General features: G+C 43.3%; 2 protein-coding genes across 6 annotated transcripts; one reads left to right on the top strand and one right to left on the bottom strand.

Moving 5' to 3' along the window:
- The first annotated feature begins 7,259 nt into the window (after positions 1–7,259).
- Positions 7,260–64,140, top strand: EPB41L5 (erythrocyte membrane protein band 4.1 like 5). 4 transcript variants are annotated; one of them, XR_011048736.1, is made up of 27 exons: positions 7,463–7,540; positions 8,396–8,580; positions 18,763–18,867; positions 24,446–24,488; positions 25,724–25,802; positions 28,821–28,865; positions 29,186–29,238; positions 32,450–32,570; positions 32,981–33,068; positions 33,705–33,793; positions 34,995–35,064; positions 35,769–35,938; positions 36,941–37,047; positions 37,699–37,726; positions 40,342–40,384; positions 41,068–41,183; positions 51,917–52,071; positions 52,476–52,570; positions 56,833–56,961; positions 57,592–57,653; positions 58,274–58,384; positions 59,289–59,367; positions 60,484–60,561; positions 61,185–61,226; positions 61,623–61,756; positions 62,551–64,025; positions 64,108–64,140. XR_011048736.1 is itself a non-coding variant. In XM_068407255.1 (26 exons), exons 2-26 carry the CDS (start codon positions 8,401–8,403, stop codon positions 62,606–62,608), a joined length of 2,280 nt encoding a protein of 759 aa, XP_068263356.1. In that variant the 5' UTR covers positions 7,260–7,339; positions 8,396–8,400; the 3' UTR covers positions 62,609–64,140. The 4 variants fall into 4 exon arrangements, 3 of the variants coding, with proteins under 3 accessions (XP_068263356.1, XP_068263355.1, XP_068263357.1); XM_068407255.1 differs by lacking the exon at positions 7,463–7,540 and adding an exon at positions 7,260–7,339 and having other exon boundaries at positions 62,551–64,140; XM_068407254.1 differs by having other exon boundaries at positions 62,551–64,140.
- An 8,253-nt stretch (positions 64,141–72,393) lies between these two features.
- On the bottom strand, positions 72,394–88,833 carry LOC137667264 (leucine-zipper-like transcriptional regulator 1). 2 transcript variants are annotated; one of them, XM_068407917.1, is made up of 10 exons: positions 88,794–88,833; positions 88,384–88,439; positions 87,548–87,642; positions 79,297–79,558; positions 78,511–78,590; positions 77,641–77,719; positions 76,188–76,234; positions 74,670–74,790; positions 73,606–73,792; positions 72,394–73,304 (listed from the first exon to the last, which is right to left on the bottom strand). In XM_068407917.1, exons 4-10 carry the CDS (start codon positions 79,457–79,459, stop codon positions 72,617–72,619), a joined length of 1,365 nt encoding a protein of 454 aa, XP_068264018.1. In that variant the 5' UTR covers positions 79,460–79,558; positions 87,548–87,642; positions 88,384–88,439; positions 88,794–88,833; the 3' UTR covers positions 72,394–72,616. The 2 variants fall into 2 exon arrangements, with proteins under 2 accessions (XP_068264018.1, XP_068264017.1); XM_068407916.1 differs by lacking the exon at positions 88,794–88,833 and adding an exon at positions 88,593–88,681.
- Positions 88,834–120,692: the final 31,859 nt, after the last annotated feature.

Genomic DNA, 120,692 nt, shown 5'->3' with positions numbered 1-120,692 from the left:
CCAGTGTAATATACTGTAAGAAAAAAAATCAGTCACTTTGCGCTGTGACAACATAACTCTGTGCCCTCTATTTAAAAGTTGTAATTTATTGTATTGGTTTCCTGAGAATGTTTATCCAGTAAATTTTGTTGTAAGCTATATAGAGCATAGAATTAAAATGGAAAGTTCTACACGAAAGAATTTTTAACTATTGAAGAATTATATTATATAATATACTGTGTTCTATGGATGTTTGAAAGAGATCAGCTAGGAACTATTAAGTGAAAAGGGATTCAGGCAAAGTGAAATCCTGGCTTATGACTGAGTAATAAACGTGAACCACAATGCCAAATGGAAGAGAGAGTTTTAAATATTTTTAGAAAACAAAATAATATTAAGTGGCCTGTGGCCGTGTTACTTATATTTCTAGATTTGATGCTTAAATCAATATTATCCCTCAGTGAAAAGTGACTCTTACAAGAATCTCTGGATCTGATAAACTGAAAAAAAGAGTAATAAGGTAGCTTTAATCTCAGTTTTGTTTTAAGCCATTTGCAACAAAAGAAAATTCTTTAGGAAAGTATAAGCTTTAACTTCCACGTGACGAGATTATTAGCTGAGATGCTGGCTAGTTGGAAGGTTATTTTAAACTCAGCACTTAATGTCTAAAAATTGAAATAATTCCTCCATCGTACTGAAATAAATTTTCTTCATAGCCAAGTTGTAAATGAAAATAGCATTTGCCCTTTTTTTTCCTGAGGGAAATCAGAAATGGAGTTTATAGCAACATTGTAGAGTGTTGGTATGTCGCATATTTAAATATTCTTACGAAAAGTTGCCAAAGCAGTTTGAGTTCAGAAGACCCATTTATACCACAACTGAGCGTAGGATATTTATTGGTTGTCTGTCGTTACCATTTTGGTTACAAACGCGAGCAAGAATAGTAGGTCACTTCAAGATCTTCCTCTACACTGATTTATAGTGTATTAACTAGTTGCATTGGGGGAAAAAATAATTGGAACAAAGTAATTATTCTCAGATAATTGGCCATCAGCGACTCAGTGGCTTTTGGCTTCAAATGTTTCTACCTGTTGTGGTATAAATGGCCTTTAAAATATTTTTATATGGCCAAAAAAAAAAAGCAAAACTGCTCAATATTTTACTTTGGGTTATGAAGATCTGTGTCATCCTGAAGAGTTTTTTAAAGAAGTTTTTGTATGTTTCATGCTGTACAAACCATGAATGTATCTTTCGGACATAATGCCCTATAGACCTACACGTGATTGGTGTTATGACTGTTGGCTTTTATGAATAATTATTTTCGTACCATTTGGTTAGGAAAAATGTTGGGTGAGTGTGGGAACGAGGATGTTTGTAACGCTTCCATGATACAAATCCAGTTTTAAAAAAAACAAAGTTTTCATTGTAAATAAGAGCAATATTATGACAATTTTGTGCCAATGTACGATGTTAAGACTTTTGTTTTCCTTTTAGGTTCGGATCGAAAACTACCACTACCAGCTCTTGTTTAAAGTGGATTTGAAGGAGTTTTTTTTAGTCAGACATGGGGCTCTAGCGGGGGCTTTGAGTGTTTTGGGGGCATTTTCTATTTTTGCTAAATATGAAATAAGATGCAGGTATTTAATAAACCACCTACAGATTGTCAGCCAATCCACTTTGGGAAATACTGCTTTAGATATACCAGATAAGTGAGAGCTGAAGAATTCATTTAGCCTGAATTTGGAAGCGTTTGGTATTTTCAATAACTTGCAAGACTTACGCAGTAAAATACTGCTTTTAGGCATTTTATTTTTATATATTCTATCCCAGTTAAGGAGAAGAGAAAGCCTGATATTTTTTTTTTCTCACTACATTTAATGCTAGCTGACATTTCTTCCACGTTTCTGTTAAATCTTGAAAGCTTATGCCCCATATAGATAAAGCAACAACAATTCTTCTAGAATATCTGCTTATAGTCTGGCACACCAGAAAGGGTGAGAAAGCAACTGGGAGATGAAGGAACATAAGGATTTTATTATGGAACCTCCACTTTCCGTGGAGACCTTCCAAAAAGCTTTGTGAAGGGCCGAAATGCAGTGGACCTGCTGCAGTCGCACTGCCCAGGGAGATGGGAAGCAGGGAAGGTCTGACATAGAGATGCTGGAGCTCCAGGCATGCTGTGGAGTTGAATTACGTGATATTTTTATGCTTGTGCAGGTGTGTGGGCGATGTTTGATGGCTCAGAGAATTAGCACGAGCATGAAAAACTCTCCAGATCCACCAATTTGCAAGCGAAAGCAGGGTGTCCGTTATGGATGCTGTAGTTTAGAGCCATTATGCTGCCAATCTTCAAGACCTTCAGCCCTGAGGATAAAGGGAGGGATTGGGTTAGGGTCCAAATGAAAATTTTGCATATTTGGACTTCCACAAAGTGCAGGAATGGTGCCCTCCAGAGTCACTTGGAGTCTCGTTGTCGCTCACCTCTCGGGTCCCTGGTTGGCTGGGCGTATTTGCTAATTTAAGGACCCACCTTTTGTCTTGAGACTGGAAAAGCTCTTCTCCATTGATACTTTTAGTGCTAGGATCCAATATAAAGTCTGGTGAAAACATATTGATTAGACGTGGGTCTTGCATGAAATTGCGGGGATTCTAATTAGTGGTGACTGGGAAGCTGTTACAAGGGGAAAATGGTTGGTTGGTTGGTTGAGTATAGCTGTTCTGTCCAGTCTCTTATCCCACTGCAGATATAAACTGAAACTGATTTTCTTGTTGGTTTAGCAGCCTGCAAAGGAGGCCAGTTTGTTATCACTGGATTTTACTCCTCTGCTGGTTGCTACCATGAGCGCGCATCTTTTCGGTTCACGGGGCTTCTCCAGCTACAAGTTTTTAACTGGTGCATAAGCTGTAAGCTCTGGCTGTTGGCTTTGTCATGGTTTACTCGTTGAGAGCTCAATGGTAAAAATTTTAGATAAATCACTTTTTAAAAAATGCTGAAATTTTCAATTAAAAAATAGGGATTTGTTAGATTTCTTTGAACCAATAGCCTCATTTTAAAAAAAAAAATTGCCACTAAAATATGTGTCATTCTAGTCTGCTATAGCATGAACTCTGGTTTCATGGGCTGGCTGATAGTTTGTTGGTTGTGTTATTTCATATTTAGCAAGCTTACACATTTTTAAAGGGTGGATTTTTTTTTTTTTCAAAGTTTTTTGATGTTTGAATAGTAGCACTTTATCTCATGCTTACTACTGACTGAACTATTGGACAAACTAAATTGGGTTTGGAGAGAGATACTTAATGGGTTTCTGTACAGAGATGACATGGATTACGCCCTGGTACAAATGCTTTCTGTCGTTCCAGCCATTTCTGGTTTATTGTGCATGTGTTTCTGGGGGACTTTCAGGAAATAGATTTTAATAATTCTATCATCTCAATTTTCCTGTCTTAAAAAGAATATAAAGCTTGCATTTCTATAAAAAAAAAAGGAAAAAACAAAGGTGCAAATAGAAACTACAGGGTACTCGTAACCTTCTCTCTGTTATCTCTCTCAGCTAGCTGCAAATTAGCTATGTTTACTGTAAATGTTTCTGCTAAGCATTATTTTTAACATTAGATCAGTTACCTGGAAATCAGTATTTTTTTTTTACTTAACTTATTTGAATTTTGATAGCTAAAGGTAATGCACAACAAAGTTTAAAGAAGTTGTCGCCCTTTTACTCCTAGGCCAGGGGTCTGAGACGTGAGTGAAAGGGTTAAACAGTTTACATTAAGCTGTTGTTTTCTTTAACTAGAATATATCCACAAAGCCTAGACTATGAACGATCCAGTGCAATTCTCTCAGTACAGTGGGGTACCGCAGTAACAACGTGTAATAATCTGACAGGAGAATTAAGGTAAGAAAACGGAGGGGTTTATTTTATCAAGTGTATCCAGATTTGTTTTCCATTTGGTTTGGTTCGATCCCATTTTAACCAGTCACTTTGGCAGGGCTGTTTGTGTAAGGTTTAGGTATTTTTTTTTCTGTAACAGGTGCTATACTCTATGTAAATACAAAGGGAAGAATATTCTTTAGATCATTATTAACAATCAGATGGTGGCAATATTTTTTGTTGCTAGTTCTGGTAGTTAATTTGCATTTCCAGCTGTGGCTTTCCGTTGTCAAATTTCATCTCAGTTTGGTACTGCTGAATGATGGACTGCAAGTGTGGAGTAAATCATCTCAGAGTTGAAGAGCTCTTTTGTTATTTAGACTAACTCTTTATTAACGTTGGGGGGATGGGAAGGTTCTTCCCATGAGTAGACTTTTGCCTATAAATTTGTTTAAAAGCACATGAGGGGGAGAAAAAAACAAAACAAACAAAACTAAATGCAACATCTTGGCTAAACAGCCAGGGTGGTTGGGTGAAAATGATGGAAACTTGAAATTGGTCAACACTGGACAATGTGAAAATAAATTTAGCTTTTGTCACTGCAGCTACTGTATGCTTTAAAGGGCCTTATGTATTTGTCCTCATTTTGATAAAATGAAATTTCTTGCCATTAAATTGATACACTAACTTCGACCGAAAACCAGCAGTTCCCAGGATAAATATGCTAATTAACATTTAACAAGTCTTGTTTTAGTCTTAAGTAAAATTTTGTTCTATTCTGTGAAAAAATGCTGTTATGCATATTTTGTGGATATATTTAATTTCAGTTGACAAATAGTTGTCTAGGTACAGACTTGAAAATATATATATAGTTTACTTGTGGATCTTAATTGTTTAATTGCAAAATAAAGATGTGCTTTAGTAATTTAAAGTTTAATTTCTTTTGGCGATTTTCTTGCTGCTGTACCCGCGGTTTTACTGTGCTACTTTTAATGGCAGCTAATGTTCATCTTGTGTTTTATTTTTTGACATTGTATGCCGTAAACACAGCCCTATGGACTGAACACTAGAAGAGGGTGCCAAATTATCAGGAAAGAAGTCGCTTGGCTACAGAAGCAGCGTAACAGTATCAGCCAAAGTTTTTTACCTGAAAATACCTACTGCAGTTTTTGCTCTAATGGAAGAATAACTATTTCTTAATCTTTTATACATGGAATGTTTTGGAGACAGTGTTTAGCAGAGATTATAGGCTGATCACAAAACTGAGGGCATGACAAATACCGATGTGAAGGACAAAAATTCCAGATGGAAGCTTGTGTGATGAAATATTTGCTGCCAAAAAGTGAGGGGATAATCAAAGCCGAAGTAGGAAAAGGTGATGAATGGACTTCAGAGGCAAGACAAAAATCGCAGGAGGAGTAAGAGTGTAAGAAAAGAGAGAGACCCCTATGTTCTTGATTTGCCTGATTAATTTAAGGACTTTAAAGTGAGGACAAGGTGTTTGGATTTGAAGTGCAAAAAGATAAACTACTGGGAAAGCGTTCAAGGAGAGAAACAGAAGTAAGAAGAGGTATGAAGTAGGAAGAGATTTGTTTAAACTGGAATAGAAAGACTGGATAGAAGACAAGTCACAGATACCGCAGTTGCACGTGCATATACTCGGGCTGTATCTGAGTAGCAAATAGTGAGGAAGGAGTGGATGGCAATTACACGCAGAGTAGCAAGAGGCTGGTGTGAAGTAGGAAGAGCAAAACTGTTTGTGTCACTGAAGCTACAGAAAGGAAGCTGGGAATAATGGAGTTCTTGGTGGGGAAGCTCAATTTGAGGAAATAATTGAAGATGTGCAGAAAATTTAGGGGCAGCCTCTAAGAATCGGGTAATTTATTCTCCAGAATGCTTTGTCTAATAGGGAAAACGTGAATTATAGACTTAATGGCAAGGAGTCTACCATTTACGTGAGTGATGGAGATGGCTGAAAACTAAGCGCCCGCGCAACGCAAATGATGTTAGTTCATCCGCACTGAGAATTCATCAGATATCTGAAAACCTCCAAGATAAATTATTTTTTTCCCCTTTAATAAGATTTTGTATGTTTCCTTTGGGAACTTTCTTGCTAACTCCCACATGTATTTCATGACAGACAACGGGGAGCAAGCATAGTCCCTGCTCATCTGATAGAAATTAGTAAATCCCCCCGTTTTGTTGTTTATGATCCTGAGTAAATAACCAGGCATGAACCTGAATCTCACCCTTCCCCTAAGCTTGCCTTGCTCCTTCTGCTTGTGGCAGGAGGATTGCTCTGTTGTCAACACAGGGCTGCTAAAATAACTGATACTTGACATTGAAATAAGCCTGTTGCATAGTCAGCAAACACTGGGCAATCACCTGGCAGCTTTTTTTTTCCGTTTCAGCAAATGCCATCGAGGTAACTCGGTGTTTATTCAGGCACTGGAGCGGATTTTGCCATAGCAACATGCCAATGGGTTTTATTCCAGTGCCTCCATGAGGCAGGTGAGTAACTGGTTATCTCAGCCCGTGTTTTATGGCCCCATGTAGAGAATGTTGTGTTCTCGTTAGCAGAAGCGGTCCCGATCACAAACCCCAGTCCCTGCTTTCCCAGGCTGTTGCCTAGACTGGATTCCCAGTTATTCTGGGATTTTGGAGGACGCGGGAGCTCATTCACCCGGAGCAGCGTCTCTGTTCGCTGGCGCTACGCTTCGCAAGCAAGAGTTTACGTTGCCTTGGGTGAGGTTTTCTGTTTGGGCATCTCAGATGGGAGCTTGAACACAAATATTTATGTACTTAAAAAAAAAATACAGTTAAGTGGAGCTGTTTGTAATTGCTGTGGCTAATGCCAGCGAGCAGGGCTTTTCCCCTGAGACGGGAGTAATAGGGAAGGAGAATTATGAAAGCATACATCATTGGGACGAACTGTACTTGTATTTCCAACTGCGTTTTGTCATCGTAGTCTGTCCTGATAAGATTATTTCAGTGTATAAATACTAACAGGGTTAGTTTGCGGGTGGTTCTGCTTTATTTAATACATTCAGGCAGCGGTTACAGAGACGGTTTTCGCCTAAACTTTGTAGTTTAAGAGCACGTTGGCCTGAGGCTTCTTGTCACTGCTGAGGCCTTGTTCTGCCTGAGCAGCCCCTGCCTGCTAGCAAAATTCCAGAAAGTTTGAGAGCCGTGACCCCCATCCCGACGGCTCCAAAGGAAGCGCCGCCGCCTCCGAGGGCCCCTCCCCGCCCCTTCTCCGCGGGCGGCCCCGCCGCTGACGGTGTGTCCCTGCCCGCGCTGCCTCCCGCCGCCCTCCCCCGCGCGGCACGTGGGCCGCGCCGCGCCCCCGCTGCGCCCCGTCGCTGGGCGAAACCACCTGGCTCGGGGCGGGGGCGCCCCTCTAAAGGGGCGATCGGCGCACACCGCGGCCGCTCTCCGTCCCGCCGCCCCTCGCCGCCACCTCCCGAGCGGCAGCGAGCGGCAGCCGCCAGGTGAGCAAGCGTAGACGGGAGCAACCGGACGGCATCTCGGTGCCCTTTGAAGGGCCTCCCACACCGCTCCGCCATGTTCGGAGGCCGGCCCACCCCCCCCTCCGCCCGCCCTCAGGGCCGTGAGGAGCCGCCGCGGGGACGCGCTGCCGCCGCCCCCGGCTCCGCCGCTCCCGCCACCCGGGCCGCGGGGCCGCCCGCCAGGTGAGCGGCGCGGGGAGCCCGCGGCGGCCGCGACACGGAGGGGCGGCGGCGCCGAGCCGGTGCCCGGGCGGCCGCCAGCGCGGTGGGGGAGAGCGCGGCGCGACCCCCGAGGCGAGGCCGCCGGGGAGGCGGGGCGGGGGGGGGAGGCGGCCGCCGGGCTCGGGGCGTTATGTAAGGGCGGGGGAGGGGGCCGGGGGCGCCCGGCCGGCGTGGCCTGGGGAGGGGGATTGGAGCGGGGCCGGGGCTCCCCCGGTGGGGCGGGTTGCGATCCGGGGAGACCGGCCGGTTGTTGGGGCTCGGGGCTGGCTCATCGCCGAGCTGCGGGTGTTTGCCGGGCGGCGCCAGCCCGGTGCCGGTGAGCGGCCGGGAGCCTCCTGCCTTGCGCCGGCGGGGAGCCTCGGCACGGAGCCGCCGGTCGGTGGGAAGCCCGGCCTTGAGCGGGGTCTGTGGGCGAAGTGCTGGGGCGGGCAGAGCCGTGCAGGGCTGTTTGTCGGTGGGAGGGTGGGGTGGGTCAGCCGAGAGGGCAGGCGGCGGCTCGGAGCTCTTGGTCGCTCTGAGAGAACATCACCGCCTCGTTGAGGAGTGCAGCAGCGTTCGTGTTAATGACGGGCTGTAATTGTGTAATTAACGTACTTTCAGGTTGCCCCAAAAATCACCCCAGCTGCCATGAAAGATTTGAGCTGAGGTTTTTTTTTCCAAAGAGTGCGTTTATTTCAATCCAAAGAAGTGAAACGGCTGTTTGAATCTCTAACAGCTCTTTAGCAAAGTCTGGCATCTTCTAAGAACTTTAAATGCAGGCTGTGAATTTTTATTAACTAATATTAACGTGTTCTTTTTCTGTCTTGGATTTCGTAGCAAAAATGCTGAGCTTTTTCCGTCGCACCCTTGGCCGGCGGTCCATGCGTAAGCACGCCGAGAAGGAACGGCTGAGAGAGGCCCAAAGAGCTGCCACCCACATCCCTGCAGCTGGGGACGCAAAATCCATCATTACTTGCCGGGTAGCGCTGCTGGATGGAACAGATGTCAGCGTGGACTTACCGGTACGAGCCATGCAAGTTTGTTTGTTAAATCCCGTTGGCTTGGGTCAGTCTGGTTGTGCTCTTTGCTCTTTACAAGTTAGGTAAAGGCATATTTATTGTAGCAACTGACCCTGGGACTTGACATCCACTAAGTTACCGGTCATAAAAAGGTACTGAAAGAATAGTTAGCTTTGTTATTCACTGAAACTAGAGAGAGTTTTCTTAGATGTCATTATAGAATCATAGAATCATGGAATGGTTTGGGTTGGAAGGGACCTTAAAGATCGAGTTCCAACCCCCCTGCCACAGGCAGGGACACTTTCCGCCAGACCAGGTTGCTCCAAGCCCCATCCAGCCTGGCCTTGAACACTGCCAGGGAGGGGGCAGCCACAGCTTCTCTGGGCATCCTGGGCCAGTGTCTCATCACCCTCACAGCAAAGAATTTCTTCCTAATATCTGACCTAAATCTCCCCTCTTTCAGTTTAAAACCGTTTCCCCTCGTCCCATCACTCCATGCCCTTGTAAAAAGCCCCTCTCCCGCTTTCCTGTAGCCCCTTCAGGTACTGGAAGGTGCTATGAAGTCTTATGCCTTATACATTGAATGCTTTCACACAGAATCAGTCAGGTTGGAAGAGCCCTCTGGGATCATCGAGTCCAACCGCTGCCCCTCCACCACCCTGTCAACTAGACCATGGCACTAAGTGCCATGTCCAGTCTTTTCTTAAACCCCTCCAGAGATGGTGACTCCACCACCTCCCTGGGCAGCCCCTTCCAATGACTAATGACCCTTGCTGAGAAGAAATGCTTCCTAATGTCCAACCTGAACCTTGTGTGTTAATGTAATTGTTGTGCCAAGGCTTATCTTAGGGTAACGTTTCAGATTAATTGAATTTTCTTTTCAGTGACCTATGTATGCATCTTGAGAAGAAAGGTAAATCTGTTGGTGTAGCTCTGTTGAAGTGGAGGGATGAGCAGAAGTACTAGCAGTAATTTTGGTGTGGGGCTTGTTTGGGATTTGTGTCAGGGATGGATGCAGTTCTTAACGCTAACTTGGGAGGGGAGGGGAAGAGTTCTACTTCCTTCCCCTCCTCAGGGCAGATTATGTAGCAGGGATTGTCTCATAGCGTAGTGCTTTATTGGGAGTGAGGTGTTAGCCACTGTTTTACATTTCTAAAGCTCCCTTAATGTGCACGTGTCTGTTCTGCTCTGCTTAATTATATACCTGGTTTTGGCCAACAGGATGAACCGTGGCAGTAGAAGTGCTGTGCTCTGGTTTTCCATTACCACGTGTTATAGTTGTTAGGGACTTGCTTTGAGCTCACGTGGCTGCGTTAGGAAGCTGTGGGACTGCAGGACCTGCTGTCTGGTTCCGTAGGATTTTGGCTGCGCTGACATTGGAGCTGCTGGCTAGAAGGAGCGTGCGAAGCAGCCTTGAAATGGCTTTTCTTTCCTCCCTTTCTTATGTTGAGCACAATTCTAGAGCGTTTGTAACGTTTGGTAGTCTGAGGAAGGCTCAACTTGTCACACTGTTGAGCGGTGGTGTTGACATAGTGAGCAGAAATAACTCCTGTGATATCCAGAACCCCAAGTAACCTAGAGTTAAAAGAAGAAACAGTTTGGCATCTTTATTTGCAGAACAACTATACAGATAGGTGTTTCCAGAGGGCAGTAAAACTAATTTGAGTATCTCTGAAACAGTGTAATGGACATATCCAGTGCTGCTTAGTGCCTAGGATGTTTGATTTGAGGCCAGGAATGCCCACAAACACTTTATAGCAAGAATTACACTTAGAAAGTACTCAAGTTTGAATTGGTGTCTCCACATAACCAGAGCAGTAACCTTTGGAGCTGGAGTTGGCTCTGTAGGCAAATTCCTGGCGCCGCTAACAACATTTCTAAGGCTTTGAGGAGCATAAATTGAACCTGAAGAGGTGTCACGACCTGCCATCTAGGCTATAAAACTTAGATCGGGGTACAGTAGTAACTATTTATTTCTACGTGAAACTTTTTTCCCTCTTGCTTTTTTTAATAAGCCAACATAAAACCTTGTCTGTGGACGTCTAAGTTACGAATAACAGTAAACACACGTGCTAAATCTGCATAGCTAGATGCAGTAATTACAGGGCATCATCAGTGGCTGACATGTACCAGTTCCTTTGGTGATTAAAATACAATAAATTAGAAGTAGATTAAATGTTTCATTTCAGACTCCTTAATGTGTTTGTTCTTGTGTCTCCACTTGCATCGTTCATATTTTAGGGTTGACTCTTAAAGAGGGGGAAAAAAAAAAAAGGGTCAAGGGGGAGGTGGGGTAAAGTGGAGAATAAATCCTGGCACGACAACGTTGCTTTCTAAAATCTAAAGCTAAATTAAAAATATACATGTGTATATATAGAGAGAGTTTTTTTCTTTTACAAAAACTTTCCTGGGAGAATCATTGTCCTCTTCTAGCTAAGGCCTTTTCCAAGACTGGCTCTGTTATTTTGGCAGTAGGTTTGGTTTAAAATGAACTCCAGTTATCTCAAAGAGGTGCCCTCACGTCTGCCAGCGCAGTTGTGCACAGTCCTATTGTCTGCCTAAGTTCTGTGAAATTTGTTTCCTTTAAAAAATAAATAACAGAAAGTGTTTCTTCAGCCTGAATCACTTGGCAAACAGGTTAGTTCACAGCCGGAGAAGGAGCTGTCTTGGCAGGAAGGAATGCCGTACCTTTTTTAATCCATGGCTACATAAACACTTCACAGTGGCAGAAGTTGTTGCTGCCACAGGAAGAAAAGATTTTGCTTTCGTTATTGCTTTTGTCCTTGTTTTCACATACCCCTTGGCAGAAGAAACATTTTTTTGGCAGCCAGGCGGTAAGCGAAGTCAGGAAAATGCTGTGGCTGAAAATAATCGGTATCATTTTGTTACGTTAGTTCCCAGCTGGAGCCATTCTCCAATCTGGTTCCCCATGTGCCTCCCCAAATGTGGTGAAGAAGCATTTGGAGGCGGTATCAGGCTTCTGCTTCCTTAAAATGCTTTTTGAGCTGTGCCCTCACAGTGAACTTGCTACTGAGGAAGAGTGGTCTGGAGTTGCAGACCTTCATATAATTGAATGATTGCTGAATTTCTGTTTAAATTAAAACAAAAAAAAGAAACTCAGCCACAGGGAACATTATTGTGTAATTCAGAGTCTTTTCAAGCAGCAAAGACTGATGTTTTTACGAATATTGACCATGAGACAGAAGGGACTTGTTGTAAATGATGCAGCTGAGACTAATTTATTAAACACAGAGCCAGGATTTGAGCAGTAACTCTGCTTTTTGTCCACTGATCTTGTATCTATGGTGTTTGTCAAGCCACTTAATCTGTCTGGTTTTCTATTTCTTCTGTTGTTTTTAATTACAAAATTGTCTGACTTGAACTGTTCATCAAAGCTACAGTCCTACGCAGTACGTGGCCTGGAGTCTTTCTAGGAATCTACTTATTTCATAGCCACGTCAATGACTGAAGAGTTATTGGCTATTTATTTATGTCTCTGTGACTATTTATTATTTATGTGTATTATTTACTGGCTCTTCGGTGTGTTCCAAACGGAAGGCATGAACTTCATGCGATTTATCAGTGTTCTTCTGGGGCAGATCAAAAGGTGTGGGGGTTTTTTTCCCCCACCTTCATCTCAGATTTTAAAATTGTGTTTTGACCTGGTACTTTTCCTTGTTTGTTACCACTTTTTTGAAGCTTTTTTTGTAGAAATGGGTTCAGTGATCTTGACAGACTTCAGTGCTTAGTGAAGCACTGCGAAGCTTGTTATTTTTTTATCTATGAGAAGTTTTTATAAAACTCGTGGTCTCTGTTAACTGTGCTGCTGTTGATATTGTTTGTCCCACACGCTGTCTTACTGTTAACTTACCTCAAGTTCAACTGTGGACAAAAGTCGGGTTGTGCTTTTTTTGCTGATTGTTTCAGATCTGTGGGTGGAGTGTTTGCTTAGTGGTACGAGCAGTGAGAGGACACAAACTCTGTTTTGCTGACGTCCCCTGTCTTACTTTTAATCCTGTTGCCTTACGAAACTAAACTCCATCTTCCTCCGCTGCACCTCTGGAATTCCCAAAAGCTGTGAACAGCCCTGGTTTGGTACCTGAAGACTCCCATCAGCTCAGTCGTACCAATCTGGGCTCCCAAGGGAAGTCCTCAACAGCTGGAATACTTCTGGTTGTTGGAGCGAGTCCAGAGGAGGGCGACCAAGCTGGTGAAGGGTCTGGAGGGTCTGACCTACGAGGAACGGCTGAGGGAGCTGGGGTTGGTTAGCCTGGAGAAGAGGAGGCTCAGAGGTGACCTTAGTGCAGTCTACAACTACCTGACGGGAGGTTGTAGTGAAGTGGGAGTCGGCCTCTTCTCCCAGGCAACTAGCGATAGGACAAGAGGACACAGCCTCAAGCTTCACCAGGGGAGGTTCAGGTTGGACATGAGGAAGCATTTCTTCTCAGCAAGGGTCATTAGCCATTGGAAGGGGCTGCCCAGGGAGGTGGTGGAGTCACCATCTCTGGAGGTGTTTAAGGAAAGCCTGGACATGGCACTTAGTGCCATGGTCTAGTTGACATGGTGGTGTCAGGGCCATGGTTGGACTCGATGATCCCTGAGGTCTCTTCCAACCTGGTTGATTCTGTGATTCTGTGTGGTGGTCATGGTTGGTGGGGAAAGACAGGGTGGGGAGGAGGAGGAGGGCATCGTAGCCATGTTTTTCCTTGAAAGCTGTTTTTAATTGGAGTCACCAATTGTGAACAAAAACGCTCGTCAAGAATTTCAAATCAAGTGCTGGTTTGGGTACTGGAGGGCTCCAGAGGATTTTTAAATTGAAAGATCTAAAAATTGAATATTCATTGTAGAGATAGTCAGTTCTACGCTGTTCGTAGTGATAATTGGGAGAAGGAAAAGATACCCTAGATAAAGGGGCAAAATGGTAAGATAAATAATGTAAATTAAATTACAGGGTTACACTTGGAATATGCACCTGGTTTAAAATCTGTGGATAGCTTTCTGTGGGGGAGCAAGGTCACGTAGCAAGGTTACAACAGCAACAGTAAGGATGGGGTCTTGTAGAAGCAGCACTATGCTTTGTGGTAGCCAGGGGTGTTTCTGTAACAAAACCTGACCCCGCTTAACCCACGATTTACATAATCTTCTCATGGATAGTGGAGCGTTAATTGTATTCCAGTTTCTGTATGTGCAACCTAAGTTTTAGGCAAAAGCTTCCTAGTGGTATAAGGTGAAATACACAAATTATGAGAATGGATGCTCTCCGAGTCGTTTTTCATCTTAGAATATTCCTTACTTATGCATGCGTGAAATTTAATATGGAGATTGCAAAATGAGATGGTTTTGTCCTTATTATAATGAAGTCTCGTCAAAACAAGGTCTTACATAAACCGGTCCAAGAGCTCTGTGGAATAGCAGGAATTAGCTAAGCTGTTGACAGTTTTGGAGTCAACAAATTATTACAAAATAAGATAAAAAGGTGTGTATTTGTAATGATTATTTTAAATAAAATTAAGAAATCTATCCGGAATGCCCAAAACGCTGCCAGCAAACTGTTAACGAGCGCTGATGGCTTTTTGTGTGGAGGGAGATGATGTGTGTTGATCCGCCTACGAGACCAGAGATGTATTGTGATAGCTGGGTTTACTCCCTAATCCACTCTATTTTTTTTTTTTTTCCAGAATATTTGTGGCTACTCGCTGAATATTTGTAGCTGTAAATATGAAATACAGATGCAGGGTGATGCTGGAGTGCTGGATTTAAATGCTTGTTGAGATTGAACGTAAGGCGTGTGTAACACACGGCGGGTTGTTTGGGCGCTTGTGAGCAGCAGCGGCGGAGGAGTAGTTTGGATCTGTTCTGTATCAGAAAGAATATCAGGGAATAGACTCAGAAATGGAGGAAATCAAATGTGTGACCAGAAGATGCAAACTTTCTGGGAGAGGAAAAATAAAGAGGCTTCTGGTGAAACAAACTGACAAGTATGAATGTGAATCTTTTTATGTAGAGGGTCAACAAGCCTGAGCACACGACATGAAAACCCTTCTGTGTGGCATTCTGATGAAATTACGGTTATAATGGGTATTGAAATCAATTCTTTATAAAGATTTTGGGCAGGTGCCTTATTCTTTCTCCAGAGAATAATAGAACAAACCCTTTAATCCCAAATGCTTCTCTTCCTAATGTTTGGGAGAGCTTGAGTAAACAGGAGAATTTATAAGCTCTGTCTCTGGAGGCAGAAATAATTCTGTGCAGCCTTCCAGCCTGCAGGGCTCTGTGCTCAGTACAAGGATATGTGGTGCGTGTTGTCAAAAGCTTGGGATAAACCAGAGAGAGAAGCAAACTGGTGTTTGCTGCCAGTGGCATCTGTAGATGAAGGAGGAGATTGAGGAGTTTGGCAAAGTTATTTGAAAGATTGATAGCTGTGAGTTTGAGAAGAGGAGCAACTCCATTTGTAGGTCAGTACTTAAAGCCATAAGAAGATCAGGGCGGTACAAATAATGTGTACTTCTAACACTGCCTTTGTAATTAACACTCCAGTTCTCCAGCAGACCTTAGTGGTGTTGGCTATAGGTACTGTTTTCATGATATTGAGATGAAATCTTTTTCCTTTAAAGCTCACTGTTGGAGCTATCTCATGGCTTAGTTAAGCCATGTAAGGTAAATAGGGTCTTTCTGAGGAAACTGGTGTGAATGGGAATGGGAACCCTCCTCCAGAGTGTACAAAAACCAGGAAGGGAGGTTTTTGCCCTCCAGTAGCTACTGAAGGCAATAGCTACTGTTAATTGTTGTAAATATGCAATATTAACATCATCATTTGAAGAAATCTTCTGACAGAAAAGTACAGCTGCAAAGACACAAGGGATAATAGGTCCCATGAAGGTAGAGCCTAGTCATCTCTTTTTTTTCAGAGTTCATCTTACGTAAGGACCTCCTTTTCTTCACAAAGAAAAGAAAGAGGAGAAAAACCCTTTTCTGATAAGTGTTTTGGGTTTGATTTGATTTTTTTTTCACATTTTCACAGAATCACAGAATGTTAGGGATTGGAAGGGACCTCGAAAGATCATCTAGTCCAATCCCCCTGCCGGGGCAGGATTGCCTAGACCATATCACACAGGAACGCGTCCAGGCGGGTTTTGAATGTCTCCAGAGAAGGAGACTCCACAACCTCTCTGGGCAGCCTGTTCCAGTGTTCAATTCAATTTTGGAAGTTTGAAATACTTCACTGTGGTTAAAAACTGAATAAAATCTCAACCAGAGTTCAGCTGGTGCCTGCCCAGCACAAGGGTCACATCCCCAGCTGTCGTAAGCCCACGTTACTGGTCTGGACTGGCTGCTGCTGGTACTGAAAATGGCTTTTACACCAGACAGGCGAGTTGTGGAGCACAGAGTTGCTGGCTTATGCTCTTGGATGCGTGTCCTTGAAATAACCTTTCCGTCTGAGAGCGTGAGAGGGGGGTAAAAACATTGCCTCTGCTTTGGGGCAGCGACTGAGGCGCCCGAGCCAAGGTGAGTGGTTCTGCATCGCCTTATCCCGGGCTGCGAAGGGCCAAACCAGCCTTGCGAGGTGAGCGCTGGAGCTGGCTTTACCCAGCCTTGCTGCTGAGCTGCTGGGGTTAAGTCCAGCCTTTGTAACACCCACTCAGCCAGCAATTGCAGTTATTAAGAGCAGCAGGAGATGTCATTAGGAGGTAGTTGGGAGCATCCCTTCCATTCAGGGGCAGAGGGGGGACATGATTCATACCAAAGCCATCCAAAGATGCTTTTATCTCATTCCAAAGGGTGGCAAAACCCCTCGGTGCCTTGCCCTACATAAGTGATATATTTTATTTAACTTTCCCAGTTCAGTTGTTGATTCTCCTTCTGTGAGATGCTTGCTCTTGCTTCCTACAGAGTGTAGCAAACTGTAAATCAAGTAGTCAGGTTTTACAGAGTTATAAACCCACGAGGAGTTTAATTTGTGCCCTGAAGGGAGGACCAGCCACTGTCTGCACTGCTTGTGAGTGGAGTCATTCATAGTTCATCGGTAACCATTAAGCAGCTTGAAAATATTTGTCCTTTGAGAGTAACCTGAGCTCTGCTGCATGGAAAGAAGAAAAGAGAAAGGGGAAAAAAAAAAGTGTAGCGTAGCAGCGGGATAAAAATGTCATTTAAATTGAATGTTGCCACTACAGAGTGAGGGCTAACTTCTCACCAGCAAACGTAATAGAAGCGTAGCTTTGCTGTGTCTTCGGGAACCATTTGAGATCATAGTTTTATTGAATACAGAGAACTTAATTTTAATTCATAAAAATTGACTTATCACAAAGGAATGCAATTTTTGGCAGCTGTTTGTTTAAATATAAATATTTCTATTTAAATATAAATATCATATATATAAGCTGTTTGTTTAAATGTAAGGAGGAAGGCTCTAAGAAAGAATTTGAACTTAACATCAAAGCACGTGTGAAACTTCTGCTGACTCACACCAAATACAGCAGCTGATGGTTTAAGTCATATGCAAAGTACTGCATAATTAATTCCATGTTGACAGCCCTGGTGATTTAAGTGAGAAAACAACCAGCAGCCCTGGAAACCTTTCCTCAGCTGCTCCAGCGCTGTTCTTCACGGCCTTTCTCCTGCATTAGTCGTTCTGGGTCCACTTGGTCTTCGAGTTCTTTGCTGAGATTGCCAAAAAATGTGGACACGCTCCAGAGCTCATTTGACGCTGCAGAGTTTTGAACAATAATAAGTTTGGGTTGTTGGTAGTCTGAGATAGTACGTGTAGTAATTCCAGGTTTGAGTTGCAGTGCTCCCTCGCCTGACCCTGGGAGGGAATTTGACTGAGATAAGTGGTTAATTACAGCTTTAGCAGATGACTTACTGAGGAATCGGGAAGGGTCTAAAACGTTCTGTCCAATAAGGAGAGATTTTCCTCTGATTTTAGACCAGGTACAGCATCCTTCACACAAAATAAAATGTTTTTCTGGTTTTGCTGTTGCAAATGCTGAATTAATTTCACTTGTATTAGTATAGCTTATTGTTGAGCAGAAGATACCTGAGCTGAGAGAAAATATCTCCAGTTCAATGCCTTGCTCTTTCAAGGGAGAGCCTCCAGACTCAAAATGTCGTGCTGGATTTGAGTAAAGCATAGAGTAAACCGGTGATTACGATGGCAAAGTTGACTAGAAAATATTTGAAGATCAGGGAGAGGAAGGTGGCAAAAATTTATTAATGTATTTTTATTACATTTAGGCATCTCAGGTATTACTGATAGGCTTTTCTTTCAGTGTATGGCTATAAAGGGGTTCATAGCATGAAAAATGTATGTTGTGTAGCAACTGCCCAGTGCTCTTTACATGCCTTCTCTTTAAAAACAACTGTTTAATTTTTTAGATCATCGCTGTAAAAATGATGTTTACTTGGGGCTAAAGCTAAGTTTTTCATAAATTATATATGAGCACATGCAGTGGCTTTTTTGCACGTACGAGTGGGTTTTACAAACTTGCTGTTGTAAATGCATTATCTCAGTACTATTTAAGTTGCTCGCCCCAGACTCTTGCCTGTCTGTTGTTAAAAGCACTTGCTAATGGGAGGCTAAATCCTAATTCAATATGCTTTGCTACCTGCTTGGAAACTGGTGATATCCAACAGTAGTAAATTCTTAAGCAACTTGTTGCACTTTGCTCTGAAAATTTTCCAGTGCGTTAGTCGTTGCACTCGTACCAGCCACATTTCCACTTCTATTGAACTTTGGTGAGCAAGGAAAGCCTAAAAGGGTCCTTTATAAAATGACATTTTAACACTCTCAGTCTTGTGCAAGTCAATGTTGGCATTTTCCACCACAGGAGATTATGCAAGTCCTTTAAGGGTATCGTGTGGGCTTCTTGTGGGGTGTACACTGGCCTTTCAGAAAAACAGCCATCAAAAATATGAGAGAAAAAAATAATTTCCACGTTATATTTTCAGAAGCTTAATTTTGGGATTCTCTTATTTTTGGAATTACAATATAAAGTATGCCTAGAAGAAGGCAGATGCTACAATAAATCTACCTGGCCAGGTTGGATGGGGCTTGGAGCAACCTGGCCTGGTGGAAGGTGTCCCTGCCCGTGGCAGGGGGTTGGAACTAGATGATCTTTAAGGTCCCTTCCAACCCAAACCATTCTGTGATTCTGTGATTCTAAGTGCTATATCCTTTTATATTTTCAGAAAAAAGCCAAAGGCCAGCTCCTGTTTGAACAGATCATGTATCATCTGGACCTTATAGAAAGCGACTACTTTGGATTAAGGTTCATGGATTCCGCACAAGTGGCGGTGAGTAGCAGTGCCTTTTTTTTTTTTCCCCAAGCAAGAGTCTAAAAGTTAAATCTTAATATTTCCAAAAATGCTGTAAGGAAGCTGCCTTTTTTGAGTTAAGTTTTGTGCAGAAACTCTCTCGTGTGTTAGTTTAAGTGAGCCCAAGTTCAATTCCACCTCGAGCACTCTTGACGTATTACAACGCTGTTGTCTCTTCCTTCTTTGTCTTTCACTTGTTCCTGTCACACCTTCTGTTGTCATTAGGCAGGCTGGTCCGGTAGGACCCCAGAGCCTGGCACGTCACGTAGAAATTCTTGATACTGCTGATGCAGAGAGGAAGAGGCAAAACTAGAGTGCGTGCTTGGCCCTTCGTCGTTCTACAGAGTGGAGAAAGTTTGCCTTTGCCAATGCCATCAACTTGCTCGTCAGCTGAAGTCATCTTGTCAATGTCTGCTTGGGAAATAATCTTGGCAAGAGGGGTATACTTTGCTTTGCTCCAATTGGTTGTGACTCGGACCTGCAACTAGAAATTTTTGGGAGGATGGAGGTGTGTTTATATGTACCGGACCGTTTGATGGAGGGTTCTTGCAAGCCTGAGTTTGTGAAGTTTGTTGTGTGTTTGTAAAAATGTGGCTGCTTTTGAAAACAGCAGCAGGGCATTGTTTGCCAGAAGCAACCACAGTTCTTTCACTTGCGGGCTGTGCAGTTTTAGATAGATACTTCTTACGGCCAAGGACTTAATCCTGCCCACAAGGATGGCTGCAAGTTGAGGCGTTAGACAAGGAGTGGATTTGTGTTTCTCTTCCGCATCCCTGTAACTTAAACCTGCGTTCGCTTATCCCAACACCTCCAGGTAGAATGAGATCAAAGTTCTCGTACTGTGTGTGTCAACCTTATTTGTTGGATGTATGACCTCATTGTTTCTGTTTCAAGTCCACTTCGGAATTACACAGAATCACAGAATCAATCAGGTTGGAAGGGACCTCTGGGATCATCGAGTCCAACCATTGCCCTGACACCACCCTGGCAACTAGACCATGGCACTAAGTGCCATGTCCAGTCTTTTCTTAAACCCCTCCAGAGATGGTGACTCCACCACCTCCCTGGGCAGCCCCTTCCAATGTCTAATGACCCTTGCTGAGAAGAAATGCTTCCTAATGTCCAACCTGAACCTCCCCTGGCAAAGCTTGAGGCTGTGTCCTCTTGTCCTATCACTAGTTGCCTGTGAGAAGGGGCCGACTCCCACTCCACTACACCCTCCCTTCAGGTAGTTGTAGACTGCACTAAGGTCACCTCTGAGCCTCCTCTTCTCCAGGCTAAACACCCCCAGCTCCCTCGGCCGTTCCTCGTAGGTCACACCCTCCAGGCCCTTCCCCAGCTTGGTCGCCCTCCTCTGGACTCGCTCCAACACCTCAACGTCTTTCTTGAAGTGTGGGGCCCAGAACTGGACACAGTATTCAATTATTTCATGATTAGGATGGCAGAGTGAAAGCACAGATAGTTGCTACTGAGCTAAACACCTGAATTGTTCGAGGAGGCAATGACATATATTCCTTTACTGCTGTGAGGGTCCAGAACAATTTGAAGGTGGCATCTTAATAGTTACAGCTTTGTCCAATGGCAGAAAACTCCCCAAGCTTGAATCTTTGAAAGAAGCCGACAGCTTCGAACACAGCGTTATGCACCCCAAAGCACACTTACAACCTGATGGCTTCTTTTCAGAATTACTGCGGTCGAGTTTTATGCTTAGCTTGTAATTGTAGAGAATGTTCTCTCCTGAGAAAACAATGTGCATTCAGCATCTGAGGCAAACTTCGTGACTAGCGGGATTAGCTGCTGCTGGGCTGCAGTTTCTAGTAGGGAAAGTGACCTTAAACCTCTTGCAGAACAGAGACATTTAACACTAAGGAGGAGAAGAGCATCACGCTACTGGAGGGATGTCATTCAGAACCATGCGTACCTCCTGCCAACGGTAACTAGAAAACAGCCCCTTGCATAGCATTTTATATTTATAAAAAATCATGGTAAGCATGTGCAGTCTCGGGTGTTGAGTGCTGATGGTGAATGACTCCATTGCATTGCTTTTTTGCTTCAGGAAAAAAAATAATCTGTATTTTTTAGGTATCCTAACTCAATTCCTGCCGTGTGGCTTCTGAAGCATTTCCATGTGCCTCTAGGGTCTCATAAGTTCACAGTGGGTTAGTTACAACTGGTGAAACTATCTGTATGGCAAACTTTTTTCTCTTACTGTTGTGTTAGCAAATAACATCATTTCACCTTGATATGGGGAAATAAGAGTTAACCTTTTCTGCCTCAGCCAAGGCTCATGGCTTGCTTTTGTCCAGCAAATTGTTACTTCCAGTCCAGACAGCACCTGATTGAGTATTTGATACTGCACAATCTACCAGGTATTTCGACCTTAGTTTGCTTCCTTTTCTTAACAATGTGTGACTGAAAAGAGGCAGAGAGGAGATAACAACCTCTTTAAACTGGACTTTAATGATACGCTCTGCATAAAGCAGCAGAAAAGATGGCATTTGGCCAGAAGAGCTGCACACAAGGCCAGAGGTAATTGCTTTGAGAAATGAAGACCTGTTGTGATGGCAGCCGTTCTTGCAGAGAGGAGCTGGCACATTCTAGCTGGAACCCAATCTGCAGCTGGAAACAAAGGCAGAGACTAATCGAGTGACTTGTCAAAGGTTATTCAGGAGATCTGTTAAATAAACAGTGTTAGAATCTAGTCCCTTACTCTGGACAGAATCGTCTGCTGACTCTGAAGGAGATCATCTTTCCACTACCCAGTTTAAATCTAAGTATATTGCCTGACTAGCTAATTGCACCTGATGATAAAAGAACTCTGGCAAACTAGCAACATGTAGTTAAATAAAAAACTGAGAAATTCCACGCTTATTTTAACTACAAATGAGTTTTCGATAGGTTCATTTTGAACAACTGAAGGATAGCTTTTTTTTTTCCTTCTTTTGAGCTGCTGAAGTGATTAGTAATTAAGTGTTTGAGTTTATGATGTGCTGGGGAGTGGGGGGAACCCAAGTAATACAAACTCTTCCTGGTGTTTTGGAATTTTGGGTTCAACTACCAGCTTCTTTAAAGAAGTTCTTGAAACAATTTGTGAGGTGGAAGAATTGTTCTTTTCATGGCATTTCTGTGGTCATTGCTAGTCTGATGGTTAGGAATAGCTTCCCCCCACCAAATAAGAGGCATGAGATGGCAAAAGGAGGGGTTTTTTTGCAAGATTGTCCACCATACATCAGGCTTAACCTGGCAGCCAAGGGAACAGGCTATTGTTAATTTGAGTAACTTTGATTCAGGCTGACAAGGAACAGCGCAGCGTCTCCAGTGACACAGAAGATGAAGACTGCTGTTAACTTGTTGGGCTGTTCAGCTTTCTTGAGGTGTTGCTGGGTTTTTTGGGGGGGTTTGTGTCTTTTTTTCCCCCCTCCCAAACTTCTGAAGCAGCAAACTCTTTTAGTAAGGACTTCCAGTGCTCTATACAGTGTGTTGTTCACATTGCTTTTTTTTTGTTTAGCAGACTTTATCTCTGGATTTCAGCAGTAGACCGTGCTGAGCAAATGCTCATCCAAATGTAAACTTCTTGCCAGGTCCACTTGAATTCCATTTTAATCACTCGGAATAAATCTTAAGTTCCCCGACGTCTGTGCGTGTCCGTGCGTGTGTTGCTTTGAGGTTGGTTTTTGTTGTTGATTTTGTTTTTTTCTTCCTTCCCCTCTGTTTAAGAGCAGTTCTGTTTCCCTTCTTCCACTCCCCCTTTACCGTTTAGCTGGAGCTCCTGCGGGCAGCGGTGGTAAGAGCCGAGCAGAGGCAAACGCTCTCGGTGCCTGTCGCGGGCCTCTCAGTTGCCTTCCCATGGAATGTGGAGGAGATGAGAGAAAACAGGAGGGAGATGAAGCAGGCGTGCACAGCCAGCCCTGGAGCCTAGGAACGGCTCGCTCTGCTGTTCTTGTACCTAAACCACCTGCGAGCCTCAGAGTAGGTTGGTTGTGTATTTTTATGGTGGAGAAAGGAGTAAGTAAATCGTCTCTGCCAGCAAGTGAGTTTATGGAATAGTAAAAAAGATTATATGATTTTCTTAAAGAAACAAAAAAAAATTGCTCACCTCCACTTGGGATGGGTAGCGTGAGCAAAGCTGACATAAATATTTGCTTCACTCTTCCTTAAGCTTCCTGCTTTATGCTGAAAATAATTAGCTACATTTCAAATAGCTTTCTGTAGCTACTTTAATAGCTAAGGAGAGCGTTTTCAGGCGCGTGCACAGCAGCAGGTGGTTCAGTTGTTCTGCTCTGCAGCTGTGGTATCGATCACTGCGTATCCTGCACCCTGCAGAAGGCAGGGCTGCTCTGAAGACAGGAATGTGTTTGCACTTGGCGTTGCAACCTGAAAATACCGGTTCTTTCTCATACCCCTGTTGCTTTTCTGTCCTCCACGGGGCCCGCTGTGAACTTCGTGCACGTAGTTTAACGAAAGGAGTGTTGCTGAGGGTGTAACTCGTCTGTATTTGCGGCGAGGTGACATCTGGGATCGATCAGATGGGGTGGTGTTACCCGGGCACGACGAGCCGTGCAGGACACGGTGTGCTAGGTGGTTTGCTCTGGCTGTTGAGTCCATGCAATTATGTTGAGCAGGGTGACGTGTTTACTGTTTGAGTCACCTCCTTTGGAGGAGGGAGCTGCTCACTGGGCACAGCACCTGGAAGTAGGTCTCTACGGCTAAGCTGTATCTTTATCTTCCAGCTTTATCTTTAATTTCTGGTATAAACTCTTCAGCAGTGGGAGTACATGCAGTTATTTTAGGGAGCACACCGTATACATGGGGCTGTTTCTCTCAGCATGCCATCTGCAGCTTGTTTTTCACATGCTGTTGTATGCAGTATAAGCAAAGCCATTATTTTGGCTTCAGGTCTAGTATATAGCTTATAATTAGCATTAGTAGATGAGGCAGTGACTTCTGTCCTCCCGTGTGACAGTTGTGAAGGTGTCGCCTGGGAGTAGATTTTGGAGAATTAGGTAGAGCTGACCCTTATGTTCAGACATAGACAGTTTTGCTGTTGCTACACTTGAGTCATCTAAAGAAAATGCCTGAAAGCCGACAATATTTATTTTATATATCCCCTTCCACTCCAAGTAAACATCCCACCCAACTGAGTGCCAGTCTCCAGCTATGATTTATGCCTCTCTGGCACATTGTCACTGGCTGACCTACTAACTTGTGAATTAAGTGTTTGTTTGGGCAGGATGAAAATGTCAGTAATTAAAGTGGGGTGTCAGTACATTGCTTTTTTAAAGTAGATAATGCTTTCTTGAAGATTGGCTTTCAGTGAGGTACTACGGGATGGTTCTGTTCAAAACTGACATTTTGCATTACAAACTTTGGGTGGAAGGATCTTTGGTGAGCACTGAGAAAGCTGTGATTTGTGAGAGATTTGGATTCGATTGTTTTAACGAACTACTTGTTATTCCAAGATGGTCTCCACTAACGAATAGGGTTGGTTTTTTTCCTTTTTCGTTCTTTCTGTGAGATTCCTTTATTGATAATTCAATGAAAGTACTTTATTTTTCAGCATTGGTTGGACAACACAAAAAGCATTAAAAAGCAAGTTAAAAGTAAGTGTCCTTTCCATTTTCTCTTGGGGTCTCATATTGAACATGCAGGAGGCACAGTGTTGAACTGGGTGGTGGGGGGAAGTGTCCTGTGAGGGGTGACAAGACCTGGTGACAAAAGCCTGGCATGGTGCTGCTGATTATTTAATGACCTCTTCCCTCCGTAGCTCATATTACTTTAGTCTAATGTCCTTAATTAAATATGTTAGAGGCTCATTAATTATCATTTCAATGGAGTCAAGGCAGCTGAAGATGCTTTAGTGTTACAGACTGTTATCCTGACTATGGGAAAACTTCTCTTGGAGCCTCCATCCCTTGGAGCAGACCTTAATGCCCAAAACTGTTCGGCCCACCGAGTCCTTACCTGCTGCACAAGGGTTTAGTGTGGCCCGGTTGTTTCCGTGGTGTGTGCTTGGGTAAGCTGGGACATCAGCTGATTTTTTTGTTGAGCAGCTTCCTTACTCTCCGCTGTGGGAAGTCTTCAGGGATTTGTGGTGCTGTGTTAATACAACAGAGGTTTTGGAAGCACTGAGAGAGAGAAAATTCCTCCTGTCAGATGCAGGAATCAGCAGAGCGCTGCACATTTTTAAAGGAACTGTTAATCCATCCTTTTGCTGAATTAACGCTTTGGCTTCCAGAAAAGATGATTCTTCCACAGAAGGGTCTGTTAAATCCCCCTAAAATATGTCTAAATGGAGACCAAGAGGGCGCCTGGAGGTTTGGTCAACTGCAGAGCCAAGATGCACGGCTTTCTTGGTGATGGATGGAGTCCTTAAATATGGAATCAGAATCAATGAGGTTGGAAGAGCCCTCTGGGCTCATCGAGTCCAACCATTGCCCTGACACCACCATGGCAACTAGACCAGGGCACTAAGTGCCATGTCCAGGCTTTTCTCAAACCCCTCCAGAGATGGGGACTCCACCACCTCTGGATGTGTTTAAGATATCACCATAGGGATTAACCTAGATTTGTGTGCTCTTGGCAAGACAAATCACCTTAATGTGACGTGACTGTTGGATTGACTTGTAACATATAAAACTATTTTGTGCATATATTTGAGTGTCCTTTCACCCTGATGTTTTTCCTGCATTTCTCTGTCACAAAGGAATTTCCTCCTTAAGCCCTTGTGGTAGGACAGAGCCAATTTCAGTCAAGTGTTGTGATGTGATTCTGTGTAATAAAAAAACAAGCTGTCTCATCCAGTAACTGTTACTGCTGAATGAATTCTACTTTGCAGTTGGCCCACCGTACTGTCTGCATTTTCGTGTAAAGTTTTACTCATCAGAGCCCAACAACCTACGTGAAGAGCTAACAAGGTAAGAGGGGTATTGTGTGCGCGAGAGGTACCCAGATAACACCAGGAAAATGTGTTGGTGGTGTTCATTTAAACAGTAGCACGATGTTCTGGAGAATTCCTTAGAGCTGCTTGGTTACTTGGGCTTTCTGTAAATGTTTCTAATGTAGCTCTCATGAAATAAATGAGCTCTAATATAAAGAGATCTATATATTTACTATATTATTTAATGCACCATTTTTATTAGGCAATTCTGGCAACTGATCTGAGTGACTTACACACGATGGACAGAGGTTTTTACTGAAGAGGACAGACATCATTCCTCTTTCTTTATTCTTCTTAACCTGCATTTAGTTTCAGCTGTGTGCAGTCACCCTATCTCTAGGCAGAAAAGCAGGACCTCTCAGAGCTTACGCAGAGGGAAAATAGTATTTTACTACCGTGTTGAGAAGTGAGTTGACATTACTATATGTGTAGGGTTGTAGTATCAGGTGAGCAGCAGTTTCTCTTGATTAAAGCATTTCACAAATCCATTCCTAATGCTGCATTTCGTGTTGGGCTGAGACATGCTTGGCGTGCTTTGAACGAGAATACAACCCACCATCTGTCAGTGGTATAAATCTGTTGTAAAAGGCAGCGTTTCTTTGCGTTGTCACCGCTGCTGATACGTTTTGGAGAGAAAAAGTTGTTAGGTTTCCTTGATAGCTGTAGGTGCTACATACCCTCAGCCGTTTGTAAGAGCGTGAAGTGCATTTGTTTGTTGTTCAGGTTTCTCTCTGTGGATCTGCGCTCTGCACCTTAGCCAAATCCCTAGGAGTACTACCAGGAGGATTATAGTAGCATTACCCCTCACGGCCATATGTACCCTGTGCAGCCTCACACTTACGTGTGGTAACATAATGTTGTAACTGCTCTTCTTTAATGCTTTCCTGCCAACCTGGGAAGAATGTTTTACTTCCCCATTCGTGTTCCTGAATAAACATTTAACTGCCTTTAAAAATAGTAACCACAGACAAAATTCAGACCTACGTCTGTGTCTACCCCTATGAAATATTTTCATCCCTCCCGAGTTCTGCCAGTCAGACCCTGCTATACAGGTTTTGGCATGGCAGACCTAAAACCTGAGGGCTTTTAAACCCTGTCTGTCTGCTTAGCTAATCCCCCAGAACAGGAGAGCAGCGAGTCTTTCTTCTGTCTCGAGACAATCTCATGCCTTAAAGAAGCAGTGGGAAGCGGGGTTGTGCTATGGGTTAGAGGTGGCACTAGCAGGCGCTTTCCAAGGGTTCCCCCTTTTCGTTGTGCAGCACGACAACCCAGCTGGAGCCTCTTTTCAGCTTCCACAGGTGCAGCTTGCTCACGGTTTCTGCCAGCTTCCCATCAGATGCCACCAGTCAGAGGTCACGTAACACAGCCCAAGCATGGGAAGTATGCTTGAATTGTTTGTGAGTGTTATGTGGCTGATAAGCACAGACTGCTCACACCCACTCTGCGCTGGAGGCCTGTGCTCATTCTTTTGGTATCCAGGGTCAGTACCAGACAAATTGGTTTCCTGTGTAGGGGCCAGTGTTCAAAAGGCTTTGGATAGTAAATGGCTTGGCAAAGTATTTGTGGATTTCCAGGGGACCTGTAAGAAAAATGCCTGCATCTGTTTCGGGTCTATGGATGTGAGTTCGAGGAGACACAGGAACATGTTAAAACAGAAGCATCATCTTTGGCTTTGTGCATAAGCATTCTGTTGGTCTGTAGCAGAGTTCAGACTGGATACCATTGTGGATGCCCGCGTTGTAGTTGCTGAGACCACTTCTCTTGGTAAAGGAGAGCTGTGTACCGTAACGGAGCAAGAGGGCTCCTCTTTGTGGGTAGTGGATCCCCCTCTCCTCCCCCTCTGCCCTGGTGAGGCCGCATCTGGAGTATTGTGTCCAGTTCTGGGCCCCTCAGGTCAAGAAGGACAGGGAACTGCTAGAGAGAGTCCAGCGCAGAGCCACAAAGGTGATTAAGGGGGTGGAACATCTCCCTTCTGAGGAGAGGCTGAGGGAGCTGGGTCTGTTTAGCTTGGAGAAGAGGAGACTGAGGGGTGACCTCATTAATGTTTATAAATATGGAAAGGGCAAGTGTCCTGAGGATGGAGCCAGGCTCTTCTCAGTGACATCCCTTGACAGGACAAGGGGCAATGGGTGCAAGCTGGAACACAGGAGGTTCCACTTAAATATGAGGAAAAACTTCTTTACAGTGAGGGTGACTGAACACTGGCACAGGCTGCCCAGAGAGGCTGTGGAGTCTCCTTCTCTGGAGACATTCAAAACCCGCCTGGACGCGTTCCTGTGTGACATGATCTGGGTGATCCTGCTCCGGCAGGGGGATTGGACTAGATGATCTTTCGAGGTCCCTTCCAATCCCGAACATTGTGTGATTCTGTGAAGGGCTGGTGTTGCACACCAAAGGGGTAGGAGCTTTGCATTCAATATTTGCCCAATTTCTAAGCAAGAAGAGTACTGAATAAGCAAGGCAGTGAAGGAGAACTGGCTCTGAAGAGTAAACAAGTTGAAAAGCTGCAGCCTGCTGTTTATTTTTTTGTCACTTTGCAGTCATCTTTCTGGGTTAGATTTGAACTAAGCAGTCCATATTAGGAACATTTATTTTTGAGAGACTGTAGAATATTCATTCTCTTACGAGATCGATATGTCTATGAATAATGAAGAAAATGCAGCAGATGCAAGTTGGTTTTTGCCCAAGTAGGATCAGAAGAGAAAAAATGAGACTTATTGAGACTATTTGAGACTTTATTGTTTCTTTTTCCATGCAACACTGTAGTTCAACTTGTGACAACTTCTACTTTGGGGTTTCCTTCATTTGAAATGGGTGCAAAGCATACAAACCCAACTGTTAAAGCCTTGAAAGATCACAGTGCAGTTCCTTCAGTCTTGAAAACCCATGTAAAGAGTAGAAAATGTTTTTATTTGTCAGGCTCTAACTTCCTCCTGTTGGCTGAGTTAATTAGAACTATTAATCAATGACTTTTCTTTCTGATTTAATCCTACAGGTATTTATTTGTTCTGCAGCTAAAACTGGATATTCTTAGTGGAAAGTAAGTATTCCCAATGAACAGCCTTTGAAACAATCGCAGCGTGTTTAGCATAGGATTTATTAAACTTACATTTGGATAATTAGTAAGTCTTGCTAAGTTATATAATGTTATTTCTTTTCTCTAACATCTTTTCTATGCATGAGTAGCAGCAGAAGAATGCTTAAATAATGTAGTGCTTCTCTCTTGTTACTTTGCTGAAAATCTACTAATCCTTTTCACTTTCTTATCCCAAACATTTGCCGTTTCTCACTGTCAGGTGTAGGAGTTGTCTGCTAAATAGTGTCAGGTAAGGTTTTAACGCTGCGTTTCTCTTACGGCAGGTTGGAATGTCCTTTTGACACAGCCGTCCAGTTGGCAGCTTATAACATGCAAGGTGAGCAGGTGCGAGCGGGGAAGGATGAAGTGGCATGAACAGCTTTGTGTAGACTCTTATTACCTCTTCTAGTCTGTCCTTGTTATATCCAGAAAATAGGTTCTGCCTAGACATGAGCAATCCAGTGTGAAACACAGCTCTTTTTGATTGGGATTTTGCTGAAAGGGTGTATGGAAAATTACTCAGTTCCTCAGGAAGCAGAACAAGGAGGTTCTGAACATAAACAGCTTTGCCAGAAACTTGTTTTCTCAGGTGCTTTTGTGCAAACCTGTCCACTTCCACGCAAGGTACGAGGTCTGCCGTCTTACTCAATTGCTTTGATGTAGTAACACGGTTCATATTTTTTCATCGTGTAGTTTCTGCCGTGTGTTTTCTTTGTTGTACAAAATGATTTTGGTTCTGCACTCAGTTGAAAAGTTCCCTGTATAAAAACCACCAGCTTTTGACTTCAGCTTAGTTGTGGAAACATGTTAGTGCCCCATGTCTCGTGCTCGTACTTGAGCATTCATGGTTGAACTGCACTTGTTGGTATTTCAGATCCTCCTTCAGCCAAAAGAGGTGACGTACTACATTTTTTCTCAGCTATACAGCATTATGCTTGAGTCATCTGAGACTCTTATTCATGAGCTGTCTTTGGCTTTGGATTCCAGCTGAGACTCCAACATGCTCTGAGACCTGTGGTCTGACCTTCAGTTGCTTGTTGTACATCACTGATCTTCATGGCCATTGTCCTCTGTTGGCTGGATGAGGGCGTGATCTTAACAAATGTGACGTTTGCTGTGGTTTCAAGCAGGGGAACTCACAAAAGAAGGAGGGGAGGCTTGAAGTCTTAGATATATCTGCTGGAGTAGGTTTTTGGGTCCTTATTGGAAGATACGGCTGTATGGCCTCATTCAACCCAGTTTGAGTCTACAAAACATCCCAGAACCTCTGCTCCTAGGCTGTTGTACAGCCCTCTCTGATGAAGAGGGGATTTGGAGATGTGCCAGCGTTTGTGCCACACAAATTCTCTACACAACATTCATCTTACAAACCCATGAACTGTTGTACTCACTTTGCAGGTGTTAGGTAACAGGACTAAGTCACTGGAATTCTTTCTCTTACAGTTTCTAAAACACATTTTGTTCTTCAGGCAGGAGCCACGAATGGCCCTGATCATGCGTAGGTAGAGAGAGCTGGCATTAAACTGTAAAGATAATCACCTTTTTAACCTGCTCTTTTGTGTGGAAGGAGAACAGTTAGAATACATTCCAGAGTTAAAAATATTAGCATTGTTAGAGCCTTAAGATATGGCTTCAGTGGAGAAGTTTTTGGAAAAACAAAGTGATCTAATTAGGCCATATATCCATTGCTTTTTGTGCTGCTCTTGTCTTTCCTCTCTCCACAATGAGGCCCGTAGCAGGGCTTTAATCTTGCTGTCTGACAGCTGTGTACTTTTATTTAAATCAGCTGGAACCTAAGCTGGCTTTGACAGCATTCCTTTCAACAGAGGCAGGCGTTGTAGTGGGAGTAAATTATTATAGAACTACAGACTTCCTCAGTCAGCATTAAAAAGAAAAAGGAGGGGGTGAAAAGACTATTATTCCTGCAGCGTTCAGAAATCCAAGAAACAGGTTTTTAGATCGTGTGTAGTTTTTTGTACCTGTGGAATACTGTGTGTATCTATTTGACTTTTCCACATCTTCCCAAAGATATCACTATTTTTTTTCCAACACAAACATCTGTAGTTTGTTTTTTTCAGACAGAACCATCATTGGCCTGTGTCAGACATCCAAGGTCCAAGTTATAGAATTATTCCTGATTTTTTGGATGTGAGCTGAACATTAAGAAGCCGTGTGAAATCAGTGGGAGAAGCAAATGCTTAGTGACTCTGAAAATCAGGACGTTTTTATAAAGGTTTCTAACTGTTGAGTTTCAGCATTTCAGGCGTACATCAGTCTTTAAAAGCTGGACTTGTTAGCATCTGTGGAAAAAGGAGCTTGTACTTCTGATGTGGCACAGCCATTGACTACCATGTTCTCTAGATAGCATCTCTTATTGTCCCTCTTGAGCATGCAGGAGCGGACTAGATGGGCCATTTGACTGACCCACTAGGGCATTTATTATGTTCTTAGATGAAAAGGAGAGCGACAAATAACAGCTGCATGTTGGTGCCCTGACACAGAGTAATTTTAGCAGGACAGGGGGACTTATAAAACCAGAAACTGATTTTTAGAATCACAGAATCACTCAGGTTGGAAGAGCTGTCTGGGCTCATCGAGTCCAACCATTGCCCTGACACCACCACGTCAACTAGACCATGGCACTAAGTGCCATGTCCAGTCTTTTCTTAAACCCCTCCAGAGATGGTGACTCCACCACCTCCCTAGGCAGCCCCTTCCAATGGCTAATGACCCTTTCTGAGAAGAAATGCTTCCTAATGTCCAACCTGAACCTCCCCTGGCGAAGCTTGAGGCTGTGTCCTCTTGTCCTATCGCTAGTTGCCTGGGAGAAGAGGCCGACTCCCACTTCACTACAACCTCCCTTCAGGTAGTTGTAGACTGCAAATGGACAAATAGTTTTATGAGAAGTGTTAGAACTGGTTTTGCTTTTTACGAATCTCAAGAGATTTTGTTTTAATAATTGAAGGCAAAATTCCACTGTAACTTCAGTCAGCTGTCACAGAATCACAGAATGGTTAAGGGTTGGAAGGAACCTCTGGAGATCATCCAGTCCAACCCCCTGCCAAAGCAGGTTCACCTAGAGCATGTTGCACAGGGTCGCATCCAGGCAGGGTTTGAGTATCTCCAGAGAAGGAGTCTCCACAACGTCCCTGGGCAGCCTGTGCCAGTGCTCTGCCACCCTCAAAGTAAAGAAGTTCCTCCTCATATTCAGAGACTTCAGTGATAAAAATGTTGAAAACTTTCTTCAAGAAAGAAAAAAATTGAGTTTCAAGGATGTTGATAACTTGCATTTATAGGAAGCTTGTTAAAGAATTTATCAATAGCACTTTGTAAAAATCAAGGCAAAGCTTTTTTGCAGATGACATGACCATTTGTTCAGTGTCTGTAATTTCCTTGTCAAAAAAGGTGACGCTTCAAATATTGGGAGGACTGGAGGAACACAAAAGGAAATGTAGTATTTTAGATTAACTAGAAAAGTACGCAAAAGTTCCTGTTAATATTTCCTGTGTTTATCTGGAACATTGCTTGACAACGCTGTTCTTTTGTAGCTGAACTTGGCGACTATGATCCCGCTGAACATGTCCCTGAACTGGTGTCTGAGTTCAGGTTTGTGCCCACTCAGACTGAAGAGATGGAACTGGCCATTTTTGAGAAGTGGAAGGAATGCAGGTACTGGATCTTCCAGTGCACGCGAGCCAGCTGTTGGCACTGGGTTTTCTAGGATGAGAATGTCTTGAAAAGATGCTGCTGACGCTTCTTCTGGGGTCTTGTTCAGAAACATAATCCTAATATGGTTCTGTCATATTTTGTAAGAGGATATAACGTGAAAAATGAAGCTTTTCAAAGGTCTGAGTAAAATTACGAGGTGTGGAATCTTGAAATGCAATAGTTTTTGCAGCAGCGGTTTCAGATTAAAACTTACAGAAATGACCTTGATGTTCATGAAAGCGAACGAGCGTCAGCAGTGTTTAGATTTTTCACAAACTCTCGGGAATTTCTTTTCCTCTTTCCTCCTATACCAGTTTTCCCTTTCTGTGCTTTTTCAGGCATCTACCTAACAGCAAAAAATTTTATTTCAGGGGGCAAACACCAGCCCAGGCTGAAATGAACTACTTAAACAAAGCTAAGTGGCTGGAAATGTATGGTGTAGACATGCACATAGTCAAGGTATGTTTAACCACAGCATTGTGACCTTTGGAAATGATAATATTAGCTTTGTCCCGCTTTTCAGCCCTGGTTTGGCTTTGAGAGGAGGGGGAAAAAAGCAATATTGTCCTCATCTAAACTGTGTAACAAGTGATCTGGCTTTGCATCAACATTCCACTTTATAGTGTAGATCTCTAGAAGGTATCACTTTAGTCCAAACGTATCTGCTCTGTGTTAACTATGTGATTGGTGTGGCAATACATCCTACAGTTTGTACTTAGACTAAGAGCTATGTGAAGATCATAGTAATTAAATTAAAATTGGCTGGGGTCCAGTCAGCTGCTGGTTGAAGAACTGCAAGGAAAAATAGATCTCCTGTGGAGAAGGAAGTGCAGAGAACTGCACAAGGAGGTCCTTATTACACAGACAAATCAAGAAACGTTAATTTTCCACTTCAGTCAGTTTTATTGAAGGGTTGCAAACTAGAAAAATCCATCGCATAAGATCACTGAAACACTTACAAGAGTTCTGTTGTATAAAATAAGCAGATATGTGTTTAATTATAACACGGGGAAATAAGCTACATTAATCACTGGAGTAATTTGGATAAAGGGTTGAACACCAAACTGAACGTAATCTTTATTTTGTGGCAATTAGGCAAGAGATGGCAACGATTACAGCCTGGGCCTAACACCTACAGGAGTTCTTGTCTTTGAAGGAGACACAAAGATTGGTTTGTTTTTCTGGTAAGCTCTCTGTATGTTAAAATATATTTTAGATTTTTACTCTTTTGTTTCTTTTGCACATGAAGCTTCTTCAGGTGTTGTAGCCAAGTGGTAGAGGCAGAAGCAACAGTTACTAGTGCAGTTTTTATATACAACAACATCTGGGCAGGCTTTTCATGAAGAAAATGTCTCTTTGTGCCCAGGAAAGGGCAGGAATGTCCCTTTCTGCCCATCAGTAAGGACTAATTAAAACCAACCAAACAAAGAACCCCAAATACCCCTCCTTGCCCCCCCCCCCCCACAAGATCTATATGTAGTCAGGGGATATAGAGCTTCCTTTAGTTTTTAGTTTTTATGAACGTGTGCTTCTTTATCTGTCAAATATCTGAATAACATATTTCTCAGCACATTTTCCACAGTTTCTCAGCAGCATTCTGGGGAAATTTTGCAGGCCTTTACACTGTGTAAAACACAAGATGTTTTGGGTCTGGCTACACAGGCATTTATGGGTTTTTAAGTGCTTTATTCTATAATTCCCATCCAGTCTTTCAAAACGGTGTGCCAAGAGTGAGTAGGCAGATGATGAGGTGAAACGTCATCATATGAATAGTTAGTTTGGGTTAGCCCCGTCCAATCTTAAACTTCTCAGAAAGACACTTCCTTTGTAGCAGAAATGTTATCTGTGTCTCTTGTCCCTCCACCATGAAATCAGGGGAGTTTTTTGGTGGGCAGCGGGGGAAGTGGGTGCATTTTTGTGTCGTGTCATGTTCCCGTTGGTCTCTTTGGCAGGGATTTCCTGAAACAGAGTTATCGTAGGAATTGAGCTGTGATATATTGTACAGTGATGTACATTTCTTTCATAAAGCAGAATTATTGTGGCCTGCCTTTGTGTCTTTCTGAGTTCAGTTTTGTGGGGTTGTGGAAGAGTAGGCAAGCAGGAGTATTTGGGTGGAGTTTGATTTCAGTTCAAGTAATTATTAAGTCCGATAGAATCATCTCTTTAGAAGTTGCTGACTTTGTATCTTTAAGGTTTCTAATTAAGTGTTAAATTTGACGTAATACATTGGTATCCACAGTAGAATCAAGCCCTATTCCATGAACTTAAAACACCTACAAAAACAGGAAAAAAAAATATTTGGTAGACAGGCTTGGACCAGCACGTCAAACTCTCAGTGAGTTACTAAAAGTTAGACATAACCTGCTTTTTCTGTTCATATTGCAGGCCAAAGATAACAAGACTTGACTTCAAGAAGAACAAACTCACTCTCGTTGTTGTTGAAGATGATGAACAGGTAGATAACTGTCTGTTTAGTTACATGGCAGCTTGGTTTTACAGTACAAGTTTACGTGCTCCTGATCTCTAAGTTTTGAGAACTAACGTGGATGCCTTGCATGATTTTTATTGTGTCTTGGGGGGAGGGGGGAATGAAGGGACTTAAGTATAAGATAAATAGTCTCAATTACTTTTTTTTCTCACCCTGTTTTTAAAAGGGGAATACCTTGTGAAACTAGTGTAGGCCAGGTAATTTGGAACCAGTGTGCTTGGTTTGCAAGGAAGTTTAAAAAAAGGCCAGGTAGCACATTTAGTGGAATTAATTCCTTAAACAGACGCCAGAATTCTTCCTGTGGGAAGAAATCTCAGAGCTGAGATGATAAAAACGTAAGCATTAATTTGAGGAAATCAGACTTGGAAGTGAGACCATGCTAGCCACATAGAGAGTAGCTTCCTATTATAATGATGTCTTTAATTTGTAGTTATTCAGAGGTTTGACTTGTTAAGTATATGGGCTCTAGCCCTTTCTAAGTTCAGGCAATGGAGCAGTTGATCGTTAAAGCTTCTGAAAAGGTTGATTTTTTTTTTTCTGCCTAAAATATTTTTTGGAAACACACACTTCAGTCCTCATAAAACCCAAATTTCATTTTAGCTTGGACTGAACTGTAGCTTTGACTTCTTCGAGCCCCTTATAAATCATCAGTGTGCTTTGTGTGCTTGAAGGGAAAGGAGCAGGAGCACACTTTTGTCTTTAGACTGGATCATCCCAAAGCCTGCAAACACTTGTGGAAATGTGCAGTGGAACATCACGCCTTCTTCCGGCTCCGAGGTCCTGTCCAAAAGAGCTCAAGTCGGTCAGGCTTCATTCGGTTAGGATCCCGGTTCCGATACAGGTCAGTGTCATCTGTCATTTAGCACGTATCTTCTGTCATTTCTTGCTTGTCTTGGATTATGAGTGGAAACAGGAGAGGACTTGGTATTCATTCATCTAGGACACATAAAGGAGTGGAACTTGCAAGCTGAGGGTGTTGCATTATTGGTTTTATTAAATCATACGGATTTTTCCCCCGCGTTTTCTGATTTATCTTTAGGTGATTCTGGTCTGTGCAGTAGGAAACCAAAGGTTTCTCAAGGTTTATGTTCCTCACATAGCATATATAGTACGTTGTGTTTTATAGATCACCTCATCTTGAAAGCCCACCCTTTTTTAAATGGACCATAGAGGAGGGGTGATTGACTTGCGCAGTTGGGGACGTTGCAAGTCTTTTGACTCAGGAGTTCCTGACTCATTTTGAGTAATGGTGGTGCTTCAGAAGCCTCAGATAATGCCCATTCCCTGGTAGGCACTACCAGTGCCTGTCGCTGGCTTCCAAATGGCTTGTGGTCCCAGACTAGTCTTCAGGGTGCTGTCAGTTGCCTCACCAGAGTGAGAACATATGGAAGGGGGGAAAAAAGACTTGCCTGGAACGAGAGCATCTAGATGCTGGTTTTCAGTCCTGTTATCATCTTTTTGTATGACCTTTGGCAACATACCTTAAGCTTTACTCTGTCCTAGAATTTTCAGCCTCTCCCGAACCGCACGCACTGTGACCACAGAAACGTGCAAAGGGCAAATGTGCTTTTTTCAGCGACTTAATGTTTAAGGAGTCATTGCTTCAGCTTTTTGTCTTGGGACAACAGAGTGAAGATTAGGATGTTTGTAAAACTCCGTCCCTTTTTTATGAAAGGCCGCCTGAGGTCTTAAGTTTGGGATTTTTTTTTAATAGAACTGAGATCAGATTATTAAGCTGTGAATTTAAAACAGAAACGTGATGTTTTGATGAGCAGTGTCTGTATTTTGTCATTAAAAATAAGTGATTTATTTTATTGTTACGCACTTCTAATGGCATTGTCAGTGGGAAAACAGAATATCAAACCACCAAGACCAACAAAGCCAGGAGATCAGCATCCTTTGAAAGGAGGCCCAGCAAGAGGTATTCAAGACGAACTCTACAAATGAGAGGTAAACCTTCCGTTTTGAGAAGTATAATCCACTGGGAGAATCAAGTAATCATATCCTTTAAAGGTGTTGTGTAGGAATTCTTCTGTAGGTGTTTGGCCTCCTCTTGAATTTTCCAAATAGTCTTTGACTTATTTGGGAGACCACATATATTTATCAGAAAAATCTTGTGTCCGAAGCGTGTCATTCTAGCTTGCCTAGCAGGTCAAACACCCATAAATTTTGCACAGTAGGTCTCTATAAGAAGATGGAAAACTTGGACCCAGTGATAATATTTGAAATTTATTAATCAAGTGTGAAATTTTTGTCACTGAGATTTTTTTCATTGCTCTTAGGAGTTGCACTCTGCTGTTACAACCCAACAGCATGCGACACTCACCTTGTCTCTTGTGGCCACTCTTGCCTGGGTCAAGCATGACCTCCACGTATGCTTTCAGATACTTGCTTAAATCCAACTCTCTGGTTGCTCTTCAGACTTTTATTTTTCCAATTTAGAATTTTTTTTTCCACACGTTATACATGGGGATACGTGCGTAAGTTTTGCTCTTTTAGTCGCCTACTTTTAGGCAGTGCTAAACTATTTTTATTAATACTTAATATTTAACTGATAACCGAATTACAAATTAAATTTTAATTAACACTTTATTTTTGCAGCACATTCTGCTAAACTTGAAGAAACAAGGTAAGATGCATTCCAATATTTAAATTTCTCTTTGTTTGCCGCCCGTACTTGAGCATGTGTCTTCAAGAAGATTTTGCCAGACTTGCTTACTAGCAGGCAAAGACATTTATTTATGACTAGCTGTGATTCTTGAGCTGTTGTTCTGTGTGCTGCCGTGTAAAGAGAGCAGGTAAAAGCACACGAGGATGTTTTTATGGGTTTATATTCTGTACTATCCTTGCATTTATTTTTATTTACTTAAGTATTTTTCTATATTTATAGTGCGCTATTCATTACCAACATGAGAGGGATGCCTTTTGGCTCTTTATTTCTATACCTAGAGTCTTTCTGCACGTGTAGGTTCATACTTGCTGTTGCAGTGTAAAATGCTCATATGTATCTGAATCATACACTCTTCGTACCCTTCCTTAAGGGAAGAGAGGAAATCGAGGCTAAAAAGAATTACCTGGTACCAGAGGAACAGAATTGCTCAGTTCTGCTTTCTGTCCATCGTCCTGATGACTTGTGAAGGTTGCAATGACCAGTTGTAACCAAATTGTTTTTAAATAGTAGATGTTAAGCGTCGTGACAGGGAGGAGCTGGGTAAGGAGTGTCAAAATATCGTTGCAAAACAGGCTTACTACAGCCGTAGGTTTTCTGTTTGTAGCAGCTGGATTGATTCTTGCATGGGAGGGAAAGAAGTCTGGGAAGTGTGGGGACAAGGCTTCAGTTGTAGTAGAGGTCTGGCTGTGACCTTCGTATTGTCTTTATAAAATGGGAAAGTACTCTTAAACACCGGGTGTCATTAATGAACCTCTGCATGCAAAATCTGTCTGTCTGATTAATTAGCGCTCTCGTCACGCTGTGTTGTCATGCCCTTCTCTGAGTTTCATGCTGCTTAGATCATTCTGAGAGTAGGAAGAGAAACTCCACGTGCAGTTTCTCCTCCTGATAAGACGGCGGTCTCCTGCTCTGCACCGAGGTGTGGCACTGTTATGTCAGTCTCCAGAGCAATCTACGCCGTTTCTGAAACTCTACACTCGAGTGGTGCTAATTGAAATGCATCATGAAAGATGTATGTTGTTCCACTCTTCTGTGTTAACTCAGCACAGGGGAATGTGTGACCCAGAAGGCATTCCTTAATATTCCTGTTAAAGGCGCCCTGTTCTGTGGTAACCTCCGCATTCTCTCAGTAGAGAAGGTGCAAAGTTGGGAAACGGGCAAGGAACAGCTTGTCTGGTCTTGACTTTATGGTGTTTAAGTAAAATAATTCTAAAGAATTGCTGAAGTAGATACAGATTGCGTTCAGCTCTGGGGCCCCCAACATCAGAAGGACACGGAGCTGTTGGAGTGAGTCCAGAGGAGGCCACGAAGATGCTCAGAGGGCTGGAGCCCCTCTGCTATGGAGACAGGCTGGGAGAGTTGGGGCTGTTCAGCCTGGAGAAGAGAAGGCTCCAGGGAGACCTTCTAGCACCTTCCAGTACCTGAAGGGGTACAGGAAAGCGGGAGAGGGGCTTTTTACAAGGGCGTGGAGTGACAGGACGAGGGGGAACGGTTTTAAACTGAAAGAGGGGAGATTTAGATGAGATCTGAGGAAGCAATTTGCTGTGAGGGTGGTGAGAGCCTGGCCCAGGTTGCCCAGAGAAGCTGTGGCTGCCCCCTCCCTGGCAGTGTTCAAGGCCAGGTTGGATGGGGCTTGGAGCAACCTGGTGTGGTGGAAGGTGTCCCTGCCTGTGGCAGGGGGGTTGGAACTGGATGATCTTTAATGTCCCTTCCAACCCAAACCAGTCTGTGGTTCTGTGATTTGAATTGTCAGCTTGCCAGGTTGGACAGCTATCATCCAGACCATAAATCAAAAGATTAACGGGTCGTAGGAGACTGGAACCATTTTTTAAAAGATTAGAAGTCTGAGAAAAAAGTTTGCTTTGCATGAGGTTTATAATGCATAATTACTGTGCGGGGTGTTAATGCTTTTTATCTCAAAAATGTGAAATGTCTCTTGCAGATTCAGAAATCATCAGGAATAGGGCTATGGGTCTTAATTTATTAAATACATAAAATATTTAATAATATAAAATTATTATTAATGCTGTGCACATACTTTTGAACGGCTGCTTTGAAGGCTCTGAAGCAGTAGTTCAGTCCATTAGAGGTTGTATGCAGAAGAATCTCGTGATTTTTTTCTGATGAATTTTGTGATGTGAAACTTCAAATCAGAAGAGTCCTGGTTACGGAACAAACATCTACAGCACGTAGGTGAGGTTTCGACAGTGTCACGTTTTGCTGGGTGTTTAACTAAAACTATATTGGTTTTGCTTTAAAAGTGCCCTGCCTTACTGGTGAATCAGGCAGATTTTCTAAACCAAACTGGTTTAGGAAAGGAAGAGGAAAAAACAGATTAATTATAGATAAATTATAGATAAACAAATCAAAAATAATGTGATACCCGTAGTTACCTAGGATGAGGCAGCTGACCTAAACCACAAGTTTTTAAGTTTTCTTCTGAGAGCGGTTAAATACTTTTAGAAAGATCTTTGTTAGGCTTTGTGTTTCTCTCTGGAAGTCCTTGCAGTACTGCCAGCCTGCAAGAATAGTTTGTTGATCTCATTTTGGTTTAAATTATTTTTGTCTTTCAGTACTGCGAACAATGCTGTTATCAACCAAACTAATGGATCACAAGTAAGGACTCTCTTTAATTCTTTTTAAAGGCAGTTTTCATGTATTTCAACAGATCTGAGGCTTTTGTTATTCATTCTTAAAAAATCCAGTGATTGACCGATTGAAAGTTACAGTTAACTACTAAATTGCACGCCGAGAAATGACTGCTAATTTACAAGCAAGTTAATTTAGCTGGAGTAAGGAAGATACCCCATGCCCCAGGACTGTATAAACTTTGCTGTTGAATAGGTGGGTGCACAAAGTACTTTTGTGGGAGAGTTGTTATTATCCAAAGCACATTAATTGTATATGCTAAGAAACATTTTTAAAAAAAAAGGGTGTAATTCATCAGCACCTGTGTTAATTCTTGGTTGCAGTATTATTTCTCTGAAATAGGGAGAATGCACTTGCAAATTAAAGAATATATTGTTAGCAACAATTCAGTGCTTTCTGAGTTTTGATTTTAAAAAGGACCCAGCAGGCCATAGCTTTTACTGAAATCTTGAAGCAGCCTTGGATTCGTTATGATCCCAGTACTGGAAGAGACTGGGCGTAGGTATCCAGTGCTGTGGAATTAACAGGAGGCAACAGCCTTGCTTTAGCTTTGTGCTTAAGGAGAAGTGGTGATATGTTTTGTTGGTGTTTTGTCATTGCTTCATTAAGGTGTGTCTAGTAATTTACTTATTTATATTCTGTCTCCAAAGAGCTGGAATGCAAAGCCAAACCTACCTGTCCTAACAGCGGTTCCTTCTGCCCCAGTCTTAGTGGAAATAGAAAACCTCCCAAGGAGCCCAGGAGCCAGCCAGCAAGACAAGAAGTGGTACGTTCTGCTTTGCTGGGAGATGAATTTTGCTTTCTTGTGCATGATTCGAGTGGCTCTTTCTTTATCTGCACTTAAATAAGCTGCCATCCTTGTATCTTTAATGTAAGCTGACAGTCCAGTTACTGATGATGCAGCTGAGATGTTGCTGTGGGGAGGTGAGGACAACAGGCTTAGTCACTGCCAACCAAAAGAAAATTTCTTCAAGGGCTGAAGAAATTGTTAAATCAGGAACAGCTTTTTCAAGTCTTGGAGAGAGCTGGGTCCTTCTGATTTGCCATAATACTCCTTGTAACCCTTTGCTTGGTATCATGGGGCCCAAGGACTTACCTTGGTCCTTGACAAAATGCAGAACCTTGACCAGGATCGTTGTGAAGGTCTTCTGAACCTTTTGAAATGGGCAAGCTGATTTTTTTTTTTGTTATCTGGGTAGAATGGGAACTTGAGGAAAATGACACAAGCTGAAGATAAGAGCTTTGATTTCACGTAATCAGAGTGTTTGTTTTATGGATTGGATGCATCTCAAAACGAGGGTGGTTTGTTTGAAGATAAATGTACATAATCATTTATCTTTTTTAAAGTATTTCTATATTGCAAAGCTATTTCAAACCCAAAACTCACATGTATCAACCCACTACTTGTACACACGTCATCATAGCTTTTCAGCTTCTTGTGCATTAGAGGCAGCATGGCTTATCCTAGAGGGGTAATTCTCATTTCTGTGAGACTCTGGGAGCAGCAGCAATGGAATGGAGGGACACCAAAGCTCTTCTCCTAAGCAGTTTCAGCCCTCAAGAGGAAAGGACCTTCTCCCATTGTCGGGCATATGAACCTACTTTGCTTCAGTATCTCTTAAAAGTAGATTATATCTGTTTCTGACAGCGCAATGACAAATGTATTTTAACTTCATAAATCTTGTTGATTAAAGACTTTTAATACTATGGATTTTGGATCGTAAGGGGGATGGTAATTCTGCTTTGTGTGTTGCATTTTATTGAAGTTTCAATCAGAACGTATGATCAACGCTGTTTTTCTTTCTTTTACCCTTGATTTGTCTAGTATCTGAAATCTGTGCTTGTCTGTGGTGAGATCCTGCTGATCGCTCGATTCCTTCCGTGGTGGTGGGTGAAAGGTGGCGGTTTCTTCATTCTTCGGCATTCTCAAGATGGTTTTCTTTTTATTCTTTTGGTCTAATTGCAAGATGCGTGCTAGAAACTGGTATTCCCTTTGGTGGAAGTGTTTGGCTCTTGCTCCCAACAGCTCTTCTTGGGTATCTGATTCGTGCTAGCGTTCTCACTAGTATTTGCAAGGCTTCTGTTGCTGGTTGAAACGCTGCTGCTTTTGTTCAGAAGCAGAGAGGAGCCAATCTGTTTCAGTTTTGGTCTTGGTGTGCCTGTTTTAGGATTAAGAACTTGAGCCTGTCTGCCTTAACATTGTCAAGGAATCGAAGCTTACGTGCCAGCTACTGCAGTGTGTAGCCTTTCTATAGAAGGAGTGAATATAAACTATACCTGCATGTAACCCAAATCAGTATGCCATAAAAAAACCAAGCTTCTTGGCAGCTGATGCGTTTTAATCGAGCGTGTAATGCTTGTACTACGTGTGTTATGTTTCTTAGAGACAGATCATGGCCGTTGAAGGCAGTTGTCATCCAGCAAAGAGGTTTTAATGTGCTCACTGGGAACAGTGCTGCCTGTGACAAGGGGCAAATCCAGCTGTGGGAAGCAGCCAGCTGGGTCAGCAGCTGAGCTGCATTCTGGTTTCCTAGCTGGGAAGTGGGGTTGGGTGAATATAATCACCTGAACACGTGTATTTATTGCGGGGGCAGTGGCTTGGTTATCGCGCCTTCAAGGCTTGGTGTCTCCGTGCTGCTAACGATCTCTCTTCGCCTGCTGCTGTCTTTAACTGGCCTGTTTCTGCATGGACTGTCTTGGCTTTCTGTCAGAAAAATAGTCTTCTTTTAGAGAGAGTTTGCCAAGAATTGCTGAGAATACCCAAATCTTTTGGACTGGGGATTTTGTAGATGGCTGGATTGACGGGGTTTAGAAGGCAGGTCCCGACCTCCTGAGTTTCTGTGCTCTGCTTGGCAGATGCCTGGGTTGGCTGCCTTGCAGCTTAGATCCCTTCCTAATGTCAATGTTTCCTTTAATTTACAATGGGAACGCTGCAGCTGCCAACAGCAATTGTGCCAGGTTGTAGAAAGTACTTTGCCAGATAGGAAGGATTTTAGTGTTATTTTTTTTGTCTTTGCTCCCGTTTCTATAAAACTATCAGTACAGGAAAACTCTTCTGGTCTGCACGGTCTGGAATATCAGCTGCAAGGCTGCGAAGCCTAAAACACAATCAGCGTCTTCCTAATTTTAGTCTTTTCTCAAGAGCATGTTTCTGTGCTAAGACAGGACAGGAGACAAAGGTTTAATAATTTTTTCCTTGTTGTGGAATAAGTAAGGGATTTTTTTTTTGCTTGCTAGTGGATGTAGCTTTCACTTAACCCGGTGGATAGATGATGGTAAAGCTGTGGATGTGGTCTATCTCGATTTCAGTAAAGCGTTTGACACGGTCTCCCACAGCATCCTCGCAGCTAAACTGGGGAAGTGTGGTCTGGATGATCGGGTAGTGAGGTGGATTGTGAACGGGCTGAAGGAAAGAAGCCAGAGAGTGGTGGTCAATGGGACAGAGTCCAGTTGGAGGCCTGTGTCTAGCGGAGTCCCTCAAGGGTCGGTACTGGGACCAGTACTAGTCAATATATTCATTAATGACTTGGATGAGGGAATAGAGTGCACTGTCAGCAAGTTCGCTGATGACACCAAACTGGGAGGAGTGGCTGACACCCCAGAAGGCTGCGCAGCCATTCAGAGAGACCTGGACAGGCTGGAGAGTTGGGCGGGGAGAAACTTAATGAAATATAACAAGGGCAAGTGTAGAGTCCTGCATCTGGGCAAGAACAACCCCATGTACCAGTACAAGTTGGGGGCAGAGCTGTTGGAGAGCAGCGTAGGGGAAAGGGACCTGGGGGTCCTAGTGGACAGCAGGATGACCATGAGCCAGCAGTGTGCCCTTGTGGCCAAGAAGGCCAATGGCATCCTGGGGTGTATTAGAAGGGGTGTGGTTAGCAGGTCGAGAGAGGTTCTCCTCTCCCTCTACTCTGCCCTGGTGAGGCCGCATCTGGAGTATTGTGTCCAGTTCTGGGCCCCTCAGTTCAAGAAGGACAGGGAACTGCTAGAGAGAGTCCAGCGCAGAGCCACGAAGATGATGAAGGGCGTGGAACATCTCCCTTCTGAGGAGAGGCTGAGGGAGCTGGGTCTCTTTAGCTTAGAAAAGAGGAGACTGAGGGGTGACCTCATTAATGTTTATAAATATGGAAAGGGCAAGTGTCATGAGGATGGAGCCAGGCTCTTCTCAGTGACATCCCTTGACAGGACAAGGGGCAATGGGTGCAAGCTGGAACACAGGAGGTTCCACATAAATTTGAGGAAAAACTTCTTTACGGTGAGGGTGACTGAACACTGGCACAGGCTGCCCAGAGAGGTGGTGGAGTCTCCTTCTCTGGAGACATTCAAAACCCGCCTGGACGCGTTCCTGTGTGATATGGTCTAGGCAATCCTGCCCCGGCAGGGGGATTGGACTAGATGATCTTTCGAGGTCCCTTCCAATCCCTGACATTCTGTGATTCTGTGACTTAAATTAGAGAAATGGGTAAATGATGCTACAAACCATTGAGGGTGGGAGCCTTCAGTATTCACGGGTCACTTCACAAAAACCAAACCTCTGAATTTACCCGTGGGTGACCTTGATATAAATCCTCTCTCTCTTCTAAAGGAGGACTATCCCTGAGCGTTAATCATTTACCGCTGCTGTGAATCCTGCATGCTTTTCTGCTTCCCTGCCTTGACACGGGTGATCTTCCAGCTTGGCTGCTCTGGCAGGGCTGGGAGTGTAAAACCAGGCTTTGTGGAGCATGAGAAGGTAGAATTTGAGCTGGGGCTGTCCAGACCCTTCTAGATGAACAGCAAAATGGTTCCACTTTGTTTAGATTTGGGTCACTGAATATCAAATTTTACATTAAACTGAAGGAATACATTTGTTGTAGGGATTTCCTTGCTTGAGTAGTTTATGAGCTCTCCAAGCACTTCCTTGATACCTGCCTGTACCTTGCATCAGCCTCTCCTAAGACAGACCAGTGAGGGATCCTAGTACAACACCTACAACAGTTAACAGATCATTATCCATTTTTTTAAAGTCTTTTAAAATGCAGCTGTTTCAGTAAATTGCTTATCCCTGCTGCTTTGGAGGTGCCTGTGCCTAAAGCCTTACAGTTTTCTACCTAAGGGCTCCTGCATAAAAAATCTGTTTCAAAACACTGTTTAAACTGATGAGTGTTTTCCCCTGCTTCTCTTGCCAGCTTTTGGAGGACTTTATTCCAACTGTGCTATAGACTAGCCATAACTGTGCACGGCATTTCTGTGGGTTTGATTTTAGTAATTCAAAACGTACAATTTACGAACCATTATGCCTTCAGATGCACAATTAGAAGGCAAGGTCCTAGTCTGTAGTGTGACTTTTTAAAAAATAGTTCTTTTTCCAACTAAGTTTTTTATGTTAATCAAGTATAGCTACAGTCTTTAGTAGCATTTAAATTAATCTAAATTGTGAATGATTTGTGTGTGCTCTGCTGTTTGCTCCTGCACAGTAATGCTCATTTCTCCAAGTTTCTGTTTTCTTCTCCTTTTTTTTTTTTCTTTTTTAAACTTGCATTAGAATCTACATTTTCCAGTGACTTTGAAAACTGCTGTTGCTGATAGATGCTTGTTTCAGGTGTGCATTTAGAGCTGTCACTTAAACACTTTCAGCTTCCTGCAAATACAACGCGCTGTACGTTTGGGAGGTCTGTTCCTCCACCATGTTATTTTCTCCCATCTATAAAAGATGCACGGTTCTTGCTCAGTTTTGGGAAGAGCTTGAAGTACCAAGTGGTTTTCATTTGGTAAGTGTAGACAATATGTACATGAGGAAGCTTAACTTGTCAACCAATCAATCAATGAGGTTGGAAGAGCCCTCTGGGATCATCGAGTCCAACCATTGCCTTGACACCACCATGTCAACTAGACCAGGGCACTAAGTGCCATGTCCAGTCTTTTCTTAAACACCTCCAGAGATGGTGACTCCACCACCTCCCTGGGCAGCCCCTTCCAATTGTCATTCCAGACTTTGGCAAAAATGTGCTGATGCTCAGCAGAAAAGGGGTTTATTTGACCGTAGCATCATAGAATCATAGAATGGTTTGGGTTGGAAGGGACCTTAAAGATCATCCAGTTCCAACCCCCTGCCACAGGCAGGGACACCTTCCACTAGACCAGGTTGCGCCAAGCCTCATCCAACCTGGCCTTGAACATATGGGAAGAGGCATGCAAGTACACATCGTGTACACGTACACTTGCACGCCTCTTCCCTTCAGCCTTTACCTTCCAGCAACGCCTTTTCCTTGCCTTTTCTCATCGATCTCCTCATCCTCACCTTTGCTTTACCTTGCCCACCCTCTCTCTCCTCCGTACCTCTTACTAATTGTACCCCCTCCCGCTCCCCAACCATCCAGGCCCTTTGACGCTGCCGACCGCTGCCAGCGTGGTGGAAGCCCGTGGGCCGCGTGGGCCCCGCCGAGGACGCGCGCCGCGGACGGACAGCGCGCCGCCTCTGTCCGTGAGCGCAACGCGAAGAACGCGGGGACGCGTAGCAGTGCCGGTACCTACGCTGTGTAAACCCCCGGGACCAGGCTCTGGGACACGGGCCTTCCCGGAGCAGAGCCTGGAAAATTAACGTTTTGAGCTGTCTCTGGGATAAGGACAACGGACCCAAAGCTGACTGTAGCGGGGGAAAAAGCTTGTCTTGTGAAGGCTCTGCCTATCGTGCTGTTGGTATTTAGTCTTTAAAGAAAAAATAACATAGACCAGAAGCCACCCGTCGCTCTTACATTAAAAAGAGTGTATATATATATATATTTATCTACCTTTTTAATTCTGTTTAGGTTTTTCTTAATGATTGAAAGATTTATTTTTTTTTTTAGCTGGGTTTAACTTAAAAGCCATGCAGGATGTCACGTTTGTAATAAAACTCCACATACAACTAGTGGGTTGTAATGTGGTTTCAAAAATCTTACAGGATATATCTGCCCCTGCTTTTGAACCATGGTTATTTAAAAATATCTAAGATAGATGGTTGATCTGAAAACTAACCTTTTTTTTTTTTTAACAAGTCCTCTTCTGAAAAATATTGTTTGGAAATGGAATAGAATTATTTTAATTTTTTAAGAATAAAATTATCAGATCTCCTGAAAAGGAAAAGAGTAATATTTTTTGCTTTCTAGAAAATTGTCTTTCTTTTTTGCTGCTGTGCTCCAGTTGAAATGAAACATTTCCTGACAAACACCGGTCCTACCATATGATTCACGAGGTTAATTGTTAAGTCAGAGGTTAAGACTCCAGCTTCACGCCTCGTTGGTGTTCTTGGGGGCCTTTAGCAACGTGAAGAGCTACCTTTACCCTTGAACGCGCGGTGTTTTCACGTGTTTTCTGAAGTTAGCTGCTTTGAAATTGCAATATTCTTGTCCTATTTTAAAAAAAAAAGTTGTGGTAGAGCACTTTTAAAATTCACTTATGTTTAGCTTTTAGGATAAAGAAGGTATTTGAATGATTTCCAAATCGTTGAGTAAGTTTTCAAATTGCCACAGAGGCTAGAAATACAAAACCAGTGTTTTCAGATACCCAGTCTCAAAGAACGAAGAAATTAAGTCATAACTTAATATTGCCTGACATATTTTGCCCTCCTCACCCTTGCATCTGACAGGGGTAAAGAGGTTGCTCTACTTAAAGAAAAAAAAAAAAGCATATACAGGCTACATATTAAAGATCTGTGGGATCTACAGAGGTGATCAGAGCAATCTCCTGTGCTATTTTTAGTTTTAGGTGTTGCAAGGTGGATGTTGTAAACTCCTGGAGCGAAGCAAACCTATTTGTTTATTATTTATAACGTTGCATAGGAACATGCAAATGCAACAGGTGGTTTAACTTGAAAGGATCGTATAATTTCTGTGTAGATGAGGGGAGAAGAAGCCGCTAATTTGAGTGGAGGAATTTGGGATGGTTTTGTATTTAAAATGGAAGAAGATTGTTGCAACAACAAGTCACTGTTTTATCGCAGAGTTGTAAGTTCAGGTGTGCTTATGTAGTGGTCGGGCATTGCAGGTAGTGGCTGACTCCTCAGGCGTCGGAGAAGTTTTGTGTAGCTGTCGTAAGAGTTAGAGAATAGTTGAGGTTGGAAGATGCCTCTGGAGATCATGTAGTCCACCCCCATGCTCAAAGCAGGGTTGAGTAGAGCAGGTTTTGAGAATCTCCAAGGATGGAGACTTCACACCCTCTCTGAGCAGCCTGTTCTGGGGTTTGACCAACCTCACAGCAAAAAAAGGGTTTATTTCTTGTGTTTAAGTTGAATCTCCTGTACTTCAGTTTGTGACAATTGCCTCTTGTCCTGTCTCTGGGCTCCCTTGAGAAGAACCTGGCTGTCATCTTTACCTCTTTACTCCCCCCATCAGGTTTTTATACACATTGATAAGATCCTCCTGAGCTTTCCCTTCTTCAGGCTCAACAGTCCCAGCTCTCTCAGCCTTTCCTCCTGTCAGATGCTCCAGACCCTTTATCATCTTCCTGACCCTTTGCTACACCAGTATGTCCACGTCTCTCTGGTCCTGGGGAGCCCAGAGCTGGATGACTTTCTAAACAGTATGGTGGTGACAGATGTGGGCTTAATTTCCACCAAGGTTCTGCAGCCAGCACCTTTTCCTCAGGGGGTTTTCTTTCCTTTCCTGTAGTTGTTGACTTGTGTCTATTAATGCTAAGTCAGTATTTGGAATTATCTTCCCCCAAAAAAATGGGAGACAGCAGAAGTCTTGGAATGTGGGACTCAGCCTGCTTGATTAGAAACTGAATGTGCGTGAACAGTCTCCATTTCTAGGATCATATAACCCCAGGACTTTTTCTTCTCCTTTTTTCAAAGGATGGAGCCAGGCTCTTCTCAGTGACGTCCATGGACAGGACAAGGGGCAATGGGTGCAAGCTGGAACACAGGAGGTTCCACATAAATATGAGGAAAAACTTCTTTCCAGTGAGGGTGACTGAACACTGGCACAGGCTGCCCAGAGAGGTGGTGGAGTCTTCTTCTCTGGAGACATTCAAAACCCACCTGGACGCATTCCTGTGTGATATGGTCTAGGTGATCCTGCTCCGGCAGGGGGATTGGACTAGATGGTCTTTCGAGGTCCCTTCCAATCCCTAACATTCTGTGATTCTGTAATGGAAGTAGTATCCTGGGCTTTTTATATCCGTAGGCTGGCCGTTTATGCAGCCTGCATGGTAGGCTTCCTTCTGATGCTCTGGAGAGGGTGAAGGATCTGGGTGGCCTTGACCAATTTAATGCTCTTTGGGAAACTCATCTTCTGCGCCTGCAAATTCCAGTGGCTGAGGGTCTCTGTAGTATGACTTTCCTCTTGGGACTGCCTATCTCAGGGTGGCTGAGCAGGTGTTTTGGTGGGTCTCAAGGCAAAACGGGGCAAATTCCTGCTTGAATCTTGGCTTAGGAGGCTTTTCTTGGCTCTGCCTAAAATTCATTTAGCTTCCCTGAGGCCCTGCTGTGATGCAGGGGTGAAGCTGCAGGGACTCACCCCAGTTGTCCTTGCGACCTCAGCTAGTCCTCCATCCCATGGCACAAATGGCAATAAGGTTCTCTACAAACTTTCATCACCTTCATGTAAGTAGTACACTGCTTTTTGGTGCCATTTGAGCATGCCACCAGATTTCAAGACTGCCCTTATCTCTAGCGGGCAGGTTTTTGAATCAACTCTCTTGTCCATCTAGTAAATATTACTGCAGTTGTCACAGGGGGTGAGAAAAGGGTAGTGTCATTATCCTAGCAATTTTCTAACGAAGATAAATTTCATTCTTCACTCATTTTCACTCCACTGTGCTGCAATGCTAAGAAAAGCATTAGAAGATTGCAGCACAGGTAAGTGTTGCTCGTGTTCTACACCTCTCTTACGTGGAGTTTATCGGAGCTTCTACCTAGTTCCTTCAATATGTCATGGCATCAGCACCTCTCCGTGCCACGGGCAAAATCTGACCTTCCTATACTGGTCATATTAAACATTTGGGAGCCTATTTTCAGAAAACTGTCAGAAAATAGGAAAAAAAGCGTTGGCTTCATGTGAAGATTTTAAAACGCTTTCGTGCGTAGGCATCCTCTGATAGTGAGGTGTGGGATTCAGTCTCGCTTTCTTTGTTGCCTTCATTGGAAGAGCATCTCTTCCTGCATATTACTTCTAACAGTCGAAATTCTCTGTTTCAGAGGGATATATTTAAGGTTGGAAGGATTCTTTTGGGTGCTTGAGCGGGAAGGAGGAGTTTTTTCCTGGAGCCTCTGGTGACAACACGGGGCTGCTTCCAAATCCCAGGGGCTGGAGGGAGGCGTGGGGCTTTAACGTGGTAGTGATATCGCAGAAGCTGGTCTGACCTGTCAAGTAGGATGTGTCTCTGTCCGTGCATATGGGTAAGTTCTGTTAATCAATCAGGTTGGAAGAGCCCTCTGGGATCATCGATCATTGCCCTGACACCACCATGGCAACTAGACCAGGGCACTAAGTGCCATGTCCAGGCTTTTCTTAAACCCCTCCAGAGATGGTGACTCCAAAGATGGTTGGTAACATTCTCGTATGTGGGACAGGGCTTTCAAAAGTGACAGATTTTTCTTCTCACACCAATATTGCAACCAAACTGTCTGTGACTGTTGATGGAAATGGGCGACGATCGGATTGCAGTTGTGTGCACAGGTTGTCTGCTTAACCATCGTGTCCTGCAGCAGCTGCTGGTTCCTATTGCAACAGTTTGCTCCTCGGATGGCTTTAGCTGTTCCTGAGCTTTGAAGAGACGGATGAGATTCCTGACTGTTTGCACAACAGAAGCACCACATAACTTTTGGTTTTTAAGGTTTTTTTTCTGTTTTCATTGTAAATACAGAATGAAAAGGAGATGTTTCCATTAGAAAGCAAAGGAGGTGAAACAAGTGATCCTAACAGGGTACAGAGGACATGCTGTGCTTCACTGAGAGTATTGTGACTGCTAAGGTTTCGCTCTCGTCTCTGCCCAGCTTAATAAGACTGAAAGTAGTTATGGGTGTGTCTAACGATAGTGTAGTGCCAACGCAGACCCACGCAGTGCACCCTCCTACCCCCTCTTCTGCTCACAAGCGTTGGATGAAGCGCTGTACAAACAGCCTTGTGTGAACAGTGGCAGCTTCCCTCCCCCCAACGTTTCTTTCTCTCGTGTAAAAATCCTAAAATGTACCTTGAGTTTGTTAGAAAAACTTCAGATATTTGCTCCAAAAAGTGTATTTACTGGATAAAAACTTCCCTCCTTCTCCCTTCGCTTTTTCCACTGCTGTGTGACAAAGCAGCGGGCAGTATGGACGTGTTCTGTTATGAAGTCAGTTCTACAGACATGAAATATCCCCCCACCCCTTTTCTTTTTTGAACTCCCTGAAAGCCAATGTCTATTAGTTACCTGAAACAGAATTTGTCCGCTCACCAGAAGATCGCCTGAAAAAAGACACTGCGCGTGTTAAAGCTTTTTTTCTTGTCACAGAGAGTCGTAACGCGATTCTGCATCTCTCTGCCCATCTCTCTGCCCCTGCAGCGTACCTCTTGTGGATTTGCTCGACAGCACGGAGCTGCCAGAAACTTGTGTCGACGATGCCCTCGGCTGTCCAGTTGTTGGCTTGGCAACAGGAGATCCAGAAGAGGCTGTTAGCTGCACGAAGGAAACTGCCCCTGAAAAAGCAGACTCCGATCGTAAGAAAACTTACAGATTTTTTCCCTATTATCGTGACATGTGGGGGTCAAAGTCTCTAATACATGAATTAGTGCATTAGTTCAGCATAAATCCTCCACCAGAATGTTAACAAATCGTTCTCAAGGGACCCTGTTTCACAATCACTCTTCCATCTGTGAAGTTTCTAACATTGCTGTCAGTGTATCTACTGAGCTGCCCTTAACTGCTTTCAAGAGCTCCCTTTTTTGGATTTTACTGGATTACAGTAGTCTGTAGGCATGAAAGTTGCATTGAAGGTTGAGCAAGTAGCTTCCCCTCATCCCTCTGCTTTTCTCCACAACTTTAAAACCATATAATTCATGTTCAGGAAGAATGTAAATTACAAGTCAAATCAGCAAGATTATATCTTTTCTGTCTTTTTCAGCATTTGAAGACACGTTCCTAAAACTGAACCAGCTGGAGACAGAGCGCAGCAGCCCCGTGCCAACTGAGCGTCCCAACATAAACATAAGCATACAGGTACTTGGGCTTCCTTCCTCCTGGCAGGGTCACCGAGTGGTGTTCAGATCATTCTGAAAAGCCTTGGTCCATTTGCAAGATCTTTAAGAATATGAGTAATATTGAGGGATAGTAGAATCATCGAATGGTTTGGGTTGGAAGGGACCTTAAAGATCATCTGGTTCCAACCCCCCTGCCACGGGCAGGGACACCTTCCACTAGACCAGGTTGCTCCAAGCCCCATCCAACCTGGCCTTGAGCACTGCCAGGGAGGGGCAGCCACAGCTTCTCTGGGCAACCTGGGCCAGGGTCTCACCACCCTCACAGCAAAGAATTTCTTCCTAATATCTAACCTAAATCTCCCCTCTTTCAGTTTAAAACCGTCCCCCTCGTCCTGTCACTCCATGCCCTTGTAAAAAGCCCCTCTCCCACTTTCCTGTAGCCCCTTCAGGTACTGGAAGGTGCTAGAAGGTCTCCCTGGAGCCTTCTCTTCTCCAGGCTGAACAGCCCCAACTCTCTCAGCCTGTCTCCAGAGCAGAGGGGCTCCAGCCCTCTGAGCATCTTCGTGGCCTCCTCTGGACTCGCTCCAACATCTCCATGTCCTTCTGATGTTGGAGGCCCCAGAGCTGGACGCAGCACTGCAGGGGGGGTCTCAGGAGAGCGGAGCAGAGGGGCAGCATCCCCTCCCTCGCCCTGCTGGCCACGCTGCTGGGGATGCAGTAAAGGAAATAGGAATGTTTTGTTGTATATAAACCTGTGTGTGACAGGGCAGTGAGATAAAGGTGGGGGCAGAGGTGCACGTGCAGGTGTGCAGACTGCAGCCTGGTGACATTTTCTAAAATCAGTGGGAGTAAAAGGCACAAATGCTTGAAGCGTTCCTCAGTGGTCTGTAGCTGTAGGTTTCTCACTGTTTGGTGTTGTATTGTTCACCCTCTGCTGCTTTCCTGGTGTTTCTCAGTTGCCTTTGGCAACCCTCCGAGAACATTGTTTTGATGTCTTGTTTTGAGTCAGGTTTGCTGGTGATCTGTCCCTCCTGTTAAGTCACCAGTTTTTACCTGCTTTCTGAAGTAGGTGTTGGTGTGTTTACATAGAGAGGAGTGATGTGGTTTCAGTTAGAGGTCTCATAAATCCTCTTGAGCAAGTCAGGCTGCATTTCCACGGGCAGCTGAGCCAAAGTATGAGCTTCAGTGCCCTGAACCGAGGCAAGAACTTTCTTCTCCCTTGCTTCTCTTTGCTTTTCCTTCCCTCCTCTGTCACCTCCAGAAATCAGTGCATGTTTCGGTGAACCAATGTAGCCTACAAAATGGCAAACAAAAAATTGCTTTGAATGTTTTGTTAAGGTGTTGGGTTGGGTCTGGAGGGTCTGAGCTACGAGGAACGGCTGAGGGAGCTGGGGTTGTTTCGCCTGGAGAAGAGGAGGCTCAGAGGTGACCTTATTGCAGTCTACAACTACCTGAAGGGAGGCTGTAGTGAAGTGGGAGTCGGCCTCTTCTCCCAGGCAACCAGCGATAGGACAAGAGGACACAGCCTCAAGCTTCGCCAGGGGAGGTTCAGGTTGGACATTAGGAAGAATTTCTTCTCAGCAAGGGTCATTAGCCATTGGAAGGGGCTGCCCAGGGAGGTGGTGGAGTCACCATCTCTGGAGGGGTTTAAGAAAAGCCTGGACATGGCACTTAGTGCCCTGGTCTAGTTGACGTGGTGGTGTCAGGGCAACGGTTGGACTCAATGATCCCAGAGGGCTCTTCCAACCTGATTGGTTCTGTGATTCTGTTACAGTAGCACCAGAGGAGCACCCCTAGTTGTGATTAGAGATGAAGGTCAATGGTTTGGAAATGAGTCCTGCAAAGAGTGACCTAAGAATAACTACGAAAAACACTGTTTCCTGCTTTTGACGGCTGCTTCAGAAAAAAATATAAGTTTCCACTTATGGTATTTGTTACAAAATGTACCTTTTAGTTTGGTAACATGCATCGGGGGAAAGCGTTAGCTGTCTGCTTCTGAAGGCAGAGCTGCACCCTGAACTTCCTCGTGACGCTGTCAAACGCTCCCTTCAGTTTTGTTAATTAAACATCTTTAACTCTTTCCCATCAGAGGTCAGAGATGGCCTGACGATCATCTTTAGGTGATTCTATGCTTGCAGTCAGTCAGTCTTGATTGGTTTCTTTGATAGGGGAATATTTGTCTTAGCCATCCATGTTCTTTCAGAGAAAAAGGGAAATCTTTCTAGACTGAGCACTGGGAAGGGGGGAATGAATGGCTTCATTCTTCACTGCTGCTCCCTGCCAGAATCTGTTGAGATGGAAGAATGCGACTTTGTCCTTTGCCAGCTTTCACTAGCTTGGTGGTAGAGAACTTACACTTGGCTACATTAAAATATTTCTTTATAGTACTGAACTTCTGAAAAGTTGGGCATCTAATCGCTAATAGACTAGAGTGGCCTCATTAAACTGGTTGTTCAGGTGGAGGAAGCTGAGTAGATAAACTACTACCATTTAAAACTACAAAATGGTGCTTAGAGCACCAGTGTACTGATGTGCTCCGTTAAAATAATGGAGTTTATGAGACTGGTACTGGAATAATGCATTAGAAATTCTGTGCAGGGACTGTTACATACTGCATCTGGGTCAGTGAGGTCCACTGCAAGGATTTAAGGATTATCATAGAATTGTTTTGGTTGGACAGGACCTTCAAGATCGAGTCCAACTGTTAACCCAGCACTGCCAAGGCCACCACTAACCCATGTCCCTCAGCACCCCATCTACACGGCTTTTAAATCCCCCCAGGGATGGTGACTCCACCACTGCCCTGGGCAGCCTGTGCCAGTGCTTGACAACCTTTTCGGTGAAGAAATTGTTCCTGATCTCCAACCTAAGCCTCCGCTGGAGCAACTTGAGGCCGTTTCCTCTCATCCAATCACTTGTTACTTGTGTGAAGAGACTAACACCTGCCTCGCTACACCTTCCTTTCAGGTAGTTGTAGACAGCAATAAGGTCTCCCCTCAGCCTCATTTTCTCTAGACTAAACCACCCCAGTTCCTTCAGCTGCTCCTCATCACACTTGTTCTCCAGACCCTTCACCAGCTTCATTGCCCAATCACAGTTGGGTACTGTGACTGTACAAATAATAATAATAATTATTCAGTTTTAATTATTCCAGACTTTTGACAATTCCAGCAGCTTCTCTAAAATAAAAACACTTAAATGTTTAATAATGAATTGGTTTGTTAGTCTTCAGGTAGTGACAGGACAAGGGGGAACGGTTTTAAACTGAAAGAGGGGAGATTGAGATTAGATATTGGGAAGAAATTCTTTGTTGTGAGGGTGGTGAGACCCAGGCTCAGGTTGCCCAGAGAAGCTGTGGCTGCCCCCTCCCTGGCAGTGCTCAAGGCCAGGTTGGATGGGGCTTGGAGCAACCTGGTCTGGTGGAAGGTGTCCCTTCCTGTGGGAGAGGGGTTGGAACTGGATGATCTTTAAGGTCCCTTCCAACCCAAACCATTCTGTGATTCTATGATTAATTATGTGAACGTGCACCTCTTAATATCTGCCAGCAATAGTCAGTAGTGCCACTGGTTGGTGGTCCTCATACCTTTTTTGTGTTGACAGTGACCCTTAAATATTTTGCAAAGTTTTGGAACAAGTCAAAATTTTGGAACAAGTAAAGATAGTCTTTAGATAGTCTAGAACTACTTAACAACTTTAGATAGTCTCGTAGGATCCTATTTGGTTACCTCAAAAGGTGATCTAGAGGGGGACAAGAAGAGCGGGGCTCTCTCCCACTGCTTAGTCATACCCTGAGAAGAAAGGTCACCAGGTTTAGTTGCCACTCAGTTAATTAACTTCTATCACTAATCAAATATCAATTACTAGATTGAATGCTTAATTAACATTTTATAATTAAGACATGCAATTCACATAATGAAACAGTAGTGAAAGGTATCTCATTTTTAATTGTCTTCATCATCTTTCTGGGTGACAGTTTGCTCTGATATCATCAGATGTAGCTAACAGCGCATTAAACTGCTGTTCTAATTATAACTGGATTTTAAGATCTTCCCAACTTGCATTTGAGAGTAAACTGTGGGTTTTTTACTTCATGTTTTGCTGTGACTTTGCAACTGAGTTCCAAAACAAAGGAAAAAAAAAAAATTGCTTTTTCATTTCAGTGTAAATCTGCTGCCTTTCCTCTCACTCAGAGCCTTGTTGTCATTTAGAGATGTTGATAAACTTCAGCCCAGACTTTTGCATGTGGGAACTGCTTCTAATAAAGATGTTTTTCACGTCTAGGATGAAGTGGTAAAGTTGACAGATAAATGTCTTAACAATGCAGTTGAGAGCCCAATCACAGCAGCAACGTGGCTTCCAGCAGATATCAAAAGCAATATCCTGAAGGCCCAGGCAGAAGCAGGGCACAAGGTAAATACTCAACTGATAAGGAGTGTGATGTTCTCCAATGGTTTATTTCTCTTCAGTTGCCTGGTGTTGGAGAAGGTGCCTTGCAGATAAGGGTGCTCCAGGAGCCAAAGTCCGAGGTAGAGTAAGAGAGCCTTTCTTCCCAGCAACAGTGGTCCAGTACGGGAATGGTTGTCCAAGGAGGAGTCTCCATCCTTGATGATACTTGGACAAGTGCCATGGTCTAGTTGACAGGGTGGTGTCAGGGCAACGGTTGGACTCGATGATCCCTGAGGGCTCTTCCAACCTCATTGATTCTGTGATTCTGTGAAGGTGCTGAACAAGCCCTGGTTTGAGTGGTTATTGAGCCAGATGACCTCCAAGGATTGCCTTCTAACCAAGAAATTCTGTGGTTCTGTGACTAAGGCGATGTTCTAGTAAATTTTGTGGCAAATAATGGTATTGTATTTGGCCACGCTGGTGATTTATTTGTATTCCTGCACTGAAGTCTTCACATCGAATTGATGTTTCAAGTCCCTGAGCAGTAGATGAACAGCACACGAAGGCACTCGGCTCTTCTGTGAATCTCAGACCTGACACAAGATGGAAACAAGGCTCAGAAATCTGTGTCTTTGTTCCTTTTTTTCCTCTCAGATCGTAAGAGAAGACAGCCTGACAGGTGTCAAGAATTCTAATCTTCAGGATGCTGCTGCCAGGTACTGAACAGATTTGGAAGAAACGTGTGAAGAAACGTGGTACATCACTGAGAACCTGCAGTTCAGTGTGGCTTGGTGACTGTTGCGTTGTACCTCGCATAATGTAGCTTAACTTGGGGGGTGTTGAGTGTTTTTAAAATGAAAACCAGCCAGCGCTGCAGTTGCTAAGTTTTATTATACATAAGGTAATCCAGATTCTCCCATACCTTAATTTGTTAAACATTGTTCCAACAGCAGCTTCAATCACTAGTTTTTCTGACCCACGAACAACGTCAGCGTGGGCAGAGGGGATGGGTCTGTTGACAGGAGCTGTTTTCTAGTGGAGAAAAAAAAATTGCGTACAAGAACCTGCCACTGACAGTTGATTTCCTGAGAATTACTGAATCTCTAATGATTGCTCGTTCCAGTGGGATTGAAAAAGTTAAAGGGTTACAACGTGTGATTTCTTTGACCATTTGTGAAGCTGAGCATGTGTCAGACCTCAAGGAGCACAAAGGGGGTATTGAATTAAATGTACATCCAGGGATCTCACCCATATGCTGTAGCACGTGATTCATGAAGAGCTTTCCATGGAAGGTTGCACCTGATTTTTGTCCTGTTTTTTTGGTGTTTTGTGCCAGGAACATTGTCCCGTCAGGCAAACCACAGAGTAGTTCCCAAGCAACCAGTCCAGTATTTCAAGACCCAAGAGAGCTGCTGAAAGCGATCCCTGCCTCAAACACCTTTGTTCCGTAAGTGGTTCAGGAGAAACGTGTTTCTGGGGTAAGGGAACCACGTGGAGATTATCATGAAGAGGTCTGGAAAGATGAGGAGGAGTTGCTGAGCATTAAGGCTACATCTAACTAAGCAGGTTTACCGATGCATCTTTAATTACTGTTGCAACAGTTAATCAGTGTAGGCCAGGCCTCCGGGTGAGTATCCTAGCAAGCAGTAAGCAAATCTCTCTCATCTTCTGAAATGCCTGAAATATCTGACATCCTGCTGCCCCTGGCTCTAAAAAGGAAGATAAGGGTATGGCAGGGAAGGCTTCAGGCAAGTTAGAAGCAAGGGCTGAAGAAGCTCCTTGAGACTGAAGACATTTGTAAAATGTCTTCATATGTAAAGGGTGAGTGTCATGAGGATGGAGCCAGGCTCTTCTCAGTGACATCCCTTGACAGGACAAGGGGCAATGGGTGCAAGCTGGAACACAGGAGGTTCCACATAAATATGAAGAAAAACTTCTTTACAGTGAGGGTGACTGAACACTGGCACAGGCTGCCCAGAGAGGTGGTGGAGTCTCCTTCTCTGGAGACATTCAAAACCCGCCTGGACGCGTTCCTGTGTGACATGATCTGGGTAATCCTGCTCCATCAGGGGGATTGGACTAGATGATCTTTCGAGGTCCCTTCCAATCCCTGACATTCTGTGATTCTGGGACATTTATACTGTTGGGTCTATACCCAGCTGTAGCTGGAACTATGGAAGAGGGTGGCAATCTGTGGAGGTAGTTGGAAGGCATTTACTTCACCATCTTCACAAAGGTCAGCCTTTTGTCTGCCTCCCGTGGAACTGGTGTGGAGTTTCTGGGTTGAGCTCTCGGGGAAGCAGCCCAGGCTCTCCAGGCAGTGTGTGGATGAGTATGTTTTCTCCTTTCAGTAATGCGTTTCATGAGGACAACGCTGCCTCTAACCATGAGGACCTGCTGGTTCCAGCTGAGGAGGCGGCTGTTTTACAGGTATCACCACCTGCCAGCCTGGAAGGTTTCTGTGTGTCACGTTCTGAGCTACTGATGCCTCCAGGCAAGCACATGCATGCCTCTCATAACTCAGTGAATACCAGTCGTTGGTGAACGCCAAAGAGTGCTTTCTGGAGCAGACAGGGACACTGTACAGATCTCTCCAAAGGCCGTTTCTGACTGTCCTTTCAGGTTCTTCACCTGACATTTATTTTTCTAAACTGATCGTTTTCCTCACGCTGGTGGGGAGCCCCTTATTGCCCAGTGATTTGATGCTCCAGGAAAGAAACTGCGGGGATGAAATTCTGACATAGGCAATTCCTACCAAAGTAACCACCGAGGGAAAAGTTTAGATTTAAATGTTCAGTTGTTGTATTCTGGTTCCCCTAAGGATAAAGGTAATTTTTAACTGGGCTCCATGAAATGCGTATAGTAAATTCAGGGGTCAACTTTCCTTTGTCCCTCTCCAAAAGAGGAGTCCAACATTGGACTCTGCTGTTACTTCAGCAGACTGAGGGGTTACTCTGAATCCCTGAAGCTCCATGCCCGTTAGCTGTTGTCCCTCTAAACCAGTATTACGTAGTTGATCCCACTGAATATTAGTGGGTCATTAGCCATTGGAAGGAGCTGCCCAGGGAGGTGGTGGAGTCACCATCTCTGGAGGGGTTTAAGAAAAGCCTGGACATGGCACTTAGTGCCATGGTCTAGTTGCCAGGGTGGTGTCAGGGCAATGGTTGGACTCGATGATCCCAGAGGGCTCTTCCAGCCTGGTTGATTCTGTGATTCTGTGAATAATTATCAATTTCATCTTCTGAGTTCAAACACTCCGCTCACAGACCTCCCTGACCTTGTGGCATGGCGCAGTGCCCTGCCTTTGCACAGGAGAACGGGGCAGTTCCACAGCTGACGTGGCAATGACATTGCTTCCAGTACGTTGATGAGAATAAGGGAAATGAAAAGGCTTTTAAAAAAGAACATACGGAAAGATTTGAGAAGACAGACCTCATAAATGGTGGTGTTGGTTAAGGACACTGGGCTATAACTTGGGAAGCCACTAGAGTATTCAGCAGACTGGTTACTACTGGGAATTGAATTCACAACTGATTTATTCCGTAGAGCGCTCCAGATGACCAGGACGTTTCCTTGACATCACTGACAGAGAATCTCATTGACTTTACAGAAGCCACACCTCAGGTAAGTGTATTTCAAAACCAAACTTCTTCCTTCACACGTAGAGTGTTTTCTACTCATAATCTCTGCCTTAAGTATCTGTCCACCAGGCTTGGATGTGCTGCAGTAGAGTGAAGTGGTGATTGACCTGGATCACTTGAAGGGTGGCTGGTGTAGGGCTGTAGACCCTCCAGCTTTGTCATGGAAGGGAAGGAACCTGAAGAGTTAACTTGTACCTGTGCCCCACAAGCCTGCAGTCTTATTTTAGTACACCTGCAAGTGCCAGCCTGCTCCTCAGGCTTTTGGGTATATATAGTACTTCAGAAATTATATGTAAATGTGCATATACACACACAGACGTAGATATATATGTGTGTGTGTATATATATAAAATAAACACTTGAAAAAGAAACTTTTAATACAAATCAGCCCTTTTATATAGATTAAAAAAATCTCTTATAATCTGTGCATCAAAGGGGAAGGAGTAGGACCTTCAAACAAGATTGCACAGATAATAAGATCACTGGCCTGGTTCAAAGAGTGGCAATGGACAAATATCTGAGATCGTTTGGGGAGGCAGTATTGTTTTGAGGATGTTCTCAGCTCCTTCCAACCTTTTCTAATGAGCCTTTGTTTGCTTTTTGTAGGTGTCTTCCCAGCCCACAATAACACCGAGGTGGATAGTGCCAGTGAGTCATTTGACCATTCCTTAACAACAAAAATAAGAGAAAAAAAAAGCAAGCTTTTGTCATGATTAAGAAACAGGAGCTGAAGTAAAATAGTAAAATATAATGATTTGTAGTAATTTGAAAGCCCATAAAGTAATGCACCAGACCAAACATAAAGCAAACTAATTCAGCTGGAGTAAATCAAACAACATACACATCTGTTAATATTTAAACTTCATTTCTGCTGCGGGTAAATGCCATCAAGTTTCTTTAAGAACTTGCATTTAGTGAAGCCCACCCTGGAACTTGATGAATCTTAGTTTTTACTGTTATAAATTAAAATCCTATTGAAAAATCAGCTTGTCTTGTCCTGGCAGGTTTTTATTTGAGTTTCCTGTTTCGTTCTCCCCAATTCAGACCGGCCTGATTTCCAATGGACCTTTGGGAAGTGACGTTGCCTTAACGATGAAGGCAGTGAAAGGCAGCACGGAGACTCTCTTGTCGTCAGCTGGATTGCCACCAGCCCAGCAGACGCCCGAAGTCCTCGCAAGGTAAGGTCTCCTCAGCAGTCTGGATGGGTTGGAAAGGCACTATGTGCTCGTACTCCTTCCACTTAAATAGTTAATAGTGGTCATTTAGACCCGGTGCCTTGTTTTGCTGTGCACATAAACTATAGTGCTGTCTCACTTTGAAACCTTATAAATAAACAGAGCAGCTGATGTGTGTGTATTTTTCTACAACACTGTTTGAAGGGCAAGAAAACATCTTTTTTAATTCAAGTAAGTAAAGAACAAAGCATACAAATTTATCTGGAGCTGGAGGTAAATCTGTTTTCATTATAACTGCTATAAAATCAATTAATTCTTTTTAATGATCATTTCACTTCAGTTTCTTATCTGCTAACGTTTTAGTGCCGGACTAAAATCATGGCACAGATGAATTTTCTGAGAGATCTCTTTGTTTCAGTACGTGTCCGAGGATTGGCAGGGGTGGGGGGATGTCCCCCCGTTATTTCCAAGCTGTGAGGAAGTCAGAGAGCAGAACGTGTAGAAACCCTTCCCCTCACTGCTCCGTTCTGCTGTGCTGGTGAGGCACAACGATGGCAGTGATGATGAGGCCTCTCAGTGAGCCTCATACAAGGCAGGTGTGGATGGCAGTGATGCTACTGCTGGAATTGGTCCAGTTCGCTCTTCTGCAGGTGTCCATTGGTCTTGTTAAGGTACGAGGGGAACAACTGTTAATGCTCTTTGGAACAACCCTCATCTTTTTCTTTATTAATCCATCGTGGCAGAACTTTTTGGAGGAGTGTATTTACAGGGCCTCATTTTTTTTTTTTCCCTTTTAGCCCAGTTACTGAGGATGCTCCAATAAGAACGAAATGTTTACTCACCACTGAACTCTAGAAGAAGGAGGTTCTGCACTTCCCACCTTGTAAAAACTCAAATCTTCTAACCTATCTCCAAGGGATCCTTCCAAAAGACTTGCTTGGGATCAAACTCTTGCTGAACAGGAGTCAAACAGCCCGCTGGTTTGCTAGGATCCAGGAAGAGACTTCTACATTTATTGCAAGCTAACTGGAATTACAGTCTAAACCAGGATATAAAACCACAGACACATTTGATCTTCTCCCTCAGGAGAAGTGAAATACCACACTGGAGCTAGTTCTGACCGTGAGGAACACCATCTAGTTGTGTTCTGCTCACGCTAGGTTTAGCCTTGCTCACCCTGCTCTGCCTCTCAAGTGTTAATGGAACAGGTTCACTGTGATGTTGGCTGTATCCCTGACCTCTAGATTAATATTGGGAAGATTAGGAGAACTTGGAGGGCCACCTTGTGGCCCTGCTCTGCACGGTGGCTCACACTAGCGATGGCTGTTTCCTACGGCCAAGGGCGTTTTCTTCTGTGTGGTGATTCCCTCTGTTTCTCCATTGTTTTACCAACACACACGCTCCTTTTTGGCCTTAAACCCCCTAACGACCCTCACACCTCTTGTTACAGTACCTGGAAAGACTGAAAATCTGGTCCATCAGTGACCAACTACGTTGACTGGATTTGAGCTGCCCGTTGCAACCAGGAAAAGGAAAATGAACCTGCCAAACAGCTTGTAGCATTAGCAGGCTACAGCAGAGGTCCCACATTTTGACACCGATTATTTCATGTCCCGTATGACTCAAACACACGCATTTCAGGCTGGAGGTAGGTGTGTTTTCAGTGCTGAAGCAGTGAAGGTATGAGTACAGCTTACTTCAGGAACATGTTGGTTAGTTTTGTTGTCATGTAGGACTAGGGAGGAAAAGAATTTTCTGGTTTCTATTCATACTGTTCCTGGGTGGTGTTTCCAGATGCTTTGGGAATACTTACCAGGTGTGTTAGCGGCATGAGGGTACGACTGATCGGTTCTGAACACCACCTCGAATCCTGTTCCAAGTGTCATCTAATAGTTGTATGTGGAACAAAGAATAGAAAGAATAAGGTGAAAACAGGAAGAAGAAGTGAAAAGTTCCTGTAAGCAGTTTGCTGCTTTGTAGAAGGAAGGTAGGAGCACTTGCAAGAGCACGCTCCACAGAGCTGGTGAAGGCCTTTGGGGCTCGGGTGAAATGCAGGATACAATGTGTACAGTTTGAAGAGATCATCTGAGTCCTGGGCAGCAGGATCCTCATGTGGACACGTAGAGGTGAGCACCTGGACCCTGGGGATCCAGCCTGGGAAAAAAGCCAATGCAGAGTCAGAGGGAGGAGAAATAGAGAAGCCCGATGATGAACTCCACATCTCCTAACAGGGAAGCGCAGATGGAACAACTGGGATCTTTCTTAGGAAGAGGTTTGTACGTATGACTGGGCTTAGATGATGTTTTCTGCCTAGTGCTGCTGTTTATAACTGTGTCTATACTTGTGGTTCTTAGAAACAATGTTAAATGTGAAAGTTGCTTCTGAAACCTGCGTGCACAACTGAATTTCTGCGCACCGGCTGCATGCGTGTCTCTCGGTGTAGACAAAGATTTGGACCAAACCGCTGTGGGCCGTGCAAGGAAGCTGGTGCCCGGCTAGGCTGCTTCTCTCAGACCAGGGCCTTCTGACTGCTGCTCTCGTTTGCAAGATGCTGAATGAGAGTGGTCAAGAAGAAGCCACGTGGCATTTACGTGGCCCACTGCTACTCCTCAAAACCCCTGAGGCCTTAATGGAGAAGCACAGAAACCATGGGGAGCTCTTAGGATGACTCTCTGCAGACAGGAGCTCTGTGAACTGGCAGCTTGAATCCCTCCCAGAAGCAGAATGACACAAGTTTACAGTTTTACATGTTGGACACCACCCTTAGATCCCTCCTGAGCACTCACAGACGGCACGTGAGAAGTAAATAACGTGTGTGGTGAGTGTGTCCCCCTAAAACCTACGTGGTTCCAAGGAGCCGACTGTTCCTTCAGCGTGGCCAGGGTGGGTGGTGGTCGGAGGGGAATGCTGTATTTACACACACACAAATTACAAAGGGGCAAGGTTTTCCTCAATTTTCAGAGGACTAACGCTTGAAACTTTATTTAAAAATTCAAAATTTTCCACTGTTAAATTGGGGACTTGGGATTTCTAATAGATTTGGGGCTGAAAACCCAACTTTTTTAATACTTGGAGCAAATATTCGTTCGGTTTAACTCAACGTAGCTTGTTTAGCTGTTCCAAAGCGTTGTTTATTTAGGGAGCCCCACGAGACTGCGGCGCCGTGGTTACGTGATCCGAACAGACACGTAGGCAGGTATCTGACCAGCTGTAGTTGTGCTTTAGATCTGCAGCTATCACGTCGTGTCAGGGCTGGCTAACGGGTAACGTAGCGTTACTCATCACCTCAATTTATCAAACACAAAGAGGTGTAGTAGTTCCTACAGTTAATGTTCTAAAGTATTAATTAATGCCCTTGTGACACTGAGAAAAAGGGATTTTCTTATCATTGCTATACTATTGATTGCTGGGCTCTAAGGTCCAATCATCCTCTAAAAGTTAATTTTTTTATATGTATTTGTCACGGTTTAAAGCTGGGCTAGCTATTAACCAGGTGGCAGATGCTCTCTGTTAACCCTCTGCCCCCCCCCAAGGGAAAGGGAAAAGAGAGAGAGACTTATGGGTTGGAAAGTTAAAACAGTTTTAATAAACTATAATAATGAAAAAGAGTATAATAACAATAATAATAAAAATAATCAAATCTATACAAATATATACAAAACCAAGACTGAGAGCTTGGAAATCCTCCTCAGGCAGAGTTGCTCCCCCCAGTACAGGCAGAGGGGAAAAGGCAGTACCTCCCCCCAGCACAGACAGAGGGGAAAAGGCAGTAGCTCCACCCAGCACGGGCAGAGGGGAAAATGCAATAGCTCTCTGCCATCACACCTGCAGGCTTTTAACTGGAGAATTGGCAAAGCTGGTACCAATCAGTGGGAGACAGGAGGGCCCCTCCCTCCTGGGCCCCACCTCCAGGAGGCAGTGGGTTAGTGATAAATAGGAAAGTGAGAATGACGTGTGTGGGATGGAATACCTTGTTGGTCAGTCTTGGGTCACCTGCCCTGTCTGCTCCCCCCCTGCAGCTGCGACCCCCCTTTGGCTCTTCACTCGTAAGCAGTGAGGAATTTAGCAGTGACCTTGGTTTCTCTAAGACTAATTGGCCTGGTTTGGGCCAAACCAGGACATTCCACCCCTTATTCCATACCATTCACGTCATACTCAGATCACCACTACCTTTTCATTTTCAAATATATATACACATATCACTAGTTTATGATTCATCTCTATACAAAAAGTCCATTAAGTTCATTTGGTTCAGGATTGTGGGTTTCCATCTGGCTAGCAGTCTCTCAGCAGTCTCTCTGGCTAGCAGTCTCTCTTTCGTCATGGTTCGTGCCCACGGGTTGCAGGTTAAAGATGTCAGACTCGAGGAGGTTACTGGACGCCACTTGATGAAGCTAGCTCTGGTCTCATCACCACTGTCTTAACCTGAAAGACACTTATGCAGCAACGACATACAGTTCTGACTTAAGTAGTCTCACCCAGAATCTGATCACCTTCAGGGACACATCGGACTTCACCATCTTGCAACATCACCCACCAAGTACATCCAGGTCCCTGAGCAAAAGCAATCCCACGAATGGGTTTACCTTTGCCCGTTACAGGAAGAATCCAGACAGTTTTTCCCAATAGATTCCTTTCATGCACCACAGGGACTTTATCTCCTTCTACTGTATGTAGAAGGTCTGACTGAGCAGGGCCAGCTCGATTGATAGATCCCCTGGTGTTAACTAGCCAGGTAGCTTGTGCCAGATGTTTATCCCAGTTTTTAAAGGTTCCACCCCCCATGGCTTTCAGGGTAGTTTTTAACAGCCCATTATACCGTTCAATTTTCCCAGAGGCTGGTGCATGATAGGGGATGTGATATACCCATTCGATGCCATGCTCTTTGGCCCAGTTGTCTATGAGACTGTTTTTGAAATGAGTCCCATTGTCCGACTCAATTCTCTCTGGCGTGCCCTGTCGCCACAAGATTTGCTTTTCAAGGCCCAGAATGGTGTTCCGGGCAGTGGCATGGGGCACAGAGTATGTTTCCAACCATCCGGTGGTCGCCTCCACCATGGTAAGCACATAGTGTTTACCCTGGCGGGTTTGAGGGAGTGTGATGTAGTCAATTTGCCAGGCCTCCCCATATTTATATTTCAACCACCGTCCCCCATACCACAAAGGTTTTAACCGTTTGGCTTGCTTAATTGCGGCGCATGTTTCACAATCGTGGATAACCTGTGCAATAGAGTCCATGGTTAAGTCCACCCCTCGGTCACGAGCCCATCTGTATGTTGCATCTCTCCCTTGATGACCTGAAGTGTCATGAGCCCACCGAGCTAAAAATAGTTCACCTTTATGTTCCCAGTCCAAATTTATATGTATACTGGCCTTGTACCCTTTTGCAGTGTGCACATGTAATGCTGGTCAGAGATGGAGGCTTTTTAACTCTATAATTAAAAAATAACTTGCCCTAAAAGCATAAGTGATTGGATGTCAAAGTGATTTTACTCCAGTCACGCTCCGTAAGTAATTGGAGTAAAAGATTTTATAGAAATCATAACATTTCTATGAACAAAAACCCCACCCTGTATCTCAAACTGATGCGTCTTAGGGAGATGCTGGATCTTGGAGCTGCGTTTCAGTCTGGCCCATTGAGTCCCAGAGGAAGAGACCGGAGCGTTGGCGTGTGCTGAGTCCGTGGCCATGGTCTCAGGAGCTTTTGAGATGGGTATTGAGATGGGGGAGTTCCACCCCTCTTACACCTCAATTAAGGGAGTCTGTTCTTTACCTCAGTGGTAATGGGGGTTAATATTAGGTAAGTGACACGACATAAAATAACTACTGACCTGGTAATCAGTCATGAGCTACAGGTTAAGCGTGAGCAGCTCTTATTTCCCAGCCAGCTCGCATTTAAGGCTCTGTCTGGGCACAGAGAGCGTGTGTTGGTCTAGAAAGTCGTAGTGAAGTTACGTGGTAAGTTCAAATGCAGCTGGACAATCATCACTTTGATACCAAATAATAAAAATACCCCACGCTAGTGGCCTTTCGGTGCCGCAGGTGTAACCCGCGTGCGTTTGGTCTGAGCGGTGGCACCATACGTGTAAGTACGGGGCCCTTCCCACCCTGCCCGGAGGTGGAGCTGGGGTGATTTCATTACGTGCTGCGCCGTCTTGTCGCAGTGCTGGGGAGGGAGATGAAAGCCGAGCTTTGCCAGGGGAGGGTCAGGTTGGCCATCAGGAAGCATTTCTTCTCAGCAAGGGTCATTAGCCATTGGAAGGGGCTGCCCAGGGAGGTGGTGGAGTCACCATCTCTGGAGGGGTTTAAGCAAAGACTGGACATGGCACTTAGTGCCATGGTCTAGTTGACATGGTGGTGTCAGGGCAATGGTTGGACTCGATGATCCCAGAGGGCTCTTCCAACCTCATTGATTCTGTGATTTGGCGTCTCGCGGGGTTGCGTGTGCCCGCTGGAAGCGAGGAGCAGGCGCTGCCCTGCAGGGATGCCGGGAGCTGCAAGGTTCCCCTCCATGGTGTGCCTCCTTTTTTGTCTGGCTTGAGCACTCTGCTTCATAAACACACACCCATCCCCCTACCTATAACTGGACAAACATTTTTAAAGTATGTAAGAATATTTTTTTAGCTAGATTTTGTTGTTGTTGTTGTTAAAGCCACACTAACTACTGTATTTTTACCTTTTATATGTAAAGCTTGGCGACAGCTCTCGATGTGTAATTTATTTGTTGGGGTTTTTTTTATAAAACAAAGTGACACCCTCTTGCTTGTTTCACAGCAGCAGCGATGTATGGACTGTTGTAGGCACTGCACCGAGCTCTGTATCGAAACTGTACATGGGAACAAGAAACTGTGATTTGTAGTCCATCAACCCAGTCTTGAAATGTTTATGCTGTAGCTTTGTCTTAAATACACCACTTCAGTGCTAAAGTCTCGCAGAGTCATCTTTCGGCACCTTTCAGAGCTTCTAATTCTAAGGGTACCTGGGGTTGGAAAATCAAAGTACCAAGGTGTGTGCCCAGAAAGGAAGTTTTGAACTTCCCACAGCACGTGCCAGTTAGCTGAGCCAGCCTGCTTTTAGTTCCTATCAGGGATCATTCTGAAGGACAGTTTGAGCAACCTGGGCTGGTGGAAGGTGTCCCTGCCACCTAGGTTGGCAACTAGATGATCTTTGAAGGTTGGAACTAGATGGGCTTTAAGGTCCCTTCCAACCCAAACCAGTCTGTGACTCTGTGATTGTCTAAAGGAAACTGTTTATTTCCAAACCCTGACTCTGATGAAATGCTTAAGGTGGCAGCAAAGGGGCAACCAGACCATTTGCTCAACTTCATTTCTCAACACTTAATAAACTTGGGAAAGTGTCAAAAGGAAGTGAAATAATTCCATCCTAATGACAAAAGGAAGTGAAATAATTAATTCCATCCTAATGACTAAGCTCACAGAAAGTTATTTCCCTTGTGGCATAATTTGTCCTGTAGGTCAAACTACAGTCCTACCCATAAGCCACTGAAAATTATTCTTCAAATCCGTTTATAACTCAAAACACTGAAACGTGTTTGGTTTAGTCTTTTTTTTAATTATTTTTAAAAACCCTCTTTAAATGTCTACATTTAAAAGAAAATCCCTCTGCCGTTCATGCATTTTAACGTTCAGAAACCGAGTGGTAGTTAAAGACAGCTTGTTGAGATTTGCTCTTTTATATATAATTTATGATCCAACAGTGCGTCTCGTGTCTCAGATGAGATTACAAAAGAACGCTGCGTCCTTTTGCTTTTATTCTAGGGATTGGAATTAGCCTGGAGGCACATCAGATACGTGCGAGCTGCCCTTTTTTTTTCAGAGATACTTTAAAACAGGTGGCTTCAGCGGCAGCCCCTTCAGCCCGTGCCCAGCCAAACATGGGGTGTCACGTTTTGTTTCTAAATAGTTGCCATTAGCTGGAGTAATTCCATTCGTTATTTCATGCAGGCCACCACAGAGCTTTCAGATGGCAGCAGCTTTTAGTCACTCCCTTGGGCCCGGGATGAGTTCTCATTAAGTGCTACAGCTATGGAGAAATACCATAAGCACATCCACAAAGGCTCTGCTCTTCCTCTGGGAAAAGGGGACTGCGTTGGATAAAAATGTGCCAGGAAAATGGGAGTGAAACGACTTGAGGTGCTCTGAGAACCCCGTTAAGTGTAGGTGATAGCACTGGTTGGGTTTGGAAAGGGCAGATGGCCCAGGAGATGATACGATGGTACGAACATGGAGTCTACAACTACCTGAAGGGAGGTTGTAGCGCAGTGGGAGTCGGCCTCTTCTCCTGGGCAACTAGCGATAGGACAAGAGGACACAGCCTCAAGCTTCGCCTGGGGAGGTTCAGGTTGGACATTAGGAAGCATTTCTTCTCAGCAAAGGTCATTAGCCATTGGAAGGGGCTGCCCAGGGAGGTGGTGGAGTCACCATCTCTGGAGGTGTTTAAGAAAAGCCTGGACATGGCACTTAGTGCCACGGTCTAGTTGACATGGTGGTGTCAGGGCAATGGTTGGACTCGATGAGCCCAGAGGGCTCTTCCAACCTGATTGATTCTGGGATTCTGTGTGCTGAGGTCCTAGGTACCCTTTGCAGGTGTTTGGGATGAACCTGACAGGGGACTGTGGTGCCAGGTAGAAGCGCTCCTGCTGCTGAGCCGCTGCGGGATGCAGTCACGTTACATCTCAAACCCCGTCCCTTCCAGCCTGAGCTCACCCGTGTTTTTTAAAGACCTGGGAATGGGCCAACAAGGGGAGAAATCGCCTCCGGTGGCTCCAGCGAGGCTGCCGTGGCACGGATTCCCCCTTTCAGACTGGAGCTCCCCGCTCTTCCGTAGCGTTACCGGTGCAGGAGCTGGGGCTGTGCCGACGGCGCTGGTGCAGCCACCTGACTTGGCCCGCGGGCAGAGGCGAGGGGAGGAAAGGGGGGAGATGGGCACGTTCTGCAAGCTGCTTTTTCCTCCCCGTGCCAAGCCATCGCCTTTGGGCTGGCTCGTGTCCTGCCTGCGTTGGCTCCAAGTAAATGTTAAACCCTTCGCGGGGCTGCCAAAGGGAAGAGAGTTTTGGGGGGGAGGAAGAAAGGAATGGCAGAGGCTGGATGGCATTTTCCTGGGGCTCTTGCACATCCCCAGGATACCTGGACCTGCCAGGAAGCCTTCGCGTGACTTGGAAAGTGCCTGGTTTATTGTTCCCCTTTCCAGTTAAATTTCCTCCCCTCGTCACTCCCAGATAAAGGTCTGTATGTTACAGCAGCGCTCCTGAGATAACGCCAGGACAGACACGTCAGCCAGCAGAAGAAAAACACCCCGCTGCTTTGTGACTGCCGTGCTCTGTGCGTGCTCAGCCCCGTCGCTGTGTGAAGCCCTTTCCCAACGTACCCCCCTTAACTGGGCAATTCCCCGTTCTTGGAGGGGATGTTCGAAGCCTGGACAGCCCTCAAGGCTGGTGGAAGGGCCAAGAGATGACGGGGGCTTGCGGGAGCATGTTCCTTCTTCAGCAAGGTAAGTTCTTTGTTCATTTTGAAGATGTAAATACATGCTTTAAATTCATGAAAGCTCAGAAAACAAGCACACAGCGGTATGAACGGCAGCAGGCTTTACTCATACGGCAGCATACAATCCTCTCTGCTTCCACACAAAGGGCACAGAAGGTCCAAAGAACCCTCAAGTAGCTTTTTGTGAACTCATCTGTCATTTTCCTACTGAATTCGTGTGTCAGCCGCTCGTGAAGAGATGATGAAAGTATCTGTACTCTCACTTGAAATTCGTTATTCCTATGAAACTGCTGAAAAGTTTCAAATGTTCAGAAGTACCAAACCCCACTTCCCACTGATTTCAACCACCAGCATCTCTGCTTACGGAAGGCTGAAGTTCAGCCAGGCCAGGATCTCAGTAACTTCTATGGAAATAAATGCCTGAAACACCAGACAAATATATTATCTTTCAAAAAAAAGCACTTTTTCTTTCCAACAAAGAAAAACAAACCATACATGAACTCAGGATTTACTAATATAGAGGGGAAATGTGTAACAAATACTACATAGGTTGACAAAACAGAGAGAGGGAGTTGGAAAAGCAGAAATCCCTTTGTGGCTAAAACTGGAGTTACCAGTCACAGCAGCTTATGTTTTGTGCTGCTCCTGTCAAGCCTTTGATCCTGTGCTCAGTCCTTACCCCTGGCATTCGCTGGGCAACTATTTTGTTCTTCCAGGTGTAACTCACTTCCTCTGGCCTAATGCTGCACGGGATCTTCCAGGGGGAAATCGTGGTTTCAACTCCTCGGGGTTAGATGCAATCCTTGCACATCATCTAGGTTTCACTCACTAATTTGTCTGTTGGGTTTCTTCTTTGTTCATGTTGCAAATACCTTGTGCAACGAACGCTCTCTGAAGAAAACCTTAAACATCTTAGAAAATGTTGCCATTAAGATTAATCACATCCCTCAAATGTGACCGTAACGTGCACAAAGTTAATTTAAATACAGTTTTATGAGTGCATTTTATTTCTTATGCCAGAATGAGCAAGCTTTTGCACCTGCAACGGCAGCTACGGAGCCGGCAGGGCTCACCTCTAGTTCTGATTTTCAAGGCAGCATCAGCCACTGCAATTTGAAAGCGTATCAACTGACCAGAAGTACCAGAGCAGCGTTCCAACAAGCTCCTCTCAGACATTGCAACTTACACGCAAGTTGTGACTTAAATATATGTTGGGTTTTGTTCACATTGTAAAAAAAAAATGTGTTCACAGTAAGTAGGAGAAGGTTTTTGTTTTTTTTCTTCCCAGTGTGCTGACAGGAAACTTGTAAGCAGTTGGTTTCCCACCTACTGGCACAGTGGTGGAAATTTATTGCTTGATTCACAAGGTATCAAACTCCATTTGCCAGAAGGAGAGCTCAGAGAAGGTGGACAAAGGTTTCCCCCCAATGAGCAGCAGCACGCTGGTATCACTGCTGACCTCGCACGCTGCGGGCGCGTGCTGGCAGTCGGTTCCCTCCTCTCCCCCAACCTGAGCAGCAGCCGAAGTCTCTTTTTCTGAAGAGGCAAACAGAGGGAGAGACGTGTCCTTTGGCCAAGTGCTCGGTGCTCTGTTTGGGTCTAGTTCTGCCTCTGAAGTGGTTTGAAACGCACGAAAGCCCCCTGGCTCCAGGGGCAAGCTGAAGGTTTTCATTTCCATGGCGCTGCCGTCCTCCTTGCCGAGCGCTCGGTGCGCGGGCTGTGGGCGGAAGGAGTTGCAGAAGCGAGTGTGCTTCGGGATGGTCACCACCTGGTGATGGTCCTTCTGCTTCCTCTTCCAGTGGCTGGGGAATGTACTAGGGAAATCTGAGGTAGCTTGGAAATCAACACCAATTCCTACGATGCAGTGATACATTTTAGGAGAAAAGTTTGCCTTTGTAGTACTACTTAGCTTCCTCCACGTCTGCGTGTGGAAATGATACTTCCAGAGGTCGTCGTTAGGGCTGGAATTTGAAATCCCTCCACCAAAAATCAGCATAGAGTCTTTGAAGACTACTGAAGCATGACCTACCACTGGAGGAGGTCCTTGGCTAAAGGTAAGAGAAACCAGCAGTTAAGGGGAGACCAAGAAGTAACTAATGCTGATTTTAGCCTCTGTTTTCCTTTTGACTCAACGACTGCTGAACAGCTGCACTGGGACACCAGAAGGACACTGCTGACAGCTGCCAACAGCTCTCCCAAGCAGAGCCCCAAGGACGGCAGTGTCTTGATCTGAACAATTCCCACCGTTGCCAAAAGGGCAGCATCTCCCTCTGCCTGCACGTAGCATCACATGGTAAGACTAATTCTCTCTTCCTGTGTTAATTGAGTGTAACAAATAGCACAGTTTACCTTGTTCTGATGTTGGACCAGCCGCTGCTTACAAAGTCCCACTTCCACAAGTCCTTCTGTTCACTCAGCCCCATCAGTCCTCCGAAGAGGTACATGCCTGAGCGATAAACCACCGCTGAATGGCCGTGCCGTGGTCCTGGGCCAGAGTTGTGAGATGGGCTGGAAACACACAACCATTTTCTGGTATCTGAAAGTAAAATATTAATGTATAGATGCACCACATTTACCCTAGTATTTGAGAAGGGATTTAGTTCAAGAACAAAGTAATTATTCTGTTGGAGAAGAAGGGTTTCTGCTCTAAGCTTATAATAATATAATAATAACAGCTTAAATTCTGACACTGAAAAAGTATATTTAAAAAAAACACAGTTTTGAAATAAACTTAATGAAAATGTGTGACATGCCATGGAAATTTTATTTACAGAGCAGTTTTTCCTATGGCTTTGTTAATTCATTAACTCTGACATGGAAAGATAATTTCCTGGCTGTAAGAGGGGAAAAAATCAGTCAAAAAAACATTCCTTCATTAATGTCCGTGCTTATTCTCCTTGTGAGGGAATGAAGGATGAGATAAACCCCTCATTGATTTCAAAACAGCGAGTGAATGGCCACCAGATAACAAAAGTTACCCATTTAGGAAGTCTCTGGGAATCATCTGGTTTGCAACCACCAGATTAGCAATGAACATGCTAATGAAACCATCTCCTGTCAGGTTTGGCTCCCCAGGGTCAGTTCCAGAGCTGAGATTCAGAAGATGGCATTAATAGGCTGAAGTCAGGGTCTCTGCTGCATCTGAAAGTTTCTGGTAATCCTTGAAGAATTTAGTGAACAAAATGTTCTCCCTGATTTTCAGCTCCAAAACTGGCAAACACTGCAAAACTTCAAGTATAATAGAGTCTAATTCAAGCTGGGTGTTAATGTAATTGACAGAATTCATAATTAAATGCTGCCAAAGAGAAGCCACAACTAACTGACAGCGTTTCTACTGATCAGAATTTTCTTCACAGACTGCAGCAGCCATCCTTTTACCCTGGATCAAAACCTTACCGTGCTTTTTAACTTACCAAAATGGTAAGTCCAAAACTCCTGTGAAATGCCCCTGATGCCAAAGTATCCCCCGTAGATGTACATGCTGGCCTGGTACACTACTGCGCTGTGACCTTTCCTGTTAGTCGGTGCCGAGCTCTGAAACAATTGAATAATGAGTTAAAAAAACTGTTAACAGATCAAATCACATCCGTAGAGATGCCTACCTTGGGAATATGCCCAAGTAACAAAATCCATTGCTTTGGGTTGTGTTAAACGTCTTAAAAATACAGAATAAACCCACCACTGAAGACGTGTATGGATGCAAATACCAACTATCCTCAAATCTAAGCAGCCCTCCCTTAAGTCCACCACACCATCACGTGCCTACAGCCTCCCCCCTCTCTGCTCAAGTAGTAGTGCTGCTTTCACAACTGCTGCCAGCCGTAGTTTCAGGACACACTGTAAATATTTATCAGGCAGCTCTGGGGAATGTAATGGGAGGATGCAGCCCTTTCCACTGTCAAGCACAGCCTTTTCACACTGAGGAAACTTTAGTCCCAAGACTAACTCTCTCTCGTTTTGCTTGGCATGGATTTGCCCCGCCATGAGCCCTAGACTATGCAATTCCATCATATTATTAACAATATTATATTATAATTCCATTATATCACTGCCCAGAGAAGCTGTGGCTGCCCCCTCCCTGGCAGTGTTCAAGGCCAGGTTGGATGGGGCTTGGAGCAACCTGGTCTGGTGGAAGATGTCCCTGCCTGTGGCAGGGGGTTGGAACTGGATGGGCTTTAAGGTCCCTTCCAACCCAAACCACTCTGTGATTCTGTGATATTTGTTGTACATAAACAAAATTCCATCAACCATATAACAGGTTTTTTTTCTCCCCCACCAATGACCCTGCAGTCCCAAACTTTCTCGCCTCCTCCACCAAACACAGGTAACCACCCTAGCTGACTGTGTCACATCTTAATTATTTTTTGTTCAATTTCTTAGTGTAGTAACGTTGTGAGTATGAAGTTTCAGTAGCAAAAAATGAGTCATTCTTTATATGCAGTAATATAAAACCAATCTCATAAGACCAAGACATAAATGCTTTGACTGAGGTGTCATTTAAAAGTGGCAGTATCTTGGTGAGTCCATGTCTTTAGACTGAAGAAATTAAAGATGCTGCAGCACTTCACATTTCAAAATGTATTAGTGTGACTGTTCACAACCGTACTTTGAAAAGCACAGCCTTCACGTTGCAATAGTCCATTTAAAATTAGTTTTCTTGATGAGGATTTCAGAAAAAAACAGAAGTAGTAGTAGAGGAGAGGACTTAACTTCTTATATAGGACTCAAAATTGAAGAGCCATATTTTTAAACACCGTTTTAAAGAAGGAAAAAGCCTTAATTATTGCAAGTGAAAAGAAATAAAGTCCAGCCACATGTCTCTGAAGAGATAAGATTGGAACTGTTTGGGGGAACATATTTCAAAGCAATCTGTTTAATCAACAAAGCAACAGGCATTTGATTCACACATTCACCACTTCCTGGCTCCTTACCTCAGTCTCTGCTGGTACGTTACAGCACTTTGTCCATCTTGCAGCATCTAGGGAATTGTTTTAATAAAGTGCAGGTTATATCCCAGACCACAAGAGGACACTCCTCCAACATTAATTTTTTTCAAATTACATCATTTAAATAGTTTTCCTGTATCCTTATCTGATACTGAATCACGGAGATACCATCCATTATTTCTTGTTCCCTCAGGCTGAATTTCACAACGCAGAAATCATCTGTGATTTTCAGCATTTTCTGAACTTGCAGAATCCCCACATTTACTGATGGATGTATGGCTCCTTCTGTTTATTGTGTAAACCTTATGACAACAGCCTTCTTTTTCTTGTTCCTTTTCACAGATCCCTTAAAAGCCGTCCTCCAGTAACAGTCAAAATCTGTGATCACCGTGAAGGAGTGGGAAATATCAGATACTCGGCATCAGAGGTAGGATGAGAGAGCAGTGCAAGCTTTCCTTAGTAAAAGCTGGACTTGCCAGGAGAGATTTTTAAATAAAAACCATGAAAAACTAGACATGCAACAAATCCAGGATAACTCATTCCCAGTTTTCACTGATAAGTACCGTGAGTAATAAGACGCTTTCTCCTATGAAATACATTCTGTCTGAGGATCTCTGTTCTTTCAGTATTTCAGGTGGAAAACGAAGAAAGGATTAAAAAAAACCCCATTGACTTAAGGTTACATAGTGAAGTAGCAAAAGAGGCCAGGAAACTTAAATCTGGGTCTTGCCACAAGATTGACTAGCTAAAAAAGAAATCAATCTCTCTCTCTCCCCTCCTTCCGTCTGACACCAAAATAAGCAGCCATTACTATACACAGGATTTCCAAGGGCAGAATATATCATGTATTACTATTAAATTCACATGTTGCACTGCTTTTATGAGAATACACATTGAAGAGATCCCAAATGTTGTTCTTAGGAAAAAAAAAAATGTGTGTTATGAAATGCTGAGGTTAATTTCCCACCTTCTTATTTAATTGTACTTGTTTTTTCCTGTTCCATCATTGCTGTTGCCCCCTTAAGTATTTCTTCAGCAAAAATACAAAATGAGATACACTTTACTGATCTACTTTCTTCCATAATAAAACAAAGAGCTTGGCTTTAAAAATATATGTAACATAAGGAAAAAACGTCAAATATTATATGTAATAATTGTTAGGGTTTATGATCAAATAGTAAAACTTTGGGGGGGGAATGGGAATTCTGAGACCTTAAAATCCATAAAACTTTCCCATAAAATACTTTCTAATTAAAGTAAGAGCTGACTGTCTGATAGCTTAACAGCCTAATTTTAGGGGGAAAATATGCACATGGTTTTACAGACATTACTTCTTGTAAAGTCTAGGGAAGGCTACGTTACAAGCAGCAGAAAATAGTTTGTTTTTTACTATTTATTGGAATGTGCCATGGAAGAGACTGGCTGTTGTGTATCCTACCAATGTCATACATCCAGAGAGGAGTTTTCGCTTGTGTGAAAGCAGAATCCACCATGCCACCAAAAATACACAGGGTGCCCTGCGAAATGCAAAAATATCTGTCACGTGCAAGCAGGCATAGAGCATAAAAATCATTTTTAAAACAATTCTTAAATGAAAAGGCTGCCATCACCCAAATACAATTAACAATAATGCAGAGGATGATGTATTAACAATCCAAGAGGCAATCACAAAAAGCCACCAACTTTTAATCACGTCTTTCTCTCTCCCCGTAGCAAACCCTGATGGACGTTGTGCTGTTTTAACGGGGACGGCGTTCCAGAACCACTCACCTCCTCGTCCATCTGGGACAGCCTTACGGTGCGGAGCTGGCACTCTCAGAGGCATCGCTCAGGTAATATTAGATTATGCATGTTTGTAGAAAGATTTCATTGCACTGCAGCTCCTGATATCCGAAATTCTGTTTTCCCCTCAGGCAAAGCTGTAATTCTTACTTGCTTTTACTCCCCCGTCCCTCTTCTATGCAAGTTCTTAAGTGAATGTTTTCATGCTGGAGCTTATCATGCAAATGAATTCAGAGCAACTGTTACAACCATACAACTAAGTCAAAGAACGTGCTGCCAAGGTCTTTATTTTGTATTACTATTATGTACTGAGCACTGGCTGAGGAAATGGGGGAGATGCACGCTGCTGCAAAGCTGCTGTCACTTTATTCAGAAAGATTCCAAAGCTACAGCCAGAATTGCACTGACACAGACGGATTTTTCTGGGTATAGTATTTCAGTACATAATAATCTATGGCGTTTTATTTCATTGCATAATAGGAAATAAAATGTTAGGATATGGCCAATATAAATCTTGGTCTACTACCTTATAAGCCACCATTGAATGTTCTTCCAGTTCTTCTGGACCATCTCTTGAGCAATCCAGCATTTCCCATTCATTTCTCACTACAAACCAAAGCTGCAGGTAAGACAGCAGTGCACTCGACACGTAAACATTAGGGAAAAGGTGAAAAGATCAGCTTTGAACTGGCTGCACTGCCAGAGTCAGCGGGGGAAAATGAAGCAGTTTGTCATCTGTCCTCTCTGTTAGTTCTGCCAAAATTAAATATGTGCATTTTTCTACTTAGCAAACTTAAATATAATGGAAATTGATCTTGTTACTGCTTTTCTTTTAATGCTATACTGTTACCTACATCAAAACCCAACTATTCCACGAGCACAAACCCCAGCACAATTCTGTGTTGACTCCAGTAACATTTCAACAGGGAACACTGTACATTAAGTGAAAAAATACAAAGTGTCATATTTGATAGTGCATTATTAATACAATCTTACCAGGTATTGTATTCATGTGTTCCCTTTGTGCACTTTTACATGCATAAACTCTTCCCACATTAAAGAGTCAATAAAGCTATGTCTTTGATACCCCTTGCTAGAACTAGGGTATTTTAAATGACTTGGTATTTCTGGGTTAAAAAAAAAAAGGAACTGAACTGAAATTTGCCCAATGAACAAAATGCAGTTTATGCATCATTTTGATGGCGAAACTTTAAATGGGGATAATCAGTTAACTACTGAGTATCCCCAATTTCATGATGGCTGGATGCAGAATCTCTTTAATCCTGACATACAAGCGAAGGGGCAAACTTACCTATGTTGTATCGCCAAAAATCCCCAAGGCTGGTGGTGCTCCTCCCTCCATAGAGATACACAAACCCTCTGCAAATAATGCAGGCGTGTTTGTATCGATCGCAGGGAGAGGGCTGCTTTTGGGGTGCACATTTCCAAGCACAGCGTGCAGTTGTTCCTTTCATGCTGACAGCCAGGATTGTATCCAAGTATCAACTGCAAAGGACAGCCATGTCAGGGGAGGGTCCCAAAACATCAGGGACAGGGCTTAAACTCTGTTTGGTCTGTAAAAAAAAAACAAACAAAAAAAAACCTGTTTCAGTTTAAAAAGATGGAAAAAAATTAAGATAGAAAAAAAACCCCAAAAGTCTCTCCCTTAGGATAAAAAGTTACTGTGTTTTCTTTTCATCCCCCTCAAAAGCAACCCGACAATTTTGGCCATCTGTGATAATACACTAACTTAATTAAAGCATTTGCAATGCTGACTCTGAGTCTTACATCAGTGAGACTGGGACAGGAACGTTCCTGGAGCTGAAAGTTTTCCAAAGAACATCGGCGAGCTGAGGTGACAAACTGCAATACTCTACGTTTGCAATACGGTAGAAACCAAGGCTTGAGCTTTTTTCACTATGAAAAAGTACTTAACAACAAACCTGTACTTAAAATTCGGAGAGAGTGAATATTACAGATGAAAGTAATGCATTAGCAGTTGTCCAGAATTTATTCAGACTGAAATTCGGATGCATCTGACAAAAATGCCACGATCCTTTCGTTTGCCACAAGATGTCCCTGTGTTCTGTGAAGACAGAAGTACGAGGGACAACCTGCCTCTATCAATCCTCTTTAAAATATATCATGGCCAGGGTTTTGAAGTAGATTATTTTATGAAGCACTAAAATAAATCAATCAATCGGATTCCAGATTCCAGCCGTATCGAGGACCTAGGATGGAAATCGATAGGTCTGTCAGCATGGACACACTGTTAACTCTTTAGGACTGCAAAGTGATGCCTGCTCTTCCACAGTTAGTGTTTTCCACACTAAACTTCTCTGATTTAAGTATTCATGTATTTAGCACCCCAGTGGATAAAGTCATATAACTCTCAGCTCGACATAATGATCATGCAGCAAATCCATTCTCTTGATTTGACACTTATTTCCAAGATAAATGTGATAAACCTACGCCTACTTGGCCCAATTATTTCTAATTTAAAAACAAACAGCAGACATACCAACTTTGTAAAGTCTGAAATGTCAATTGTTTCCCACAAATTAAAACTTTCTTTAGGCCAGAACAGTCACTTAGAAATAGGGCAATGACAGTTTAAACGACATGCAGGTATTTTTAGTATATGCATTGCCACCATATAACTTACAACATATGAACTGTGCCTTCAAGTTCATCGTGTAAACCTGTATTTAGCCATATATATGCCAGCAAAAGTGAACATCAGCACTGTTCACCCTGTGCATTTCTGATTACAGGATAAGGGGGTATGTACAGAGAGACTACAAAGTATCTAGATCACTGTCCAAAGTTTCTGTGCTATGAAAAGGAAAGACCAGCGTTCCCTTGGATTCGATGAGGAATGAGCAGTTAACTACAGAAGAAAAAAATTATTCTAAAAGATTTCTGTAAAACCAGTTTATATGTCCATAAATATGCTGAGAAATAGTGGCCAGCTACATAACCCTTTATTTAATCAGTTTGTGATGTACTTCTGTAATAAAACTGCCTTTTTATTTTTCTCCCAGGATCCTACGGGTCTTCCGTTTCGTTGCTACACTGGAAGGAACATTTTTGTTTCCCAGTGTTTTCAGTATTCTGCCTCTGTGCCAGCACCCCTTGTTTGGAGAGGTTTATATATGAAGCAGCATAAAGGCATACCCCTTTCTTCAAACATTTTCTCCTACGTTCAAGGATTCCCTTGTTTTTGAAAGCCTGCATTTGTCCCAGGAAAATTCAGGAGCTGTCCTTCCCTCCACCCATGAACAACGAGGCTCCTCACTCTCCCTTCATGCCATCTCCTTCCTCAAGGCTCCAGCAGATAAGCCCTGGCAGATCAGCTCCAACGTGCCTGCTCCGAGTTGCTGCTCCACCAGGCAAGGTGCGTATCCAAAACTCAAGTCACTCGTTCACAGCCTGCTGCCCTGCATCTAGTGGCCATTCCCACGTGGCCCCTGCTGTAGGAAGTGCCAGTGTAAAATCTGGGAGGAAAGATGGCCTTTACACCTAAAATTACTATTAAAGCAGGTAGACTATCTGGAGATGCTGATACTCTGGAGCTGAGTCTGCAGAGCTAGCTCAGGTGTCGATGTCTTCAAGCACTCGCTACGTGCTGCTTCAAAAGCTAGCTCAAGGCCAGAACAGCAGTAGCCTCCCATACTGGTAGAAAATGAAGACTGGTACTGACTCAACTCCCTCTTTAAAATCAGATTGACTCCATCAAGCTTGTGCTGAGCTGGTGACAGAAAGCCTAGCTGAGCACGGGCCAGTACCGCCTGCTTTTTGTGGCATGCGTATTATCCCAAGTCCTTGCACTTTCTGGGGTCACCAGAAATACCCAGTGAGCTGTAGCCCAGTATCCCTCTGATATTACTGACCCCTCTCTCTGTTAAACCTATGGGAAGGTAGGATGCAGCTTTTATAAAATATGAACAGCTTAACTGTTACTTCGATTCCTGAAATCAAAATAACTACAATGAGACAACAGGCTACAGTGAGATGCTTCAGATATTAGATACTCTGTTTGCAAAAGGTGTAAGTCTGTATTCTTACTGTATCTGAAATCTGTACTTATCGCTATTTATTCCCAAAGGAAGTGAGGCCAGGAAGTGTTTACAAGATGAATCCTTACTGCATCCCTCTCTTCAGGTGCTTACAGAGAGGGAGCTGCATGTAATTTGAGGAAAAACAAAAATTACAGTAAAACAAGCTAGAGAAGATACAGTTGTATTTCATAGTCACATATATATTTCATATTAATATGAAATGCTGATATCTAATTTAATGTATCATCCCATTTATCTCTAAAAATTACCATTTGTAAGACTGGAATATATTCAGTGACAAAAACATGCTAGAGAATCTCTTGCAGCATATTCTGGCAACACCAGTTATTCAAATTGTGTTAATCTTTTCTATGCAAACCAGCATTGTGAGCTATTCTTGCAGAAAACCAAAGTACATTCTTTTTATGTTCTGTCTGAAAGAATACGAGCCTGGCAGCCTTTACAAAGGTGTGCACTTCTCTTTTCCAGGGGAATTAGCAGCTGTGAAGTAGTGACGTGTTGTAGGTGTGTAAGTCCGTAATACTTCACGGCACGCTGTTGAAAAGGGAAAAGCAGCTGAAGTCACCAAGCACGGATTCTCTCCCTAACTCTGCCAAAGCTGCTGTGTAACCGTGGCCAATTCATCTGTTTTCTTCCACAGCTAAATGGGGACAAGGACACCTCCTTAGTAAAGCACTTCAAATTTGCTGATGCAGTGCTGTGTGAGCGTGCCAAGGTATTACTACTGCTGATATAATTTAATGTGAAAAAGGTGATAGGTCTCTGCTATTAATACTTTACAAAGGTAAAATAGGCTTGTCCCCCTGAGTTTTGTTTTTTTCTTTCTCCCCGCTATAAAACTGGTTATTCCTCTTCCTACCTATTTGTTATTCTTCCTACAAACCTTGCCTCCTGTTGTAGCAACATTCAGAGAAGGTGACAGCCCTGATTTCATATAGTAGATTAGCAACAAACTCCTGCCCACTTGTTTATCTGCCCCAGCTGAACTCTGTGGAAGGCAGGCGAGCAGGATGGGGTAACAAAAGGCCAACCTGGGATTAACTGAATGGGTGTCTCTTCCCAGTCACACCTTCTGAGCATCAGCTGACCCGTGTGAACCATGGCTGTTTACTCTCTCAGCAGAAAGCATTCTTGGAGGCAGAATTGCTTAAAGAGATCAGTTAACAAACTGCTTCATTTCAGAGTTGGGGAAAAAAAAAACAAGTTCAAAGTTAATCTTGAATCTTGCCTTTCATCACTGGTATTTTATGTTATAAACTTGACTCCTGGATTGCCTTTCTCTAGAACCAGACTCACCGAAGTTCAGCTGTCATCTACCTTAAGAGTCCTGTTTCCAAAGGAAAGCTGCTACTCTTCTGAGAACAATGCCACCCAGCAATGTCCTCTGTTCATACAACCCTGACCTCACCTTCAGCTTGGTACAAGCAAGATCAATTATCCAATAGGAAGCTCAAACTTCAGCAAAATTTCCAAAAAAATACCCCAGAAGACAACTCAGAACGTTTTTATCCAACTCTTTTTTTTTTTTTTTTCCCCCAAAACAGCTGTAGCACATGAAAAAATGGTTGCTGCTCTCCAAACTCTGCTGCCATTTCACTCTAAAAATAGCTCCTCTGCAATCAGTCCCAATTGTTAAACTGGGAGACAAGGACCTAGAAGAGCTGCAATTAGTGTGGTAACTATAGCACAGAGTGCTTACCAATTAATGGTGCCACACTACTGTCTCATAATGCAAGTAATTCAGGAAATGTAGAAAGACAGGAATTACTTCAGGAAATGTAGTTTATATGTTCATTAGATAATTATTTATATTTCTGTTAGATGTGGTTTCTCAGACAAATGATTTATTTATTTAAAGCATTACTTAAATAGATCTTCATTAAAGCTTTTTTTCTACCTCGGTCCCCTGATTTATTTCCATCTGTTTTCAATACACTCAGAAAAGTTTCAGTTTTAAAAGGATCGAGCCTTTTGAAATGAGATATGAAACCACTTGTATTGAGGGAGAAAAGTAGGAAGTATTTTTTGTTTGTTTTGTTAATGGCCCTGTCTTCTGAGCTCAACCCTTGAACCTTTATGTGCACAACACTGTTCTCTTATTCAGCAACTTGATGTTTTACTGCTCTTCAAAAATAACAACAGATCTTCAAGATTCTACTTATCTTACAAACCTTTGCTTTAGTGGTGGTTTTATTACTGCCTGCACGAACACGGAGACAACTTTGACCAAAGACTTGCAAGGCAGTTACAAATTACTAGTTTTGAAAACAGAATCACAGAATCAATGAGGTTGGAAGAGCCCTCTGGGCTCATCGAGTCCAACCATTGCCCTGACACCACCAGGTCAACTAGACCATGGCACTACGTGCCATGTCCAGTCTTTTCTTAAACCCCTCCAGAGATGGTGACTCCACCACCTCCCTGGGCAGCCCATTCCAATATCTAATGACCCTTTCTGAGAAGAAATGCTTCCTGATGTCCAACCTGAACCTCCCCTGGTGAAGCTTGAGGCTGTGTCCTCTTGTCCTATCGCTGGTTGCCTGGGAGAAGAGGCCGGCTCCCACTTCACTACAACCTCCCTTCAGGTAGTTTGCCTACAAAACAAACCCACTTTGTTTAGAATAGTTTAGAGGGCAGGGCTTTTTTCAGTATATCACATTTAGTTGCAAGGCTCTGCTGTGTGTGATAGATTTTTAGTATCCTCAGGTTTGGTCTTTTATTATTTCCTAAATTCAAGTTGTTATGAGCTGTTTCTAGAGCGGGGTGTGGTTTTGTTGTTTGTTTGTTTTCAAAATACAGGAATTAATTTTCAGAGAGGCTCAGCTTCAGAATTTCAACCTGGAAGTCCAGAATGGCTTTGGGAATATATAAATAAAAAATATATATATATAAAAAATATATATAAATATATATAATAAATATATAAATAAAAATATATTTTAACAAGCTTAGGGTAGCATTCTTAAACATTATCATTGTTCTATTTCAGTGCTCCAGAATGTTTTCTGTAGTATTTTGCAAATGGACATTTTTAGTATATTCTCGTTGGGTTTTTTTCCAGAAGCTTTCACCCAGAAAATAAATTCTTTACGTTCATTACCATGTAGCACTACTCCATGTCTATTACAAAGTAAGTCCTTAAGTAGTAATAAATACAAGAATTTATTAAATAAAGAAGTATAAATATATCCAGTTGTATTTTCTATGTGCTAGGTATATTTCTCATTTTTAAGTAAACAAATACAACTTCATTTGGAGTAATACAGTAAATATTTCATCTGTTTCCCAAATATGGTGGAAGGGGTGGGATCTGGAAAAAAGAAATTCAGTATTTATTTAATTTAAATAAGTAATTAAATATTTCTGGGATTGTTACGTCTTTATATACACCTGTAGTATATGAATCAGGAAATGACCTTTGCTACTGTATTGAAATAAGTTTTATGGTACAGACAAATAAATCTAGACTACCTTACTTTCAGGGCTTATTTTCCTTAGTAAATTGAAACTCCAGTTGTTGGGTTTTGTTTGGGGTTTTGGGTTTTGTTTTGGTTTGTTTTGGGTTTTTTTTAAGAAGAACGGGGCTTTTTTATAAATAAAAAATAGAATATATAGTTTTGAGTAGTAGATCTCCCCAGGTAACCTGTTAATTACGATTTCCTGCACTGCAATTAATCATTTGACTGCAACCCAATTTTAAATGAAGTTTCTGAGACAGAGCTTCCCAAAATACACATGCGTAGGTGGCACAAATACAGCGTGCTAAGGACATATAAAGTTCTAGATATGGCAGAGGGAAAAAATACAGTTCCTGGTCCTCACACTTTAAGATAAAAGAAATGAGAAACTCCCACCGTGTTCACAGGGATGAACTAGGATGTACTTGGCCTTTTAGCCTTTCCTTGGAAGGAATTTGTACTGTCACCTCTGGAAACAGGTCATGCCAACACATGGGTCATCACCCCTTCCCCTCAGAAACAGCAGTTTTCAGTGTTCTTAGAAGGCATCATTTAGGGATTTCACAAAAACTTACGGGTTGGATTCTTTCAAGAGGCACTAAGTAGATGCCCTGGAGGCTCAACGTAATAAATCTGTACTTAGGTGTGACTGAATGCATCTTCTTGACCTGCTGCTGAAGCAACTTCTAAATATTTTATTTCCTCAGGGAGGCTCTACTAGCGCTAATTCACAACATTTTCTAGTTTAAGAAGAAAGGTTCTGGTTGACAAAGGAGTCGGTGGCTGCCCCGTCTCCCTACTCTCCTCAGGCATGAATTAAGAGTACTATAGTGTAGACTTGACAGCTGAGAGTGTATCAGTGAAAAGCTACTATCTTCCATTAAAAAAAAGTATGCACTGAGTTTTACTTGTTTGTTCTTTATATTCCCTGACCGAGGAAAAGGAACATCTAATAAAACACTGACAACTTCATGCCACACTTCATGGAAGACAGACAATGTGTTTTTCTTGTCCCCAAGACATTTTGCCCTAAGACGAACATGGAGCAATGGGGTAGAGAAGACATACAAGGTGATGAGCATAGCAGAATCTGTAGCTTGAAGAAATATGACAGAGGAAAGAGAGGGCATTTGGCAATGAGAATAATAAAATGTTCCAGCTGGCAAATATTAAACCATCCAGATATCATGTTAGAATCAGTATGAATTTAGATTACACGGTATAGAAGTCGTCATGAGAGACTTGCGTGAGAAAGAATCAGATGGCACAACTGGAAAGACTGGAGGAAAAACTGAGAACAAAAAGGATCTTTTATAGGGAAGATGAATTTGCACAGGTGAAAAAACGGTTGCATAAAAACAGATGACACAATTGCATAGCTGGAATAGATTGCACAGAGAGGAATAGCTGGATTTTAGTCTGGCAAGGAAAACAAAGGTGTCAAGCAGGCAAACAGTAATAACAACCGTGGTGGTTCACAATAACCTTGATGCCAACAGTTACTGGGCTGCATCAGCAAATGCAAAAAAACACAAACCCACATAATTTCAATATATAAAGGAGACAGCAAGCATATGAGTAACTTTACACATACACATTGTCGCTCCAAATTCAAATGGAATTACTCATGTGAATAAAACCAGTGATATGCATGAGCCTGCACGACGTAGCCTAGATACCAGAGCAAAAGAAAGACGAACTCTTTTGTTAGAAGCCTGAAAAAATGTTTTGCAAGCTGTTTTCATATTCAGACTCCGAATGACAGGGTCCATTTTTGACTGGAGCCTGGCTTTCTGAAAAACCCTCACTCCCAGCTAACGTGGTCCAGTATTCATCCTAAGCCAGACGCACTTTGGCTTGGGTTTTGGATGGTTGCATTTCTTTGTTTGTCTTTTGCTCAGTAGAAGGCATTTTGTTGCTTTATGCTCTTTGATTGTGGAAAAGGGAATGGGCAAAAGGAGGGTGGTGAATCTGGTAAATCAGAAGCGAGGAAACGAGAGCTCTGGCTGGCCCTACCACAGACCTCCTGCGCAGCATCGCGGAAGCCACAGGTGATCTCCTGCCTGAGGAGCGCTGACGCCGCTTCCTTCCTTTCACACGCTTTGTTTCATTTCGTACCTTTGGGTGAAAGCAACAACAGCACACAGCTAAAATACATATATAATATATAAACATAATATAATACACAGCTGTACAACGTTAGCATTGTACAACAGCCCACGGAGATGCTCAGAGGGCTGGAGCCCCTCTGCTATGGAGACAGGCTGAGAGAGCTGGGGCTGTTCAGCCTGGAGAAGAGAAGGCTCGGGGGAGACCTTCTAGCACCTTCCAGTGCCTGAAGGGGCTACAGGAAAGCAGGAGAGGGGCTTTTTACAAGGGCATGGAGTGACAGGACAAGGGGGAACAGTTTTAAACTGAAAGAGGGGAGATTGAGATAGATATTAGGAAGAAATTCTTTGCTGTGAGGGTGGTGAGACCCTGGCCCAGGTTGCCCAGAGAAGCTGTGGCTGCCCCCTCCCTGGCAGTGCTCAAGGCCAGGCTGGATGGGGCTTGGAGCAACCTGGTCTGGTGGAAGGTGTCCCTGCCCGTGGCAGGGGGGTTGGAACTAGATGATCTTTAAGGTCCCTTCCAACCCAAACTGTTCTATGATTCTATGAAAAGTACAACTCTGTACTGAAAAGCTAAGTGTTCTGCGTGTGTTAGAGCTGGTCAGTGCCCTCCCCACCTTCCCTCCGCTCCCCTTCTCTGGGTGGCGGTTCTGGCTTCTCCGGGGTGGGCACTGGGGTGGCTCTGGCTCCATCAGGTGCCACAGGAACCCACCGCCCCTCCCGCTGCGCCCCTGCCCCAGGCAGGCCTCACCTCTGCACCTTCTCCTCTCCTCGGCTGCTGATCACCGCCTCAGCTGGGCTTTGGTCCTGACACGACATGTGGGGAAAAAAAAAGAGGAAAAAATAAGAGTTTCATGAGCCTGTACTTGGCCAGGAGTAAACCCAGACCCCTCAGGTCTGCCCTCACGGGGGGACGCCACCCCTGCACACCCCAGGCACCCGCGGGGGACGGACACACACCCCAGCCCCGGCGGTGAAGGCAGGGATCCCCCTCGGCCGGCAGCGGGGCCCCTCCGCCCGCAGGCCGCCGGGCACAGCGTGAGGCGCGGGCGGGCCCGGGGCGGGGGGATGGCGCAGGCCCGGGAGCGAACCCCCCTCCCTCGGGCAGCAGCGGGGAGCCCCCGCCCGCCTCCTCCGCCCTCTCCCCGGGCTCCCTCTCACCTCCCGGGGCCGGCGGGCGGGCGGGAGGCGCGGCCCTGCCCCGAGCCTGCGCGGCGGAGGCGCGGAGGGAGCGCGGCTGCGGTAGCGGCGGGGCTGCGGGTGCCCGTGGGGTGGGGACAGGCTCCGGGAAGGGCTGGCGGGTGTGGCGGTGGCCGGGGGCAGCGCGGGTCGGCCCGCCGGGGGGATGCCGAGGCAGGAGGCTGTGCCGGGGGGAGCGGGCTGCGGGCGGTCACGGCCGCGGTACAGCCCCGTCATTCCCGAGGGATGGCTAAAATCTTGTGTCTGGCCCGAACGCAGCCAGAAACAAACTTTTTTTCTTTGTTTTGTTGGTGGTGGTGAGAAGGGGGAGCACGGAGAGCGGGTGGTTGGTGCTGCGCTCAGCTCCGAGCCCTTTTAAGTCAGCATTTAGCCCAAACATCCCTCTCTGCACGCCCTGCTCAGAGCCACAGCCCCAGCGCTTGCCTGGACTCGTGTCCTTGGCTTTCTGCTCCTCTGCTTCAGCTGCCACGGGGTTTGCTTTCCCCCCTCCTCTCTGTTTCTCCTTTGCAGCTACATAAGGTGTCATAAAACAGTCAGGAATTCAACTCCCCCGCCCACACGTGCCTCTGTTTGCCATGTTTTCCTGCTTTGGGGTGGAGGCTATTATGTTTTCCGTAGTATTGGTCCTAAAAAAGAAAGAGTGTAATTGTTTTTCTCAAGTTCTCATAAGTGGGGGCCAATAGATACACCCAGACCATAGCAATGCAAAGCCTGTGGCCTGGGCTATGTTAATAACATGAACACTTTCAATTATAATATCGGGGGAGGTTCAGGTTGGACATTAGGAAGCATTTCTTCTCAAAAAGGGTTATTAGACATTGGAAGGGGCTGCCCAGGGAGGTGGTGGAGTCACCATCTCTGGAGGGGTTTAAGAAAAGACTGGACATGGCACTTAGTGCCCTGGTCTAGTTGCCATGGTGGTGTCAGGGCAATGGTTGGACTCGATGAGCCCAGAGGGCTCTTCCAACCTGGTTGATTCTGTGATTCTGTGATATTATGTATAATATATCTGACTACGGTAGCAATGTATGTCACTGAATTTTTCATGCAAGGACTTTAGGCATTACTGAGAGGCCAGTGCAGAACTTTCCCCAGACCCTCTTAATTGCCTCTTGCTAGGAATTAAAAAAAAAAAACAACAAACCAAACCCAAACCTCAAAACAAACCCACACATTTTTCATAAAAAGAACTCTGAGATCATTAGCTAACATTTGGAAGTCCCTCAAATTAACATGCGTGAAGGACTGTGGCCAAACTCCCACTGGCTCCCATAAAAGCAGTAATCAGTCCTTCAAGCAAGATTCTCTACAAAACAACACCCAGAAGCCCCTGCAGAAGGGATTGCCAATCTCACCATCTGACTAGATTAAAAACAGCAGTAACAATGTGATAATTGACAGGAGAAACTTCCCTGACAAGGAATGAATCAGTGTTTATTTTTAGCCTTTTTTTTTTCCCAAATGCTCTATTTAAACAAAAGATTAACTAATTATTTCCGTCGTTATATTGTCCACATGAGAAACAGGAGGTGGCAGATCGTTATGTATCTGCAGGGAGGACTTTGTTTTGGCTCATCCTTTGAGGTCTGCACTCTGGATTGTGCCAATTGTCCTTTCATTTCTAGTCCAATCAATCTGAAAAGTATAAAGGCTTCACTAAATTTAGACCCCCTCTCATCAATATTTTTTTATTTCCTAAACAGCGAGGTTTCAGAAAATGTAAAAATGTGATTTTTTTTTTTCTCTGTATCCTACCTTTGCTCCAGAGCTTTGCTTGAAAAAGGAAACTATCAATCCCAATGATACCGAATAATATCTCTGTTTCTGGTAATAAGCTTTTTGGGTTCTGCTTTGAAGTGGGGGACTTGAAGTGGTTTTTCTTACAATTTAAATGAATTGTGCATTGCAGCGTGGGTTTCATTAGCAGAGAAGCACTCAGTCTTCTTTGGAAACGTCTGAGGATATACTTTTGTGGCTTATCTGCTATGGAACTAAGCAGCATAAATGCTTTGTTTCATTGTACTGCATATCTATAATATGAGGATTGCTACAAAACATACAAAGAGATGATTTACTGTTTTCTTACTTTCATAGTCACAAAGCAGTTGTACCATGCTAAATTCATAGGTCAAATTGTATTCATTTTAGTCCTGAAGAGTGAGTCTCATTTTCAGCTTCTAAGTGTTTATTCTTCAATGGAAAATGTTTGTGTAGAATTTCTTTTCCACGTTCCTTAATATGTCAGATAATTTTGGATATGACTACTTGGGCTAGGCCAATTCTAGGTAAAATAGTTTATTTTTACCATTTTAGTGCATACTTGATCATTCCTGAACAGAGCGAAATGTGAAGTAGAAGAAATAGAAGACCACAGAAATCATGTAAAATGATCACAGACTCACAGAATGTCAGGGATCGGAAGGGACCTCGAAAGATCATCTAGTCCAATCCCCTGCCGGAGCAGGATCACCCAGATCATGTCACACAGGAACGCGTCCAGGCGGGTTTTGAATGTCTCCAGAGAAGGAGACTCCACCACCTCTCTGGGCAGCCTGTGCCAGTGTTCAGTCACCCTCACCGTAAAGAAGTTTTTCCTCATATTTATGTGGAACCTCCTGTGTTCCAGCTTGCACCCGTTGCCCCTTGTCCTGTCAAGGGATGTCACTGAGAAGAGCCTGGCTCCATCCTCATGACACTTGCCCTTTACATATTTATAAACATTAATGAGGTCACCCCTCAGTCTCCTCTTCTCCAAGCTAAAGAGACCCAGCTCCCTCAGCCTCTCCTCATAAGGGAGATGTTCCACCCCCTTAATCATCTTCGTGGCTCTGCGCTGGACTCTCTCTAGCAGTTCCCTGTCCTTCTTGAACTGAGGGGCCCAGAACTGGAGACAATATTCCAGATGCGGCCTCACCAGGGCAGAGTAGAGGGGGAGGAGAACCTCTCTTGACCTACTAACCACCCCCCTTCTAATCCACCCCAGGATGCCATTGGCCTTCTTGGCCACAAGGGCACACTGCTGGCTCATGGTCATCCTGCTGTCCACTAGGACCCCTAGGTCCCTTTCCCCTATGCTGCTCTCCAACAGGTCTGTCCCCAACTTGTACTGGTACATGGGGTTGTTCTTGCCCAGATGCAGGACTCTACACTTGCCCTTGTTATATTTCATTAAATTTCTCCCCACCCAACTCTCCAGCCTGTCCAGGTCTCTCTGAATGGCAGCGCAGCCTTCTGGTGTGTCAGCCACTCCTCCCAGTTTGGTGTCATCAGTGAACTTGTTTCTTTATATGCAGCCCACTGGCCTCTTACAGAGGGGTTCAGGGAGAAACTCCACTGTTGTATTGCTCATAGGAGCAAGTTAAATCTTCAGTATCTCATCTCACATGTTAGTGCAAGAGATGCATCAAAATGGAATTTTACCTGGGAAAAAAGCATCTTCTGTTTCTGCATCTCCTGAAGAGACCATTGCAGAAACGGCTGCTCATTGGGATGAGCTCTCTGCTTTGCAAGTATTACCTGCAATGGTGACCCCACAGCCCCAGATAATTTAGTTTCTGTTTAGAAGGAGGATGAATGTAGAACACTAACAGGAACATTTTACAAAATGATTTAATCTGTGGGCAATCAGACCAAACAAATCCATGAATTGTTCATACTCATTGATACGCATCTGCATTGCAAAGAGATACAGTTAACTACAAAGGAAAACATTACAGAGGGGGAGGAGGGTGGGACAGGGAATAAGGTAGATCAGTAAAATCTGCATGAAATACGTGAGGGTTTAACCAGAATTTATTTTATTGGCTACAGGTCAAGTCCAAAGAAATAAGGGTTTAGGGCAGAATTTGAGCTCCTAAATCTAAAACAGAGCTGGTGAAAAATGCCAGTGAGCTGTGTCTGACCTTGCACCATACCTAAATTCCCAAGCCCAAGTCCCCCAAGCGGCCCAGTTCAAGAGGTAGTCTTCAAACCCTTCTAATGGATGCCAGTGGGACCAAATGCAGCTGTGCCTGTTCCCTCTAAAAGGGTGTTTTTATGATATACCGGAGTGGGTAAAGCATTTATTCAGGAAGTGGAAGGTCTGAATTCAGCGCCTGTTCTTTGCAGATCAGAGAGATAAAGTTTTGAACAATTTATGAAACTTAAATACAAGGAGCAGGTATAGAGGCCGTGGCCACGAAAGACCAAGAGCATCCAGCTTCAGTTCTTCCGTGGTGTTACGGCGACCTTAATGCTTTTTTTTACATGCCAGTAAGGCTGCTATATTATACACACTATTCTATAAAGATACAAGACAATTCTTCTATGGCTGGCTGTAAAACAAGAAGCTATCTTCATTCCGAAAGTCAGCATTTGAAGTCTGTGTTTTAAAGTTTGCAGCCTATGTATTTAAAAGGTTTGGAGAATGTTTCAATCATTTCTAATCCCAAATATTATGCTTTTGTTTTGAAATATTTGAAAAATGGCTCAGTTGTTTTCACATAGAATAATTGTTTTGTGAAAGTCTATTTTTTTCAGAAAGTATTTATTTTTCTGATAAGAAATCAGTTTTGGATTAAATTTGCATTTTAAAAAGTGGTGATTATCTCAGCTCTCTAGTGAAATAAAATCATATCCACAATAACTCATAAAGATAACACATCTGCCTTAACATACTGTACATGTGTTACGTATCAATGCAGTGTATGGGAGAATACCAGGAAATTTCTGCAAATCCATTTGAACATCAGGGAAATTCCTTCATGAAATTTGTGCTTCTGCTGCTTTGCTGTTGGTATAGATGGTGACACCTCGGGCCCCTGTAAAGAGCTTCAGTTCCCCCAACCCCAAATCTGTACAGTACTCTGAATATTAGGAGTGTTTGATAAGTTCAAGAACTCTTTCAGCAAAGTCATCTTCTCCACCTTCACCTCCACCAAAGCCAACATGAGAGCTAGTAATCAATTTAAGCTGAGGCATTTTCTGTTTTGGGGCTGGTAGCATATCTCTGGTTTCAGCCAGGGAAGGAAGTGCTTAGAGTGTTTTATCACAGCCAGCTCTTGTGATTTACTTGGCGTAACTGGAAGAAGGAAATTGTGTAAATAGGGGCTAAAGCTTATTCTTGGGAAACGCGCAGTTCCATAGGCTTGGGATCTTTAATGTATATTTTTGGTTATCACTTGTGTGCTGTCACTTCATTTCTCTATATGTGGCGTGAGAATAATAACACGCTAATTCTGTGATGCTTGACAGAAGCGTTCCTGTACGTGTGCTAAATGTACTCGGAGGCGAACTTGGCAGGCTCAGGGTAAGAATGTTTCAGCACACCTTTCCTGCCCTCCCTGGTTTTGGCTTATTCTGAGGGTCATCATGGCCTTAGCATCGTTTGGTCACTCTGGGAAGATGCTCTAAATTAAGAATTGGCTGTTACGGCTGAATAACACAGCGACCTGAATCTTTTCAGAGAATAGGATGGAAACTATTGTCTTCTCACACTTCTGCCCTTCCATCCTTCCACTTTATGCTGGGACCTACAGCATCCACAGTTGACAGAACGGTCTGCAATTACCCTATAAAGAACCTGTGTCTCCCCTCACTAATGTACTGTCGCCATTTACTGAATAACTGGTAGTTAATTTTTTAAATCTATTTTATGGTAATACCCCAGGGCTATGTTCTTATTTATGGTTTTTTTTCTACTAGCTATTGTAGATACTGATAGTTGAGAGAGACGCTGTTGTGGAGAGCTTACAAGCTCTAGGTAGCACAAGGGGAGAACTGAGATGCAGGGAAATCAAAGTGATTTGCCCAAGGTCACATGCTAAATTTGTGGCAGTGTTAATCTACCCGATCTGATTATCTAAGGCTTGTAGGCACCAATGCGTGTTCTGGTGCGTGTATCAGCCACAGGAATGCTGAACTGGAGAAGTTAATGTGGAAAAATAAAGGGGAAAAAAAAAAAAAAAGAAAGGAAAAAGGCATGCTTGGCACTATTTGAAGACTTGCAAGAAATTTCCACTTTCCCATTCTTTGAATACTTTGGAAATACATAAACTCTTGGGATCTACATTTTAAAATGTTGTTTCAAACTGGAATAACATCTGTTAAATGTAGCCAAGAAACATCTGGTTTTCCATTCGTGGAACCCTGAGCTGAGGCAGCCTTTTTCCTGTCAGCTATGCCGTGGAGCGAGCTTGGTTCAATAGGTCATTCTGTTCTCTCCATTTCTTAGTTCTCAGTTTCCTCTTAAAAAGATGGCCAATGACGAGAGTGAGCAGGAGGGGAAAGGAGATTCTGTGTAATGTACATATTAGCCTATGGAAAAAAACCATTTAGCTTCAGACTAAGCTAACTGATGAGAGCAGAGCTGTTAAACATTAGAAAGAACACCAGGGATTATATGGAACTGGAAGATTTATTAGCCCCCAAATGGTTTATCTTTCATAAGTGGAAATAACAATCTGACACAAATCCCACTCAAAACAATGAAAATCTCACGCTGATGGTCACTGGGCTTTGGATTTGACCCTCTCTGGTATCACTGGTAGATGGCCTGGTGGAAGCTGCTCATCAGTACGCAGTATATTAATTGCAAGATTGTCATTAACTATCATCTGAGCAGCTCTAGGCTGTGCAGTAATTGAAGGGCCAGAAGTGGTTGATGCATTGTATACACCATCTCTTCAACAATCGCTCACTCTAGTGCAGTCAAACTGAGGACAGCTGGGAGGGAGAACCAGAAGAAGAGTTCAAAGGCGTCAAGGAGAGAAGACCATAAGCATATTGTGTAGGTTTTAGTTCTTACATTCCCAGCTCTCTGTGCTTTGACCATGCTTGGACAAACAAATACATTCTTGAGAACTGCATAGTTTTTTCCCTTCATCTTTTAAGAACAGGACCAAGACTCATAAAGGCCTTTAGATGCTTATGCTCCCCCTGAAATAATCAAGCATTAAAAGCATAAATAACATTGAGAGCATGCACCATGATCTGATATTTAATTACCAATGAAAATCTGTATTGTTTAGGAGACTAGTGCACTGAGGTGGCAGAACCCTCTGTCCGTATCCTTACTGAAAAATGGCAGCATCTCAAAAACAACTGGGAAAAGAAATGCTGTGACCTTCTGCCATGAACACTGTGGTGAGGCAAAAAGGCCACCGGAGTCCTGTTTCTTATACGATGTAATTTGCCACCGCTCACATGACTTGAAAAGCAAAACTAATCTGGAGGAAGGGTTTCTCCAGTTTTTGCCTTAGATGTGACCTTTCCCTTCCCAGTCCATGAATTTAAAATACCGAGGACGTGAGTCCTGATCTGAGGAAGAGTTTCCAAAACAGAATTAGAGGTGCAGCACTTTCTGTGGCAGGGTCTTGCAAAGTGCTGATGGTGTAAATTAACTAATGGGGGTCAGGTCTGTGTGCATAGAGGAAACTTGCTAAAGGCAGATAGGGCGCAGGAAGGGAAAAGGGAGTTGTACAGCTCGCACGCAGCTGCAAGCAGCTTCCTGACACTATTTACTTGCTGAAACATTTTGTCTCCTTCAGAGCAGTGTTTGACTTCGCTTTCACCATCACCAGTGTAAGCCAAATGGCTTTACTGGTATCACATCTGTTTTACATTGCCCAACGTTCACAGTCTGATACTGAAGTGACCGTTCCCCAGCTAGTCTGGAAATATCTAAATCCCCATAGCGGTATGGTCCGCCCATACCCCAACTAGACTACATCAAACGTATGCTTTAAATAAATAAGGTCTAGTCTGACTGCCAAGAAAGACTGTGCCATTTTACTTCATGAATAGCAAAAAAAAGTCTGTAATAACATACAGAATCACAGAATCAATCAGGTTGGAAGAGCCCTCTGGGATCATCGAGTCCAACCATTGCCCTGACACCACCATGTCAACTAGGCTATGGCACTAAGTGCCATGTCCAGTCTTTTTTTAAACACCTCCAGAGATGGTGACTCCACCACCTCCCTGGGCAGCCCCTTCCAATGGCTAATGACCCTTTCTGAGAAGAAATGCTTCCTAATGTCCAACCTGAACCTCCCCTGGCCAAGCTTGAGGCTGTGTCCTCTTGTCCTATCACTGGTTGCCTGGGAGAAGAGGCTGACTCCCACTTCGCTACAACCTCCCTTCAGGTAGTTGTAGACTGCAATAAGGTCACCTCTGAGCCTCCTCTTCTCCAGGAATATGTATATGGAAAATGCTGTTGTCAATGAATAGCTGGGAATGGAATGAGCCAGTTTACTCTGTGATGCACTGATTTGTAGCCTGTTTTGCTCAATGCTGTCTTCATCTGTTCTCTTCAGCTTCATCTGATTTTTGTATTTGCCATATAGACACTTTGTCCAAACACAGTTAGGTTTGTTGTGTGTTTGGCCTATCAGTGTTTGGAATTGCCGTGGTTTATAGAATCATAGCCAGTGGCATGATTCAAAGGACCAGCACTTATTACAGAAAAACCCTGCGTGCTGTGAACACAAAGATGCTTCTACACTGCTTGAGTTCCAACTTAGTCCCGCTGATTCATCATGGATTTTCTCATATCTGGAGCTTTCTGTAGGAACGAGGGCCATCTAGTGCCTCCATGGAACACAGCAAATGAAGATGATGTGCTTAATAAGGTACATTGTTGTGCAAAGTAGACAATTCGGTGAAAATTAGACTAAATTAAAGGCTTTCTCAGTGCTTGAAATGCAATTTGAATATATGGAATGACTTTAGCTAAGAGTCAAATAATCTGTGATGAATTTTATTTTTGTGTTTCTACCTTCTTGTGAAAAGGTGAGCTGACTTTGAAACTTATATAGGTTAAAATGCATTTGCTACCTATTTTCAGGAGGACATAACATCCTCTTACATTACAAGACGCTGGGGTACAGGGCAGATGGATAAGAAACAGGGACAAATCACAGAACACAACCCTACACATTTTTTCTTTCCTCAAATGAACACGTTTATTTTATGCATGGTAATTCAGGATGTGATTAATTAGACCAGGTGATACCTGATAACTGACAATGAATAACTGTGAAGAGCAGTTAAATGGAGAACTTTCCTTTCTCTGCAATGTTTTTTCTATTTTAATACTTAAATAATGAGTTTCTTTAACAAGTATCCCACTCTGAGTCATGTTTTCCTCTCTCTCCTTTGTTCTTATCCTAACCAATAACTACAGGGCATCCCAACAGCTTTTCTTACAAAAGATCAGATGCGCATCGTAGGAGCAAAAATATCTGCATCAAATTGGAAGCTGGTTTTGTATTGTGAGCCTGTATTAGGTTTGCCATTCTGTCCTTTTCTAGTCCATACAGAAACCCCGGTTGGACTACTTCAGTCTATTGAGCTGCTCAGACCAGGGACAGTGCTTGACCTCTCCTGGAATAACCAAAATTGAGAGATGGACATCAGGCAGTCAGGGGCTGTCATCTCTGAATGTCTCTCACTCCTATCCTAACCCCCCAAAACAACTAATTCAATTTATGCAGATGGAGCAGGAGTATTTTGGCTGGAGCGTATGACTAAAGGAGGCAGCTTGTACATGAAGAGGGAGGCTTCGCTGCAAATGAGAGCAAATCATTGCCAACTATTAAGACAAATAATCTGGCGAGCGCAACAGGAGGCTTTCTGTCTCACCTGAGACGCTGATAAAACCTGGAAGCCACAGGAGTGAGATCAGACTGAGAAAAGACAAATCACTTGTTATTCTGCAAAGATGTGTAACTCAGGAGGTTTGTTTTTTTTTTTTAAGGGTTAGAAGTGATGATAAAGAAAACCCTTTGCTAAACAAGTGGATTTTGTCTTCCTGGTTCCCTCTGAACAGGCTAAACTAGAAGCTTAGTAGCAGGCCTTGGTGAAACTAAGAAAACCATGAACACGCAAGCGAAGGGTTCTCCCGTTCTGACACACACCAGCTCCAGGTCCATAGCCTATGCTGAGGTTCACAGAGGGATTCTCAGCCTAGGTATGTGCCATTAAAGTGATACAGGAACAGTTATTTAAACACTTCTCAGTTTGCATTAGGAGCCTGGGACACAGAGAGTGGGTCCAGTGATTCAGGCTGAAGTTGTGGGGAGTTAAATTTAGAGTTTATTGTTTCATCAAGTCACACTGGAAGCGGGGACACTGAGTGTATGATAGTCCCTGGATCATTAAGATTAATGGAAGTATTTCTTTAGAGAGAGGTGTTAGCAGCCTTTATTTCTGTGATAGTTTGCAGGTTTTAAACTCCCAAGTTTTAGGTGCGCTAGCAGGCACAAAGCTATATTGTCGAGGTACAATAGAGCTGGCCATGGTCTAGTTGACATGGTGGTGTCAGGGCAACAGTTGGACTCGATGATCCCAGAGGGCTCTTCCAACCTGGTTGATTCTGTGATTCTGAGGTCCCATTTGTCGCCACATTGGTTCATTGTGGAGAGAAGTTGCAATGAAGAGAGCTTCCAAAGGATTCATCTCTTTGGACCTCTTGTGAGGCTACATTTAGAATGTGAACACAGGTATACCAAAACCCTGCTGCTGACAACATTCAAACGGCATTTACCACTATTAGGGAAAAATGAACTGAATTTGTTTTAGCTGGCAAATAATCAAGTCTCTCTATTTCAGACACTTTTGGGAAAGAATGGTAAAGCCAAGGAACACCTGACCATATGCAGTACCCTGATGCAAGTGTGGTCAACTACCAGAATGAAGAAAAAGAAGCAGGCTGGCATTTTAACAAATGTTTATTGAATGAGAAGGTAATGACTTCTTAAATCTCTGCTTACCTTTGCCACGACAAGGTTCTGGTTACCACATTACCACTTTACTGATTAATAGGGCAGTAGAAAAGGAATCTAAAGTTACATGAGCTTTAGACTGAATAATTTCCCTTGTACTGACTCAAGATTAGGTGAAAAGAGCGTGAGCGGAAAAAGATTGTGAGCGGAAAGGGTAAATGGGAGAGCTGAAACTCGGCACCTGACATCTTTCAAGCGTAAGGTCTGTTACAATGCTGGAAATCAGCCTAGGACTCCTCTGCTCTTACTTCTGTTGATATTGGAGTGCCAAGAGCAAGAAAGCTATGACTACTCCACTCAGGCTTCCACTCCTGCTGCCCTATTGCTTCCCCCCTGGCCTTGTGCAGGGATGGGTACATATTTACTAACTAGTACAGGCAGATACAAATTTCCATTGACTAATCTTCTTCTGGCAAGGTGAGTCATCATATAGAGAAGGTTGTTTCTGCTTGTTCTCTGTTCAGAGTATAACCCAGTCGGAGCTCCAAAAAAAGCCAGGCCAGTAGCTTCAACACCTACGACCATCTCTGTTCTCCCATAGTAACAGAGGGAAACTTGGAGACATGTCTGTAGCTACAAGCTTTGGGCAGGGAAAGATCTTCCTTGGAAATTCCTTTGAAGGAAGCTGGCAAGGATCTTGGTAAGAATTTAACCTTTTGTGTCCATGTTTCTCCGTCTGTCAAAACAAGGCATAATCCTGCCCTGCTTCACAGCGGTATTGTGAGGTCTCATCAGTTAACGTGTTTACATCACTACATGTGATTTCCTATTCTAAATCACCTAGACTTTAGTTCTTAGGAACACAAACACATCTCACCCTTCTTAAAGATCTTCTCCCTCTTTTCCCACATCCATATTCCTCTTTGCTTCCTGCTACTGCAAAATGCAATTGCTGTTAGTGTTGCTTTTGGACACCTGAGAGCTATTTTAACAGTCACGCTGAATTTTCCTGAGCAATTACATAATCAGCAAAGGAAAATAATTCTGCTCCAATTTCTGTTTTTCCTTTTTATTAGTGTTGGAAAGTGTTTTATACCTCACAGTGCTCACTACTAAAATTTCTCATGACTGCTCTGGTGTTGTCATGAAGAACAATCTTTGCATACATTTATAAAGCATCTTTTAGTCCGGAGATCTCTGAGAGAATTAATTGTGATCAAAACTGGAGTTATCTATAAACAAACTCCAGTATAAATATCGTGTCTATGTTTGTATGCTGCAGGACCTGCACCTCTTTCTACAAAAAGGCAACTTTCTCTGGAACAGAACAGTAGGAGACCAAAATATCTGCACTGTCTTCAATGGGAAGTGTAACTGTCCAGCTGAAATTGCACAGGGAACCTAAGAAAGCAAAATGATCTGCAAGCTCCTGTAATCAACTTCATGCCAGAACTGGCAAGATATTTTTAGCTATGGCACACTGTTGAAGATTTATTTAGGGATGTAAGAAGTACCCAAATCTGGATGTGGTGACCGTTTTAGTCACGGTCCTGCTGCCTTCTCATCATTCAAGTTATCCTCCCCCACACAACCTTGCCTGACCTGTGAAACAGCCCTTTCTTTTCTCCCTCCCTGCCATGATCCCTCTTATACCTGCTCACCACTGTTTCTCCTACAGCCTTCTATAAAACTAAAATCTTGGATTTTTCCTCATTTCCCCATATTGTAGTTCCCTCCCACCTCTTTGCCAGCCTCCAAACTACTTCCTCATCCAGGTTTACTGCTAGATGCTGTATATTAATGTGGGGAAACATCCTGGCCTTGTATATGCACAGAGGAACGTGACTTGGGGACTTCGCAGTGATGGTGGTCAAACCCTTAAGCAGGATGCCCAGCGAGACTGGAATGACCACCCTTCGAGATATTCACACCTGGACCAGGCGAGGCACTAAGCAACCTGACCTAACTTTGAAGAGAGCCTTGTTTTGAGTGGGTAAAGGACCAGATGATCTCCAGTGATTCTTTCTAATCAAAATTATTTCATGATTCCATAATTCTAACTAAATCTTGAAGGAAACACACAAGAATCTAAGAGAAAGATGGTCCTCTGGCAAGAAGAAAAAGGAATACAGCAAAACAAACCAGAGTTGTGCACCATTAGTCTGCTTTTCGTTTTGCTTGCACGGAAGTAATTCAGGGTGAAGTCAGATGTTAAAATCAATAAAGAACCTAGAAGAGAATCAACACCAACATGCCGGTGGTTAGTCTAGCCCTGCTTCATCTGTCCAGACTCAAGGCCTGGTTACTAATGTGTGCGTTGTCTTCAGAATATCCTCAGCTGGAATATTCCAAGGTACCATCTGTTTTATTTTCCTTCATTGCCAGCAGCAGTTCCAGCTACCTCATCCTCTGAACATTTAAGAGTATGGTTTGCATTCATGAAATGTCCAAATCAAACCCGGAGTTGTGACAATTCCATGCTGTTGTGGGACATCTTCTCAGATCCAGGTGATCACCTATATAGGTTTTCTAGTGCTACTAAAAAAATCAAGGCAAAAGCAAAGAAACAGAAATGTAAATGTAAACTGCATCCGAGTTTTTGAGAAGGGACCTCCCAAATTCTACAAAAATTAATGTATTAGTGATCTTAATTCACACTCCTAAACCTTACAATTTATGTTTGCCCAATTTGAGATGTCACTACCCTTTACTACACAGAAGAACTAAAGATGATTGTTCCTTGATTCAAAAGTACAAGTAGTTAGAAAAATCCCTAGAATCTTTATGAAGAAAATGGTTCTGTGTTCCAGTTTGTTTGACTACGACTGCTGGTTTATTTAGGAGACACATCACCACTGGATAAACAAACATTGGTAATACTAGCATCTGTTTAATAAATATTATATTATAAAGTATTGTTCTTCCACTATCCTCCTACACAGAACAAGTTCCTGAAATTGAAAGTCCACTAACAAAGGGCACAAATAGAACAAGAAATCTGGCAGCAAAATATTCTGTTTAAACGATAGCGCTGAAGGAGCAACACCCCGTTGTACAGCTCAGTAGAAGACTGACGAATACTAAAACATAAAATGCCCAATCACTGAACTGCTTTAATGTGATAACATTACCCAAAATCCAAGCCATTAAACCAAAAGCCAATACAGGAGCTTGAAAATGATGGTAAACTATAATACATCACTCATGGGTGGCTTTAATGCTGAATCTGGGATGAATTACATGAAAAAAAAATGACAGGAAATTTTGAACACAAAAAAGAAATCTGAAAGCCAAGCACAACGACTGCCATAACAGAGAATTTAGCAATTCCAAACACAACATAACAATGTTGTGCTCTTGAAGGCTCTGCTAAATTTTCCTCTGAGAGTGTTTTATGGGATTATAACAGAAACAAAAATATCCTGACAACTTGAGAGAAAAAAATGAGTGCCTTATTAGACCAATTGATAAAGCTGGAAAGAACAGACAAGCTTCCAGGCACCCAAGGTGCTTCTTTGGATCTGAAATAGAAACATCAAACTTCAAAGCTAAATCCAGGTTAAGAACACTTGTGCTGAGTTAGGACATCTGCTTTGCTTCAAATGTTTATTAATTTCTTTTTTAAAGGCTGTAAGTGATGACCTGGGAAATAAATTCATAATAATATAGCCCTGTAAATGGATTATTATTTCTAAAGCAGGCTTGCAATTCAAAAGGGATCTAAGGAGTAAAACTTACCACAGCAAATCTGCACAAAATCACATTGACTTTCCATGAGATTTACAAGCCTGTTTGTTTATGTTGCTTTAGAAAATAATTCGATTCCTAAGTCACTTAGGTGCTTTAGAAGATTTTACTTTTGCTGAAAAAGTCCTAGTAATGATGTAAATATTGTGTTCTAAGTTTGTCATGTGTATTTATTGAAACTTTTCACTGGAGGGGCTAGGGAAGATGAAGCAGAAAAGTGATTTTCTGTTATCGGCCATTCAGGAATTTTGAAGCTGTTACTTTTTCAATCATCTACAACAGTTTCCTTGTTTTTAGAATGAGTGCATGATATCATATCCTGAGCCCTTCCCTTTCCTTGCAGCTCTCTGAGGCACTAGGAGGAGTCCAGCTACAGTCATCGTGCGGGTGAATTGGTCTGGAATACTGTAGCGGAGCTGCTTCTGCCATCGTCTGCCTGCCTTATTCATGCTCCTTAAGAAATTGCTGCTCTAGGACGAGCGACCCTTTAAGCACAGTGAGTATCAGCTAAGAAAGCAAACAATCTGTCTAGCTCGTAAAGTTGCACTGGAGAAAGATCACTTCTCTATGCATTTACATGGGTGTGCAGTTAGGGACACAAATACAAGCGAAAGGAGAACTCGCTGTCGTTTTCCATCACTGAAGTGAGAAGAGCAAGGAGATTCCTGGCCCAGCTGTGGTGAGAAAAGGGATAGCAGCAACACGGGAGGCTCTCAGGGTGCAGAGAATGGATTAAAGGTGAGGGCTAGGTGTAGGAAAGGACCACAGTACATGTACTGGGCGAGGCAACGTACCTATTCGCTGTGGACAGACAGGAGAAAACAGCTGCTGAAATGTCTACACAAGCAGCTGTGCGTGAGCACATGACATTGTTTTAATGCTGGATGACAAGCACCTCTTGTTTATTCTTCATCTTGCTTGACTTAATGAATGCAGTAGTACTAGCTAGTAATAAGCAAAATAAAAGGAGAATAAAAGAACTGGGTTTCTGTACTAATCTCCACTCATCCCCAAAGCATACAGGCCAAGTAAACATTAACAGTGAGTCATTGATTCTTTTTAGCGTAACTACATAACCCGTGGTGGTGGTGGTGTTACTTCTGCCCTTCTCCGTCTTGGTCTTCAGCTCTGAAACCCAGGGCTAAAAGCTGTGCCGTTTGAGGGCCTCAGGTTTTGTCTAGATGTCTCTGCAATGCTAATTCAGTAGAAACTTGTTAAACATATCAATAATATATTTATAGTGTATGAATAACTTAGCATGATCCAGAATTTGCAGCATAAAAAAAATGCTACAATGAAAGTAAATAATCAGCTTGAATTTATATCTACCAAATGATACTGTAGAAGTTATTTATTAACCTAGAAAGTTGCTTTTAAAAGGATAGAAAATCTGCATTTTCCTTTGCATGTTGCCCTGGTAGAGTACCAAACACCAACTTCATGCCGAAGCTGTAAAATACTTATGAGCATGCTTTACGCAAAGGCCTCACTCTGTTTTGAATGGAACCAACAGAAAACAGTAGTGATATTTTTGCGAATATTTACGGTAAAAACTGGCTTCAGAAAAGTGCAAATAAGTTGTGTCCTTTCTCCAAACGGTCTTTGGTGAGGCAAGCCACTGCACGGGAAACACATAACCTTTGACTATGTCATTGATCACACTCCTTTATCCATTTTTTCTTTGATCACTCTGGTTTTAATCAGCTCATTCATAGGGTCACAACACAACGTTAGTAAAAAAATCACTGCTTTTTGTTATCTGCATTGTGAGGTAAAAACTCCTCTTCACTTAAAAGTTGCTGGACCCTCTTCTCTTGCTGCTGTAGTTAATTCTAGGACAGAACAAACCTGCCATTTGCTACAGCGTAGTTATGGTTAGAGTAGAAGGATGCTAAGTGTGCTGCTCAGCCTAGCCTCAGTAGCATTGAGATTGCTCTACTAGAGGCCACCATTAGTCCATCTACTCCAGGGTTCTGCCTCCGACACCAACCTGTACTAGGCGCTTCTCATACAGTCCAAGGTGACCACCCGTTGAATAAGCTTCACAGGAGATTTTTTTTAATGCTTATCAGCTATTAGTTGACTTGTACTATGCAACGTGAGAGTTTTGTAACTCTTTTGGTTCATAAAATATCCCAGTGGATATTCACATTTCCATATAGATGTTTGTTTCTTGAATTCACTGAGATCTTGGTTCCAACAATGTCACGTGGCAATGAGTTCGGTAAAAAATGTGGGTTTTTAAAGAAACATTATTATATCCTTTCTCCAGATTTAAATCTGCTGCCTTTCACTTCCATTAGATGTAATTTTTCTTATATAACATAGGAGAGAAAAACTAACCTTCGTCTTCCAATTGTGCGCTCTACTGAAGAATAACAATGTATATTTATTCTTAGTTATAGTTTGGTCTGTCTAGTTTGTGGCTATGCTTTTTTTCAATTTATAAACTCTTTTCAAGGGCTTCACCCACAGTTTTTCCTGTAGTTGATTGTTTTGTTGTCATGCTTCAAAAATTAAAAGATGAAAGAGATGCGAGTTTCCTTTTTAGAAACCACCCATCTCTGCTTTTGTATCCTGTTTATATATGTGTTTAATAATAAATTTTCCACCACCTTACATGCAAGAAATGTTAGGTGTGCAGCAAATGTTTAATTAATTAATCTCACAAAGAACTTGTGAGGTAGGTTCCCTCATTTTACAGGTGACACAGAGAGTGAGACAGTTAAATTAAGTGACTCGCTTAATATCACACAGTGAGTCAGTGCTAATGCTGAAAATAGAGTTTATGTTTTCTGGTTGCTCGCCCTGTTTTTTTAATCATCAAACCAGACTTAACTCTAAAGTTGAACAAACTCCTTAAATGATTAAAATAATTGTTCTCAATTTAATGGTGAAGTATTATGGTTTAGTCACCTAAGCAGCTAAATACTTGCAAAAGTTTTCCTTGCTTAGGACTTTTTTAGTCTTTCTTGTTCAGATATTGCTTCAGATATCAGCTTCATAGGTTTTGCTTACAGTAATCCTGAACTCTAAAATTACACTCAAGCAGATCTCAGCAAAAAAAATACGGAACACACTTAAACCTCACAGCAATCTCTTTGCTGTCAATGTAGCAATGCTCTTTTTCATGCTCTCAACAGCAGTTCCACTTAATAATAGCTTTAATTAATGGAGCATAGTTCTTGCCCCACGGAAAGCAAAAGAGAGACTGCTGGTTACGCTGTCATGACTAGATGAAAACGTAGCCTGAAGCGCAAAAGAGCAATTGTGTCTTAAGAAATCTCTGCTTAGAAGTGCAGTTCTGAACTACAGGCTGTGTCATCTCTGAAGAGACTGGTACAGAAAGAGGTGCGATCCTTGAAAACACGTTTAACTGAACAGTACCTGTGTCCAGGCTCATGGTATGCTCCAGCAGCTTTGTAGCTTTACTGAGTGTAGTCCACATATTTTTTTATGCTGATAGGACGTATATGAATTTCTCCAATCCTCACTGTCTAACCTGTTTGATAGTGTTCTTCAGTATAGGAAAGAATAAATGGCCCAGAAAATATGTACGTAGGCATAAGATAGAAAGAGGCTCAGGAGAGGGAATGAAGAAATAATATTACTGTGTTTTGCTCCTTGTTAAACCTTATTAAACAGCCTTATACAATGCTTTGTATCGTATAGTATTTTTGGTGTGTGTGAGACAAGCAGCACAAGGCTGTGGTCAGCTCCAAGATAGAGACTTCTGCCATATGTAATTAATAGGGCATTAGTGCGTAAGCAGCTTTCCAACTTAATTGCAGTTTAACAACGGAATACCTTAAAAGTTCAACTGCTTCGTTGCTGAACGCAAATAAAGCTCCTGGGTGATAAAATCAGTCAGTAAGCATTGGCGTGCTGTATTTATGGAAACAACTCAAAAGTCATTTAACATGTTGTACTTGTAAAGGAAGAAGAGAATCACATAGAATCACATAGAATCACAGAATCAACCAGGTTGGAAGAGCCCTCTGGGATCATCGAGTCCAACCATTGCCCTGACACCACCATGTCAACTAGACCACGGCACTAAGTGCCATGTCCAGGCTTTTCTTAAACACCTCCAGGGATGGTGACTCCACCACCTCCCTGGGCAGCCCCTTCCAATGGCTAATGACCCTTTCTGAAAAGAAATTCTTCCTAATGTCCAACCTGAACCTCCTCTGGCGAAGCTTGAGGCTGTGTCCTCTTGTCCTATCGCTAGTTGCCTGGGAGAAGAGGCCGACTCCCACTTCGCTACAACCTTCCTTCCCGACTGAATTGGGGGCTAGACAGAAGGTTCCAGGTAACAAGCCAAGGAGAGATGTTCCAAGGCCATTCTGTTTCCTCTCTGGGATCAATACTTCTAATTTACCAAGTTGTTTTCCTTTTGGGTTTATCTTCACTTTAAAATGTTAACTATGAGCATATATTACACTTTGCACTAGGGCTGTCATCAGTGACCAACTGTCCAGTATTGGTCAGAGTACTGCTCCAACTTCGCTTTCGGTTTCTGTTAGAGACGAAGGTGTTTCTCTCACCAACTTCAGAAGATGGCCTGATGCCAAGCGGTGAGCAGTTTGCAAGACAGCACTGTGTCTGCGCCCATCTATCAGGGCTTAGAGGTGCTGCCTTTCAAAGGGGTTTTGTCCAGTACAAAGTGGACAAAGAAGACACTTCCGTGACTTTCATAGACTTTGAAGCCAAACCCAAGCAAGCAATGCAAATAATTGAAAATATTTCTGTGGCTCTTCACTCATGTTATTGAGTGAATATTATTAACTCATCAAATGTAATGGTAATAATGTTTGAGAAGCTGAAAATTTCCATCAAACATTAGATAATATTTGTGAAAAACAGGGTTTGAAATTATAACGTGCCTAGGTGTTCTCTTCCAGGCTGGGAATAGAAAGAAAACTTTGTGATCTGTGTGTCTGATCAAAACTAAGTAAACTAGTAGAAATGAAATACATGCACATAGAGTTCATGGACAGAGAATCCTTTTCAGCAACCATTCAGTTAATAGGTATGAAGAATGAGTCAGCTTGAGAAAGTCAGAAATTGTTTGGGATAATCTGAATGAGAATGGAGGGTGCATGGATACAGTTTAGCGTTTGAGAAGAGCTCCGACAAAATATGGGCCTTGAATTTTGGATGTAGAGTTATACTTGCTTCATCTATTACTGAAGAGAATAAAAAAACAAGCCAGCCTTTATGATTAAGTAGACATCATGCTATTTTATACATAATTAACTTTTTTTTAAGATCCTACTTTCAGCAAAAACCTCAATGTGTCCTGCCTGCCTTGGTGATCTCATTACTAGTCACCGCTCTTCAACAGGTCTATCACGGCCTCGTTGTGTTGATTCAGCACAGAAAGAAAACATTTGAGGAATGTCAGTTCTTCAAGCAGTGGGGATTATAGGCATGGTAACAGCACGAGTTTGTGAAAGGTATATATTGTCTGCTGTCATGCCCCATACAACAGTGAGAGGGAAACTGAGGTATAGCCATAGTGCTACTCTGAAGAGTTAATATAATGAATGTATCATTATGTAGATTTGATTCCCAGAATTGAGAAAGCGTTTGTGGTGATATGGTGCTTATACATCAGACAATGAAACAGAAAAGAAAGTGAAAAGAAATGCATAATGAGGGAGTTGGCCGGTTTAGTTCCATTATGCAAGCACAGGGAAAGGTACAAAGGAAGGGTTGAGTAACAACAAAAATCCAATATCAGTTACCTTGAATTATATTAATTATAAAAGGTGGAGTTAGCAATGTAGGCAAGGTACATTTTTTCCAACATTCCTTATTATGTGTTAATCATGGCACTGTAAAGATGCAAAAATCTTGGATCATGCAACTTGCAAAATACCACTAGAATGTTTCTTGCTGGAACTAGGTACAGGGAGGCAAGTACAAGCTGAAACTGTAAATACGGGGAAGGACTTCTCTGTTCAATAAAAGAAGCAGTTTCTGCTGAAACTAGTTTTGCTTGAGGAACTAATTTGTGGTTCCAAGTGTCTTTCAGTGCTGACAGCTGAAGAAGGTAGCTCTGGGCCAGACTGTAATGTTTGCTCCTTGCTCTAATGGGCGGATGTGTTTAATTAACCTTTGTTTCTGCAGAAGCAGACATTCTGGCAAGCTGGAGGAATGCTAAAGGAGGGAAATCTAAACAGCAGTGAACCTAGGCACGTTCTATATATCTAGTACTAGGTAAAGAATGTTAAAATGTTAATGTAGACAAATAGTGTTTCCTAGGAGACAGGTTTGTGTAAAAAAATTAACGTGGTTCCCCCTGTAGGGCTGCCCCCCATTAATTTTGCAAGACCCAGCTATGGTCCCATGCCCCAGGGACTCTTGTCTCTCATGTCTGGTTAAAGATTTGGCATGGTTCTTCAGCTGGGGGTCACAAAAGCATGTATTCAAGGTAGAAATATTCTGCTTAGTATCTCTTCCTGAGAGCTAAACCTGACACAAGCCTTACTGCCTGTTCCATCTCCAGCAGTGACTTCTCCAGATACTATAGCTTGGACAGACCCTTTCCAGAGCTTCCTGTGAAGTGCAGATCTTCAGGTTTATAGCTAATTCTTCAGAAGGCATATGGCAAGTCTAATGCAAAGCAGATATGCTTTGCAGAAAGTTGCTGAAGGCACTGTTTTCACTTGAGAAACTACAGCACTGTAGATTACAATTCATCCAAATACAGCAGACTCCATGGCCACTATGTCCCTTGGCCCTAATCTTTCACTAAAATATCACCAGCTTTGCATGAGTGTTTTGAAAGCACGTAAATTAAGAGCTTATCGTCCCTGACCTTCATCAGCTCCACTGCCACAATAGCATCATTGTTTTCTATCTCTTCCCCTTAGTAAGCAGCACCCTCCATTCCTCTCGCTTCCTTTCCAGCCCAAACCTTTCCCTCTGAGAGACTTTTTAAAGCTCTGCTTTGTCATCTAGGTTTGCTGCTACTGTGATCTAGATGCCAACCTCCTTCAGTCCTGGTTGTCTCAGTCTCAGTCAGCCAAGACCCTGTTTTTACTCAAACAGCACCTTTTAAACTTGAGTGATGGACATTCCTTCCACTCTGGTAATCTTACAAACAAGGTGTATTCCCAATTGCCATAAACGTTTAGGTTACTGCATTCTTACTAAAACTACACTGCAGCAACACAGTATCAATCACAATCATAAACAGTACTTTTTCTGCCTCAGCACTGCGATGCAGAACTCTTTCCTGCATAATACTGCGCAACAATCTCCACGTTGCCACAGCACATAGGAACTACTGTTAAGGCTGCAGTTAAATTACTAAATTCCTAATCCCATGCTTTGTCCACTGGGTTTCTGTTCCAGACTGGAGAGTTGTGACAACAAATGAGGTAACCAAGGAAAAATAAAACTGGCTACAGTTGTCAGGATTAAGAGTTCAATAGAATTCTTCAGCTTGTTCATACTGGTCTCTGTTTGTTTCTATTAAGGACTGATGATTCCAAAACCCATAAGCTGTGTGTTAAGTTCTTGGGTGATGACAATTTCCTTTATAATGTTGCCTAGTGCCTGAGATTATAGAGATAGGATTGTGTAGACCTGTTATGAGCAGAGAGTGTCCTATGGCAAAGAGAAAGTTTACACAAAGACTGAGGATAGTCTATATATCCAGATACAGATGGTGGCTTCCAAAAGCTCTGAGCATTGGCCAAACTCACAGCACAGTCAGTGGATGTAGTAAGGCTGTCACAGATTACTTTTGAAAATTCTTCACCAGCATGGTTAAACATGCAGCCCACTGGCCAAATCTGGTCTGCAGGATCTTCTGTCTGGCCTGAACCACCTTTTCTATGGAAATTCCAAGGAGCAAGCTGCTGCCTCATTCCAAAGAGAAGGAATGGAGGGTGGATGCTTCTGAGAGGTGGGCAAGAATAGCACTCTGATACAGATGAATTGTTGCTGTGCTTCTGTCTGAATGAGCTGCTGTTGATTGTCAATGGCCTGGCCTTAAAATGGGATGTGACGCAGCCTCTGAGGCTTGACTATCCTATCAATACACTTCATGTTACTGTAGGTATCACCCACTGAGAAGGAATGTATGACAAGACATTTCTTTGTATTCTTTGTATTGTATTGGTGGCTCTGTTTTCTTTGGCTACCTGCAAGTGATGCTTGACTCAATTTCCCTGCACAACTGTAGGAATTACAATTTTCTTGTAATTGTGGAGATAATTTCAGTAAGCGTGAATTCTGTACGCACACAAGGATACAGGATCTTTGGGTTAATCTTGCAGGCTTTTTATTCAAGTGAATACATTCAGCGGGGCCTGAGTCCTGTCTTCCTTCAGGACAGCAAGCGTAGTGCTGATGGGGACTGAAAAGAAGTTGCTGTCCTTGGAGTCAATAGCAAAGCCCATTGGCTAGTGTGAAGAGGCACCATTCTGAACTAATATGAAGATTAAAAGCCAGTGGAAAGAATTACAATATCAGCTTAATTTGAACGTGCTCTAAGCATGAATTATCAAAACTGAGAGCTCTCACTTAAATACAAGTTGAAACAATTACTTTCTCTTCAGGGAGACTCTCTAAATAATTGAGATGGAGTGAAATCTCGGCTGAAACTTCTGCTTGAAGAAAAGTGCTACTGGATGTGTCCATGGCTTCGCTTCAGCACATGCAGCCAGTTACAGTGCAGCGGAAAGCTACGTTCACTTTCAGTAAAGGGGTACTTCTGATTTTGATAGACGGCAGTTAATTACGTTTTTCCTCTTTGGAAGAAGTATACATTTCTTTCTTTTGTTAGCATGCCTGATAATGGCAGGGGATTTTTCTGAGGGTAGTCTTGGAACAAAACTGCAGCTCCAGGCACTCTGTAAGAAGCCAAATACAAGGGAAGGGTGGAGTGAAGTTGCTATTTGATAAAGAATAGTCTACAAGAAAGTTTCCTTATCTCTCTTCAATACTTGTTTTTTTTCAGAAAGTAACTGTGATGAAAAGGCAGGAGCTATTCTTCTCTGCTGTAAATTCTTTTCTGATAAGTCTTTTGGAAGAAATCACAATGCTATCTTCGTTCAAATCCTTCCTAAGATGCATTTCTTCCATCAAGTGTTTCTATGCTAATCCACTAGGCGTTGCTATTTACATCTTTAAAAGAAACAAAGTACTGAACCTGGACTGATTGTAGATGAAGAATTACTAAGTGCATGCAGGTCCCATACAAAAGCATAGTCCATGGAAAGAATCTATTGCCTCCTGGCAGTAGTTCTTTATATTGTGTTTTTATTTCTTATCGTTGATTGTAATCTCGACAGGGAAGGGGCGTTTGTCTTCACGCACCTTTAAGGCATCATATACGTCTGTAACTTTATGGAAATTAGTGAATATCAAGAAGGAAGCAAGTAATTTTACAATACAAATTAGCTTTGCCTTGAATAGCTGTCAAATTCTACCCTGTCACCCCAATGTAAATCCAGATTTGGTGCTGAAGTCACTGGAATGGAGTATGGTCATATGTCTTGATACAAAGCAGGCTGAAGGGGAGAGAAGGCCAGTAATGCTGCATCTAATAGAGTCATTCCCATTATCTTAGACTATGCAAACATTAACTAACCCGAGTTTTTTTCTTCAGGACATGCTGACTCGATACTGCCTTGTGCTATAGGCTGCTAATACAACTCAGAAATGCACATCTGCTATTTAACAGTGTATAAAGAAGTGGTTCCCAAACCAGGCACTATTATAACTAGTGAGGTCACGACAGTTTCAAATGAGGTGACAAATTCAATTTGATCACATATTTATGCCAGTATTTGGGGTTGCATTAAATTATTGCTCTACAGTAGCGAATTTTGCAGTGAAAAATTTGGGGAAGTGCTGTGTTTTATTCTGTGAAAGACTGGGTGGAGAGACTATTTCCTCTGAGTCATCAGTGGGAAAAGTGCATTATTACAGGCATGAAACATGTGAACATGACAGCTAGAACTGAAAACATCCCTACAACTGTGAACATAATCAAATCTGTTCATACAGTATATTTCAAAGGTGTCAACACCATTACTTTCCAAAATTGCAATTAATCTATATGTCCAGAATACTATGTTGCTTTAATAATTAGCATAACAAAGTTAATTATAGATCAGGCTTCATAACCAAAACGCACTCACCGCTAGGTAAAACATGGCAGTTGTTTACGCATTATATACAACAGATGAGAAGAAAGAAATAAGATTATTACATCCATCAGAAATGGTGGGATCCCCCTTTTTTTTTTAGCAGTGTGTGCATATCTGTGCTGGAATCAGGCAAGGAAGCCCTGCCAGTAAAGGCAGGGGATGTTGTAGAGGCAGCATACAGGGAGCCGGGAAGGAAGGCAATACTTCCTGATACTCATTTGCAACCCGAAAGGAAGGAGAACATCCTGCCTAGTCATGCTAAATTAGCTAGAGAGTTCCCATTAACACAGCAAATCCCTTACCCATCTTGAAGCAGAAGGATATTCAGATTTGGTTAGGAAATAGAAGGCATGATTTTTGTACGTGGGTGTGCAAAGCGCCCAGTGAACTTCACTCTCCTATCCTGTGACTTCCTAATTTGCTCAAGGGAGCTGTAAAATTAAGGACTTGTCTGTGTTTTGTCTCCCTTTATGAAGCACACTTGGTCAGTTTTCACCTTCTCATGCTATGCCTCGGCTTAAATATTTATGCCATGTCCCATTAAAATCCTCAGCTGTGAACTTCTGTCCTTTCAGCTGCACAACTACTGTGTACCATGTTAATTTGTGAACTTCAAATATATTCGGTGTGACTAAATAGCAGAGTTTGAAAAACAGTGGCCTGTCTTTATACACAGAACTGCCATAGCCCCTAAGCCAAGGCAATTTGATTCTGACCTGGAAAGGGACATCAGAGTTCAGTCTCTCGTGCCCTAGTAGGCCTTCACTTCTTGTCTAGAAGTTGCCAGTTCCACAGGCAGTTTTTGTAATATTAATATTTTCAAGAACCAACCACTGTTAACCACATAGTCTATTGTTTTAACTGTTTTAGTAGTGGATTCAGTTGTCTTACAGCATTTAGACAAACTGACGCATATGGCAGCTGAAATGACAGATTTCACAGAATCACAGAATCACAGAATCACAGAATCAGCCAGGTTGGAAGAGACCTCAGGGATCATCGAGTCCAACCGTTGCCCTGACACCACCCTGGCAACTAGACCGTGGCACTAAGTGCCATGTCCAGTCTTTTCTTAAACCCCTCCAGAGATGGTGACTCCACCACCTCCCTGGGCAGCCCCTTCCAATGGCTAATAACCCTTTCTGAAAAGAAATTCTTCCTAATGTCCAACCTGAACCTCCCCTGATGAAGCTTGAGGCTGTGTCCTCTTGTCCTATTGCTAGTTGCCCGGGAGAAGAGGCCGACTCACACTCCACTACAACCTCCCTTCAGGTAGTTGTAGATGGCAATAAGGTCACCTCTGAGCCTCCTCTTCTCCAGGCTAAACAACCCCAGCTCCCTCAGCCGTTCCTCATAGCTCAGACCCTCCAGACCCTTCACCAGCTTGGTCGCCCTCCTCTGGACTCGCTCCAACACCTCAACATCTTTCTTGAAGGGCGGGGCCCAGAACTGGACACAGGATTCAAGGTGCGGCCTCACCAGTGCCGAGTACAGAGGGACGATCACTTCCCCAGACCGGCTGGCTACACTATTCCTAACAGAGGCCAGGATGCCATTGGCCTTCTTGGCCACCTGGGCACACTGCTGGCTCATGTTTAGCCGGCTGTCGATCAGCACCCCCAGGGCTCTTTCTAACCACTCTTCCCCCAGCCTGTAGCGCTGCAGGGGGTTGTTGTGGCCGAAGTGTAAGACCCGGCACTTGTTCTTGTTGAACCTCATGCCGTTGGTCTCGGCCCATCTATCCAACCTGTCCAGATCCCTCTGTAGGGCCTTCCTACCCTCCAGCAGATCGACACTCCCACCCAGCTTGGTGTCATCTGCAAATTTGCTGAGGGTGCACTCAATCCCTACATCTAGATCATCTATAAAGATATTGAACAGCACCGGCCCCAGAACTGAGCCCTGGGGATCACCGCTAGTGACCGGCCACCAGTTGGACGTTGCCCCATTCACCACCACTCTCTGGGCTCGGCCATCCAGCCAGTTTTTAACCCATCGAAGAGTCCACCCATCCAAGCCCCGGGCAGCCAGTTTGTCTAGGAGGATGCTGTGGGAGACAGTGTCAAATGCCTTACTGAAGTCTAGACAGACTACATCCACAGCCCTGCTGTCATCCTCGTGGGGCGACTCCACGCACGGGTTATTATCAGCAACATTAAATTGCAAAACCACTTGTACAACCTTTGTTAAATAATATAAACTGAACTCGGTATGTGCTCAAACCAATGTAAATAACAAGTCATACAGACTAGAGTATATTTAAAAAAAACCCACAAAAAAACCCAACAAAAACTTTAGAAAGGCAAAACATACAAAGAATGTTTGTTAGGCTAAATTCTCAGGTTATGTTTAATTACTATTACTGTTAGCATTTATCAAGGACTTTCAAGCCAGTACTGATATTTCTCCCCTTTGCGTTTATAACTCCAGCCGTTACAGTCTTAACTCTCACGTTCTTAGCTAAAATTTCCCTCTTAATACTTTCTTAGTCCACGTTATTTCTGGTCAGATTCGAATCAGCAAAGCAGAGCATTTCCTGTCCTTGGGGGAATGAATCTACCCGGGATATGAGGAGCCTGTGTCAGCACTAACAGGATGCAGACCAGGAAGCTTTGCATTTTATTAACATGAGCTAGAACAAGAGTGGCAACGTTTTGGCAGAATTAGAATGAAATGTTTGTACATGGAATAGGGTAAGAACTGGAACTAAACCAATTTTTAGATAACTAAAATAAGGCTGTCAGCAAACGAGTTTGGTGGATTTGGAAATCATCAGGAGCTTATTAGAAAAAGCTTAAGCTCAAAACCTAGGATTTGAATGAAAGCTCTAACTGGAGACATGTCTCTGACATGCTGAAAAAGACTGCTTCAGTGAATTCAGAGTACAAACGAGTTACACACTGGAGCAACAGGTCATTGACACTCTCCTGACGAACAGTTGGAAGTTTGAAATGTAACAAAAAAGGAGCTAGAATTAATATTGGTCAATAAGAATAAAAATGGACTAAACTTCTCATGCTGGAACACAAGGAATGCTTCTCGGGGAGCGAAGAGTGCACAAGGACTAAAATACAAATCGGAAGTAGCTCCTCGGTGTGGATCTAAAGTAACACCAGCAGTAGCCACGAGTGTGGTGCCATTGAACGTATCCTAGCTCTGTCTGCTGGTCAGCACCTCCTAATCTGGACTAGCATGTTTTTATATCTCTTTTAGCAGCAACTCAAGAGACTCCCCGCAATCCAAACCTGTGACAGACCAAGCTTGGTTGTTGGACGTTTGCTAGATGAAGTAGGAATGTGTGTAGAAAAAAGCTGACAGACATTTTCTTGGTCAGCTTTACAGGCTGGTCTTCCTGTTAATTATGGCTTTCTACTGAGTGAAGTCTCTAACAGGGATAGGTGGGCATGGTCCTCCATCAGCTGTCCGGAAAATCATAAAAAGCCTTATTTTTCCATATATTTAGCTTGAGAGATATGGAAACCATCTTTTTTGAGAAATAAATCCCACAGCCTTTTTCATTGCTGATTTGTGACCTTGACAGCTATGAAATCATGCAGTATCTTCCTTTATGACAGCTGCAGATTTAGTACAACTGACTTGGTAAGGGGAGCAGCCCTTTCATTATAAGCTTCTAAAAGCGAGGAGATGAAAATTGCTGGTGAAATGGATGCTATAAGGTGCAGCAACCAAGGACAAAGCATGGCAATCACACTTACTTGTTTTTACACTTGTAGATTTTGGGAACTGACAGGAAAGATTACTTTACTTTTGATTTATACCTATTTCTGAGAAGCAAGACCTGTTAATTACCAGGTAGTTCACCTGTGTCATGCAACAGCTATGCCAAAAGCCAACAGTTAAACTACAAGGCAGAGTCAACTTGCGTGTGGAGTCACCTCACAAGGATATGTATAAACCAAGCTGGAAAATTCTGGGCATGAGACAGTGTGTTTCCCACAGCCATTGAATAAATCTCATTGTCTTTTAACTAGAATAAACTCATGTATCTGAGGTCACTTAAAGACCTCTGGATCATATTAGAATGATTCACAGAATCACAGAATCAATGAGGTTGGAAGAGACCTCTGGGCTCATCGAGTCCAACTGTTGCCCTGACACCACCATGTCAACTAGACCATGGCACTAAGTGTCATGTCCAGTCTTTTCTTAAACACCTCCAGAGATGGTGACTCCACCACCTCCCTGGGCAGCCCATTCCAATGTCTCATGACCCTTTCTGAAAAGAAATTCTTCCTAATGTCCAAACTGAACCTCCCCTGGCGAAGCTTGAGGCTGTGTCCTCTTGTCCTATCACTAGTTGCCCAGGAGAAGAGGCTGACTCCCACTTCACTACAACCTCCCTTCAGGTAGTTGTAGACTGCACTAAGGTCACCTCTGAGCTTCCTCTTCTCCAGGCTAAACACCCCCAGCTCCCTCAGCCGTTCCTCGTAGGTCAGACCCTCCAGACCCTTCACCAGCTTGGTCGCCCTCCTCTGGACTCGCCCCTATCTTTTAACGCAGATAATCAATTCTTCTAACACAGGTAAGAGTCCTAGGTGAACCTTTTATTTCTGTTTGCAAAATAGCCCCATCACAGGTTTTGTGTTTCATGCTGCAGTATTTACGTGCTTTTACCTTCTAACTGTCAAGAACTAAGAAACAAAACTTCCATGAAGATACACAGAACCTTAATGACAGAAAAACTAACTGTGGCTTAATGTACTGAAGGTTTTTGTAAGAATCACAGCTCTCTCTAGGCAAGGATTTGTAGAAATAATTGTAAAGATAAGCTCATTTTTAGCCAATTATTAAAGATGAGCCCTGAAGTTTAAGGAAATTTGAACTCTCCAGGCAGCCCCTATACCTTAGCACTGCAGCCCTTTCTGCCATGATCCAGACTGTGTTTAGAAACGGCAGCTTAGACCTACCTCCATTGATATCATACAACAAAGTAAGAAAATACAAATCAGCTGAGTGGAAAAGGAACTGAGTTTTACCATCTTTTCCTGAATTGAAAGCTTCCCAAATTATCCCCAGAAAACCCTTGGAGAAGTTTAAGAAAAGCCACAAGGAGACTGTTGCTGAGCCTTCAGTGCTGAGAAGTCAAAAAAGCCCAGCTGACCCAAACAAAGGATTCTTTACATGCTAATCAGAAGAGAGATGGCCACATTGCTAAGGGTCTGTGAAAAGAAACTGAAAAGGCAGAACTACATCAAGCTGGATCTAGCATGGACGTGACATGACTATTGCATTTTGCATTTGACATACCGGATATCTCCAGCCACAATGGCCAAATCCATAGCATTTTTGCTTTCCAAAGAGCATGAAGGACTGCTCTTCCTTGGAAGGAAGTGGCAGCTGCCACAAGACTATAATAATATCTCAGACTTGCTCTGTATAAAGATCTTTTCTAAATTTACAAGGAAATAACTTGTTGGGTTAAAGCAGTTGTCAAGGAAAGAGAAGTTGTTAAACATTTTGGATCTTCGATTTACTTTGCCTGTTCCCAGGGATGTACCTGCCTCTAAACTGTCCTGTGTCTTACATCCTAAATGAATGTCACCATCTCTGGAGGTGTTTAAAAAAAGCCTGGACATGGCACTTAGTGCCATGGTCTAGTTGACATGGTGGTGTCAGGGCAATGGTTGGACTCGATGATCCCAGAGGTCTCTTCTGGCCTGGTTGATCCTGTGAATTATAACTGTTAAATGGAAGAGCTAAGATCACTCACATTATCATCTACCACTTTCTGAGGACAGAAGGAGCCTTTGGAAAAAGGACTGGGCAGACTTTGGGGAAAGCAGCATCTTAAACCATTACAGTAAGACTCAGTAACACTCTCAGATCCCTTCTTTGAATGTAATCTATTCAAGCCAAGAAATTCAGTGGGAAGCTGATAGGAAATGACTTAGGAAGAGGGTATCTTGTAAATCCTGCCCTTCTCCTTAAACTGAAAGAGAGAAGAGAGGAAGGGAGGGAGGGAGGGGGGAAGGAAGGAAGGAAGGAAGGAAGGAAGGAAGGAAGGAAGGAAGGAAGGAAGGAAAGGAAGGAAGGGCAGTCTTTTCTTTCAAACACAGGAAGAAGATGCATCCTTTGTATGCAAGGTCATAGGGGATACAGCATTTATCTAGCACGTAGTAAACCAGACATCAACTTCCTCCTGATTTGAGCCCATATCTCGTCAGAAAATACCCCAAATAGCAACCCAAAGGTTATCTTATGCTAGACAAGGGGTATATTTAGCCTGTCTTGAAGCTGATCCATTTTGCATGGAATACTCTTCGCTAAACCAGAGACAGCACAAGCAAGAGTGATCTATCTTATCTAACAGAGCACACACTGAACAGTCCTTGCTCTCATAAAGATGTCACAATTTATATTGACTACACTGGTGGCATCTGTGCCTTTACAGTTCTAGTTTCCATGGGCAGGCTTATATTATCTGCTTAGCATTGTCCATCTATTTCTATGAACCAGGCACAGTATAAATGACCAGTGCTAGTTTTTAACCTTATCAATTAACTCACAGTGAACCACATAAGAGTTTAAGCTGGAGGTTTGCAGACTGAAGCCTTCTATTGACCTACAGAAGGGAAATAGACATTATTTTTTCCCTTATACTGTGTATATGCAGATACCACTCGTTATCTGCAGAAACCAGTTCTTGAAGGGAGTTTACTTCCTTTTTCAGTTCAGCTCAAATAACGATGATCACAATGGTTCACTATGAAGTTGATTTTTACACTAGACAAACTGATCTGAGACCAACAATTAATTTGGCATGTGCCACCAAACACCTCACTTACAGCAACTCAGATTTCTCAACTGGCACTAAAAGTTTCCAGAATAGTCACCCTAACTAATCAGTTTTCATCCTTTCTCTCATTCCAATAATATAATTATTAATGTCCAAGGCTAAGAGCAAAGAGAAAATAATCAAGTGACACTGAAAACAGCATGGAAAAAAATCACCATAAAATCCAATGCTCAGAGACAGCAATGTCTGAGATGGTGCTGCTTGGAATCAGACCACTAGTTTCGGGGCTAATTCTACATTTTCTGTTTTGAAAGATTCCATGTTAATTTTGATGCATTGTGCACTGCTTCCCGAGAACTGGAAGACTATATTATGGGCCACTTTCTCCATTACCTGAACATTTCTGTAGTGATTTAAATCTGTATCGATTGCCATTTAGCATTTTGCAGATGTTTTCACAGACAGTAATCATTATGGAAGA

This window comes from Nyctibius grandis, chromosome 9, assembly GCF_013368605.1.
Source record: "Nyctibius grandis isolate bNycGra1 chromosome 9, bNycGra1.pri, whole genome shotgun sequence".
NCBI lineage: Eukaryota > Metazoa > Chordata > Aves > Nyctibiiformes > Nyctibiidae > Nyctibius > Nyctibius grandis.
Note: the sequence above shows the minus strand (reverse complement) of the source record. Positions and strands in the feature narration are given on the sequence as shown.

Coding starts and splice junctions, on each gene's coding strand:
- LOC137667264 (XM_068407917.1), bottom strand. CDS start 79,459: ATGAAAGGAACAACTGCACGCTGTGCTTGGAAATGTGCACCCCAAAAG. Junction 78,591..79,296: donor TTTTTGGCGATACAACATAG/GTAAGTTTGCCC, acceptor TTTGGTTTGTAG/TGAGAAATGAATGGGAAATG. Junction 73,305..73,605: donor TGGTCCAACATCAGAACAAG/GTAAACTGTGCT, acceptor TCTTACCTTTAG/CCAAGGACCTCCTCCAGTGG.
- EPB41L5 (XM_068407255.1), top strand. CDS start 8,401: ATGCTGAGCTTTTTCCGTCGCACCCTTGGCCGGCGGTCCATGCGTAAG. Junction 35,065..35,768: donor TTGTTGAAGATGATGAACAG/GTAGATAACTGT, acceptor GTGTGCTTGAAG/GGAAAGGAGCAGGAGCACAC. Junction 40,385..41,067: donor ACCAAACTAATGGATCACAA/GTAAGGACTCTC, acceptor CTGTCTCCAAAG/AGCTGGAATGCAAAGCCAAA.